At 35.1% G+C, this 103,201-nt stretch overlaps 5 protein-coding genes across 7 annotated transcripts; 1 reads left to right on the top strand and 4 right to left on the bottom strand.

Annotated features, from left to right (window-relative positions):
- Nucleotides 1-4,254: 4,254 nt before the first annotated feature.
- On the bottom strand, nt 4,255-13,583 carry LOC138315511 (crystal protein-like). Of its 3 annotated transcripts, none has more exons than XM_069256577.1 (5): nt 12,995-13,583; nt 6,818-6,941; nt 6,183-6,375; nt 5,773-5,909; nt 4,255-5,351 (listed from the first exon to the last, which is right to left on the bottom strand). In XM_069256577.1, the coding sequence occupies exons 1-5, from the start codon at nt 13,243-13,245 to the stop codon at nt 4,356-4,358; spliced, it is 1,701 nt and encodes a 566-aa protein (XP_069112678.1). In that variant the 5' UTR covers nt 13,246-13,583; the 3' UTR covers nt 4,255-4,355. The 3 variants fall into 3 exon arrangements, with proteins under 3 accessions (XP_069112678.1, XP_069112679.1, XP_069112680.1); XM_069256578.1 differs by lacking the exon at nt 12,995-13,583 and adding an exon at nt 8,223-9,069; XM_069256579.1 differs by lacking the exon at nt 12,995-13,583 and adding an exon at nt 7,718-8,175.
- Nucleotides 13,584-19,896: 6,313 nt separating this feature from the next.
- LOC138315510 (uncharacterized) lies at nt 19,897-37,960 on the bottom strand. The gene is made up of 2 exons (XM_069256576.1): nt 37,835-37,960; nt 19,897-23,881 (listed from the first exon to the last, which is right to left on the bottom strand). The coding sequence occupies exon 2, from the start codon at nt 23,849-23,851 to the stop codon at nt 22,466-22,468; it is 1,386 nt and encodes a 461-aa protein (XP_069112677.1). The 5' UTR covers nt 23,852-23,881; nt 37,835-37,960; the 3' UTR covers nt 19,897-22,465.
- A 3,469-nt stretch (nt 37,961-41,429) lies between these two features.
- Nucleotides 41,430-67,856, bottom strand: LOC138315509 (ran-binding protein 9-like). The gene is made up of 12 exons (XM_069256575.1): nt 67,636-67,856; nt 66,610-66,721; nt 53,150-53,202; nt 50,864-51,031; nt 50,463-50,485; nt 49,803-49,904; nt 48,766-48,848; nt 48,370-48,482; nt 47,348-48,016; nt 46,179-46,333; nt 45,390-45,501; nt 41,430-43,335 (listed from the first exon to the last, which is right to left on the bottom strand). The coding sequence occupies exons 1-12, from the start codon at nt 67,823-67,825 to the stop codon at nt 43,205-43,207; spliced, it is 1,911 nt and encodes a 636-aa protein (XP_069112676.1). The 5' UTR covers nt 67,826-67,856; the 3' UTR covers nt 41,430-43,204.
- A 3,706-nt stretch (nt 67,857-71,562) lies between these two features.
- LOC138315508 (translin-associated factor X-interacting protein 1-like) lies at nt 71,563-82,936 on the top strand. The gene is made up of 15 exons (XM_069256574.1): nt 71,563-71,702; nt 73,052-73,172; nt 73,525-73,770; nt 74,212-74,346; nt 74,720-74,789; nt 75,349-75,619; nt 75,779-75,890; nt 76,117-76,178; nt 77,840-77,929; nt 78,391-78,553; nt 78,940-79,068; nt 79,363-79,533; nt 80,250-80,489; nt 80,812-80,918; nt 81,309-82,936. The coding sequence occupies exons 1-15, from the start codon at nt 71,656-71,658 to the stop codon at nt 81,505-81,507; spliced, it is 2,163 nt and encodes a 720-aa protein (XP_069112675.1). The 5' UTR covers nt 71,563-71,655; the 3' UTR covers nt 81,508-82,936.
- A 4,875-nt stretch (nt 82,937-87,811) lies between these two features.
- Nucleotides 87,812-94,157, bottom strand: LOC138316644 (acid phosphatase type 7-like). Its single transcript, XM_069258318.1, has 5 exons — nt 94,109-94,157; nt 93,441-93,558; nt 90,360-90,563; nt 89,739-89,929; nt 87,812-89,154 (listed from the first exon to the last, which is right to left on the bottom strand). Exons 1-5 carry the CDS (start codon nt 94,155-94,157, stop codon nt 89,102-89,104), a joined length of 615 nt encoding a protein of 204 aa, XP_069114419.1. The 3' UTR covers nt 87,812-89,101.
- Nucleotides 94,158-103,201: the final 9,044 nt, after the last annotated feature.

Genomic DNA, 103,201 nt, shown 5'->3' with positions numbered 1-103,201 from the left:
TAAAGGTCTTGGACATTTACTGACTGGTTATTACCAGTTAAGGTTATTTAAGGATAGTCCTACATGTGTTGGCATGTGATTTGGTAAGATTCAATTTGTATCGTTGTGTCTCTTGTGAAATATGGAAACTTTAACCAACGATCATCATATATCATCTGGTTAACGTATAGTTATATAATACTGAAGATCATCATATATCATCTGTTTAACGTGTAGTTATAGCATACTGAAGATCATCATATATCATCTAGTTAACGTGTAGTAATAGCATACTGAAGATCATCATATATCATCTGTTTAACGTGTAGTTATAGCATACTGAAGATCATCATATATCATCTAGTTAACGTGTAGTTATAGCATATTGAAGATCATCATATATCATCTAGTTAACGTGTAGTTATAGCATACTGAGGATCATCATATATCATCTAGTTAACGTATATTTAATGCTTACTGACGATCATCACATATCATCTAGTTAACGTGTAGTTATAGCATATTGAAGATCATCATATATCATCTGTTTAACGTGTAGTAATAGCATACTGACGATCATCATATTTCATCTAGTTAACGTATATTTAATGCTTACTGACGATCATCACATATCATCTAGTTAACGTGTAGTTATAGCATACTGAAGATCATCATATATCATCTAGTTAACGTATAGTTATAGCATACTGAAGATCATCATATATCATCTAGTTAACGTATAGTTATAGCATACTGAAGATCATCACATATCACCTGGTTAACGTATATTTATAGCATACTGAAGGTCGTTATATATCATCTCGGTAACGTATAGTTATAGCACACTGAAGATCATCATATATCATCTGGTTAACGTATACTTATAGCATACTGAAGGTCGTTATATATCATCTCGGTAACGTATATTTATAGCATACTGAAGATCATCATATATCATCAGGGTAACGTAAAGTTATAGCATACCAACGATCATCATATATCATCTAGTTAACGTAAAGTTATAGAATACCGACGATCATCATATATCATTTGTTTTACGTATAGTTATAGCATACTGAAGATCATCATATTTCATCTGGTTTACGTTTAGTTATAGAATACTGAAGATCATCATATATCATCTGTTTAACGTGTAGTAATAGCATACTGAAGATCATCATATTTCATCTGGTTTACGTTTAGTTATAGAATACTGAAGATCATCATATATCATCTGTTTAACGTGTAGTTATAGAATACTGAAGATCATCATATATCATCTGTTTAACGTGTAGTAATAGCATACTGAAGATCATCATATATCATCTGTTTAACGTGTAGTTATAGAATACTGAAGATCATCATATATCATCTGTTTAACGTGTAGTTATAGCATACTGAAGATCATCATATATCATCTGGTTAACGTGTAGTTATAGCATACTGAAGATCATCATATATCATCTGTTTAACGTGTAGTTATAGCATACTGAAGATCATCATATATCATCTGTTTAACGTGTAGTTATAGCATACTGAAGATCATCATATATCATCTAGTTAACGTGTAGTTATAGCTTACTGACGATCATCACATATCATCTAGTTAACGTGTAGTTATAGCATACTGAAGATCATCATATATCATCTGGTTAACGTATAGTTATAGCATACTGAAGATCATCATATATCATCTGGTTAACGTATAGTAATAGCATACTGACGATCATCATATATCATCTAGTTAACGTATAGTTATAGCATACTGAAGATCATCATATATCATCTGTTTAACGTGTAGTTATAGCATACTGAAGATCATCATATATCATCTGGTTAACGTGTAGTTATAGCATACTGAAGATCATCATATATCATCTGGTTAACGTGTAGTTATAGCATACTGACGATCATGATATATCATCTGGTTAACGTATAGTTATAGCATACTGAAGATCATCATATATCATCTGGTTAACGAATAGTTATAGCATCTTGAAAATCATCACATATCACCTGGTTAACGTATATTTATAGCATACTGAAGGTCGTTATATATCATCTCGGTAACGTATAGTTATAGCACACTGAAGATCATCATATATCATCTGGTTAACGTATACTTATAGCATACTGAAGGTCGTTATATATCATCTCGGTAACGTATATTTATAGCATACTGAAGATCATCATATATCATCAGGGTAACGTAAAGTTATAGCATACCAACGATCATCATATATCATCTAGTTAACGTAAAGTTATAGAATACCGACGATCATCATATATCATTTGTTTTACGTATAGTTATAGCATACTGAAGATCATCATATATCATCTAGTTAACGTGTAGTTATAGCATACTGAGGATCATCATATTTCATCTGGTTTACGTTTAGTTATAGAATACTGAAGATCATCATATATCATCTGTTTAACGTGTAGTTATAGAATACTGAAGATCATCATATATCATCTGTTTAACGTGTAGTACTAGCATACTGAAGATCATCATATATCATCTAGTTAACGTGTAGTTATAGCATACTGAGGATCATCATATATCATCTGTTTAACGTGTAGTTATAGAATACTGAAGATCATCATATATCATCTGTTTAACGTGTAGTAATAGCATACTGAAGATCATCATATATCATCTGTTTAACGTGTAGTTATAGCATACTGAAGATCATCATATATCATCTAGTTAACGTGTAGTTATAGCATACTGAAGATCATCATATATCATCTAGTTAACGTGTAGTACTAGCATACTGAAGATCATCATATATCATCTAGTTAACGTGTAGTTATAGCTTGAGATCATATTATGATTGTTCATCATATATCATCTGTTTAATCATATATGTTAACGTAATAGCATACTGAGGATATCATCATATATCATCTGGTTAACGTAAGTATAGTACTAAGCATCTACAATATATCTCATATATGCATACTGAATTATAATCGTTGTAGTAGTATAGCATACTGAGTCATCATAGTGCATCATATATTCATTAGTTTAACGTGTAGTTATAGCATACTGAGATCATCATATATCATCTGTTAACGTGTAGTTATAGCATACTGAGATCATCTATATTCACATCAGTTAACGTTAGTTATAGCATACTGAAGATCATCATCAATATATCATCTGTTTAACGTGTAGTTATAGCATACTGAAGATCATCATATATCATCTAGTTAACGTGTAGTTATAGCATACTGAAGATCATCATATATCATCTAGTTAACGTGTAGTACTAGCATACTGAAGATCATCATATATCATCTAGTTAACGTGTAGTTATAGCATACTGAGATCATATATATCATCTGTTAAGTGTAGTATCATAGGATCATCATATCATCTGTTTAACGTGTAGTAATAGCATACTGAGGATCATCATATATCATCTGGTTAACGTAAAGTTATAGCATACTGAAGATCATCATATATCATCTGGTTAACGTAAAGTTATAGCATACTGAAGATCATCATATATCATCTAGTTAACGTATAGTTATAGCATACTGAAGATCATCATATATCATCTAGTTAACGTGTAGTTATAGCATACTGAAGGTCGTTATATATTATCTCGGTAACGTATAGTTATAGCATACTGAAGATCATCATATATCATCTAGTTAACGTGTAGTAATAGCATACTGAAGATCATCATATATCATCTGTTTAACGTGTAGTAATAGCATACTGAAGATCATCATATATCATCTGGTTAACGTATAGTTATAGCATACTGAAGATCATCATATATCATCTAGTTAACGTGTAGTAATAGCATACTGAAGATCATCATATATCATCTGTTTAACGTGTAGTTATAGAATACTGAAGATCATCATATATCATCTAGTTAACGTGTAGTAATAGCATACTGAAGATAATAATATATAATCTGGTTGAATAATAGCAGGAACAGGAAATACCCTTCCTTTCTTGAACAGGAGACAGAATTCATAATCTTCCTCACAGAGGACGTTCAAGCTTCTACCATTCAATTAACACCCTACGTAAAAGGCCACAGTGCATTATTATACAAAATGTCCGTGGCATAGAATTTCTTGCGGTGAAAGTTGCAAAATTAGAAGTGCTTCTATCTATGTATTATAAATTATATATTTTTTTTTTTTTTTTTTTTTGGGGGGGGGGGGGTGGTATTTGTATATCCTTTTACCATCGCGTTGTTTGAAGAATAACAAATCAGTCCTCAGAGTAGACAAAATAAATAATTCAACTTACTTATGTACTTTTATTACTTCTGAATAACAAATAAATAAGACATTTATGTGTTTTATTCGCTTATTGGTTACATGTAAGTTAAGTATGAAAATCTTCGTTACGCTTTATAGCCTACTACGTCCCAGAAATCACAGAGTTCCTGTTTTACGTTTTCTACGATATAATTCCTTGGAGTTGAAAAATGTAGAGCTGAGAAGTTAGTATTGTTACCGTACCCTGGCCATTTTAGGATGGGAGAGGTGGATCCACCGTCATTGGGATTTCCAGATTTTACAAAATTGGACCAGTATTGTCCCAAAGCATCTGCCATGACTTTTTCATCCGCATTTAGCGTAATGTTTTGAATATGAGGTTGAAACATGTACGGAATATCGGATCCATGGCATACGTGACCCTTACAACACGTGAAATTAGGACCCCAACCGTCAAAAGAAAACGCATGATCAAACACGTAATTAAATACGCCGTTTTTGTTAAGGTGTAACGCAGTTCTTGAGAAATTTCGTGTGGAGCAACTAAAGATGAAATCTGTGCTAGCGTGTTGTAAGTCTTCTCTTGTATCCTTTATGTGAACTGGGGGATACATCTCTAGCACTCGGGCAATATTGCGTGGTCCAAAAGTCGCCAAAAGAGCCGCAGAGTACATGGGAATTGTCAGGTTTTTCTTCCAAGCTTCGTATATGTATATTCGTGTCTCCTCGGAAGTTGTACCGATTAATATTGGAACATCTTTCAAGATACCACGGTTCATTGCCTCCAGTGGTTGATACGGCACGACCTCGCCATCCACGAATGGTCCGAGAGGTTCGAAAAAGTCGAGAAGCTTTACTGATGTGGGGCGCGAACGAATGGTGTGTTGTACAGTTGCAATTTCGTCTGCTGTCTTGCTTGCCATACAAGTCAAGTTTCCTCGTGGACAACTAAGACCGTCGGCTAGTAGATCGGCAAGGTACAGAGCCTCGACCCGGGTCTTGTAGGGAATAGCAAATGGAGAGCTCTCAAGGATCACGCTACGGAAGTACTGCGAACTCTCTGGGGTCATCATGTGTATAACTGTGGATTGTGCGCCTGCGCTTTGTCCACTTAAGGTTATCTATGATAAACAAAAACATAAAAGGATTTTAGTTGCTGGCAAATCAATAAAACTTTAAAAGAAAATTATTATCATTAGAATCAGGAAATATTTCAAGAAGAAGGTTTATTTAAACTTGACAACCTGCTACCTGATTGTGTATTGATTGGTAAAGCATTTGAAATCGTATCTTTATTACTAAAAATTAAATTATAAAATATTTGACAGTTAATTAAAAAAAATCATAAACCGTCTAGATTTCGTTCAGAAATATTAGATTTACACCAGACTACTGTATTGCCAAATTAAAAATGACCATAATCAACCACAACCGTTATTTTTTTTTTCGATTTCATTTTGAAAAAAATTGTTGCATTAGACCAGTCAAGAAATGGTGTAATCATACTGCTCTTTATCTCTCAAATTGAAAAAGGAATAGTACCTTGTTTGGATCGCCCCCAAAGGACTGTATGTTGTCCTTGACCCACTTCAGTGCCAAACGTTGGTCCAGTATCCCATAGTTACCCTTGGCTCCGTCTGCCGTGTTCGATGTTGCTGTCACCAGAAAACCTAGGGCACCTGTTTTATGTCAAAAGTGATATTGTTAACATTTCCATGAAAGTGTGTTGAATAGTTAGCAATCTACGTAGATCATTGTGTTACCAAACAAATCAAATACTATCCAGTGACATAATATTTCTATGAACGCTTTACACTAAACGTTTTGGCAGGAACTGGTAGTACAATCGTTTTAAATGATGGAAATTGCGTTACGCAGCCAGTTTATTACAACTATGATGACCTCCCTATAACTAGCTAGCAGTTGTCTTCCCTGTGACTACATCCCCTTACCTAACCTGTAGTCTAAAGTGACTACAATGATATCTCCATTCGCAGATAGTACAGAGCCATCAAACAGCTCAGCACTGGCGCTCATGTGGACAAAGTTACCGCCGTGGAGGTAGACTAGGACTGGAATGTTTGGCGTAGAACCGTTAGCATGGAGTGGAGTGTATATATTCAGACAGAGGCAATCCTCTAGGACCTGTCATACATAGAAATAAAGACAACTTTACGATACGCCTTCATACTTATCTAAATCATGACATGATGAAGTGTTAAAGATACACATTAAAACATTCCTCAAAACCTATGACGTTACTCACACAAACAAATGACGTAACAATTAATGCCTGCTCACAAGAGTAAATAGATATTCATATAAAAAGACTAAAAATATAATTGAACTGAACTTCTTCATGCCTCCAGAATACTAGTCACCGGGTAGACGATCAGAAATAAAAGAGAGTATAGAAGAAAATGAACGCCCCTATTTTCGGTGTTCGTCCAAATAATATAGCGCATAGCCATTGTTTTAAACGAAAGCCCTGCAGTTATCCCCAATCACAAGATCAACTGAGTAAAGATGTCGATTAAGTGTTTGATAATATTTATTATTATAATTGTTAATTATGTAAAAAGCAAACCTTAGTAGGACAGACGAATGCCGGATTCATATCAGAACATCCTTTCTGTGGACATCCGGGCTGATATGGAATAGCCACGTACGTTTCTGGTGCCCATGGCTTCGCTGGCACTGGATCTTTCCATCTACACATGTTCAACAATGAATTTCATTATTCAATGGCAAGCACGAAACAATTGAATCTTTATTTATTTGAGCAAATGAACAGTATACATGGATATCAATTAAGGAGTCGACAAAATGCTGTTTATAGAGAAATCTTGACCAAGTCCAATGGATGTATTCCAATCAACTGGAACCAGCTGAAAGAAGGTATGTGCTATCCAGCACAAGTTACTCATTGATTTATCTCCTTTTCAGAGATATAACTAGGTTGGTATATAATGGCTTATATTTACATTTTGCCACTGCGACTCCCATTATTCTAATGATAATCTTGATCTGCATTATGAGCCAATAAATGCAGCCTAGACTTGGTGTAGTAATATCTATTTTGGTTATGAAACTTATGCATTTTTTTTTAAATGTCTGGATAATTGAAAGTAAAATGAAAAGCTATCGAAGTTTCGATATTTCGAACATTGAAATTTTGTTATCTTTTTAATTTTTATAGGGACTATATTTTATCACATTGAACTTGGCTATTCATGTTAAATGGCTGAAGCGGGAAATTCAAATGTTCACTCGCATCAAAATAATGTTATACTTTGAACTAGAAAGTAAAATGTAAATATAACAATTAAAGGAATGTTATTTTGCATTTATTGGAGATATAAATGCAATCTGGATGGCAGATATGTATATATGTATATATTATTATCGATAACAGGTAAGATATTGGCTGTAAACAGAGGATATCGGTGCAATCTCTGTCCCACCTTAGTACTTAGTATGCACTTACCGTTGAGTTGAGCATTAATGTAGATACAGTTACCTCCCTTCGACTGAAGTGTTAAGCTTTGTGACGAGATCACATGACCTAACAGATCCATATTCTCCTATAATACGGTATAGTGTTGTGGGATAAATCTAAGAATAATGTGAAGTTCTTAGAAATCGTTTACTCTAACATATCTCATGAAACAGTTCAAAAAGGAAGGCATCATATTTTTTGTCTATATTTTCCCGTTGGTTTTTAGAGTGAGTAAAGCATCAACGTTTTAGGATACTATTATTGAATAAACAAAATAACAGTTGACACGATGTGCTGCGAAATTAAATATGCAATATGAATGATGTCATTAATCTACAAATTAAAAAAAGTTAGTGCATTTTAGTTGTGAATTACCATCAATTCATAATTTTTAAAAAAAAGTTAGTGCATTTTAGGTGTAAATTACTATCAATTCATAATTTAAAAAAGACAAGTAAGTGCATTTTAGGTGTAAATTACTATCAAAACCTACCTTAAGTTGCCAGTAGGTGGCTGAGCGTACGGAATCCCGATATACCTCTGATTGGTGTCCGTTTTCGTGCCCAATACTCTACCTAGTTTAGTATCTATGATTATATTGCTGTCACCGAAAGCCAGTCCGATAAAACTACATATCAGTATATTAATGAAGACTTTCATTTTTGGTATTGATCAATATTAGAAATAGCTATTGTAATATGTATGTGAACTACTTCTACTTGAACTCCACACCCAAACAATTATCAACTGATATCAGTTGGGACATGTGACGAGCAATCTCCTTATGACTTAGCAGTGATAACAGAGTGGAAAGATAATCTCGTCCAACCCAATATAAAAGTGATTAAGTATAGACCTGCATGAATAAGCCATTATAATGTGTTTCGTGTCCTTTTCTTTTTACCAGATATGTTTGACTGAAATAATTTTGCTTTTAAAAGTTTGATCTATAAACTATTTTTTTAATTGTTTATTTTTTCATTATTATCGAACATATTAAGAATGGATTGACCCATTTAATAATTGGAAACCTACAAAAAAAGTATAGAAAACTGTGCCCGAGTGATTTTCGGAGGCAGTGCTCCACTACGACACATGGGGACCAATTCGTACCCGGCCGAAAGGTATAGTAGGCCGGGTATGTATATTCGTTCTGTGCTTTGAATGGCCTACCGAACACCCACTGTCAACGAATTAATGGTCAGGTATTGTTAGTAAGGCATTGATAACTTACTTGCATGACTTATTATACTATTATAGTGATCAATAGTAGTGTACTGTATGGGACTATCGCAGATGAATCATGTGGTAGAAATGTGTCAATAAAAGCTAGGTATCCTAAATAGAACACTTATCTGTTTAACCCAGAATGCGGCTTGTGGGTGTTGGATCGGCACCAGTACAATGTGTGGGTATAGTGCACCTACATTATGTACTAAACATAGGTATTACACACAGTGTTTACATTAATAACGGGATCGTAAACAATAACAAATTGAGTTTGATTAATGTTAACGTCCTAATAACGTCCCAGGCTTTATTAACGACGAGTTTTGGAGGCGGGGCTTATATAATAATAATAATATTTTAACTGATATTTTGAGCAAACATTGCAAACACGTTACACAAATAAGATTCTTTCAGATTCAAGTGTTCTACGTTCGTATATAAGTTTTCAATTTTGAAAGTAAATTTCAGATATGTTTGGTATATTATGTAATCATACATTCCCTTATTACAAATGATTTCATTACATGATTATCTTTGCGTTATCGTTATATTTATGTTTATTCATTTTATTATAGATGGACGTCAAATTCATATGGTCGCTATGGAGCCGTCATGTCTCCTATAGAATCGGACGCTTTTATATTAATCAGATTAATATTACTTGCAATATTGAAAGGGAAACGTGAATATTAGTATGAAATTTGTATTTCAATATAAATATTAGAAGTCGCGGTTAAATCCTCTATATATTGTTTTCTTCTATTCATTTATAAAAGGTATTTATCAAATCTGAAAAAGAAATAGGTTTGAATTATTAGATTAAATTATATTATCAGAATATCATCAACATGTAATTAGTATATATTTGTAGGATTATTCTGGTGATTCCATTAGACTAGTTAATAAATTTTGGCCTATCCCCTTACTATCGGTATAGTCATGAATAACGTGACTCTACCCAAATTGGTACACATTTTCAAGATAATTCTTAAAATTTTCAAACATGTGCTTTAATCTAGATATTTATTTAAACAGTCCACAAATAGAAGCCTTCAGTTTGAATTTCACGATTTGTTTACTTGTCAGCAGTGCACATATCTATAGATAGAGATCTTTGAAGCGTGTCCGGTCCAGCCGTGTTGTTCAGCAAGTTAGTACATCCAAAATGTACTTAATTTTGATTTGATAAATAAATGTGTCGACATGATAAAAGATGTTTGAATTCACTAAAGGAAAATTCAAACATTTTTTGTTTTGTTTATTTAAGTCACCTATCTGTCTAAAAGTATGGTATTTGTAGGGTTGTCGCATGAAGTCGTTTCTCGGATTTTTCATTCATTATCTTCATGTTTAAATAGAGATAATAAGCAACAGGAAAGAATATAACATATGTAAAATGTCACAGTTACTATTAAGTATCTTAATTTTTGATCAGGACAGTTATTGTCAGTTTAGGTTGTAAACTGAAAATTCGGCTTCATATATATTAAAAGTGTACCAATTTGGGTAGCGTCACGTAAACTATTTAACACTTTAGCATTTAATATTTATCTAGATTAAGAACCATATCTTTTGTGATTCTGAGACAAAAAATATATAATACTCATGATTATTGCACTGATAACGTAAAACTATCGCAAACCTAATAATCAATATTTATATATTATTAGAATTCGAAATATTTTAAACGATTATATCATTGTCTTCAACATAGGTATATTGGTAATTTTCCATACTTTATAAATAGAGCTGTGTCGTATGTATATGATTTCACACATGAATGGGTTTCAGTCTAAACATTAACCACTTAATATTTCATCATTTAATCTATATACAAAACACTATAATGCTGTGTCTCGGCATTTTGCCACTTCATACATAACTCCGTCTCATACATTTTATATAAGCTATGTAAATTTGCTCTGACAGATAATGACATGCGGATTACATGTATAGGGTATAAATATCCTAAATATTAACCTTTTGCTGTTAACACCCCTCGATTTATAATTTACATTTTATCGTTACTATAATCTTTATTTTATCACAAAATTGTCAGATTTTCATGATATATATACTATATCAAATTGCATGGTAATTAAACACTATAAAAATGCTGTTTATGTGATGTTTAATATAAACATATCTTTATATGGTAAAATAAATTAAAATCAATACAATATTTAAAACAGTGTTTAAAACTGCTTGTCAGAGTTGATAGTTTAAGATTATCCATAATCACGATAAATATGTATCATGTATCATTTTACGTAATTTACCAAGCCCGTTAAAATATCGGTGACGCACAACGATTGACTGGAAAATGTGTTTCATAACTTTCTCCCCTTATCGCACTTGAATGTCAGAAAAGAACTGAGTTTGTGAAGATTGGACATTTGATGACGTATTTAAAGCATGCTTTGATGGGCAATAAATTAACACGTGCATATATTGTCCATTCCTTGCCGAATTCTGTCTAGACATTTCCTGTTCGTTGCTCATTTGATTAAGTCCAAAGGTTTAATGGGTTCTTTCTAATTTCCATGTATACATTTTGATTACAAACTAACAGAATGGCCAATACATTATCAGATAAGCAAAGAACATGGTGGAAACTGCAGTCAAATAACTAGATAAGCATATCGTGAGGGAACTCCATAGCTGCTTTATTAGCTTCCGCTTGAATGAAAATGCAATTAATCTAAAGCATTCCCTTGTTCTACATTCAATTAAGGCTGCCACAGGGGAAGTCAGTAATGCTGTTGAAAACATATTTGAATACTGCATTTAGAACTAAACCATATCCTTAAATAGTAGCCTTATACATTAGTAAGCAATTGTAACACTCCTTCTGTTCAAGCTGCATTATTACAGGCACGGACCAGCGGAAATGATTTGTAATGCAACTGGATCAGAATTACTTTTCTTTCCTTTTCAAAAGTTCTATAAGGACAGCAGTAGTCTCCGTTAGCCGAATGGTGCATCATAAACTAATTCTAATTTTCCGTACCATTTAGACAAAAGTTTTGAAGATACTAAAGGGAGATATAGTTATGTAACCAAATGGTAGTTTTTTTACCTTTCTGTAATATGTAACTTTATCGTTGTTTAAGAAGAAAAGCAACGAGTGAACTAAGTAACCCACTGAAAAATCAGCCAACAAAATAGATGACACATTTGTTTGGCTTTTTATTTTGTTCCGAATCAAGGCCAGACAGATATGTCAATATACAAGTCCTTTGAAAATATTGCACCGGTCGGTCCTGTCAGTCAATTTGATATTGATTGATTGAGTGTGAACACAAAGCTTATCGTAAATTTAAGTGGAATGCATGGGTGTATACCAAACAGGACATCAGTAGATAGGATATTTTAACAAACAATTCAGTTTTGCTTGATTTATTTTAAATACATTTAATGCATTCTCCTTGTAATGACCGTAAGCAACGACAGAGTTAAACCGGAAAAAGGAGGGAGTTTACTGGCAGACCCCGGAAGTTCAACTATGATAACACGGGTGAATGCTTGTATTCATAGATGATGTTAAAATGGTGGTAGACGAAATCTAAACAATTCGTATAGATCAATAGGGTTATATCACAGAAGTAGTAAAATTCCATTTATGACGTCATCAGTTGGCCTGGTGCCTCATGAACAGCTCTTTTGGCGCACTGCCATCTGACGACACACCCCTTTACTATTGCATGTTTACATTTTTGGTATGCTCGAGTAAACAATGTGAATGACAAGTGACGTATAGAGCTAAATTAAAACAATTGTTATATATTACATTCAGGTATAAATACTACGCCATGAGCGTTGGTATTTCAGAATACCAAAGAATTGGAAAGACTCAATACAACGACAACAAGAATCTGACGCGCCAATATACACTTATCAACATAAATATTTCGAGAAGAGATATACTACAATATCAGAGACTAACTGACTGTTGTGTTATATCTAGCTGTTATAATGTGTAAAGAACTCAATACGACCACTAAGGACGATTTCAAGTGGTCATCTTTACCGTACCCAATGGATAAACCAGAAAAGGTTCGCCATCCACGGCTCACTTCTATAAAAATCCAGGCCAGAAAAAGATCGTCTTCCGCTGGAGACCCTAGAGAATCAAAAACGTCATCACATCTTGGTCTAGGAAAAACAGAGAGAAGTTCTTCACTGACATCACTTGTGACACCTAAGGATGCCAGCAAGGACTCCACTTGCAGTAACTGTGGCGGAAAGAAACTCGAGGATAGCCGTATACTGAAAGGAAACAACATTCAGTCATTTTACGCCGTTTGGAAGATACGCGACACTGGTAAGAAGCTGGTGGATAAACATCGGTTTGACCTTCCGTCTACTTTGACGAGGAACGACTCTCACAGAACGTGTGGCTGCATGACGAGGACGCATCAGAAACATACGGACAACATGTGCTTTAAGCCAAAATACTGTGCATGTGTGGAAATCAACGTCACCTAAACAATTGATTGGTAAACTGTTGTGCAGAACTTGAGTGCCATATCGAAATAAGCAATTTAAATCGGTGCAATCAGAAGTTTCGACGCACGTCTTATAGATTAATAGTAAGGAATTGGAAACACGTGAAATGTCGTAAGAGCGCAGCACAGTAGCCGCTAGTTCTGAAGATGTCTTCTGTAATATAAGTATTGATTTTTTATGATATGAACTCAGACAAAATGACAAATGGGTGATCTTCCGTTCAATTGTTAATTTCTGAATGTTCAAACTAGTCAAAATAGATTTTTTTTAAATAATTTTGCATAATGATACCCCAAATGTGCTTCATGTTGATATATTGTATTATGTACTTGACCTTTTTGAGTGTTGGATAAAATATACCGATTCCTAATCGTTGGTAACATCATTCTATATGATATAATTGGGTCCCGTTCTGGTTTATCTGTCGTTTGGTCCAGATGACGTATAACAATGTGTGTGTGGGTTGTAAGCTGTAATGTCTATGCTATTGTTTAATGTGAATTACAAAAGCAATTATAACAGATTTACAAAAAATACATTGTATTAATAATTGTTACCATTATCTCAATATCTGTGTTGACGTAGTTAGATGTAAGAATATACTGAAAAAATATGTTATGCAATTAAAGCAATAAAAGCAATAAAACCAAAACAATTTTCTTTAGTTGTTCATTTGTTATAGAGTCTCCTCAACATGTGATCGACGTTTATAGTTTATCAGTGTTTATTTTACATGTCTGTAGTTATTTCTAATGAATCGTTGTAAAACGACCTTAAAGGCCAACTAACTTTCCGACACAAAAAATGAAGTTAAATAGCATAAGGAAATATGTATCGATGACCTAAGATGAGGCTACAATACCAAACAAATGCAAGATTTCCTGCGTAAACTATGCTAACAGTGGTAGTCAACTAACGCTTGGTAATTAGGACGACGGCGGGAAACATAATACGCTTTATGCAAATAAAAATTTAATTATTCAGAAGGTGATGGCAGATGTAGTATTAACGGTAAGCTAATAACTTTGGAGACTCTACAAAATAATCGATCTTGTTTAACATTCTAATATATAAAAAATAAAAAGCCATTTCGGAAAGGAAGGGCGCCTTTTAAGTTGAAAGAGGTACCTACTTATTATATAAAAGATATTTTTAAATTGTGAATGTAATCTTATGAAATATAAGATGTATATATCTCATAATGAAAATATCTTGGGGGATGTTGAATAACAGAAATACAGATATCGCTACATCAAAATACGTTTCGTCAATTTTTGACATTTTTACTCACATTTAGACCACTGAAAGTAGCAAACAATGAAAAATTGGAGCTTCAGTGGCAATGTAAATACTACGAGCGCTTGATCGTCCCATTTTCTATGAGAAAAACGACCGTGACAACTTCTAACGAGAGTAAAGATACATTGAGAAAATGGAAAATATTCAGAAATTCCCGGTATGTTAATGATTTTGATGATGCTATTGAAGGTGACTTAAATGTTACAATTGTATTACTATCACAACCAAGATTTTTGCTTCTTTACCAAAACGTTATTCTGCTTTTATATTTATTCCGATTTTATTTATTATTAAGTGTCATGTGTATTTGTGTATACATAAATACCATCTTCACGACCACGTACACATGTGCGTGCAATCTGGTAATCATGACAACATGTCATCCATATCAGCGTGTTGTATAGATTGGAATGAGCTTTTCACGACATATATGTCACTTCGGTACAAAACGGGAATGTAAACCTCTTAGTGTAAGGGGATCAAGAATGTCCAATACAACAGACTGAGGCGACTGATATACATGTAGGTCTAAATAGTGCATTCATTAGTCGTTGTTACCAAGTTTATTTATATAAAAAGAAAGACAGAAATATATACATTTAAATTAAATTTCTAACTGAAATTTAAAAAAAAAATATTATATCACTTATTATATTGGTACCAATGGTAATAAGTTCATCAGCAGATCACATGCATGATAAAAACTAAATTATTTCTCTCTCGACCAACATAATCGTGGGCTCTACAGATATCAGAGAAAATCAGACATGTGTCCACATCATTTCTCCTCATTGGTGTTCGTGTTGGAACACTCGTAAAACATCAAACTAGTTTTGATGATACACCTTAAGCTACTTGGCAAGGATAGTGGTTATTATTCCGTGAGAATTCAGTGATGTCGTCAGACACATGATGTCAAACGAGAAAGTGTTTGTATTTCTAGACTCTATCTTACATCGTGTCACAACTACCTGCAATAATTCCAATTTTAAAGGATCTGTGAAGTTTTTGATGACGAAGAGATATTCTAAAATGTGTGATCAAGGCATAAGGACAAACTATTACTATTGCTTTTAAAAACTTTGAGGACAACCTGAAGAAGTTTGGATCACAGGTACTCATTTGATTTTATTCATGCAGTATATCAAACTGAAAATGACGAATTCTTGAATATTTGTCCAAAGGAAGTAATCTTAAAAGCAAGCGATGACAGATTTCAACTTAACATCAGCAGAAGTAATGTTTAAGTCGCAACTTTGGCATCCGTTGTTGATAATAAACATAGTATTGGGCGGCATAGCAGTTAGCTGTAGTTTGATAGTTATAGTGTCATCACGCCGAACCTCTCTCGGAGACGGAGCAACGTTGATATTCGTGAGATGTCTTTGTGTGACTGATATATTAACAGGCGTGTGTGCAGTCTCCAAAGCCCTGGTGCTAATGAACATAGAGGTACTAGCAGTGGATTGTTTCCTACCAGAGAGTCTTATAATCACCGCCATCACAGCATCTGTACTCTTTCTACTGTGGTTAAATGTAGATTGCTTTCTTCATTTGAATAAACCTTCGAATATGCGTCTTCATATCGCCAAAGGTAATATAATAAGTGGTATGGTGGTTGTGTGGAACGTTGCCTTTATCCTTGGCTTTCTTCCCCAAATGGGATGGAATGCAATGGAACGGGTTTGCATGTTCCTCTTTTATTACGATCACTTTTATCTATTAATGGTAGTTCTGCTATGGTTGACGATAGTTCTTGGTTGTTATTGGATGCAGTTTTTGACATCGCGTTTGACCGCTAAAATAAAATCTAGTCGACACTTTTTAACTCCAAACAGCAAAATTTACTATAAGTACGGAGGACTCACGGGAACTGTCCATGTACAGCTAATGACCATGTGCGCCTGTTGTCTTCCCTGCATTGGATACGTTATTTACTGTTTTCTCAGGTACGGGTCTCCCACAAACTTTTTATGGGTAAACGGGTATCTACCGTACGCGCTGACGATTTTCACGTTCCGTTCGGTGGTGTGTTCTTTTCTTAATGGATACAAAACTTCGCAGATTCGGAATCTCATGAGGAGGGTTTCTAGAAGTGTTGCCAATAGTATGTTTAAACACCGTTTCTCAAACTACCGAAGAAGAGCTGTGCGCGGACGTAAAGTAAGCAGGACACCAAACATCAACCTCCCAGAATGTTGGACAGTGCAACAACAGTATAACTGTGGTTTTGACAACCGGCGATGCCCAATATGTACAAGAGAATGTCGAAGAAGTATTGGATCCTCCACGAACACCTCTTTTTCCACAGAATGCCTTCACTGTCATCGAACACGCTGCATCTGTGATATATTTGATACAGGTGATGATAATGATAGAAGTATATACAATTATAATAAATATGGAACTGCGAGACGAAATAAAATTCCATTTTCTTCAAATAATTCGTCACTGAAAAATGGATCACTCTCTGAATTCAGTAGAGGCTCTAAAGACACAAACATTGCACATCCTCCTCCAATTTCGGTTCAACATCCACGTTTAAAGAGGAATACTAGATCTTACTCTGAGGATTACGCACGGAGGCATGGTGAAGCGTTTAATCCTGCATTTATAATGACCTCAACTCCAATCACAACTCAATCACTGATTGATAACAACATCGATCGTAGTCATATCAGAAGAAGGAGCATATCACCAAAAAGCGTTATTACCCTGAGCTCATCTCCGCTCAAAACCGAATCACCGCTTAGCAATAATGTATATTGTTGTCATGTAAGAAAAAGAAGTATATCACCAAAAAGTGTCTCACAAATACAAAGAAAGGATTCAGCCGACAAGGACGCAGTATTGGAAGATAGAAATGTAACCAAAGCAACACCAACAACTCCAATACGTTCTTCCAATATTTTCCGGGCGCGTTCCAAAGTGACAAGGCAAGCGGCATCATGTCCCACAAGCATTCCAAATTCCCCTTCTGGCCGCCCGGACGGGACAGTTGGCCAGACTGACAGAAGCGGAACAATAAGCTATTTCAAACGCTGGACGCTTCGACAGGCTATGAAAATACGACATTATTCGTACGACGGCAGTAGCGATTTTAGACAAAGAGATGGCTATTTTGGTTCATTTGACGATTCCAAATTAATACTGGACGAATCCGGGGTTACAGAACAGACGTCTCTCTGATCTAGAACCTAATCAAGGTAAAACAATAATTTTACAAGCGATGTAGAGGTTGTGCTTTTGCGTAACTCGAACAGCGTTTTTGCAGATACATTAAAAAAAACGAAAACTTGTTTTGCAGATAGAAAAATAAGTATGACAGTATGACATTTTCAAAACATGTAATTTGCAACAATTTTTTATCATTTTAAAACAGAACAATAAATGAAAATGACGAAGGTTAAAAAACTAATACATGTACCTGTACTAGTATCTATATAATGTGTATGTAATTTAGAGAGGTGGATAGACAAAAACCCTAATATGATATACTATACTACTACAGTAAAAGTTAAGATCTTGATGTTGATCCATCAAGGTTTAATTATTGTTTGCAGTGCTTTTCACTTTGTTTCCATTGTAACACAAAGACTATAAAAATGAAATCGTCGGTAAACTAAGTGACTACTCTAATATTGTAGGCGCATTTTGTGGGGATAAAAAGATAATACATGTACATGATGACAGAACACAAATAGGTGAAATGTTCCCTTTGAAGCTATAACAGCATTGAATAACGTCATTAGAATACTAAAAACTTTTACTCATTTTTCACAAACCGATGACATGATGCTATACGTATTGGAATGTTTGTACCATTAATACAACAACATAGATATCTACAATGTTTTTTAGTGAATACTTATTATCGGTTTACATGGATGTCGCAAAATATGTTGTTACATACATTAACATGATATAAACATACAGAGAAAAGATTCGGCTTGTAAAAGAAAGAGCTGCCAAGTAAAGATATCATTACATGTATTAAAACGTGCTGAAACTCATCAGACAAGGGGAAGACACTCTGACAGGCACACATCAAATCACAAAACCCAAACAATCCACTACGCTTTTAACATTGTACAACCATTATACATGTATGCAGAATTGACATTTTGCACAAATTGACATTCAACATTCAACCCTAAGAATTTGAATGCTTTACCTAAGCATATAAAATAAACATTTATAATCCAAACGCTGTGCTTTCAGACACTATATTCTTAAATTACATTGTATTCTCTTCCCCTGATGAAATTATGTATTGATAACATTTTTGTTAACTTTTTGATATTAATAGAACACATTAGTACACATTTAACAGTAATTAATTACATTGTTGTTACAAAATATCCTATTTTCATGCTTGCCATATTCTGTATTTGCATATTACAGAGTTATCTGCCTTTGCGGGTAGGTATTGATTGTGACGTCATGTGTTTGCGAGCTTAAAGTCATACTTTTCGGCGAAAACGACGTGAATTGCGCTCATAAAATAATGATGTAACAATCGATACCTACCCGTATGGGAGCTAACTCTGTAATATGCAAAGACGGAATAATATAGACTTGCTTTGAGAAATATTTTGTTTGATAAATAAATAATAGTGCATTGGTGTTATTAATTTAATCTTTTACAGCACAAAAAATCTTCGAAAAACATGTTTTACATATAGTATTCATGTAACATGTATGATATCGTGAAACATAATAAAGACCATGGCATTCATACACAGTATATATTATATTTCACATATACACAATAAAACAGATATAGCAATATTATTTTAGAAACATTGACCTTCAAGTTGTTTATTACACTTACATGTATATCGTATGATTTTCTAAACAATGCTATTTGGGTATTTGTGTCTCCTCAAGTGTAACAAAGTTTGAGATAGCTATAAACAAACCATATATACTATAATTATGTATAATTAAGCTTATTCTGAGGTAAAGATGCAACACATATTCTTATTTCATCAATATTTGCGATCATAGCAGATATCAATATCATATTACTATGCTCAGTTTTACGAACGTTCCTTAAATTTAAGGTATCCCTCAAATTGAAATTCTCCATAGTAAAGTATGACTGATTTTAAGAAAGGCTCCCTAGCTTTTGTATTTTTTTTTCTATGGGGAAATTTAATTTAAGAAATTCCTTAAAATAAAGGAATGTTCATGAAACTGGGTCCTGGTAAAAAAGGACAACTGATCTGTATTAAACCAAGTAATCATTTTTAATTTGACACTAAGTGTCGTCACAGTGTAGAAGGACATGACAGTGAAACATACCATCCGTCCGGTTGGTAGTCAGGTAATACAAACGTTGTTTCAAGCAGTGGTCGATAAAATCAGGTTTTGCTGTTTCACTTTGTGCTCAGTTATATTTATTACAGCGAATTACAGAGTGAGTTTAACCCATGCGGGTTGTTTAATGTGCTAATGTTGACATTTGCTCGTAACCTGTAAACATTATAAATGTAATAACTATTTCAAAATGTTTCATTAAAATGTTAAGGCAAAGTTTACGGAAAACAGAATTACTATCACCTTCGACATATTAGTGTATATGGCAATACACTGTATATAAATAAAACAACTAAATCGAGAAAATTTTATCGCTTTAAAAGTGGAAAATTAACAGAAAGGCATTTTATCACCTTTTGAAAAAAAATAAAGTTATAGAAAGTGGTAAGGATATTACAGGAATGATAATAATATTTTCTAATTACACATACTTCATCATTATTTTAAAAAGTCATCATAAGGAAATCAATACATTCCGATTTATATCACTAGATTATAAGCAGAAAATCTGTACAAAGAACTCTGATACCCCACCAATTACACCAAGCACCCTACAATGATGACCGGGGAAATCTGGTATCTTTTCCATTGTGACCTATTATTGCTGAACTCATTGTGACTTCCCGACTTCTGTCACTTTTCTATTGTAGTTTATAATAGAACTGTCTCGATATCAAGGTATTAATGTAACTGCCACATTCTGAAATGCTAGAAAATACTTGAATATTTCTTTTTTCTTTTTATTTGTTTTTAGTTATCTAAACAAAAAGACTTTCTTTTCTATGATTTGTGATAATTTTCATAACTGCAGATAAGTCAAGCAGTATCACTCAATGTTTTTGAACTGAAAATTCATAAATTATATTTTGATATTTATTAAGCTCAAATATAATTTAAAGTATATGACAAGGAATCAAACTGCAGTAAGTAAGTAGCAGTGCTTTCCGGAAGATATTTTAGATTGTCATAATATAAGATAGCTATCATAATATATATTACCCGTTGAAGTTAACAGATGTACTTGTAGACAAAAGTAGTATCATCAAAATTTACTGAGGCATTTTAGATGCAGTCATCCTGTCAGAGGTAGGATATGCGTCTCTAATGTAAATAATCACACCGCAATTCAATAGTCATCCAATCATATCTTAAAAAAGAAATAGAAACTATATATTTTAAAATATTTTCGTGTTATTTTTCGTTCAAATTATTTCACATATTATATCCTTTTATGTACAAATATTATTAACTACACAAGAGAGTTGATCAATAGTCTCAAAAGCTAAAACAAGAGATTCCAGAGGGATCTCGGCGCCCACCAAAGAATGATCTACGTCTGACAATGTAAAGAGGTATATTTTCTCTGCTTATCAAACTTTCACTACATATTTCTACATATGAAATTTGAAAAAAGATCCTTTCGGTACTTTCCGAGATATATAACAAACTTCAATTATTTAAATCAAAGTTGGCTACCTGTTGGCCATTTTGTTGACCGATCGATCCGAAAATGCAATATGCACAACTAAGGACCTAAGGCAACCTGTACATGAAATATGAGAGCGATCCCTTTAGTACTTTCTGAGAAATAGCGGTAACAAACTTAAATTCTCAAAATCCAAGATGGCTGCTTGGCGGCGATCTTGATGACCGATCAGTCCTAAAATGCAATATGCACAACAAGGGCCTTAAGAGAACCAACATGATATGTGATTATTTTCATAACTTCAGATAAGTAAAGCAGTATCACTCACTGTTTTTGAAGTGAAAATTCATAAATTATATTTTGATATTTATTAAGCTCAAATAAAATTTAAAGTATATGACAAGGAATCAAACTGCAGTAAGTAAGTAGCAGTGCTTTCCGGAAGATATTTTAGATTGTCATAATATAAGATAGCTATCATAATATATATTACCCGTTGAAGTTAACAGATGTACTTGTAGACAAAAGTAGTATCATCAAAATTTACTGTGGCATTTTCGATGCAGTCATCCTATCAATGCATCTAGCAATATGCACAACTAAGGACCTAAGGCAACCTATACATGAAATATGAGAACCATCCCTTTAGTACTTTCTGAGAAATAGCGGTAACAAACTTCAATTCTCAAAATCCAAGATGGCTGCTTGGCGGCCATCTTGATGACCGATCAGTCCCAAAATGCAATATGCACAAGGGCCTTCTCAAAGGGGAACCAACATATGGATTTGAGAGAGATCCCTTCAGTCCTTTCTGAGAAGTAGTAGTACAAACATGTTAACGGACGTAAGAACGGATGGATGGATGGACGGACGGACGGACGACGGACTATTTTTTCTCATTTACAAGTGCTGTCAGTAGGTAACTTGATGGCAGGTAATTGCATTGGATTCTATGACCGGGACCCACTTGAACAAATTCTCGCTGCCATTTCTTTAATAAGCTGTTCTATTGTCTTTGGTGATACGTACATCAATTCTAAGTCTGAAAAGAAGATGTCCCTGTTATACCAGCTGTAATAATGCACACCAACCCATCCAGCAAGGTCTTCAAAGTGTCTATTCCTAAAAAGGAAATATGAGGTTGGAAATAGTTCAATCAAGCCGGTATCTGGCCTCATTAGTGTAACGTGACCTAGTCCTGCCCCGTGAACTCCAATCATAATGTCTGTATGGTATATCAACTCCACTTGGTTTTTCATACTTAAATCTTCCAATTGCACAGCGGTTAGTTTTGTAGATGGTATAGCTGATTTAATATGGCTGATTATCTCTCCTTCATTGGCTAACTTACGCTTGATTTTTCCAGTCGGGTTTCGAGCATGGGCCACGTAATCATGTCTTAAAATAAGCGTAATATTTAGATATTGCTTACCTAGAGAACAAGGCTTTTTTGTAGGTGTGATAATTCCATTTGCATGATAAATAGTTTGTTGGAATTCGGAAATAAATGGCAGAGATTCAAGTTCTGTAGTTATTGGACCACTGTATCTATCTATTCCAAATACTAAATTCTTGAAATTCCACTCGTGATTTTTAATATCTTTCACTTTAACCACGTTTCCAAACACCATCTCCCATATCTCGTCAAGTTTTCCTTTCGGGTGTACATCCAGTAGAAATACACATGTCTGCTTTGGATCACGCAGGAACATTCTGACAGTCAGGAAAGCGTTGTATAGTTCCACCATTGTCCAGTATACGTTAGCATAATCTTTTCTTTCAATAATTATGACGAACTGTTCAGATGATCTGTGAAATGTTGTTCCATAATAATTATCAGGACCGGTGACATCGATAGATTCAATTAAGTGAATGTATCCAGACTTTACATCTAACTTTGGGAATGTGACATCTTCGCAAGGAACCCTAATGAATTCTTTTTCAACCGTAACAAACTCGTCCTTTTCGGCTTGACCAATGACATTTTCTACGTCAACCTCACCCGTTTGTTTTGCGTTAAGAAAATATCCAGAAATAATACCATTCTTTAAAAGAAGTACTCGTTTGTTGATGATGTTAATGTTTCCTCCGCAATTCGTTTGCCAGAGATGATCATCAGGTGATTCAATAGCTATATAGTCTAAAAAACTACCACCTTTTGCAGCTGTTAAAATGGTCGAGGTCAAGTCAGAGATATTCTGGGATTTCTTTTCCACTAGCGTTTTGTTGATACATATTAAACACACGATGACGATGAAAATCAAAATTAGCAGATTTAAATTTGATGCTGATCTTATTCGACAAATCTTGGGCAAAGCTCGTCCAAACCGTACCATGGTAGAGGTCTAACGTCAGTATCCAGTTACCTGAAAAAGCAAAAGTTTCAGCATAAGAAAATTATATTTTTTCCAAAGTATATCATTTTAGTATAAAAATACAGTAACACAAATTCAAACTAAACATGGTTTGTAAATATTTGTTAGTTGTTGCAAAATCAGTAGCTCTTACATTTTTATACAAACAACCTGTATCTATCCAATAATACTTGTCGTTCATATTTATATATATTTCCTTTAAAATATTGTTGCTTCGGGGTTAAGTTACCACAAACCAGAGATTACACCCCCGAGTATCATATGTATCTCACTGTATGGGATATTTCAAGTCACTCGTCAGTCATCACTCAAAGCCTGAGGTCTGGATGAACGTTTACATACTAATATACACAACATACACAAAATGGAAGCACTAGTCTAAAACAAAATTTCACTTGGCTGTTATATCAGAGAAAAAATACTGACCAAGAATATGCATCCAAAGCTTTTTAACAAGTGATAAATTGGTGAACCAGATTGGAAGATGCGCACAGGTATCTTGTCGCAGTCGATATCCATGTAACTACTGTGATTACAAAAACACCAGTGAATATCGATATGCCTACGAGCCTGTAGTTTTATATCAAATCGATAAAACAGGGGTAAAGTACAAACATGATAGAACAGTATGGAGACCAGTAATATAAAAGTACAACAGAACCAAGTGTTCCGGAAGTGGCTTTATATGCGTACACTTTTGTGTTACCTGATTCTATTCCTTTTCACAGTGAAACAGTGAAAGTCTATTTTTTTATCTGCCCTTTATGATAAACAAACGAATTTTCACAGCGATTACGATTATATATCTGTCAGTTTTCCTATTTTAACACTATGGAAGCGAATTTTATTCATAATAATCAATCACATGAATTGCAATAACATTGGACCGGATATGGAAATGAAATACATGTATCCATTGATATTTTGAGATCAGTTAATCATGATGCTCACATATTTTCAACATGTGAAAAATATGAAAAATGGACGATATCACAAATGACCATTCTTGTATCAAAGTGTAACAAATTCCATACAAACATTGCAACACATTTTATTTAACCTTTGAAATTAGCAACAGACTCAAAAGGACTGCATCATATTTTATCATTACTTTGTACCGGTATTTATTTCACTATAACAAGATTATTTTTCTAATCGTGATATCATGAATACAGGATACGCAATCTCTGGGAAATCAATAGCTGTAAATCAATTTAGGATTTTAAAATACTTTAACCACTTTTAGGTTTTGACATTTTAATTTGGTGAGAATTATGTAACAGTCCTGATCAAAGACGTTAATGACATTTCACCCGTAATTTTTTTTAGTGATCGTATGTTCCTGCTACATTACATGTATTTATTTTTAGGAAGAATTTGTTGGAATTAAAGGTGGTTGGAAAGCAGATTTTTTCATTATTTTGTTTTCCAATGTTTCGGTTTCTGATCATTAGTGAATTTAAAATGAAACATTCAGTACCTGGTCAAGTGATGTTATAAAATGATAAGTGGAGATAAACCGTGGTATTTATGACACTATTTAAGACGGGAAAGAAATATATAACACAACACTATAACGGATTGTTTACTTATTTGTTTACGTGTGTTTTAGCACATCTACTTACTTAATGACGACCTCCCGTGATTATAAATGCGTGTGGTTGTATATTTGGATATATGAATGATTAAATTTGTATAGGGGCATCGATCGATCCTACGGACCTACTCTACTCAAATTCATAGTCAAAGGTAACGTTATAGAGGATAAATAGATGCAAAGTACAGGTAAATTTCTTCAATAGTTGAGAAAATATCTACCATGATTATGCAAGCACACACGAATATGTCTGGATTGGAAAGGATGTCGATAAGACAAGCGTGCATCCTAAACTGGAATGCAATTTCTATACATCCTTGCAAACGACACTGCAAGTGTTTCCTAATTAAAAGCACTAAATAGCTAAAATAACATTTTGTTGTTTACGCATATTGTATTATCCTTTTAGATGAATGCTGATGTGATTGTGAGTAAGATGATTATGTCCACGAGGTCTGTCAGTACCACGGCACGGATACATACAAGAAATTAGCTTAATTTTTAACATCCTAATCTGATATTTCCCCTACACTGTTTTAAACCGTCCATACATATTCTAGCGAATCTAATACAACTGTTAAATAAATCAAACTTTTTTTTTGTTAATTTATTAGCTTAAAAGGTCATAGCAACAAAATTTGTATATACCCTTTAAGTCATAGAAAATAGAAATATAACACTATAAGAAGCAATAGCATATTTTATCGGGATGTCTTCCCCAAATTATATCGGATCGTATCTATAAATTTAAGTTACTGGCGTTGGATGCAGACCTACATATTTTCACGCAAACCGATCAAACAAAGGCGCGTGAAGTTGTTCCTATCACGACATCAGTATGTATGAGAGTGTGCGATATCATCGTCATATGTTTTCAATCAACACTTTAATGCCATGCTATAAAGATGCATACGCAGTGGTCAAGTATGATAAGTTCTCGTTCGTAGATCAAATGCGGAGTAAAAAATATATCAAACAATACACAATTGTGTCACGATGCTGTGCGTCTTGCTTAATGTATGGTTGTCGAGCAAATGTATGTCAAAATGCTTATCTAGAGTTCCATCTGGAACTGAAAGTGTTTGTATAAATAAGAGACTGATTGGAGTTTATCACTGAAGACATTTGTTATTTGTTTAAGTTTACTCTATGTAGCGGTCAGATCGGGGTTCGAACCCGAGACCTCAGAACACTAGCTGGATGCTTTTAGTCTACCGATTGCGTTAACTGGTCACCAATGATCGACCTAGTCTAATTCAACTCTCACTAAAATGAAGACCGCATACAAAAAGTAAATGAGTCGGTGAATCAACATTTCAATCTCGTCTCTTTAAACTTATAAAAGAGACAAATAGTGACTGCACGTGTCTGTGCAATATAAAACTATAATTCCACAGGATATTGTTTGTTCCCTGTAACATTAGTAATTCTACGGAAATAAATTTTCTATGCATAATAACAATAGCCTTCAGACCTAAAAAGAAATTCAAAGCAATAACTGACTAAAAAAGCATCATATTATTGAGATAGGTTGGTCCCAGGCAATTTGGATTATCTTTCGAAAACATATTTTCTATTTCTTAAAATTAAGGAGCGGTCATTAGTCTTTCACGCTCTACCAAGCAAAGTAAACCCAGGCAATTATTATTATTAGGAATATCTGCATTAGACTTGACCTCTATTGACCTGTGGGAAGTATCGCACAAATACCGACCTATACACTACGCCGTCATAGTGATACGCACATTATACAACGTCAAACGTAATCAACACATGTCCCCTGTCGGTCCATACATGTTTTCAAATTTACTTTATCCTATCTTTAGTAACAGTGACCTTTGTAATAGACCAATCAATTCCAAGCTGTGTGTCTTCGTAAGTTACCATTGCATGAAAGTTTTAAGAAAGCCCAAAAATCCCTTCTTATCTTATCTTATGGAAATCCAACTTTTGCCAAAAAATCTATTTTTAGTAAAAGTGAACTTTGTAGTAGACCTTTGGACTCCAAAATCAATCCAAGACTATGTTACCTCACAAGTACCGTTGTATGAAGTTTTAACAAAATCCGTTCTTAACCTTCATACGGACAGATGAAGACTAATACTAAAGTACTATCCAGTTTCACCAGCAGGGGACTAAAAAGAACATAAAACACTATGTTCCTATTTCAACAATAATAACATCCCGTAAATTATTATTGCGCTAACTGATGATAAAACAACCCTTTTACTTTAGTATAAGGCAAATACTTTTCGTGTGCAATTTCATCATATGGTCCATTTTCTGAAAACATTAAGTGCACAGAAATAATGACCTTCAAGCATTTACAGCATTGACTACTGATACCAATCGCGTATTTTTAATAGAGTCCAACAAGGCTTTAGCTACGGCAAGTAATACACAGACTAGCCATATAAAACAACCGGTAACATAAGCGATACAACTTGCAAGCTCTTAAAGAGGTATTAATGTAAAAACGCCGTGTCGAAAACATATGCTTTAGTAGACTGTGCCAATATAAGCATGATACTGTAAAAACACATTATTTTCGCGAAATATATTTTTTCGTAATTTTGCGAGAGCTCTAACGCGATTTTAAATTTTTCGCGAATAATTATATAATATATATATATATGAAAAATAAAACTCAACGACCTTCCTCTAATACTTTCGCCATTTCATGATGGCTCTTTGTATATATATTTTTATATGTATATTGATGTACGATTTTCAGTATAATTCCTTGATCGCAGCAAATTTGTTATATTTGCGAACATAAAAATAACGAAGACACGAAATATTGTATTTACTGACAATGGACTAAGATAACTGGATACATTTTTCATGATATTGTAATGGATAACATTTAAAATTTACTGCTAATTAAAAAGAAAACTGACAATATTGAAGGTCTTTAGCGTGGCAACATGGGTAACTTACCAGCTAGTGAACGAAAAACAGCAAGACTTAGGATCCTCCTTCACAAAAAGATAAATAATCATCAGCAAAAATGAACTCACCAAAGGTTTTGCCATTATGCCTCCTCAAAAGATAGAGGTCCAGCTATAACTGCGGATGCTCTGGCTTTTGAATTACTACTGTGTCAGTTTATACACTGCTCTGTTTCTCACATCCAGAGCGTGTTGTGTCAGGAGTGCGTTGGGTGTCACTCGCCTGAATAACATATCAACTGGCAGGTACAGCAGTTAGGGTGTCCTGAAGTATTGTGTGTGAGCAACTATAAATAGAACATTGGCCTGGTCCACTCGTCAGTTCTACAATCAACTAATTATGAGAAGTTAATGACGGCTATTGGGGAGGGAATATACAGGCACCTCAAACAAGTGTAGGGAATACACAGGAGGCTGGTACAAATGAAATATATGGCACGAAAAGGGCGATATGTTGACAATAGTGATCGGTAGTTCAAAACGATTTCCACAGACAAACTTTAGGCAGGAAACGATTATGAGACCATATAACAAACTTTGCAAAAACAGATACTTGTTAAATTCCACTCACCAACAAAATTTCAATGAAGGATCTGATTAATATTTAATAATGGCATTATTAAGTAACCAACCATAGCTTCTGCAAATGACACTTGTTTGGAATAGAAATATAGATATTCAGATAAAAGCAAAGTTACGAACACTAGACCGCATTTATTTGTTAACGAACTTGCAACTTTTAGTATACTGTGTGGAACGAAAAGGCTCCTAGAACATACCATCGACAATAAAAGCTGAAGCAGCATAAGATACACAGTTTTACCATGGAGCATTGAACATCTTCAGTGTCATATAACATGTGTGTAGCCAGGGGTGTATCCCGCTTCATTTTAATTATTTTATGTCAAATTTGGTCGATTCTTTGGCATCTTGTCAGCTTCAATCACACTTCCAGCTATTGATTTCCTTCATTGACGAATCTTGCTTTTTTTTCATATTCACCGGCCCAATCAGTTTTACTGATATTATGATAAAAGTTAAATTCATTCCATGCAATGAACATCCATATGTTTAATATACTATGTTTACAACAGGACCCAATGAAAAGAATAGCCTGTACATATCTAACAAGAGACTTGGAGGGCCTGTTTAGCTAACCTGGTAAAGTCAATGAATATATATATCTTATTAAAATATTAAAAATAATCAATCATAGCAAATAATTATCTACTTCGAAAGTCGTCACAACACTACTTTTGTATCCAACTGTTATAAATATGGATCTTTCAAAAGAGAAATATAAACCAAATCAAGCAGATTTCCTTTAATATCAAAATTAACTCCAGCCCTGGCCATCAAGATAGTCGGTCTGACCATTTGCAGATGTAAGTAGTTAAATGAGGTTAATTTCTGATAATAAAATTTTGTGACGGATGCCGAAGGTGATCCGAGTTGCATTTTTCGATAGTAATATTTCAGATCGTTTTCGATAAAAGCGTTGTTTGTTATGACCTCTTGTACTTGACGCTTTTCTATCTCTTGATAACAAGAAACAGGATTGAAAAAGTCACTACTTATCAGAGCCTGAAAGCCCTACCCATGGTTCCTAGCGGTGGACCATTAGGAGTCATGAGTATGGCCTCAAGGCTACTATTTATCATAACGTTATAATGATAAGATATCATGAGTATATTTTATTTGCTTCTTTTTTTAGATTAATGTTATCATATTCTTCACAGGAAGGAATAAAGAGACATGAAACTGCGTGTTCAGTGATGTAAAACCCAATAAACCTTTCATGGAGGAAGAGATAGACATTTTTCACGAGTCTCGTAATTTGTTTTATAAGAATAGGTATTTTGCTGTGAATTATCTACAAATTACCTTATCATCAATTTAACGCGGAGTCTGGTAATAAAAAGAAAACATCTATTATACTTTGTAATTGAGGGGTAGTAATAGATATTCAAACAAGCTGATACGACCGGATTTGGCATTTGAAATATCAAACCCGTTTTGACGGCAATTAATTTCGTTACAAAGAGATAGAAAATCGATGGATAATGAATAGGTTCACATTCATCTAACGTAATCTCCTCATCCAAGCTGATTTCTTATAAGTTACCGAGCAGTGACAAAATTACACGAAATGATATGTAACTAATTATTTTCCTATCAAGTTTTATAACAATGCTCGAGTATTCTTGGTGTAAAATGAGATGGCAGTATGATTATTAAATATATGACCTTAAATGAGTGTTCATTTCCTATCATGTTTTATAGAAAGAGTTTTAGTTTTTAGGGTGTTTTTTTTTAATCTTTGCGAGACTTGGAGAGCAAAAACAATTAGAATTGGAGACAAGTTTTATAAAATATCATATGAAATGTGAACATAAATTAATTTACTTTTATTAAATAACTAAAACAACCTATATACCATCAAAATGTTATGTTAATGTACCGCAGTCCTCGAAAGTCTTGCTCCAGGATCATGAAACAGTCTTAGACTTAAGTTTTTTGTTTAGCCATTCAACTTTCTGTAATGTCATCTTTGATTGGCTAAGTCTGAAAACCCTTTCATATATTATTACCGATTTATTTATCACAATTTACAGCTAGGCGAACATACATGTATGAATATTGAAAATCGTGGACTAATCAAAAATTCTTTCAGATAGAATTGTTCTTAGAGCCAAGTAAAGATTTAGTTTATTGCATGCGAACTAGAGGACATTGAATACAAGTTAGATTGGTAATGGAGCTATATCTCACTACATACATGTAGCATTGCTCTGAGGGTCTTTACCCGATTCTGACTTTTGGCAATAAGTCTAAATAGCCTCAATGGTGCAGTTACATTAAGTCACATGATGTACATGTATATAGAGTCAGTTCCTGACATCCCCAAGACACTTTAACATTATGTAGAATCGGTGAGTTCAAGGTACCTGAAATAGATTCAAAACTATGGTTTCATTTAGTATGGTTTCTTGCAACGTTATCTGAAAATCGCTTCAAAGACAAATCGAAAGTAACCAAAACCTGGGTAATCGGGCTTGTTGACAATGTTTGAATATGAAACAGAAGTAATTTCCTGTTATAACTGAAATCGATATTTTTGTCTACACAATTCCTTTAAATGCACGGTCTATCATACTAAATATGATTCATGGAGATTCTAGGGTTCTACTAAAAATTACCACCTTCATACAGCAGAACCGAAATCAATTAGAATGCACCATAGAATCATTAATAGCGAGTGGTACAAACAATGGTGCAATGCAGAAGTTCCTTCTAAATATTTTATTTATGCGCCGTTCGTGACAGACATGTTAGGAACAGTCTTAGAAACATGAAAGAGTGTAGTGTATTAAGATGAAAAATAGTCATTGCGTGAACCATAATCGATTTTATAACAGGTTGCGCGAGACAGATCAAACAATAACATCAATAATGGATTGATGTGTTTGGGATAGAAGGTACAATACACATGACATACCGCTATTTTAAGACAATAGTGATTGATAATATCAAATGAGATCATTACTAGACAACATACTTTGTTTGGCTGTGCCAGTGTAACTACTCTTTCTTTGCCACGTGAACCCTATTCAAAAGCACGGAGATCTTATATAGTAAATGGCATAACGTTTATGTGTAAGATTGCAGAGCCTTGATTTCAGAATTTCCAGTAACATATTGCATTATAAAATAATGCCATCACAAATACAACGTGTTTTACACGCACCCTGAACCATAAAACTAGTGCATCTCCAAACGCAAGTACGTTTTTATTATCATTATAATTTCTTTAGACTAATTCCAACATTACTCTATCACTAAATTGTACGCATCAATCTATTTAATATATTACTAGAAAACCATTTATAGAAAACACATCTGAAATAACCATTGCATCGTAAGCATTTTTAATTTTTCTACAAAAGCACTTATTTGGTGAGATGTATTCTAATTTCCTATGGATATAGACATTTTACGTTTTGAGTACTAAGTTGAACATAACATATACGTAGAACTTATGATGTGCTGAAGAAAATGTTGACAGATACTGGTATGTGAAAAATTGCCCATTTTACAATTGCATTGGTTGGAATATGTCATTAGAGTTCAGCTATCTGGCACTTTAAAGGGTAGGCTTATCTTGCATACAATCTATAATTCCTAACACTCAATACACGCGTAAAGAAGTAAGGATCTGTTCTAGAAGACCCCATATAAACATGTGTATGATGATACACTAACGGAAAATAAATTTAAAACTTTCAGAACTGAGACCTGGAATCCAGTAATATCGTGATGGTAGTAGTTGGCACCACTTCTATATTCAGGCTCCTGATCTATGGTTTGTTGTATAGCCTTATGCTGATAACACGACCCTTAGTAATGATATAAACTTCCTGGACAGTGTTTACTCCTGTCTTTTTTTCTAAAACGTCTCACCAATCAGACATGCACGTCAACATTTTTCCGAAATGCAGTATTGAAAATTATAATATTTAGCTCTTTTGGTTCGTGTTTGAATGATGAAGCTTTCGAATCAACCTATCTTTGACTTACGGGTTTTGTATCATATGTGTCAAGTTTCAAATAAAGTCGCTTGCCATCATCAGTACTTTTGATTCTTAACACCACTGACGAGTCCTAAAAGGACCCGGGGTCCGCGGTGGCCGAGTGGTTAGAATGTCCACCTCTGGGTCGCGAGTTCGAATCCTATGTGGGCAGTTGCCAGGTAGTACTGACCGCAGGTCGGTGGTTTTTCTCCGGGTGCTCCGGCTTTCCTCCACCAACAAACCTGGCATGTCCTTAAATGACCCTGGCTGTTAACAGGACGTTAAACTAATAAAACCTCACCTAAAAGGACAGAACAATGCAACACAGTTTGATTTTATATAATAAACTTTAAGCGGATTAGCGGATATATTCACTCAAAATGTCGGTTTATTCCATATCAAATGACAACATTTAGTCAGAACATTCCAGGCAAGCAGGTAGCTAGTGTTCGATGAGTTAACAGCTTCATGGCGATGCAGCTTAAAGACTAACACTTGATCCAACCCATTAGAGAATCATTTTTGGAAAGCTTCAGTTGACAACAACTGTTTATAATTATGAAGAAGATTGAAATGTATGCACTAATGACTAATGCAATCGATGAGTTACAAAGTAATTGAAATGTATCCACTAATGACTAATGCAATCGATGAGTTACAAAGTAGCAGCCAGTACTACAATGCATATTTGATTTTTTTTTCGCGCTGCTTAAACATAACACTTCATAGAAGGTCTCCTTTAATATTATTCCATGGTTTTAGATGTGTACTATCGTGTAGGAGAAAATAAAATAATCAAAGGGCTTTATGGCTTAGGTTATGACGATTTACGCAACACATGTCGGGAGATTCAGATTGATGGATAATACTGAGTTTGGAAGAAGAAAAAAAATGGTCGCGAATGTGTCCGATAAGTTCATAATTTTACCAGGAAATACTATCCTCGATGATGTTATCGGATAGTGATAAGCGATTGGTGATATATATACTTAATAGTTACTGTACTGTATTATTTTTAAGGCAATAAAATTGTATGAAAGTCTCTGAAACATGACGTTTTCACTTCCGGGAAGACCTTCATTAAATTAATAGTAATTCTCAATAATTAGTACTCTGTTAGATAAGGAATCTTATAAATTTTCCCTGATTCAGACTTTATTAATCGATATACGCAGTGTAAATGTCAGGCATCGTGAAATGGCAGATATTACAGAGGCGGATTGGTCTATAATCACAATTTTGTGAGCTCAGTCCATGGATTATTTTCTCGTATTTCAAAGCACTGGGTGAAATTGAGAAAGACATTGATAAGATTCAACAAAAATGGATGGCGACGATAATGACTACTGTACACAACAGATGAAGACATTACATAGCATCATGGGAGATGGCGTCAAAATTTTAAACGTCATTATGGACAATCAGCACAGGAAGAACTTTTAAGGACTGAATTCTGATCCACTGTGATCTTTATAATTATTGTTTAGAGGTGTGTATGGTTAATAGGTTATATAAGTAAAACAAAAAAGATGGTTCTACGCGTATCACTGGTCAGTCCAGTCAGTTGGTGCCAATTTCTTGAACCCTTGAAGTTTGTTGTATGTTCGGCTAAATCCTACTCAGCTGAGATGACCTTTCCTGAGTGAGACTTATTTTACCCCCATAACAACTATAAAGCCAAACATTTACCAATAGTCCTTACGCGGACTTTCACAGTTTCATCTCTATTTACCATATCAAACAATTCTCCGTTATTTGAATAGACTGGCATTAATAGTTATAATAATTTTACGCATTTTTCTTATTAATCAAGGTTTCAAATTTCCCGTGCGAAAAGAAAACGCAGCTTCCGAACCGGTGTGGTAGGTGAATGAAAAAGTGCCACCATGCCCTATTTTTGAGGACATATTGGTGTCATTTTTGTTCAAACGAATCTGAAATGTCTTATCGACGACACTTTGTATAGTTGTGTAGGATGATTTTGAAAGGAAAATTATCGCTCTTACAAACGGTAATAACCGTTTTCCATACTAGAAATGGGATTTTTAGCCGCTTAAGCTATGTGGGGTTAGAATTTTAGTCTCCGGGAGCTTTCCATCCTTTACATGCATAGTACAATCATCAATGTAGAATATGATTTTTATGGACACTCTGGTGGGTCCATAGTATTGATATAAACTGTATTTAATTTGCGTAGAGCTTAGCATACAGGGAGTGGGACGACCGCTTCGTCCGTTTTCAGTATAATGTGATCATCGGGTGGAGTATTTTGCTTGGTGTCTTCGACGGCATGGTTCAATAAATATAGCACTATGAAAAGGGTGAGACTTCCACTATACAAGAAGACACAACACGAATATACCGCAGTCAACCAAAATGCGCACTTCATACAGGCACCGAATACATCACATCGGGGGTCGCCCTTATATACTATTGCTGTTGATTAATAATAGGACGTTAATTTAATCAAATATGGTTGTTAATAGGACAAACAAATGTTAGTGTAAAGCAGGCGTTTCACATCCGTCTTATATTCGAAATAATTTATCTCGCTAGATGATTTAGGCGTGTTACATTCGAGATTTGCCTATAGGATGCTGACAATTTGTACATTTTTTGGATTTTCATATAAATCTGTAACTATTTCAACTCTTTCGTCATAAAAAAAAACCCTTGCAAAATACGATTAGCTCAATTATCAACACATTTCCTCTCTACTGTAGCCTTTAGACTTACCCATGCACGTGATTTTGGCGGGAATGCCTTGATATAGACCTACTGGACAATAATGCTATTTTGATTTACAATATTCAGGCATATGGTGCGAATTCGACAAAACTTCTGAAAATGCAAACGTATGCATTTCAGTGGTTTTGTCGAATTCGCATCATATTATTGGGATTTCTTAATCTAAGTGTCCCTTCAAAGTATTAATATCGTTCATTTCACAGAAAATAAGTTGCACACAGTGTTAATCTCATAGAATAGTAATGTCTTAATATTGTAAACCATTATTCAGTTAGCAGAGCTACATAGTCTCAAGTGTGCAAGAAGAACAAAGAAAACAATTAGTTGCAATTACTTACTTTGGGGGTAAGAAAATGGTTTTGTAAGTTTACGTTTCCTATCAAAATCATCATCCGGAAACCCGCGCCATTTCCTCTTAGCCTTACAACAGAAAAATGGGAGCAGTAGACTTAAATGACGGATTACCTCACTCCTATGGAAAACAGAGGAAGTGTAGGAAGGTTTGGAAGAAAATGCTTATGCGCCTCTTCTTTATCCTGTACAAGGAGAATACTAGTAGGCAGAAAGTGAATACTCGTGTATGGTACATTAGAAAGGTGATCGAAGCCTTGGCAGGGACGAAGAAATCCAGCAATCCTCGCCGTCGAGTCACTGCCAAAACAGTTATGCTCATGACCCTTCCACAGAAGAAGGAGAAAGATTGCTGTGTTTGTTCGTCACGACTGCGTCATGGTCGTGGCACCCGTCGCCGAAGCAGAACAATTTGTAGAACAATTTGTTCTTTGTGTCACCGCGGACTCCATCGTCAGTGTCGAGGACGACACATGGATTGCTTTGAGCAATTAAAATATTCGATAGGGTCGAAATAATACGTCCTTGCCTTTTTTACCCTCCCGATTATAATATTAAAATCGACCTTGTTTTAAATAGTGCTCTGTGACTGACTGTGAAGTATAATTTTCTATGTTACAGTACTCTTTTGAAGTACAAGTTGTGTATATTTTACATAACAAAGTAGTTAAATAAATGAATAGTTATTCCAACGTACACGTATATTGTAAATAAAGAAATGATGCAAAGCAAAGTCAATATATATTTCATTATAATATACTTTACATGTGTCTATAGCTATTGTTATTGTAGTTATGGCTCGGAAGCAGGCGCACTGAAACAATGATACATTTGTATAAAACATACAAATTGTAAATTTGAATTTCATGTGATGAACTTGTTCGCTTGCCACCGAACAGATGATGATAAGGCTGGTAAGATTTGCTGACGTTATATATACTGAGCTGTTGTAAAATCACTGCTAACAGCATTCACTAGACTCCATTTTAAGTCAAAAGGTTTACAACTTTCATGAAACGTTGATTTGGCAGGTGTCTTGAGATATTCGATGTATTATGACGTCATAATATGGACGACGTCACAGAACGATACTTCTGTTGAATGTTTGCAGAACATCCGGCAGTCTAAAGGTTAAAGGGTTTTGTGATCGTAACTTTATTTTGCAAAACCGTCAAAACTCGCTTAACTTTCTTGTTTTTTGGTGAAAACAATTACTTTGAAATATTTCATAGACAAACAACATCATAAATAAAGATAAGTGCAGTTCCATTCTTGAAATGACATTTAAACCTAATCATGTTTCGAAATGAAATGTGGGATCTGCTGCCATGTTCGCTTCAATGGGCCCCACTGTTACAAACGTGCTTCTAGAACGCGCATGTGCTGTGCTCGAAGCTCGAAATTACGTAGAACAGCGAGGTTCGCTAACATTTGGCCTAGATCTGCATTTTGTAAATGGGGAAACATAAATGAAATAATTTCGCTTGACTCACCAAAAATTATCTTAAATCTTCAATTTCAAAATTTGCAGCCCGACAACTTTCCGCCTTCAGACACACAAAAAAACCCAGTCAAATGGCGGCAAAAACTATTCTCCATTCGCATGCTTGGCTCAATCTTTCGATATCTGCCAATAATGAGTCCCTTTAAGTAAAAACATTAGGTTTGACCGAAAAAAACATCGTGGTCAATGTCCATAAAGCTATCCTAAAAACAAAATATTTACCTTCCCAGCTTCCGGTCGAGAATCAAAGTGTGACGTCACTTCTCCAGTCACGTGATGCAGACAGGTTGTAGTACCGGTACACATGTACTGACACACTTTACACACTTTTCTGGAATTCAACAAAATTTCTGGCCTGTTTAAGATATCTAACATTTCGGCATATTACACCCCTTGTTGTTTTTATTTCTTATATATATATATAGATTTGCCGTGAATCATGCATCCCCGGTGTTCCAGGGGTTACTAATGTACTCTAGGCCTCTATCACTAACGTCAATGTAATATCAACCCATTGACTACGTAGATCTATCGTAGTGAAAATGGAGACAGTTCGTGAGGAAAAAAACCCTGACCAATCACATTTCTGCAGAGGCTGAAGATTACATCAAAGGATCAAATTGCCATTTTAAAGTTTTGCTACATTTCATATTCCATAAGTGGATTATTATATAACGACAGTGAAGTACTTAGTAATTCCTGGGGTATCGATGGTGTAATAATATTTAAGATGGTTTTTAATGGTTTGAAGACTTTAAATACATTAGCATGCATTAACATTAAACTAGAAAAATTCTGAAAAATAATGATGTCATATGAGAAAAAAATATCCGAGGTGTTATAACGTAAGAGTGACCAGGAGATAGACAAACCGAAGACATGATGATATGAACATTGAGAAGTCGAAAGTTAAGAAAAGTGGTTTAGAACATCTGTCGTCTTTATCGGAGTGGTAGATTTTAGATTTTAAAATAATAGTATATTACGACTTGAAACTAACACCTTGAGGAGTATACTGGTAATAAAATAGCTCTCTCCCTCCCCCACCTCTCTCTTTCTCGCTCTTCCCTCACTCTCTCCCTCTCTCTCTGTCTCAAATACAACTTTATATATCTTCTCTTGTAAATGCCATCTTGTCTATGTAATTTGAATGTTTTATTATTTTTGGGAACGGGCTTTATATAAGTTGTATAACTTGTGCCCAATCCCATTGCACATTTTGCAATAAAATATGTTTAAATCCAAAAAAATATAACGTAATGAATATTACCGGTGCTTCGTTTAAGCATCCATTTAGCCCAATGTCTGAACATTGCTCGGGATGTTCTAATCTTTGATATCAAATGCTTTATTTAGCTTGGGATGGATTTCGTTAATTGTCATATTCATTACTTAATTGAACCATCGCCGGTGTAAGATTGAAAATGGATTTCAACGTTGAAAACTGATCCCGAACGCCGTTGAAAATTGAACATGCCGTTGAAAATTGATAACTTTGAGGTTAAATTCTCAACGACAGGTTTGTTGAAAAATGATCGTGTTACTATGAGTTGTTGCACAAACATAATTCACGAGTTCTGTTATCGCCTTTATAAGCGCCTCATCTGTGTTGGTATTCAAATTACGTAAATACCGCGATTTAAATCGATTTTTTTTATTGCTCTCGTAACAAATGCCTCACAATTGAGGTGCCTGGGCTTTTATTACGGAAAATACGGCACTTCAAAGTTTTCATTTTTCTAAAGTAATCACTTTGTCCGTTCGTCCGTCCGTCGGTCCGTCGAAATAATTGTGAGTGCTCTCAAACTGCGTGATTCTTAAGCTTCCTTATCACAACCTAGGATACCCTATCACAATCTGATGTCACTAATTATGTGGCGCATTATTATCGTGACACGGTAAAAAAAGAAATAGTAGTTATGCACGTACCGATTATATGTTATGTTCACTTCCGTGAACTAGTGGATTTTGTTACAAAACTATAATGCGATATCATTAATTAGCTTCTTAATGTCAACAAAACATACTACTTTTTACAACCCAAATTATGACAGACAAGTGAACCTACCTTCTGATTGTTGGAAAGAGGATGTTGGGGAAGAGAATGGATGGCAGCTAGCAAATCCATCCTATGGGTAAAAGTAATATTTATTTGAATTGATTTTAATCCCTTGATAAACAAGAAGGGGATACTTTTTAGGTTGTTTTTTTTCGAAAGGTTTTCTCCGGGCACTCCGGTTTCCTCCCACATTAAGATCCCTCGCGCGCTCACATAAGTTGTATAACTTGTTTCGTAATCGATGTAAAAAAATGAAGTTTATATTTTAAAACTACTTGTGACACATGTCACACTCCATCCTCGATACTCCAGGGGTTCCGATCACTTACGATCTCTACACCCCTGGACTATCTCGTAGTAAAACTGGGGGGCAACAGAACAGGTAATTTAGTCCTGTGATGTACATCAAAAGAGCCGTATAACGGTACACTGTGGTTGACTGTGTGGCTTTGAAGTTGGGCATAGCTCTCTCTGTAGTCTTCAAAGGAAATCTTTGCAAGTCTGTGATTGGTTCAGATCTGTTCACCTGAGCTGCCTTCATTTTTACTATGAGATAGTCCAGGGGTGTAGAGATCCCTGGAGTATCGACGATGGTCACACTCAAAAATTTATTTCTCTTGGTAAGGGAGTGACTTATTTTACAAACTTTAATAATGATTGGTACATTAAAACTGTTTTGAATTCATAATTTTACATGTATGATAAACTGGTAAACCACGTCTTATATTGTAAATGTTTGGTTTATTTTTGTTTTACATCCTATAAACAACCAGGGTAATTTAATGACTAGCCATGTGGATGAAAATCGGATTACTCGGAGAAAAACAACCATCCTACGGCCAGTATCTTGCAACTGCCTCAAGTGTGATTCGCGTCCCCAGACGTAGCTAGGGATAGTGGTAGAACACTCTAAGAAAAAAAGAACGCTCTATCAACTCCGCTACCGCGGCCCCCAAAGTTACGGTAAAAGGAGTGATATCTTGATTAAAAATCTTTACTAGTAAACTTATAGACTAAACTTTTAACGCTAATAAGAATCATTAACTTTAAATCTAGATAGCTTTGTTCACAGCTTAAGTTGCCTGTTAGGTCACCATTAGTGAAAGCCAGCCTAAAGCCAAATTTATTATTACTAAATTACATTAATTAATTTAATTATTAGCAACGAACACATCATAAATCATGAAATGTTTACTTTATATGAATCCATCATGATTTATACGAAATCATCAGTCATAAGCTTTAACCACGTTACATCACCTTACGTTAGTCTTATTTTGTTACACTATAACATTCTAACAATGACGCTCATACCGTATCACACCTGTGGGGCATTGGAGATCCATAATACGTCACGTGACATTTCACCTGTAGTTTATTTTTAGCTCGAGCATGAGCTGTGCGCGGCCTAGGTCGTGGCAAGCAGAAAAGCGACCATACCTCTTTGACTTGTTTTTGTTTACGCAAGGATTTATATTTGGTTCACGCTATTGGAACTGTGTCTCTGCCCCATATTTACCACTTTAAAAATAATCATATTCTACTGTTCTCCAGATTTGTTGGTAAGGATCCAGTGTTGTCTGGAATACAACAGCTGGTCTTCTATACTATATAATGAAGCTTCTATAGAGTTACTTCCCTTCGTTTCTCCAAATTGCGACATCAAAATCAGATTATACAGTTCTTTCACATAAATATTTCAAATTAAAATGATTCAGCACACATCAGCGGCCAGTATAACAAAAGACACAAATGACATTTGAAATCCATGTCGTTTATTTTCAACTGTTCACTCAATAATTATCTTTATTAAATAGTGTCACCACCGATCCAAGTATTCAACAATTTACACAATCGTTCATTTTTGCACATGTGCATAATCATATAATATATATACTTGTATATCATTAACAGTAGGTAAGATTTCACTACATACATGAATGTGAACATTATACACTAAAATCAGTTTTGTTATGGTAAATAAATAAAAAAGCCTGAAACAGTTTCATTACATATACATCAGTTCTTATATTACAATTATCACACTCGCGATGATCTACACTCCAGCAGACAGAGTTTGTTCCAGTGGTCAGTTGTTTGTATAGCTGTCGGAGATCAGTCAAAGACTCACTCTATTGTACATAACTTGAGCAAGAACAAGGATTGTATGATATTAAAATTGGGAGATTTTTTTTCATATTGAATTTTAAATTCACAGCATCTGCTTTTGGTATATTTATTCTTCTTTAAGAGTGCATTCTTCCTTTTTTAAACATCAAGATTAGATTATTAGGAATTTTCAACAGAAAAGCCTTAAATAACGTAGAGAAAAATTGAGAGAAATTGCAAAATTGAATTACATAAAATATTCAAATATTACAATTTTCAGAAAATTCTATTGTTGAAAATGACATTTACCTATCCATACACAAAAAAATATTTTCTCCAAAATGAGTAGTTATTAACATGGTTTATCACTTTATGAAAATTCTGGAAATCGAAAGAATTTGGTGCTAAACGTTCAGAATGAGCATACTGACTGTCACTGGCAAGCAATATTAATTCTACAGACATATATTATAAGATCTCTAACTCTTGTCATATATTTACAAGAAATCTCCATATACAAATAATTTTCATATTCAATATGCTTTCTCACATTTCAGCCAGCAATTATGTACTCAACCAGTATAGGGGTACAACCGATCAAAGTCATTACCCAAAAAATGAACTCACCCAGAAAAATTTGATGGTGACAAACAATCTCACCAAATTAGAGAAGATCGGCACAACAATCCACAATACACACAGGGACCGTTATATCCTATATATATCTCATTAATATCTGGAAAGTCAGCACTTTTACTGAAATTGACAAGTGTAGAACAGGTATCTGTATATCTGAGGAAATACTGAAGGAAATACAGTGTAATTGTAGATATGTAAATGCTGCAAAATACAGTTTGTTACCAGTGATGAAATCTAAGAAAAGATAGTGTCATTCTAACACAGAAAACAGTATACTCTATTAAAGTACTACATACCAGAGAGTGGATGCATTTAACGGTCTCAAATATCCAACACAATATTGTTTGCACCTCAGATCACCATTGCACAGATGTTTGTACTTCAGCACATAACTATGTAGTTCTACTTTTGTTCACTGTTTAAGAAATGTTCACATACCTATCCTTTTCATGTACAAGGTTTAAAATCTCACAGCCATTGTAGTATATGTTATCAGTGAAATGAGAGATGGTTACACTTCTAACACACAGACATATCAGGCAGTTGTCTGAATATCATTTAGCAATACTTGTATCCAGTAACAAAATGGTTCTCGGAGGAAAAAGACCACAACTTTATACCATGACAACCATTTGTTCAAAGGTATTTTTGATATAAAAACTATTGAATGTTAAAACAGTCATTTATCCAGTAGATTTTAGCATCATTTTCTAATCACCGATTTGGTCCATGGACAAATTTCTGATGAAAGTTCAAAGGTCAGCAAGATAATGAGGCACTGAAGGTCAATGAAGGTAGTCTTTCAGGCTAGCGAATGCTGAGGACCCAATTCCAGACTTTGACATGAGCCTCATACATTCTGTAGACTGGGCTATCACAAGTTCAAGAGGGGGCTGCTTTGGAAGGCCATTGGATTCTGAAATATGATACAAATGTAAGCATATAGACAAATGCCTTCTTTTATTATTTCCTCAGATAAATGATAAGCAACACAAATGATTTCAAATGATAAAGGAAATTGAACAGATCAACAATTAGGATTTTTCTCTAGTAAGCAAATGAGTACAGTATTTCCACTGCTTCATTGTGTAACTTATTGAGAGTTATGGTTAATAAAATAATACATATTTTGATAGTCATTCTTTAAGCCAATGCATAATGCAACCGAGTCAATTTGTCCCGAAAAATGTTTCAAGGCACATAAAATAAGATCAATGATTCATTGATAATTACACAACAAGGACATAGTCATTCAGATCCCCCGCAAATGGAGATATCAAAGCTGAAGTAAGTTTGATTGTGGAGACTTATGTGTATGAAAAAAAAACAGGAAAAAGGAAGTTGAGCTAAGAAAGATGGAGTATAATTCAAGTAGAGTGGGGCTGCAATTGTTGAATCAGGTATACAGCCTTGACATTTATATTAGACTATATACACAAAGATGGGTGGAGTTTTGCAAAGTAACATTTACCATTTACCATGATATTTTCAGCAATGTTTCCATGGTAACGGAAAAAGTGAAAAAAATGAAAACCTAAAAAAAGCAAAAGGCACTACTAGACCATAAGAACAATGTGTCTATGAAGTTTCATGGAAATATCTCTGCTGGTTTTAGAGTTGTGCTCCGGAAACGATTCTTACACAAAAATCTGCCATTTTCAGCAATGTTTCCATGGTTACAGAAAAAAGTACAAAAAGTGAAAACCTTAAAATAGCAAAAGGCACTACTAGAATATAAGACTAATGTGCCTATGGAATTCCGTGCATATATCTCTTCTGGTTTTCCAGTTATGCTGCGGAAACGAACCTGGTACAAAAATATGATATTTTCAGCAATGTTTCCATGGTTACGGAAAAAATGCAAAAAATGAAAACCTAAAAATAGCAAAAGGCATTACTAGACCATAAGACCAATGTGTGTATGAAGTTTCTTGGAAATATCTCTACTGGTTTTAGAGTTATGCTCTGGAAACCATTCATACGGACGGACGGACGGACAAAACCCATTTGTAATGGGGATAAAAACATTCTTTATGTTTGATCTTGAAAATTGTGTTAAAGGGCCATTATCTTTCTGAAACGACCTTTAATTTTGAAAGTGGGAATGTAAAACGAAATTAATTATTATATAAAGAGTCACAAAGGCTATTAATTTACCGTTAATATTACACTTACCATCACCTTCCTAACAATTTACTTTAAATAAATTAAATGATCATTTTTATAACGCTGGTTGTTTTATGTTTACCGTACTTCGGTTGATTATCACTGCGCCAGATGGCAAAAAGCTGAATAAATCTTCACTGTTAACATAGATTATGCAGGGAACCTTGTATTTGGTCCGTGTTATAACAACCTCTTAGGCCATTGATATACATTTTCATAAATTATTACTGTTTTTAAGAAACTTTAAACTTCTGTTGCACAAAGGTATATGTATAGTGTAAATCTAGTAATATTTTACATGCCAAAAAATTATTACTCATGCAGATAAACAAAAGTAATGCATTTTTCCCATAAATCGGCGAGTGGGCAAACATTAGTAAATAATCTCTTTATCATGTTCTGACATGAGAGTTTTAATTAGTGTAAGTCAAAAAGACATCAACATTTACACTGTTATAAAGCTTAAGCCAGATCTGCCCCAACAAATGTGGGAGTAAATGACACTGTTACAGATACTAGAGAGCATTTGGTACAAAATATGTAATATGTTCTAAGCAGCTCAGTTAGTTGCATCTTATCAGTATGACATATGAAATTACATTAGTTGTCATGCATACTAACATATTAATCAAGTTACTTTTGATCAACTGCATCATTATAGTAATTTATAAGCATGCAAAATATAACTAAATTTACACTATACATGAACCTTAAGACATGTATATATAACAGCTAGATATGTGTATTCTCTATGTTTAACCTCCTACACATCAATCCTTCATGCATTTGTGATTATTTTTATACCTAATATCGCACTGTTGAGAGCAGCACAAACTGCCTCTCTCTGCACCGGATCCAGTTGGTACCCCATGGGACTGTTCCAGGGGTCTGAGTAGGCTAACAAACTGAAGGCATCCTAAAACACAACAAGTGAAACTATCTTATTTCGTACATATTTTATCAATATCTAAATTCAATGAACAAGTCTTGCAATTCTAACAAAATTTTCTAATCGTCCTTACTACAGTGTACCTGTAATTACAAGATTATAATCCTGACTTTATCTACATCATAGAGTTTAAAACAAAATGAATTCCTATACATGTAATTCATGCCCTAGATTAAATTCTTAATATCTGAAAACTTATTGAAAGTATTCAATTTGTACTTTTATTTGGTCACAGTATAAACAAATAAAAGAGAGTGTACATTTTAGTCTTATAGTGCCCATATAACTAGTTTTAATAAGTTTTGTACATGCAGATTCCTGGGGGTTACAAAAGAACTCAAAAATATTATTTAGCTTGGTCAAAATTGGACAAAACAGAAAATTAACGTCCCTGTTAAACCCCTCATACCTTGAAATTCTGACGTGACCTTATTTCATGTCATATCATAAACATCTAACTTCTCATGAACTGATACCTCTCCTTTGATATACACTCACCCATTCAAATTGGAAAATCAACTTAGTACACAATACTATTGTCAGTAAATCCTGGTTTGATAAATGATGTAACTGTAAGCAAAGGAAGATACTTGAAATCTAAAGTTTCATAGATTTGTTTCTAAACATAATTTTAACATTAATACCTGTAGTGCTTTTTTGTTGCCTTCATTTTTGCCGTACTGTCGTTTAAGTTGTTGACTCATTGACTGAAGGTCTTTGCCGAATTGTAACATTTTCTCCACAGCTACCTGACTACCTCCACACAGCTGTCTTTTACCTGATGAGCCACCGTCTATATCTGAGGCATGAAAATTAGAAATACAGGAAATATGTTCAAAGGGGTGTAACTCTTACATCTACTAGTACCTCAGCATCTTAATTACTGGGTGTATTATTAAATTAATTTATTATAAAGACATCTCAATAAACCCAAAAGTCACTGCTCTATCGTTTAATTTGTCATAATTCTAGAATTGTTACAAACGATAGAGCAGTGACTTGTTGGTTTTCGACGATGAAATAGAAAGATATGTACATATTCTTTAAAAAAAACAATTTTTCACATACATATCTATACTTTAAATACCAAAGACGTAAGCAGGCAAGAGGTTTAAGAGTGAAAGGAGCCCTGGTTATCATGAGATTGACAGGTGACCCCTGGATCTGTTGCACAGCCTTTTTGTATTTGTGCCGGTAATCAAATGTGGCCAGCTAATTAGTAAAGGAGAATGACTTAAACACTACCCTACCCAATTACAAATGATGTACTTTTTATATGGGGATTTTATATCCTGGGGACATAAGATTTTATAATGTGTAGTTTTTATTATACAAAAGTGCTTCAAATTCCTACCTTTTAATGTTAAAACTTCCTAATACACAACTACACACATGAACATATCAAAATGCAAAGAATCTGCCTTCTGGATTCAGAACTCCTCTAGAATCAAACGAAATGTTATGATGACTACACAGCAACTTCATTTCACTGCTGAGCTAAAAGGATGAAAGCATGTCATGCTAGTCCTTTGATGAGCAATTATTTTCTGACCCATACCTTGAATATGTGAATATTTTTCTTAATGTGTACATTTATAAATTATCTGCTATTGCAGGTAGATATTGATTATAAAGAAGCATATTTTAGAGTATACCTGTAATACATTATTTCAGAGAAAAATGTATCATTGTTGCATATAAACTTCATAACTTAATAATCAAAACCTACCCTCAAGAGCAGATAACTCTGTAATATGCAATCTCAACAAAATGAACAAGATTCCAGTGAATGAGTAGCATTGATGACACTAACCCATATCCTCTGTCCTACAGTGCTCGTGGTCCTCACTGTTCCCATTTAGGTATAGTCCATTGGTATTGCCGTTACTCTCTACTGTCCCATTAGTCACCACTTTGTTATTCAAGTCATTGTGGTCATTCACAATTCCATCTATCATCTCAACATCATCACTATCATCAATTAATCGGGAGGAGTTGGAATTGCCATTTATTGCAATGTTCGCGGCATTCATTTCCTCCTCTGATATCGTTTTGAGATCACTGTTGTTTATTGTCTGTGCTTGTGTTGGTTGCTGTGTTGGTATGTTGGGGTGGGACTGTGAGTTATTATGACCTGCACTCACTGACCCAGACACTGAACTATGACCCTTTACCCCTATAGGTCGGTTGGGACTGCTGCCCCTTGACCCCACGGGCGTATTCCTTTGTGAATGAGAGTTTGTGTGGTGAACAGGACTAAGGCTGGGGCTAGATCTGTTACTGCCACTTCCATGACGAGACTTTGGGCTGCGTATTGCATTGCCACGCACTTCACTGTCTGTACCATTCACCATCTCAATGAATTGTCTACACTTCAACATAAACAATAAATTTAAGTTGTGTTCTAGAAGTCCTGGATAAAGTTGTGTGGTGTTTTCTATGGCTTCTCCCATCCTTCCCGCTAGAACTAATTTCTGTATTCCTGTAACATAAGGTAGATGATTTTAAGTGTTTAAATCTTTCATGTCTGGCTGAGACAATGATGGCAGTTTACCATAGCTGTGTCAAGAATGTCACTCAATTGAAGTTTTTTTATTACATAAATGGAACTTATGAATTAATGGAAAACAATTCAGTTTTTATTTGCATGCATAAATCTGATGGGAATTTTATTCAATGAGACAAGTACATGTGTATTTAATTAAGAATCAACCACAAATACGCAAGCTCTATCTTGACATCAAAAACACACAGATTCAGCTTTATATAACATTAAGACATTGGTATGTCTATCAGTCAACAAAGATTAATTTGTTCTAATGAATGGTAAAGTACTTTGTCTGTTTTTCATGGAGGCGAGCTCTTCATCAAATGATTGTCCTGTAGATTTGGCGAAAGCTTCTGCAGTGGCACAGTACCCATGATGTACCAGGTAGGTCGACACGATTCTGTCATGGTGGCAAGGACAAAAATAAACATTATCAAAGTTTCACATTTTAGGCTTTTAATCACATAACCAGAGTTTAATTTAATCAAGATGTCAATATACTACTAATATATCTACAATTTCCTTTATTACGACTTACACAAAACTAATCATTTGGTAACATAAGCTGTCTAAAATATATAGTAATTTAGTTTTTAAACTGAAGACAAAGATGGATAAACCACTTGACCTGCCAGCTGTATATCTGTATTATGTATGGGCTGTATGTACATGTGTGACACTACCTCTGTAAGGCTGTTTGCCATTCTCCACGTTTATCGTTCACCGGAAACCTTTCTATGGTAAGCCTGGTCTTCATGTGCCACTCCTGTTTAATGCAACATTAACACAGCCAAGTTTACACCATGTATAATATAAATCTAATATGCAATATCCAAGTGTGTATAACTTTCTGGGTCAAACTATACATTTTATAGCTTGGATTTTAACACTACATCATTATATCAATCTGATTAAAATACAGATCTTATACTCACTCCATTCCAAAAAGGATCTGACAACATCCCATTAGAGGTCACTTTCTGGTGATCTTTTGAATTGACCAATCAAATTACTACTTCCAAATTTTTAGACTGGGACGAAATAGTTTGCATGAGTTGTCAGAATAATTTTCATGAATATAGCCATTTTGCCCATAAAGGCCAACAAATTCATAGGAGTGCTTTGACTAAATGTCTTTTAAGCTCGAAGCCAGAGTGTGAACATTTTAATGGGACTAATTCACGTACCACGTGATACCAGATAACGTTGGTGCGGGACTAATATCTCCAGTGGTGATGGAACACAAGTATTTGTAATTTTCCCGCAGAAATGACGTTAGCACAGGATATCATCTTTTGACGCTATTCCATCACCAATAGAAACAGTAGTCCCGCACATGGTACGTGATCAAATTATTCCGATTACTGTAACGGGAGCTAGTGTAAAAGTCATCAGAATATGACCTCAAAGGGAATTTTGTCAAGATCATCTATGGAACTGAATGAGAAAAAGGATCTATATGTTACACAGATTGTAATTATGTATACATGGTTTCATTAAGGTTTTGCTTCCTCTAACTCTTACAAGAAGAATAAACACTTTGAGTAAAATATTTAAGTTCAATCACATTTCAAACTTTCTTCTTACTTTTGAAGCATTGCATTTACTTGATACAACAATTTTCTTCGAATTTTGTCTGCAGCAGGTAACTGAACCATAACAAAGACGACAATAGTAGAGCATTATATAAAGCTGTATTTATTTTACGTAATATCTATACCCTCATGTAGTCCTCTATGTCGTAAGCGAAGGGTGCCTGACCAAAGTTAGCCTCAACTACCTCGCCAGGACTCTGTAGGCCCACGGTAGGGTAGAGATTTTGCTGAAACAGGAATAATACATAAATAGTAAAACTTTTTGTTCTCAGAGACGACAAATTATCTATGTACTTATTATATTGCACTAATATTTTAGTGTCTAGATTTGCTTGGATATATAAAAACTTCATGTCGAATTGGCTGTTATATGAGTTAAGAAGATAATGACAAGATTCTGTGTACCATATAAGGGAGTGGTTCTAAAATACCTTCAAGATAGAGATATAAACTTTGAAATATCTGTACATGTTTGCATAGCACATATTGATACATTTGGTGAATATTCACTTGACAATTAATGGAATGTTTTGATCACCTTATACATGAAACTACAAACACAAAATATCAATGTAACCAACTTGCCAAGTATATATTCGCTAAATGTATTGATATGTGCTATATAAACATGTACATATAATTCAAAGTTGACCACCATAAGTCTATCATACACAGTCATAACGAAACTCATTTTTTTTTTTTTTTTTTTTTGCACCCCCCCCCCCCCCCCTCCACCTGATACATTTTGAAATCATAATATGACAGAAGATTGACACAATACTTACTGGTAAATCTGTAAAGGCAATGCCTACAAAACGAAATTAAACTCTGGTTAGTGTTATGAGTATTAGATGCATAAATCAAAAGATATTTTAATTACCTCAATTAGACATTTCAGAAGAAAAATATGCTGTACATCAATTTAACATTTTTTAGCAAGTCAATTTCATAACTGGCATTATCAGTATGGGGAAATTTCAATTCTGTATACAAGTATACAGGTATGTATTATATATTGGAGACAATTTGCAATAAAACTGTTACAAATGTAATTTTCTTTGTACTTTTTTCGCAGAAAGTGTTAACAATTTGAGGCTTCTAATGTACAGTTAATTAAGCATGACCAAATAAAAGGAAAGTATATACATGTTATAATCAAACTAATTTTTTAACGCTTGAAACTTACCTAGATGGACACCATTTTTTGTATAGAAGCAGCTGTTGTCTATGAGGTTGACACAGCAGCCAATCACATCGCCTGTTGTAAAGGTCGGACCATACGGCTGTCCTGTACCAGAGGAACAGAAAGAATGACCATCATCTCCATGGTAACCATAGGAATTCTTGTCCCAGCCTGTGTAAAAAATTCAAGTTACAGGTAAACAACTTATAATTACAGTGTATGTCATATACAAATAGTATGTTACTGAACACTTTTGGCATCTATTCGGTATCTTTAAACTTTCATTAAACAGGGAACCTCTAATTTTAATGGTATCTATATATTTTTTTATACTGTAAACCAACATTCATTCGTGTGCAATTTACCTTCCAGAACTTCGCAATCCAAGAAAATTTGCAAAAGTATATCTTTGTGAATCAATATCTATATTGAAAGGAATTAGCCTTATAGATAAATTCGCCAATGTTAATCTATGCGACTTTTTTGTGAAATGGATATTGTGAAATTTAGTAGCAGCGAGAGAAAGTTGGTTTACAGTACATCGATGATAATTTGCTATTCAAGTATTGGTATATATTTATTCTAACAGTGACAATTTTAACTAAAATTAAGGATGTCCTGATCTGTAATTAATTCTAGGTATCAACCTCATACTGCCAAAGGCTACAGACATATGTGATATAATAGGCAAGGATTGTTTTTATACATATATATGTGAGATCTACTTAGGTGATACAATGGAGACACTAAAATCAACCTTAGGTGGTTATACATTAAACAGGTTTCTACCACAAAAGGCGGAGTTATTCAACTCTCAGGACATTGAATAAACACTGCAGCTATTGACTAACAATTTGTTTATACCACACGTGGTATGAACTCTGTACGCATTCTGATTGGCTGACACGTTGAACTTTGACCAAACTTCTTATTTCTCAGTGTCACATCACCATTGTCAACGTCACCAATAATCAAATGACATCATTCTATATATGTTGTGATCGCCGCTTGACGTCCAAAACTGCTGTTGGAAAGCGAACGCGTTCAGTCGTTGTGTCGAAATACGGACATTTTCATACATGTTAAATTGACTTTTAGTATTATAATACATCTTAAAGGACAAGAATTTTACTGATGAGTTTTGTAGATTTAATGTGTATGGAATGAACTTGTTCTTGATAGTAATGGCTTGATGATTATCTGGCGGGAAATAGACGATGCCGTGTCCTTCAAATGCTTTTATATGTATACATGTAGTCCGACATTGAGTTTTATTTTCTTGAAGCAACTGTAAAGATTTGAACTCAATAAGACTTAAAATGAGTATTATTTAACCATTAAGATGTTCCCAATTAGAGGAATTTGATATCAATGGATTCTTTATCAAGCAATGACTTTTGAATACTAATTACATGTAGTGTCTTTTTGCTGATGAAAATATTACTACACCTTATTTGCATATTTCGGAAATACAAGTTAAAGCTCGTGTCTTTTGTAACTTTTAAAAAATAACTCACTCGTGTGGAATAAATTCAATATTCAACAACCACTCATTGTGTAACCTCTATATAAACTAAACTCAGTTCTTAACATCAATATAGGTTCTGAGATATAAATACCCAGGCAAAGCAATGTACCAAGTATATACCAAACTCAGGTGGTAATAATATAACAGTATAGGTTCTGAGATGTAAATAACCAGGCAAAGCAATGTACCAAGTATATACCAAACTCAGGTGGTAATAATATAACAGTATAGGTTCTGAGATGTAAATAACCAGGCAAAGCAATGTACCAAGTATATACCAAACTCAGGTGGTAATAATATAACAATATAGGTTCTGAGATGTAAATAACCAGGCAAAGCAATGTACCAAGTATATACCAAACTCAGGTGGTAATAATATAACAGTATAGGTTCTGAGATGTAAATAACCAGGCAAAGCAATGTACCAAGTATATACCAAACTCAGGTGGTAATAATATAACAATATAGGTTCTGAGATGTAAATAACCAGGCAAAGCAATGTACCAAGTATATACCAAATTCAGGTGGTAATAATATAACAATATAGGTTCTGAGATGTAAATAACCAGGCAAAGCAATGTACCAAGTATATACCAAATTCAGGTGGTAATAATATAACAATATAGGTTCTGAGATGTAAATACCCAGGCAAATCAATGTACCAGGAAGAACATTGTATGGACGGCAGCAACTCAACAGAAGAGTACAAATTTGGATAGCGTGTACTAATAAAGTATGATAATGAATGTGTATGTCATTACCTGGAAGTCGGTTCATATTCACACCTTGAGCAGCCAGCCCTATACCCATGTACCTGAAAAATATGAAATTTTGAAACATGAATTAATAAATTTTCTCTTATTTATTGATTTATCTTTCTTTTTTATTTTTATTGATTTGTTCTTTATTTATCTATTTATTTTAAACTTTCCATCACCTATAAGCCATTGCTGCTATATAATACAAAAGGTTGTTGGGTTTTCACTTCCTGATAGAGACCCTGATCAGATTACATGATCCAATTCAAGCCACTGCTAAGCTAGCTACGTTTCTACCTATCCTATTCCCCTACCAATCAATGTTGTAGCACTATTTATTACAGTGTATCAGATCCAGCTCTACTTATCCTATTCCCCTACCAATCAATGTTGTAGCACTATTTATTACAGTGTATCAGACCCAGCTCTACTTATCCTATTCCCCTACCAATCAATGTTGTAGCACTATTTATTACAGTGTATCAGACCCAGCTCTACTTATCCTATTCCCCTACCAATCAATGTTGTAGCACTATTTATTACAGAGTATCAGATCCAGCTCTACTTATCCTATTCCCCTACCAATCAATGTTGTAGCACTATTTATTACAGTGTATCAGATCCAGCTCTACCTATCCTATTCCCCTACCAAACAATGTTGTAGCACTATTTACTACAGTGTATCAGACCCAGCTCTACTTATCCTATTCCCCTACCAATCAATGTTGTAGCACTATTTATTACAGAGTATCAGATCCAGCTCTACCTATCCTATTCCCCTACCAATCAATGTTGTAGCACTATTTATTACAGAGTTTCAGATCCAGCTCTACCTATCCTATTCCCCTACCAATCAATGTTGTAGCACTATTTATTACAGAGTATCAAATCCAACTCTACTTATCCTATTCCCCTACCAATCAATGTTGTAGCACTATTTATTACAGAGTTTCAGATCCAGCTCTACCCTATCCTATTCCCCTACCAATCAATGTTGTAGCACTATTTATTAGAGTATCAGATCCAGCTCTACCTATCCTATTCCCCTACCAATCAATGTTGTAGCACTATTTATTACAGTGTATCAGACCCAGCTCTACTTATCCTATTCCCCTACCAATCAATGTTGTAGCACTATTTATTACAGAGTATCAGATCCAGCTCTACTTATCCTATTCCCCTACCAATCAATGTTGTAGCACTATTTATTACAGAGTATCAGATCCAGCTCTACCTATCCTATTCCCCTACCAATCAATGTTGTAGCACTATTTATTACAGTGTATCAGATCCAGCTCTACCTATCCTATTCCCCTACCAATCAATGTTGTAGCACTATTTATTACAGTGTATCAGATCCAGCTCTACTTATCCTATTCCCCTACCAATCAATGTTGTAGCACTATTTATTACAGAGTATCAGATCCAGCTCTACTATATCCTATTCCCCTACCAATCAATGTTGTAGCACTATTTATTACAGTGTATCAGATCCAGCTCTACCTATCCTATTCCCCTACCAATCAATGTTGTAGCACTGTTTATTACAGTGTATCAGATCCAGCAGTTCAATGCTGTTTTGGCTTTACCATATTCAATTTTGTGAAGATTTTAATTTATACATTTTATATATCATATTTTACTACCAACCCATGTTAATTTGTGTTTAAAAGTAAATTTTCTGTATATCTAACAAACAAATGTATATCAGTATTGCATCAATCCCAAATCATCTCCAACCTCCTATTATTTGTAATAACATATGTATTAACTCCTAGCCCTTTTCCAATTCATCCCTCATGGTGAAGTTATAATTATTGCAAGATAAGTAACATAATACATGTAAAATAAAGCATTATATACCTACATACATTACATGTGTCCATTTCACCAATTTAGATACAGATAGCATTGTTAACTGACCATTAAAATGAGGAATAGCTGCAGATCTACATGTGAAAGAGCATGTATACCTTATAATTAACTACAACTGATATACAAACATGTACACTGAAATACAGCTCATTATATATATACTGTACAATTATACATAAAGTATATATAGTCTAGTCATTATAATCACCAATTTATAAATCAGAAACAGATGAGAAACTCAATCTGTATAGGTACTGCAATAATTATATCTTAGAAATTGAAGTGGTCGTCTCTTGTGTTTCTCAGAATTATCTCTATACTATAACAAAATACATCATATACACTATATATGTATTGTTGATTCAAAGGTTTAGGTTTGAATTTCCTGTCAAAACTGTACTCCGTTGATATAAGAAATTGAAATGGAATAGTCTGTACCATGTATCAAGATGAAGATTTCAGATCTATAACTACATGGAACTACGTAATTCTGATGGATCTACATAATATAGTTCTAATAACATCTCGCTCCGTACAATGCAGATTCATAAGAATTACTGTACATTTATTGGTGTAGTCATTGCTTTATGTTAATAACATTATAATGCTGGTGTATTCATTTTAACACACTGTTTATCTTTTTGTAATTTATTTCCCTCTAAAGATGAAATTATTCTGGAACATTCTGCTCCCCTAGTAATGACTCATTAATACAAGCATATTTCTCCTGTTTTGGTCAAAGTCCAGGCAGAAATGGTCCATATCCATTGTACATTAATCTATGTCAGTTCCAGGTTGACAAACAAGTCCAGTCCTTATATTATCCATGTCTGTATATATATATAACACAGCCAGGTAAAAGTACTGTACAACCACACCTATGTTTATATAACATATGCAAGTCTGGATGTAAAAGAACGTCCACTTTAAATATTTTACCACAACAAATACATATACATATATAGCATATACATGTATAGTGAATCATGAATGAGTTCACCTGAAGCTTCCTGAATTTAATTGTGAATTGTTTTCAATGGTTTACTCAATCATTTACCTAATCACATAGCTGGTCGTCATTGACATAACATTGTCATTTTTTTTTGTTTTTGGTTGAAATGTCTTATTGATAGCCAAAGTGACATTTGATGTGGATGAAGAAAAAGCTGTGACAACCCAGAGCCTTTAGCACAATGTATCTGGTGACTACATCAAATGGTTTTAGAACTAGTATATATATACTCCATGTTGTGATCATGTTATATGTACTTAGTCTTACCTAATTATAAAGCTTTATTTAATTTATTATCAAATTCATTAAATAACTTGGTAACCTAAAATTTCCATTATGACAATTATGACTATATAATTAACTAGACATATCGATTTATTTTCTGATATTTTAGTGACCTTGACCTACATTTTCCCTAGAATTTCAGTCATTTTGATAAAGAATCTATCAGACCAAGAGGTTGTACAAACAGAAAGATGCACCTGTATTTTTTCTCTCGTATATGTTACAACCAATTTTCTCATATATGTTAAAATTAATTTGACAGCATTCTATTTTTAAAATCAATAAATCAAACCATTATACAGATACATGAACAGGTTCTGCATGATTTAAAATTCAAATGAAACAAAGTTGTAACACTCATTGTATTTGAAGGTTACATAATGGTATGTGAGGTTTGAGTATACAGGAAGACACAAAGAAGTCATGAGGTTGACTCATGTGTAATGCTTACACATCTATCAAATTCACATTTTAATACACACCTAATACATATCTGACAGCTGGTTTTTACAAAGTACATTATACAAGTTTATAACAATGGATCTCCTGTTAATGAATTCACACATCATTGTAAAACACATGTCTGTATTTAATTTTCTCCCCAAGGATTAGATCTAAATCCTGTGTCTAGATCACCCCTATATCCTCTCTGTCTACCACCTGTTCTTTATCAGCTAGCCTGTTGTAACATATAAATCTATGTAAATTGTACGATTTAGTACGGAGTAGTTCTTTTCAGTAAAAGTTACTTATTTGCTTTATAGTACAAATACTGTATACATGTATATACTTATGTCACTAAGATACAGTACTGAATTCAAAGTTTGCAATTAGGGGAGATAATCTTGTAGTCAATTAATTTTTCTGTTATAATAATTATTTGATGATCATAGTCAATGTAGGTGCCTCAATCATAATGTACATATCATGGTAATGATTCAGAATTTTTTTAGTGTTGTAACATTAAAGTTCCATAAATTTGAAGTTTATATATCTACATATCTACAGGCTATAAAGAACTCTCCAGGTAACTAACCAAATGAAGTATTGACCAGAAAATTTGAAAAGAAAAGTTTGATGTTAACAATTTGACATGTATTATTCTCTGCTTACAGATGCAGATGTAATCACATATAAATCTGACCACACAGCTACACACATGTACACTTGACAGTTGTACAACAATAACAATGTTATCTGTTCATTTCAAGTTACCTGTGTACTAGCGTACCTTTATAACATAGCTACAGGTATATACTGCTCAGTGTTTACATCAGACTCTAAATATAGCTTTACATTTCATAAAACACTGGAGTGGCGCATGGGTTCTGTTCATATATAAGACTAGCTATATACAGATACCAATTCAATCATAGACCTTCAAATTAAATACAAAAATTATATATAGGTAATATAACGTCATACACCTGAAGAAGCACATGCTTTAAAAGATTGGTTTGGGTTTTGTTTAACCTATAACAATTGACATTCAGTGTTACTTAAGGACGATTTGGTTATGAAGGTGAAGGAAAGCCAAAGTTACCCAGAGAAAAAGAAAGCCAGAGTTACCGGGAGAAAAACTTTAACCAACAGTCAGAATGTTTCAGGATCAATGTTGGAGCCAGCTAGATTACTTTCTGCATGTCTTCATGTAAAAATCTAGTTTAAAATGCAGAACAAAATCAATTGCCTAGAAATGGCACATTAACACACAGAACTATACATGTATACCTCTATACTGTTATTTGACTGAGATACATTTACATATTGAAGACTATACTGAGATCAACAGCTTTATTGATTCACACCAAAATATACAGTAATCAATTCAATACGCTTCCACTAGATATTGACTTATCTGGCACACACATTTATATTTCAAATTAAGTATGTACTTCTTTGATAATCAAAATCCTCAGCTACTAGTATCGTAGTACTGCTGATGGTAGTCTTATAGATGATTACAACAGGCATTGTCTCTGTACTTTATTGTTATTGTAATGAATTTAGAGTTCCCTTGTCCATGTGTGATAATAATCAGTTTGCAATAATGCTACCTAATTAAAAAGACTAGCCACCAGACAGTGTGTAGAATATAAGAATTTTATATAAAAATTCCCTTCAATCTGCCACAGGAATATTTGACTTGTTTGCAGTGTGTTGAGTGTACATGTATGCTGTGCGAGGTGCGTGTTTTGGGAGACTGTGGTATATTCATGTTGGCTATCACCTGTATAGCTACATCAGTATGATCTTGGTAAGTTATTGATATGTATGTCTCATGATCAGGGTGGAAAGAAAGTGTCAGAAATGTTCACAGAATGTAATTGGTAAATCAACAATACAGGCCATGTTCTATAATTATAATTGCCCATTAACACTAGTAATTATTGTCCACAAAATCCTGCATGTCAAAAATACATATAGGTATTTCATGAATTCGCTATAGCAATGACAATGCAACTACATGTACTGTACAAGAGTAGGTAGGGCACCATATTATATCCCCCACCAATTTACAAGTAATTTCACAACGGTAATATCATGATAATTAGTTATATATAGCGAAGCTTTGTTTTTTGTTACTCTTTCATCAAGAGCTTCTGAATATAGCACAAACATTCCCCATGCATATTAGCCACTTGCATGCACAGAGATATGTAAGATTAAGTGATAATACTTGTGTGTGTATAGAGACCATGTTTCTATGATTAGTAGCTATATAGGGGGTGCTTGAGGTCCTGTGGTTGGCTGCAGTATGTGAGAACAGCTGTCAGTGGTACCATACTTCCAGTGATATTGTACCCAGATACACACGTGTGGGGTTGTAAACATTTCTGCTAAACCTGAGGTCTGTCCATGCAGAGCTTATTCCCACAAGGATCTGGCTAATCTTACAGCTTATCAATGGGACTGCATGAGTACAGAGTATTATACAATTACAGATAAACCTTGTTAACTCAAAAGTCCACAGAACCATGATAGAGTTATATGTACCGGAATTCAAACACCAGCACACTATATTCAATAATTAACAAATTACATCAAGTAACATATACACTTAGATATATAGCTAGCCCTCAAACTTTGAGTTACAAGTTCGAAAACCCAAGTGGGGCAGAGGGCCTGTATCGCTCACCTGGTTTGTAATGCCAAGTAATGTTCTGAATACAGGTTCATTGTTTCTTTTCTGAAGGAATTTTAATATTAACCTCTAAATCCCCTATTGGGCCCCACCCCTCCCGCCCCCAGGGGGTCAGAGCCAAAATTTATACAAGTTCTGTTCCCCTTCCCCCAAGGATGTTTATGGCCAAATTTGGTCACAATCCAAGCAAAACTCTAGGACAAGAAGTGATTTATAGGATTTACCTCTATTTCCCCTATTGGGCCCCACCCGTCCTGCCCTCGGGGGGCCAGAGTCAAAATTTATACAAGTTCTGTTCCCCTTCCCCCAAGGATGTTTGTGGCCAAATTTGGTTACAATCCATGCAGAACTCTATGACTAGTAGTGATTTAAAGGATTTACCTCTATTTCCCCTATTGGGCCCCGCCCCTCCTGCCCCCAGGGGACCAGAGCCAAAATTTATACAAGTTCTGTTCCCCTTACCCCAAGGATGTTTGTGGCCAAATTTGGTTACAATCCATGCAGAACTCTATGACTAGTAGCGATTTAAAGGATTTACCTCTATTTCCCCTATTGGGCCCCGCCCCTCCTGCCCCCAGGGGACCAGAGCCAAAATTTATACAAGTTCTGTTCCCCTTCCCCCAAGGATGTTTGTGGCCAAATTTGGTTACAATCCATGCAGAACTCTAGGACAAGTAGCGATTTAAAGGATTTACCTCTATTTCCCCTATTGGGCCCCGCCCCTCCTGCCCCCGGGGGGTCAGAGCCAAAATTTATACAAGGTCTGTTCCCCCTCCCCAAAGGATGTTTGTGGCCAAATTTGGTTACATTCCATTCAGAACTCTATGACTAGTAGCGATTTAAAGGATTTACCTCTATTTCCCCTATTGGGCCCCGCCCCTCCTGCCCCCGGGGGACCAGAGCCAAAATTTAAACAAGTTCTGTTCCCCTTCCCCAAAGTATGTTTGTGGCCAAATTTGGTTACATTCCATTCAGAGCTCTATGACGAGAAGCGATTTAAAGGATTTACCTTTATTACCCCTATTGGGCCCCGCCCCTCCTGCCCCCGGGGGTCAGAGCCAAAATTTATACAAGTTCTGTTTCCCCTCCCCCAAGGATGTTTGTGGTCAAATTTGGTTACAATCCATGCAGAACTCTAGGACAAGTAGCGATTTATAGGATTTACCTCTATTTCCCCTATTGGGCCCCGCCCCTCCTGCCCCGGGGGGGGACAGAGCCAAAATTTATACAAGTTCTGTTCCCCCTCCCCCAAGGATGTTTGTGGCCAAATTTGGTTACAATCCATGCAGAACTCTATGACTAGTAGCGATTTAAAGGAAATGTTGACGGACGGACGGACGGACGGACGACGGACGGACGGACGGACGGACGACGGACGCCGCGCCATGACATAAGCTCACCGGCCCTTCGGGCCAGGTGAGCTAAAAACCCAAGTGGGGCATGCAGTTGCCAGTTAGTGACCATATATATAGGTTAAAGATTTTTCTCTAGTTACCCTGATTTTTCTCCACCTCCAACACAGTGTGTATCCTTAAATGACCCTGGCTGTTTAATTACATGGACATAACAATGCAGAAAACAAACTTTAAATAAAATCAAACTCAAGTCAGAGGAATCAAGATATAGCTAAGAACTATAACAATCTACCATACTAGTGTTAAAATACAATGTACATATCTTGTCACCTATTATATAAACTTTTGTTTACACCAACTGAAGTATTGAAAAACATCATAAATATAATGTCAAGTCATTAAATGTACAGGTTACATTACTAAAATAATATATGACTTGAACTCTGTTTACAATCCCTAACATAAACTAATTACCCTACATACAGTAAACCGTACATGTCCAGCTATATCTTATTAACCATAGTTAACAATGATTAGAATTTTTTGTTGACAAGTTAAAATTTATTTGATAATCATCTTTTACAGAAATTCCCCGGAGTTCATTATATTGAGAACTCCACACAGGGAAGCATGCAGTGATAACCCTGTAATGACAAAAGAAATCAATACTATCTATATATATACCAACGAATACTGCATCAGGTTTATGTGGAATCAATCTAGCCTTTCTGCCAGTGTCACTACCATGGTGTCTTGTTAATTCTAACAATTGCACTCCGGACAAACACTTTCAGCATGTAAAATGACTACACTTTTCCGGGTCAATCAGAAATATAAAGAGCAATTTGAAATTACTAATTGGAAGAAATGAATACATGTACTTTAATTTGCTGGGGTATACGTAGATAATCAAATAAAGTTACCTTTAAAAGCAATGACAAGTTCACGCCAATAGGTATAACAAGTACATGTCATAAATCTAACAGAGTTTTGTTTCATGTCAACATAGAGCTCATCGATGACCCTAGCTTCAGCAGTTAACACACATAAGTACTTAATGGAACAGAACAACAACAGAGACTTGGGGAAATCATCACTTATGATCCGGGCCAATAAACAAGCTGCACCTGCTGACTTCTACACTGGAATCGACTTCTATTACAACCTCATTGTCTGACATACAATCTCACGGAAACAGTAATACATGTGTATATTTTACAAAGACCTAAAGTCAAACTAAAACCTCTATATATATAGTAAATAGTAATCCTTGTGTACAAAGGAACATATATATGTGACCTATATATTCACCTGAGTTACATGTTACCCTGCAGACTCTAGTTATATATATAGATATATCATCATGGCGAGTCAAAACAAATAAGATTCTGCATAGAGAATGTGTACACAGGTATATATTTGTGTGTTCCACCTGGTTATACATACAAACATATATTGGACTTGGTCCAAATACTATATAGTCAAACTAGACCTACTATACAAAATGTAGCTATACATATATATGCCATTCATTAGACAACTTATAAATATAACACATATATTTATGTATTATTCCAAATATACATATCTCATGTAATCATAAAACATGTTTAGAAATTGATTAGCAGGATGGTTATAGGACATGGGTTATAGGTTGTAGGATGGTTCATGTGTTAAAACTGAACACATGCATATGGTCAAATATGTTACATAAAAAATTACCAAAATGATATTACATTGTCATGTACTGGTATATATATTATTGTTCTGAGCTTGACAGATGGATCAATGCCGGGGTTTCAAACGAAAATTAATATATGATAATAATGTGAGTAAAGTATGATTACCGTCAATCAGTCCCACATAACTTCTGGTGTATATTAACATAGAAATAATTACAAAATAATATAAGACGTCACAAACATTGGAAGGTGGGACTAATCAATGGTAATCAAATTTTACTTCGATCTGATTAAAATCATCTGAAATGATCTGATCTCGATCTGTTCATGGCTTGTTTCTTAATCACCTCCTTTGCCTGACCATCTTTTAAAGGGGCCACATGCACGAATAAGGGTCACATTCAAATGACCTTTTGATAAGTTCAATGACAAATGCCAACAGAACACTGACTAGTTAGTGAAACAAAACCTTGCTAGTAATAGGCGGAGTCATATAGGCGATTAACTGGTAACAAACAAACCACTTGCAATATCTGTACAGTGCATTGATACTTCTCATGACAGTCAGGGACAATCTTTTTCTTGCTAGCTATCAGGCCAGAGGGCTGCCATGTTGTTATTCTTGGCAGCCCTGAATCTGTTATAGGGCCCACGCATATGAGCGTGGAGTGTCTTCAATTATCAATGTATATTATGTAGGGGATCCGGAGGGATCCACCATATACATGTATATGAACTGGTACCCTCCCCTGCAGAAAGTTTCAATTCCTAGAAGTAATTTCCTGCATACTAAAGAATTTTGGTACTGAAGATATTTAACTTTGTTACCAAGTTTTAACAGTATCAGTTTTAACATTTGTTAGTTATTACACAGAAACTGCAGAAAAATGAGATTTAAAGTAAATTAAAGGGCCATAACTCTGATAAATAACATCCGCTGAAAGAGTTGATCGGACCTGGCCAGGCACTTAAGGCATCCAACCTTGTTACCAAGTTTAAAGAAAATCGGTTCATATTTATTACAGTTATTTTACGGAAGTGGCAGAAACTGACTTTTTTTTTATTTAAGCAAAGGGCCATAACTCCGCTTAATAAGGTGTGGTGAAAGTCACAATCGAACTTGGCCGAGTCCTTAAGGCATTTAACCTTGTTACTAAGTTTGAAGAAAATCGGTTTACATTTGTTACACTTATTGCATGGAAATGGCAGAAAATGATGTTTTTAGTAATGCAAAGGGCCACAATTCTCCGCTAAATTAGTGCTAGAACGGGTAAACGGATAACCGGTTCACGGTTCGGTTTCAGCTTATATTCGGTTAGCATTTAAGCTATCCGATAACCGCCATATACATTTCGTACGGCAAAAATACCGCTCAATGTACTGAAATTCCTGTACTAACAATCTTCTTCACCTATAGTATAAAGTATATATGTGCATTCAGAAGCACAATTTTGTAATGAAATTGAAAATGTTACGACAACAGTGTAGTCGTCACTAAAACGCTTATAGGTGTCACTTGGGCCGTTTTCGATTATACTGTTTGACTGGTTGGACCTAGTTGTTAGTTTATTAATTCAAGTGGGACCTGGGGATTTTACATTGTTTTCAGATGAGCCTAAGCAAAGCCCTCTCAGGCCTGTATCAAAAACTGCAATCAAAAACTGCAGGTCCGTCAAGATTTATATTTGGAATAATGACTTTAACCAATGGTTGAACCGGTTGTTCCCAATATGCAAACGTTTCAGTGAGCGTGATGTGCGCAAGTGCTGTGTGCAAAAGAAAAAATGTGTAGAAAGTAGGCCTTCTTTGACATTGTAAGTGTTTACACTGATTTCCATTCACCGTCATGGTTTTATTAAAAACAAAAAAACAAAAATCTTATTCTAAGTAATTAAGTATTCTTTGTGTTAAATGAGTGTTTCCTGAAAGATATGAACAATTGTTATGGAATCCAGATGAAGTATGACTAATTCATGGCATTGGTGTACGACTGTAACGTTACTTAAACAGCTACATAATTGTATGGTTATCCGGTTACGGTTTGGTTAATCCGATCCGGTTAACCAGTTAGTATTTTCACTTACCGTTCCAGCACTATGCTAAATAAGGTCCATCGACAGTCGCGATCAAACTTGGCCAAGCCCTTAAGGCATTTATATAATTAACCTTGTCACCAAGTTTGAAGAAAATCAGTTTACATTTGTTACAGTTATTGCAAGGAAACGAAGTGTTACAGACAGACGGACATTTGAACCCAAATTAATATCCCCCGTTTTGGAGAAAGCGGGGGATAAAGACAAATGAGCTGAACAAATTAACCAGCTAAAGAGAAACCGCAACAAACCCTGGGAGAAATTGAACAACAACATGGCAACGTTCAGTGACAGTTGAGGTGTTTCATATATAAGCATTCTTTGTTTCTAAATGGTTTTGCATTTGTTCAAACACCGACACATGCAGTGGAAGAAGTTTTTGTAAGCCAGTCTTGTAACTATTTTAAAGAGTGATTTATGCCATCTTGTATACATTTTTTTTAAAACAGCCCGTCTTATTAGCCTATATCAAATCAGTTTTCATTTTAGCTTGAGGGTCAACTGATCATAATCATGAACATGACCCATATGACAGTACCTCAGAAATTTTTGGCGTGGTACTTAGTAAGCGAAAACTGTGTGATGACAAGTGTAATCTATAATCATTTGGAAATGGAAGCGTTTATAGAGGAGCCTGGGGAGGGGTGCTAATTACTGCAAATATGGTAATATATTTCCATTACCACTGCACAGTACCTATATGTTGCTACTAAGCCCAATGTATGATATTTTCCAGTATTTACATTGGCCGTTAAGGCTCTGGCGTACTAATGTAATAAAACAATCAGAGTTAAAAAGTTCAAGAAATGACTGGGTTTTACGCCAGTATGACAATTCACTAAAGAATATGAACATCAGGGCTCTACAATATCATTTTTTCACACTTGTCCATTTGGGCAAGTTATCTAAAAATCCACTTGTCCGACAGCCAAATCCACTTGTCCAAACTTTAAACACTAACTTACATATAAAAAATTGTTTGCATTATGTCATATTACTATTGAAATAAATTGTGTCAGTTGCCTTTATTGTTATGATTTGGTCATTGATTATATAATTATTGCACTTCACTTGTGACTTGTAAGTTACAAAAGTAAATGATCCTTTCTCATCAGATACATCAGGTATTTTTCTTTTTCCTTCGACGCTGAAGCCATATTTTGTTAAATCCATTCTCCAATATAAACAATATATGTCATTTCAGCGATTACAATAGAGCAACCCTTACATACAAATGCAACAGCGATCCAGATTTTCTTGATCGGAACACATCTGGCTTTTACCTAATTTACTAGTAACGTACCTCCGGGTACCATTGTAGTTCAATCGATAACGGCATGAACAACTATTGATTTCTGCAAAACAGGCATTTTGAACCTTTATTGTCATTTCTGTGAAATTAATTTCAACTAAAAATCTCTTGTCCGAGCGGGCAAGTGCGTATTATGATGTACTTGTCCGACAGAGATTTGTACTGGTACAAACAAGTCGGACAAAGGTAATTGTCGAGCCCTATGAACATACCCTGGGGTAAAGAAATGCAGTGCAATTTGCACCTGCGACAGAGGATGGGATACAGGTATAATTAACATTCAACGACTTTTGGAAAAAAATTGTAACTAAAACTGATTGTGCCAATAATTTATAATTTCTTGAGTCATGCATGCTGTACATGTGAGATTACAAAGTAATTTGGTTCTAAAACTGAAAACATGCTTATAATCAATTATTTTAGTGACAGTTTAATTTCAGAGCTTTTCACAATTGTTTCTATCACATATGCATTCATCCATATATTTGAGTGTGGAATTACACATTATAAACATTCAATTTATAATCAGTTACCATAATTAACGTCAAAAAAAAGATAGACATTTCTTTTTAACACTGGACACAATGATTTTCTAAGCTATAATGCCTGATCTGGACAAATAGGACCCAATTGAAGAATTAGTAACACAAGTATTGTAAATTCTGTGTAATGTATATATATATACATAAAGAAATCACACTCACCCATCTCTTCCTTTACTGATGATCTTCACCTCAAAGTAATAGATCCCACAGGAGGCTGGGATAGGGTGGATGGCACGTACACTAGCAGCATCCTTGTGTGTCTTTCCAATTCCTATACACAACAAGTTTTTTTTTTAAACAATCTTTGATCAATTTTTAATACATAGTGTGACGTTCATTCATTTTAAATACTATACTACATCATACGTTGATTTCTAAATATCAAAGATTATCATATATATTCACTACTTTATGAAATTGAACATTAAAATAAATAAATAGACCTATAACTGAGGTAATTTATTATTACATAGGCATACTATATATACAAAATAGATTTCCAATAAAAATGTTACCAAGCAACTAGAACATAACCACCATGATTTACTGAATAATCTCCAAGAAAATTTCAATGACTGACAACATGGTCTGATAATGATGTTAATGCTTATGAAAAAAAATCTAAAGTCTGAAAATAATATTATATGATGTTTTCAGAAGAATAGCAAGTTGAAATGTGTAATGTGTGGATAAATATTAAAGTGTTTCTATATTTAGCAACTTAAAATTATTCACATATCTTTACTTTCTGAATCACTTTACTTTCCTTAGCCTTGTGACTCGCTATCCTCATTTTAAAATCGTCAAATAGTTCAGTAAATACAATAAAGTGGACATTGGGTACTGAAATGACCACAGCCCGCGGACAGTGACCGCCGCAGCGATCCCGTTTAATTTATTGTGTATCGGATCAGCTGATTCGCCCATGTACTGGTCTCGAAGTATGTCACGTCAAATGTTCTAAAAATAAACCCAAAACAAAGGCGCAACTTCTACTTCTTCGCTTTTTGTGGCAAAATGAGGCGACATCGCAATATTTACAGATATCATGAACAATGTATATGTATTTGTGCCTGTGTCTTGTACAATTAACTTAATCATTTTGACAAGATCCGCAATGATTGGCCGAATAAATATTCAGGTTGATACACAAGAACTTTCGCAATGTTTAGAGTAAACATCTACCTTTGTAGTGGACTCGGAGATTGTTTTGAGACAGCCCTATGTAGTTATATCTGTCTTTCTGACTCCACGATCTAGGTAGGGGATATTCTTCTTCGTTTACCGCAGGGTAAAGCAATTTTAGACGATCCGTGGAATCCTGAGGCCCTAAATTCAGCGACTCAGTCGAGCTGGAGCCACAAGTCGCTGCCATTTTCCCTATGCAATGACAGATACCCGGATGTTCGATAGAGAAAAATGTTAAAGTAGTGGTCATTGGCCACAGCAGAAATCTTATGACAAATCAGTGAGAACGTTAGAAATCGGCTCATGAGATATTACTACAATAAGATAGTGTAATATAAGAACTGAACCATCCATCATTCAGGATAAAAGAGTTGAAAAAGTATACTGACGTAATCTTTGCTATTATTTTGCTCAAGGGTTTTTAAGTCATATACGTCATTGTTTTGCTGTTTCGCGTAATAAATAATACAGATATGCAGAAAGTTTTGTTATTGGTCGGACTTAAACGATATAATTTCAAACTCTTAATTAATTTATAATGCGCTAAAACAATACAATTCAACATCTTTACATTCCCAACTTGTGTAACAGGCGTTACACTTGAAATATATTGAAATGAATTGATTTTAATTGTCTTAACAATCAATTACAAAAATCGTTAATTCATTTTTAACTAGGGCTATAGAATATGTCTCTCTGAAACTTTTGGGAGTATTCTTGTTTTGAAGGAACTTTCCCTATCTTACTTTTGTATATTTGTTACAGATATACATGGATTTTTTGTCTAACTATCTTGATCATGTCATTATTTCAATACTAAGTTACAAACCAAGCTTGCAAAATGTTTCTGCTGACGTCGTTGGAAGAAAAAAAATACAACTGGTCATAGTTTATAATTTCTAATGCATTTGTATGAGTATTGATTATTTAAAAAACGACGTTTTTTATGGCGTCTCTGACACAACTAGGCAGACTTCCACGAAATGTCCAGAAAATTCGCGGTTTACGAACCTGAAAAACTTCACAAATAACATAGAGACGTAAATGTTGACGATCAAATTCTCTACCATTTCTGTAATATGAGGACACACTGAACCTTTTGTTTGTAGCTTCATCTGTTTTATCAGAAATATTTTTTGCTCTATCTCAAAGAACTAAGTACATGTATAACAAATGGGCTCTACACAGTTTCGTTCAAACGAGTACTATATGCATATTAACTTGTTACATATAATATACGGACTGAGGTGTAGGGAGAGGGAAGGGATGCAAAAGATTATCTTGCTGCCAGTTTTTAGGTTTAGTGTGTACGTACACTAAAACACTAAAACTGAATTTGTAAACTTTCAAACACAGTGCTATATTGATAATCTGATGACCAAAAAGCTGTTTAAATTCTAAAGGACAGACAATCATTCAACACGTTAAGATTACACGTCTGAATGACGTCATTTCATTTGCCAAAACACGTTTTATATGTATATTTAAAGTGAATAGTCGGGCAAAGAAAACCAGTCTAAATGCGTTCATTGGCCTTCCAAAAGTTCTCACATATTAATACGACGGTCAAGTTCTGCTTAGTTTCCCAGTTCTGACCATTAAAGTAAAGAAAAGTTGAAAGCATTGAAAGCGAGGCTGCGTGGAAATGTAACCACGGACATAGTGAGCCGGGAGGACGTTTTAGAATTTCCATACTTTAAATTAATTTCTTCGTACGCAGACAGATTTTGACGAGAGTTTTTATTTTTCCATTTCATAAGAAATTATACTGGATACATTCACACCATTTTTACCGACTTTAGCCATCCTTGCCCGACTGTTCACTTTAAAAATGGGATTCCCGCGTTTGTGCAGTCAATTTTCGTTCCCCGCAAATGCACTTCGTTTTTTTTTTCTTTTCTTATTTTCCATATGTTATGAGCTTTACATAAATACCAGAGACATAGATAGTATCTAAATCTCTATTAACACTAATTAACTTGTCATGAAAAACGACTTGCAATACCATTAATATGGTGGCTGATTTGTGCCATTTTCGCTTTTTTTTTCTTTTTCGCTTTGCGTTTTTCGCTTTTTCGCGTTGTAAAAGTGCGAAAAAGCAAAAAAAGTATCATTGGAAACAGCGAAAATGGCACAAATCAGCCACCATACAAAAGTGAGGCGATGTCAAGTATGGTTGCCGCTTTGTGCCATTTTTATTTTCCCTTTTTCTTTTTTCGTGGTTTTTTTTTTTATTATTTTTCGCTTTGTATTTTTTCGCTTTTTCGCGTTGTAAAAGTGCAAAAAAGCAAAAAAGTAACGTTTGGTTTTTATGCTTTTTTTCCAACGCAAAAAAAAAACCAAAATGGCACAAATCAGCCACCATACAAAAGTGAGACGATGACAAGTATGGTGGCCGATTTGTGCCATTTTTGTTTTTTCGCGGGAAAAATGTAAAGCGAAAAAAAAACGAAAACGGAAAAAGCGATAATGGCACAAACCAGCCACAATACTTTTGGCCTTTTGTGTAGCGCTCGCCCCTGTGAGGTAGGTTCTGGATTCTGTCCCCTGGCCGAGACACATCAAAGTATATAAAAGTGGTAGTTCATACAGGGAGTAAGACGACTGGTTCGCCCGTTGTCAATATAATGTGACCGGGTGGGTTGTGTTGCTTAGTGTTTTCAGTGATATACAATAAATGTAGCACTATAAAAAGGGAAATAGTTATACAAGAAGACACAACACGAACATACCGCAGTCTCCCAAAACAATCACTTCGCACTACATTCACGCTACACTCCGCATACACGGGAGGCCAATAAAGCGATGAAAATAAAAATAAACATTATAGGTGTACAAATTATTGTATTTTCCCTATTTATGTTCAAAATACCTTTTTTCTGATAATGTACAAAGATTTATAAAGTCTAGTAAAATATTCTCTCACTCTTTTCCACGGCAAACACTCTCTATCCCTCTCTCGTTCTCCTCTCCCATTTTTTTACTCTGTCTTATTTTGTTTTCGTCACGTAATGTTTGTATATTATTTAAGCATTGATGTCATTATTTTTTTTTAATTTCATCGGGGGCATGAAAAAAATTATTTCAAACTATGTGAATCCGATTATTCGCACACTAAACTGATCAAATTGGTCGTGTGAGCTGAACATAGAGTGTTTATTGTTCATAATAGCTCAGTACATGTATTTTTGAAATTTGTTTTACCAATAATGAAAGGAAATCCGCTTTTGATACATTATTTCACGCTTTAACAACCGTCAAAATATAATCCGTTTTCCAAATAAAAAAATTCCTTTCAAAATGCACACCTATGCACACATAATTAAACCTATTAAGAATGATTTTCGTATTTTCACCTATGGTATTTGACATTTTGTATTGTCTGTAATTTAACATTATGTAGTCTCAAAGTGTAAAAATCCAATGTAGAAGTCCAAATCCAAAAATCACCAAGAAAAACTTTAATGTAATAATATAATCTGTTTTCCAAATTTAAAAAAAAATCCTTTCGAACGGTGTGGCTATATATATGCACACATAATTAAAATAAACTGAGATTTTTTTTTAAAATTATTTTACAGTGGCTTTTGAGTAAACAGTTGTAATCACTTGACAAAGTGATACAAATGTAAATACAAAATTAATATTGCATTTTTATTAGGTTATCAATTATTATTTTCATATATTTTAAACATCAAATATCCAACTGCTAGGAGAATGTAAGGGAGGTAATTATGATTTTTCAAAGGGACAGATTTGGTTCACTTGAAGAAATTTTATAATTTATATTACTTGTGATGAGTAACTTTAAAAATAATATTTTTGCAACATTCAGATTTTTGTTTAAGTTAATATTTTCTTTATTTTTGCATTCGAACTTTCATGATTATAAAATAAATGTATATGCGTATTGTAATGTTAATAATATATTTCTATCTAAAATTGTTTATATTTACGACTAACGAAAAGTAGAACTTGATTATTGTTGTCGTAGTAACGCCTCCATTTTAGCTGAATATGGAGGGGAAAATGGCAATGGCTCGGACTCTACCGCCGCTTGCGGGGTAAGGTTTCAGGACAAGAATTTGATACTGATAAAGTGTCTTACTTCAGGTTTTGTTTTATCAAATACAAATAAAATGACGATAAATTATGGCGACGTGATAGTCAAAACACAGGATTTCAATAACCTCGTCCGACTGTATTAATTTCACAAACTTACTGGAGTAATGTAACCAAAGAATTACAGTCAGTGGTACTATAATTATCTATTCTATAACTGAGTTACCACGGGTCTGGTTTACGTATATTTCATAAAAACACAACTTCAAGCATTTGTGATGTACAGTTTTGTACCAACAACACAAACCAGTCGTGATCATTGTCCAGTTTGCATTTGCTGACTGATATGTCCTGCATTCCCAATACTAAATGCAATGTAAGGTCTACATGTATCACTACCCATAATAAGAAATGGCCAAGGTAGCTGAGTGGTTTAACTTCCAGATACTTATGCCTACCCCAAACCTTAATTTGGCCTGGCAGGTCGATATCTAGCTGTCTATAGCTTAAAATCTAAACAGCATATAACTATACCAACTCAAATGTAATAATTTGATAATGGCAACTGAATAATGTATTTCACTGTTCAACATATTGATTGTAACATCAGTGACAATATCACCCCATTTATGATCTGACACAATACAATTTGTCTTCGGCCACAATCATATTGTAGTAGGAGCGAAAAAAATGCAGGCCTGACCAAGATTCGAACCTGGGGCCATCTGAATACTAGCCAAAGTTCTCTACCAGTTGAGCTACCTGGTTGCTGGTGATCTGCTTAATCCAGGATTGTTCCACTCTTCCTTCTCTTTATTAGTCTTCACCCCAAAGACTAAACACACAACCCATGTTTGGGTATCCCCCTTCTAGGCATACCACTAATTCTTGAAACAGGGTTTGGTAAAAGTAACAAATTTAGTAGGAGCACAAAAATGCACTGCAACAGGGATTCAAACCCTGGTCCCTATGAATACTAGCCAGAGTTCTTTATCAAATGAGCTACTTGGTTGCCAGCGATTGACCCGATCCAAAACTGTTACACTATTCCAGCATGTGAAAAATGAATATAATTGTTTAATATGTTAGAAAACATTAGTCTCAAGACATTTAATTTTAACTGTAATTATCTCAAAAATTTGATTTTTGTTCTTGTCTACGTTGTAGAAATTATATCTTTGTCCATATTGACCATTTCAGTGTATTTGTATCCTACAAATGTTTGCAAGCATTCAGTATTATCTGTACTTTCTCCGTTGATTTTACTTTGTTGACCATTTTATAGAAATAAATACAGCTCAAACTTGCCAATAGGTATTTTCTTTAACTTATGATGATGTTTTACTTTCAGGAGAGGCGGAGCTATCGGACCAATGTCCCCTCGGATGGGTCCAAAGTTTGATGGATTAACAGGACCAAGTTACAGATTAGACAACAAAACATATCCGCTGCCAAACCCCAAAGCATTAAAGGTAAATCAGTGATAGCTAAAGTTAGCATGTAAGGCTGAAGTAACTATGAAATTATGGTAATTTCAAGTAAAAGAATAATATTTTTATATATGGTATAGCCAGTGATTTTTTTTGCGGGGATATTTTGTGATTTTGCAGAACATTTCTATGTTCCCTGAAAGCCAAATAGCGACGATTCAAACTGCTAAAATTTCTTCATTTTAAATCAAAATCACAGAAATTTTGATCTGCATAAATAACCAGCCATACAGTATCTTTTTTAACAATACTGTTTTAGTTTAAACTTATTGTTTTTATTTTGAATGTTACAAATAAGAATTACCTGTATAGTACCTTTGACGTTGTTTTGTAGCCCTATGCCGATACTACAGCTGGGGCTGTGGACACATGGCCCGCTCATGCTAGTGGACACAACGTACCTCGTACAACACTAGTGCTTACAAAAAATAAAAGTCTGGTTTTATATGATGAAGATTTAATGGGAAAGCCACAAATTATACCAAAGCCGCGATTCCTGGAACAGCTGGAAGGCTATCTGAAAACAGAACTTAAAGCTCTGGGAGTTACACAAGTTTTACCTAACGATCTTAGACTACAGGTAAATAAATTTTGGAATCCACATCTGGGGTGTCATAGTATTTGGAAACTATCTACAGTAAAACATGTTTATAATGGACATTCTTACAACAAATTCATGGTTCATTATATCTGCATTATCTTACAACAAATTCATGGTTCATTATATCTGCATTATCTGTATAAATAAATATGCCCAGAGGTTCGTTATAACCATGTTTTGCTGTAATTAAACTCAACATAATCTACATTTTGGGGCTGTAATTATGTACATTTGGACATTTGTTTGTCAATATCATGCATGTATTATCTTTCTGTTAATTTTATTAGCAAATAAAAACAAGTCTTAAAAATGAGACTAATAGAATCTTTTTATTATAATTAACCTAAAACAAAAATTTGTCTCAAGACCAACAGATAATTCAGAGGTAGTGAAGTTTTGATATCATTAATTTCCTGACAGGCTCACAGAGAAGTGTTTGAGTACCTGATAGAGGATTTTAAGACCTACAAACCATTGCTTTCCTCCATTAAGAACGAGTACGAGATGATGTTATCATTTCAACGACAACAAATACGAGAACTGGACCCTCTCAAAGTAAGTGATAATAAGGATAAAGTTATCATTAACAATGGCATTACCTGGTACATAAACTTTTAATACCACTGGTTTTTGCCATTGTGAGTATGATGTGTGATGAGTGTGATTTGGTGAGGTACGTTTGTTCTTTGTCTCTAGCAGTATATTTCAGTGAGATAACACTATAAAAAGGGCAAGAGTCCCACTATTACAAATAGTCACAACACAAACATACTGCAATCTCCCAAAATTTGCAAGTACTACATACACACAGCACACTGCATAAATGGCAAGTCATTCTGAAATGACCCTATCTGTTAATAGGACGTTAATCTACCTGGTAATCAACCTTGGTAAATGTTTAACTCATACATTGTTGATATTATTGCAGCAAATGTTGGTGACAGTGTCTGAACAGTGTGATCAGAAGATAATGGCCATCAGGGAGGAGGAGAAACAAGGTAAACTCATCTTATAATAGGGTAAACTCAGTATAACAACTCACCTTATTGTTTCATCCACATTCCTGACCTCTAAGGAATTCTCAACTTAAAATTCTCCATAGAAAAGCATTACAGAAGTTAAGGAACCAATTTTTATGGACATTCCCTTAGTTTTTGAAGTAAGGGAGTTTTCCTTATTGTATTTCACCGCAAATAAGACCCCCCAACCAGAGAAGAAATAAAGAAAAGTGGTGGGGGGTCTTATTTGCGGACAACCCGCCTGATAACATCGATCTATGAGGTCGCCATCTTGGATTTTTCAATGTCATGTCATTGTTGTAACAGTTTTCTATAATGCTTTCCTACGTTTTCTGAAGAGTGTTGACTGAATTAAGGGGGAGAAATAGGGTGAGCTCAGTACACCAGCACATCTTATTTTAATAAATTATATGTCATGACACCAGCTCATCTTATTTAAAAGGTTACACATATACATTAGATATACCAGAAAGTTATTTTCACCAGAATTCACTAATATCATGATCTTAGATATTACTCTTTTTGTACGTTATTGTAGAGATCAAAGATCTGAAGCTCGAGAACAAGCGCCTGATGGAAGTCATCCAAATGATGAACAATGAACAGAAAGATTTAAAGACTCAAGTGTCCAAGCTTCAGGAGGATCTGGCGGCCGAATATCATCGTTACCGTGACGAATGTGATGCTCGTAAACAGTTGGTATCTGACATCAATGACCTACGCTACCAACAAGATGACTATATGATGTCTAAACAGTCCGCATCAGATGAGGCACAAGATGATCCAATGACACTGAAAATAGCGCTCAAGTAAGTTATGTTCAGTAAGATCCTACACCACTCAAAATTAACTTTGAAGTAAGTTACAGTATGGTCACATGACACTCAAAATTATAATTCAAACTTCAAATTCATTCCCTGTGAGGTTTAATTATATAGTCAACATTGTTTTCTCTTGTTGATGTACAGAAAAGCCCGTGAAGATGAGAAAGCTGCCACAGAGCGACTCAACAATATGGTTGCTAATTATGGTGATGTAATTCCCAGAAGAGATTTTGAACTCTTGGAAGCTAAATACAATGTAAGTTTTTGATTGAAATGACTTATCCCTTGATCGATTAAAATGCACCCAAAAATTAAAGTTTTTATTAGATAAAAATATGTTGTTTTTTTTATATTGCATTTGTCCTTTGGTTGAAAAGTTGCATATTTTGATTTTGACTACTCTTATGAAAATACAGGTAAACTATAAACTTCAATGACAATTTTTTCACATTTTAAACAATAAATTATTATTTCTTTAACAGAAACTCCAGGAGCTTTACACAACAGCCCAGGATGATTTCCTCAAACTTCAGAAGGAGCATGAGTAAGTGAGACAACTCTGAAATTTAATCAAGTGATTGAATGCTTGCAAATTTTATGAAATACAGATATATCATAGATAGATTTGTATTTATTTCACTAAAGAACCTTTAGTCAGTAATGGTTTTTTTCAATGTACATTATATAGATGGTGGGCTATTCAAATCGCCTTTCGTCCGTGGTCCGTCGTCCGTCCGTCCGTCCGTCCGTCCGTCCGTCCTTCCGTCCGTCCGTCCGTTCCGTCCGTCCGTCCGTCCGTCCGTTAACAATTCTTGTTACCGCTATTTCTCTAAAAGTACTGAAGGGATCTTTCTCAAATTTCATATGTAGGTTTCCCTAGGACCCTAGTTGTGCATATTGCATTTTGGGACTGATCGGTCAACAAGATGGCCGCCAGGCAGCCATCTTGGATTTTGATAGTTAAAGTTTGTTACCGCTATTTCTCAGAAAGTACTGAAGGGATCTTTCTCAAATTTCATATGTAGGTTCCCCTAGGACCCTAGTTGTGCATATTGCATTTTGGGACTGATCGGTCAACAAGATGGCCGACCAGCCGCCATCTTGGATTTTGATAGTTAAAGTTTGTTACGGCTAATTCTCAGAAAGTACTGAAGGGATCTTTCTCAAATTTCATATGTAGGTTCCCCTAGGACCCTAGTAGTGCATATTGCATTTTGGGACTGATCGGTCAACAAGATGGCCGCCAGGTAGCCATCTTGGATTTTGATAGTTAAAGTTTGTTACCGCTATTTCTCAGAAAGCACTGAAGGGATTGTTCTCAAATTTCATATGTAGGTTCCTCTAGGACCCTAGTTCTGCATATTACATTTTGGGACTGATCGGTCAACAAGATGGCCGACAAGCAGCCATCTTGGATTTTGATAGTTAAAGTTTGTTACGGCTATTTCTCAGAAAGTATTGAAGGGATTGTTCTCAAATTTCATATGTAGGTTCCCCTAGGACCCTAGTAGTGCATATTGCATTTTGGGACTGATCAGTCAACAAGATGGCCGCCAGGTAGCCATCTTGGATTTTGATAGTTAAAGTTTGTTACCGCTATTTCTCAAAAAGCACTAAAGGGATCTTTCTCAAATTTCATATGTAGGTTCCCCTAGGACCCCAGTTGTGCATATTGCATTTTGGGACTGATCGGTCAACAAGATGGCCGCCAGGTAGCCATCTTGGATTTTGATAGTTAAAGTTTGTTACCGCTATTTCTCAGAAAGCACTGAAGGGATCTTTCTCAAATTTCATATGTAGGTTCCCCTAGGACCCTAGTTGTGCATATTGCATTTTGGGACTGATCGGTCAACAAGATGGCCGACCGGTAGCCATCTTGGATTTTGATAGTTAAAGTTTGTTACCGCTATTTCTCAGAAAGTATTGAAGGGATTGTTCTCAAATATCATATGTAGGTTCCTCTAGGACCCTAGTTCTGCCTATTGCATTTTTGCGACCACCATCTTGGATTTTGATAGTTTAAAGTTTGAAAAGCAGAAAAAAGAATTGTAAGTTTGAAAAGCAGAGAAAAGATCCCTCTTTCATTTGTCAGACATAGATCAATCTTTGGTGGGCGCCAAGAACCTTTAGTCAGTAATGGTTTTTTTCAATGTACATTATATACATGTTACCTGATTTATGATGATGTTTTTGTTGTATTTTCAGTGCTTTGTTAGATGTCCACAAGACAGTGACGAAGCAGAGAGATGAGTACTACATGGAATGTGAAACACTGAAACGAAGCTCCACGCCTAGGTATGTAACTCAAATTCACTGATAAATTCACCAGAAATTTTGCAATCTGGACAGTTTTGACTGGGGACGAAAGTGTTTGGATTATCCAGTGTCCAATGTATACCTTAACGAAAAGGTTAACACAATTTGTATTTGTGGGGCTCTGATTCTGCTGGGATGTAAGGGGTGCAGCCAATAATGGATATACAGGTAAACCCTTAAATTTGCTGTTATTGATTATGGAAAATACAACAAAAAAGGCTTTTAGGTCAACACTTTTCCCAACCCTTCTTTCTTTTTTTAAACAAAGTGTTTCGGCATAGTCGCTGAATACTCAAGATGAGTGATACATGCCCTTTTGACCTCTTGTCATATGAAGGCGGATATCAGATATAACTACCACTTTGGCCAGTTCAGTTACAATTGACCATAAGATACATCATTTTGATCTGGAGAGTTTTATCATTTGCACCGTGTTACAGGCCTGACTGGGACAAATGTGCTGACCACGTCCAAGGAGGCATGGCTAGGTGGCAGGAGCTATCTCAGGGCAAGAGGAGCAATGAATTGGTCGACGTCCTCATAGCCGAGATCGCAGCGGGAGGAGCTGGAGATCTGGGAGGAGCTGAATACTTTGATGGACAGGTAAGCCAACCTTTAAAAGAAAATTCAAAGTCTAGATCTCATACATGTCTTCATTTCTATCTCGGGCGTCTTGTCCAACCACCACATTTATACGTAAATTTCTGTCATATTAGGAAGTCAAGTTGATGAATCAAAATGTAAAAGTTTGGTAAATTCAAGTATACTGTTATACATAATTATTCAGCAGTAGGCCTAACATAATTCTAGCACATTTTGAAGTGATAACTTATTTCAAATTGAAAATCCATCCACGTTTCTCTCAACTGGCATATCTTTATAGTTCATGTGTCAAGTTATCAAATCAAGTGCACACTTAAATGTACGTGTCTTAAAAATCCAGTATAATGATGTGTACCATTTTACTGATTGTCTGCCTTTGTCTGTAGGGAACTGGTCCAACTGTGCCTAAATACCTACAAGTGGAAGGTCCTGTCAGGAACCGCAGACTTGGCAAGCGGGACTGTTCTATGCTCATAAGAGACATCTGGAGGGAGAAGGTGGCTCATGATGCAGAGGTAAGCTATCTGGTTCTAAATTATTGAAGTTGGTGGCCATAACGAATGTAGATGAGCGAGGTGCTTCCAAGTACAAAATACAAAACCTTTCATGTTTTCCAAATACAATAATGTGAAAGGAACTTGGGTAGGGCTAAGTTCAGAATTAGAATGAAATAAAAGATTTGAAGGTCTCTGTCAATAAAAATGCTAATTCTGTACAAACGAGATGTAATTATGGCCACGTTCAGTTTCCTTTACTTCAATCCTCCAGAGTTATGATAGTGAATCCAAAATCTATTATTCCTGTTACAGAGGACGGATGGCCAGAGAGAGGCCATGGGAGACTTCCTTGACTTGTACCTACAGCGCCGCTTTGCCATGCCTCAGATGAAGATTGAGTGGGGATATAACCTACAAGATGCCTGTGAAAGATACGCCCACGACGACCTCATTGGCCTCTTCTGGGGTGTACTCACTTTCAATGTAAGTTTAAAACATCTGGGGTCTACTCACCTTCATTGTAAATTTAACACATCTGGGGTGTACTTACCTTCAATATAAGTTTAAAACATTTGAGGTGTACTCACCTTCAATGTAAGTTTAACATATCTGGGGTGTTCTCACCTTCAATGTAAGTTTAACACATCTGGGGTGTTCTCACCTTCAATGAAAGTTTAACATATCTGAGGTGTACTCACCTTCAATGTATGTTTAACATATCTGGGGTGTTCTCACCTTCAACGTAAGTTTAACATATCTGAGGTGTACTCACCTTCAATGTAAGTTTAACATATCTGAGGTGTACTCACCTTCAATGTAAGTTTAGCTCATCTTTGGTGTAATCTTCAATGTAATTTTAGCTCATCTAGGGTGTACTCACCTTCAATGTAAGTTTGTAACACTATGTTTTTGCTGTGGTGATGACATGGTAGGGAGAACATAGTGTTGTCCTTGTCAGCTCCATTCTATCTTCATAATATGTCATGTCCCGTCTGGTGTTGTCAGGTCGTTCTTTGATAAATGGAAGCTAGGGCATTGATGTCTTACATAATTTTCTAGCATATGTTTTTCATGGTTGATTTGAAGATGATTTTGCATATTAACCTTGTACAATTATTGCATTCAGATAGGGTAATTCATGTAGTTTATGTAAATGAAGTAATATTAGCTGACATGAGATGACCAATCAAACATTTCAGATTGATGAAGAGATATATCATGACCAGATGAACAAAATAGAACAGTTGTTGAACCATCTGACCAATGCAGACATGGAGAAGGGCAACCAAGAGAAAATCAGCAAGGATGAGTTACGTCAGGGCATTAGGGCCACTTTCCCAGGTATGGAGGACGAAGCACTGATGGTCGCCATGAAGGCCGCAGAGGTGGAACTTGACTCTAAGGAAGAGGATATCGAGTACAAAGAACTCTTTAAGGAGGTAGGCATATACTGGGGGCAATCTTGTGATGTGTTGTAGTAACATAACCTAGAATTGAATTGAATGACTCCATTTAAGGGATGGATGAATTATATCTGAAACATGATAAAACGGGAATGAATATACATGTATCTAGTTGAGTCCTAAGGGACAACAAGAACAAGAGATTTCATTGAGATGCTCGAACAACTGAGATCTCAGAGTAAGAAGTCTGATCGCTACTCATGTTAGTACAAGCCATAGTAAGGTGGCCTTGTAACTTTTCACTCTAACTTCATCTCCACAAAATCAAATCACTATGCTTGTTTGTATATCCTTACAGGATGATGAGGGAAGAACAGGTCCATTCCTGGAGGAACTCATGAAGTTTATCAAACAAGAACGACTCACATATGTGGAGGATATCAAGCAACAGCTAGCAGGCATCAAGTAAGTATAGTTCTATAATGCTATTGCTGTCTTAAGAACTTGGATGAACTGGAGTTCTTAAAAGATTTATTAGAACGATTTTGTGTTATGCCTTCATTGACCTTGCTGTCTGCATTCGCCCCCGTAATTAAAAGACTTGATAACAGTCATTCTCAAACATAAGCCATATTGTCACAAATAGAATTAATGCATGGATTGTTTTATCTTGTTGAAGATATTAGTCAGCAAAAGCTTAATGCAGTAATCAATTATTTGCAACATTGTTTATGAAATGTATGCAATTTCTAGTAAAGAAATGACTAACTGGTAAAGAATTTGGTTTCAGAAAATAAACCAGAAAATAAATACATGTATATGTTTTGAACTAAATATCCTGATTTGAATTTTCAGCAATGTGACTGTGGATGATTTGAAGCGAGCATTAAGTCTGGCAGACCCTGAAATAGATAATACACTCATGGACAAATATCTGGCATGGGCATTTGATACGACAGAAGATAAATTTAATGAAGTGGAACCACTTGAACAGTCAAAACTTGTGGAAAGGTTACGAAATGGGTGTCTACACAGAGCTGGTAAAAAGATGTGATTTTATTGATAGACACGTGTTTAGGAACTTACTGGCCTGTGTTACCATCTCTGTGTGCAAAATATGACATTTAGGGATACTTCTACGAAAGTGCTTGGCAAAATTAGAACGAAAACATTTTTGGTAGAATTAAATTTAAATATTATTAACTGTCACTTGATATTTATTTTTTATAAATAGTCATTTATTTGTTATACATGTGTTAAGTAAAGACAAAGGAAATAGTGAAGTTTGAAATTATTATAAAGTATAAATTCAGCTAAAACGATTTTCACTGTAAAATTGCCATCTTTTAAAAGATGTCACACAATTTAAATATCGAAATATATATAAACTGATTAAACAATTACATTTACTTTGAAAATGTTCGTGAATAATTTTAATACAATCACTGATATTAATGATGTTTTTTAAAAGAAAATCTTTTATTTATAAACAGTTTTATTATATAAGCCAATGAAAAATCTTTAGCAGGTTCTCAATTTCATAGAAAACTTATATATATATATATAAGTCTAAAGCACTCTCAGGATTCAGTGTTTGATGATCAGTGTTAATTATCTACCTTGACAGGAAAACAATTAGTTTTTAACGCTGATATGTATTACTGTGATCTATGTCCTGATCATGTGCAATGGTGTCTTGTTCCTGTCAGCGCTAGAGTTCAGTCTTTTGAGTTCTGTGTTTGTATTGTTTATCCTAATATGTACAGTATCAAGATTATTGTCAAAAGTCAAAAAGGAAATGTTTTAAAAATACGTAACTGATTTCATAATTTTTACTTTAATTTCTTATGTCATTATTTGTTCATTTAATTATCGGGTGCAAACTTAATTGGCAATTGCCTAATTAGTTATTTCAATCCCACCTAATTATGACAAAATAGTCAAAATTTTGTTCAGTATGGTTGATGACCATATTGAAATTTGTTTTTATTCTGTTAATGTTTTGCGTCAAAATCAGCACCTCTGCCAATATTTTTTTTCATTATTCTGAAAGTGAAATATTTTTTTTTATGAAATGAGCTATTTATATATGATAGTGACTTATTATACACTCTGCCCAAACTGTGATATTTGTTACTTTGTACATATTTGTATCAATCCATCATGTCCAGCATTACGGTAAATATAGTTTTGTATACCCCCTTCCCTTGTTTTAACGTACCTTGTTTAAGGCATACTGGTCTATCAGAATTACCCCCTTTATTTCACTCCGTCGTAGCCGTCGTAGCCGTCGTAGAACGGAGTGAAACGAAGGGGAGTAACTCTGATAGATCAGCTGAACGTATGTAGGGTTATACAATACCATTGTGCTCTTAGGACATCATTGTGTGAATGTGAGTGCGGATGACACTTGACGACTGATGTTTCTTTGTGTTGTTATCAAAGAAATTTATACAAATGAAATAAAATTATGATTTATCAAGTGATATTTTCTATAGTTTGTAGCTTACACTGCCCCGTAATCATCACTGCTCAACTTCATTAATTTACTTGAAATGAAAAAGTTCCTATCTGACTGCACAAAACATGAGACATATTGATTGAAGGGATTTTGTCAATAAATACGTACCCATATATCAAAAGCCCAAACATTGACCCACTTACTCACACCATTATATTCTTGTAAATATTACCTTGACAGGAAGGGCTGCGTTGATTTATCATGAATTGATCACGCGTATTTCCTGGAAAAAAACCACAACCAGAATAATTCAGAAACCCCATCTTGGTAGAATTTGTGAATGCAAAGCAAATTATTCGAGATTTCAAAATAACGTTATTAAAGTGAATAGTCGGGCAAAGAAAACCAGTCTAAATGCGTTCATTGGCCTTCCAAAAGTTCTGACATATTAATACGACGGTCAAGTTCTGCTTACGTTTCCCAGTTCTGACCATTGAAATAAAGAAAAATTGAAAACACTGAAAGCGAGGCTGCGTGGAAATGTAACCACGGACATAGTCAGCCGGGAGGATGTTTTAGGATTCCTATACTTTAAATTAATTTCTACGAACGCAGACAGATTTTGACGAGAAAGTTTATTTTTCTATTCCATAAGAAATTATACTGTATACATTCACACCATTTTACCGACTTTAGCCATCCTTGCCCGACTGTTCACTGTAAGCTAAGGCTCAAGAAACCTCAATTATCAGATGAAGTACGTCTTTCGACGCTTGGTAACTTGTCTTCCCACAAAAATTAACTACTCTTCCTTTGACCGGAAAATTCGATATTTATTTACGTACAAAGACAATAGAAGGCTTGATAATCCATCGAATCTATTGAAATGAATACAAAAAAAGGACTACGTCTCCGAATATCGCCTAATGCACCTGACAAAATATATATGAATGACAAGAAATTGAAACTGGGCGAGATACTACCATAATCATCAATAAAAACACTATTTCTCATCTAGAGATTGAAGCATATGCAAACACGTTTTCCAATAAAATAGCAAAAACATTTGAGCATTAAAATGAATGAAATGCCGGCGTTTTAAATGTAATTCAACCAAATACAAAATATAAAACCTAAACGACATAGCGACTGTTGCAGATGAAGTATTGTTTCATTTCTTAATTATCTACCGGCATTGTCATTGCATTGCTCCTGATATTAAAAAATAAAGGTAATGCTTCTACCTAGATATTCTAATTGATGTCGTGAGGCACACAGAATTAAGCCAATTGCGAATCCTTGCAAGTTTGCCACAAAACTAACTTTATATACATATATCGTCATGCTTCCTTTAAGCTGTAAATCATCTTTATTAACTAATTACAGACCTCGCTCAAGGGTATTCAGTAACAGAAGAGGACCTTTAGACACTATCACATACATGAGACGTGTACTCGAGAAATAGTCGTCAAGAAATAACATCTTCAATAATAATGTGTTCTCTTTGGAGTAACCCATACTCTAAATATAACACGTTTTGTTCTTAAGTGTTGAACATCCTACGATTTTATCCGGTAGTATGGAATCATGAAAGTCCTGCCCGCTAATATTAGCTTAGAAATTGTATACAAAAGACAAATATGCATGGGTGCAACTTATTTCGAAAGAGCCAACAAATATTCAGGATATCATTTGCAATTTTACGACAAGTAGTACTTCTCGATTTAAAGGTCCGCAGGCTTGTAACTGTGACAATCACCAAAAACTACACTTATCAAGATCTCAGTACTTCTTTCAGACTGCCACATCTATTTTATTAGAAACTTCTTTTTATTTTACACATTTGACTGGAAACATTTTTCTAACTTTACATATACTTTTGGGATATGCATTTTTTGTGATAAGCGTAATTTTCTTTCATCGTAAGAGATAGCCTTGCATGTTTTAATTTGCTAGGAGCTTAAGTCTACGCTATCCTTTGTAAGTACATTTTGTATTTTAATATTTTCATTGATTTATTGATCTCTTGATAATGGCTGAAATTGTGTACATTTTTTTTTATTTTTTTTTTCACGCAAACTTTAAAATTTCATTGATAGATAAATGAAATGTTTACAGCCTAACTATACATCATATTTCACCAGGAATTGTTAAGTAATGATCACTTAAGTATTGGAACTAGTTGACAACAGTTGACCTTAACTGTCAACTGACTTTGAAACAAAAATAAGCAAACAAACTTCTTACCTTCGGTTTATCGTCACTTCTCTGAAGATGTCTTTTTTTATTTTTGTCCTTTACTTACTGAAGTAGACAACAGTGATTTTTCAACTCGATGCTCACTGCGAATTGAGAGGGTGTGATACCCTTCATATCTTTGGCAGTAACGTCAAATGGCGTGGTAGACTATCGTGTATCCAGTTTCACAGGTAAAACACTAGGTCTTCTGATCAGCTGATATGTATTTTAGTAGATGTGAAATCATTTTATCATATCGATCTAGAAAGCCTCCTTTTGGATGCATAGTGGGTTTGGTTGAGTCGTCGCTTTAGCTGGTTTTGTTATGCACGTTCACAATTATAATACTATTTACCATGGGAAGTTTATCTTAATATTGTTCTTTTAGTCTTTTATTGATTTTTTCAACAATCTCGGAAAAAGGCTCGGAAGGTGTTTTTTTTTTCTTTATCAAATTCCTTTTTGAAAATCATTAGAGTTATCGAAGTTTTGTCAATTTCTCGAATTGTGGATATTTACATATTTCCCATCAATAATCTCTCCATGTTTTCTTTCTTTTCTATATGTTGGTTACAAGCGACTCTAACTATTGAGAAGGACGTTGTATGGTACAGTCTTAAAAACACACCGCCTTATTGGCAATTTTTTTTTTCTGAATTTCTCATATTATTCAAATTGGCATATCTGTCAGTTCAGTTCAGTTCTTTGTTACTTTAAACCAATTGGTTTATCAGTACAGTGCATATATATATATACAGTGCAGACAGGAAAAACAATACAATATGTACAGACACACAAACATACTCGCAGCGTACACGTATGTAGTGTAGAGAGATATCTCACATTACGATATATTTACATTCGTCACATTTATTTTCTAACTTTCATATAATATTTTCATCCATTATTGACATATACCATTAATATGTTATTGTCACACAGCACGTTTTACCACTCTCATATTACATTTATACATTACTTACAGAAAAACTTGTTTTTTATTATTGTTCTCATATTATATCTCACAATACTCACAATACATTCATTTATAATCCTATTTTACATTTGAACGTTACTCGATTTATATCCAATAATGTTCTTACATTACATCTACACGTTACTCATATTACATTCACTGACCAGCGCACATTACATTGATACGTTACATTGTATTAACTATATATTATATACATTAGACGTTACTAGCACATTACATTAATATTATTATTTCATGTTATCTCATTCTTACGTTACATTACTTATACATGATATTGTTCGCATAATATTACATTTACGTTACTCAAATTACATTAATAGTATTTTCACATATAAATGTAACTTTACATTCTATATTATTAACACATTAATTTAATCATTCAAATAAAACCTTCAACCACGGCATTGATAGTACATGTACGTTAGTATTAATACGGTATGCCATTATTCATGCTAAACTTTCTCTTTTTTTGCTGCTCAATTTGATAAATTTGGCTAAATTTGACAGATCTTTTATATTATCTGTTTTCATTAATTGCACAAATTTAAACATACTAGGGGTTTGAAAATAATATCTCTTGATACACTTTCTTCTTACATCTTTAAAACTTTCGCATTTAAAAATAAAATGATATTCATCCTCGATATCCCCGCTATTGTATGATGTACAAATTCGACGACTTCTATCTGTATTGTTATAACGACCTCTCTCGATATTTAACTTATGTGACGACATACGAATTTTTTATATTTCTTTCAAATTTTGAGTCCCTATAGATTTTGTTAAATATTTCTGTAGACCAAAACCTTCGTGAATATATTTGTACAATGAGCACTTAGAGATAATTCTATCTGTTCACTGCAGTCTTGTTGGAATATATCATACATTCTACGTTTGATGATATCAATATCTTTGTCAACTATTTTATCACTATGCCAAATATAACCTAACCCCATTCTGTATAATTCATCTCTGACACTATCCGACCAATCACTCCCCTTCTCAAGCATTGGCATATCTGTCAAACATAATAAGGCGATAGGCATGAGTGCAGTTGTCCTACTTTTATTTCATCCAAGAGCTAGACAAAGAGAAACTCCACCATAAAAAGATATGTCACAACTAGAATGATGTAATGCCAAGGTTATAAAGGTACAATATACACGTGTATATTGTATAGATGGTTGTCTGTTAAGGGTCTTTCATGAACGGTTTTTGCCTGACTATATGCACACCATACATTGGGTGATATGGAATTGTGTATTATGTATTATCGATATTTGATTAGGAAATAAACTGAAAGGAATCTGTTCAAGGTTGTCGACACAGAAATGCACCCAAGCGTGTATATTGTTTATTAGGAATGATTGACAAGTTAGAAACGGTCTAATAATAAATGGATCATGTATTTGTGTTGGGTTTTATTATGAACCACCTAGGTATTGCGATATTCTGTTGTTACACAGGTATATAATCATTTATATTATTATTACGTGTATTATAAAGGATTTTTGCCGAGCCTTTTCTATGTTACATATACGTCATATGACGTTACAAACACATCGAACTGCAAACAACAAAAAAATAAGTAAAAAAAAATCTAAATCGTTTAAACAACTTCAATTGTGTATATTTATTCAAAAACACATTCAAGTATATGTCACTTATCTACAATGTTAATATGATGAAAACAAAGCTGTGATATTATCCATGATTATTTTGAGGTATATGCAATAATAATGATTATTATCCGACCTATGACTGTTCGATAGAACATCAGTAACTGTTCATTATCAGGTAAGTACACAAATCTCGTCAGGAGAGGAATACTCTCTGCCAACTTGACTACATGTATGTTGTTACTATGACAACAAATTAAAAAAATACTAGTATCTTATTTCAAATATAATGTATCACTGATCAATTCAAAAGAAATTAGATAAAAATCTATTAAAACAGCCATTACTTTCGTTACCATACAACATTGGAGAGACACTGACGCTTTTTAACATCTACGTCACAGACAATAATTACCATGTGTAATTTCAAATCATCGGATCTACAGTTTAGCAGGAAATCTCCGGAGATTAATTGTGGATAGAATACAGTAAGACATAGATGGTGAGATAATTAAAACACAATTCAGGTGCGAACCCATCTTACAGCGACAGGTAACATATTAGAACGCTGCATAAATGCTTTAGAATGAGCACGTCATCATAGTTAACCATAGAAATATCTTTTCATGTGTATGTCATATATCAACACACGAATTAGAAAAATTAATGAATATTAGATATATAAACGAATACAGATGATAATTTTCAGATCATCAAAATCATTACAACAAAATTGATAAATATTTCGCTATAGTTACTGCTTTTTATCAAGGATACCGACCGTCAGGTAGGTAACAGCCACCGTCTCCAGCAACGTATTGACCATTGTCACCACTAAAAATGTATACCTCCAAATATTTCAAAATTTAAAAATAATCAAACAATCATATTAGCACCATTCCCGAAGTTGTCCTTTGTAAATGAACGACTACTCCTCTCCCAATAACAGTAACAATACATAAACAGTAACAATCACTATATGTGTACGAGTCCACCTCACTCTGTAGAAAGAACAGGTGAATTGTGGACAGCAGAAAATTATCGAACGCATGTGCTTTATCAGATGTTGCTCAGATAGCCCAATCACCATCCTCATCCATGTTATGAAAACGTACATGACGCAGGCTTTGCCTCCAACAACACCTGAAACAAACAATAGATACTCGTGGGCAAAGAAATCAAAAACAATACACCCCCGAGAATCAACATCGCTAACACCAGAAAGAGCACTGCACATTTACATGAATGGTGCGCATGGTCACTACTGCAGTTCAGATTTGCCACGTTTGGTCCATGATGAGACTGAACAAGCCATATACTGTCAAGGGACCGCTCATCTTTGACAATCACTGTCAAAACCTTTGTCTCTAAAAGCTGACCAGATTTCTGTAAGACAAGAAATTTGTATAAAACATAAGAAAAGTACATAACGAAGGAAGAGAAAGAGTCCTCTGCCTGAATACATCATCATCGGTCCCAGGTATAAATCACACTGACGATTTATGGGTAGATAGGTCAGTTTGCTGTGGTATCATAATTATGATAAGATAAACCTATTATAATTGACAGAACATATTTCGATTACATCGTAATATCGACCGGAAAACTTTTCCGTAATCTTCGTCCATCTGAATGTCAAGAAATCCTATGAATTTATTGTGATTACAGAAAATGAAGTTTTGATATTATTTATAGCAAAACACATCCATTCCCATTACAAATGTAAGGAAATATGGTAAGTATACGCATCATATGATTAGTCGTTCTTCATATCCATTTCAGTCCGGAAATAATATAATGATATTGGAATAGCTTAAGTCGTACTTACATCATTTAACCTTACAATTCTTTTTCACTTCTGAACTTTTACAAATATTACAGCCGCGGATATTTTCCGCTGTACAGTAGTAGATCTTGTAGTTATAGTATTCACGTAACGTAAATCCAAAACTTTTAAACAAATTTCTTACTTCCTTCATCCAAAGAGTTTGCTCCTTCGCTACTTCCGGCAGCACCTGATATGATGTGTATCGGGACCGTTGGATTATTGTAGTCATTGACAACCACTTCGTCTTTGCATACTGACCAAAGGCGTTCATAGGAATGTTCATGTGCTTGTAGAATAAGGTCTACACCTTGTGTATAGAAAAGATCTTCGAGTCTACAATACAGACAAAACAGGTCATATAATTAGTCTATATTTCATGAAAGATAGTCGTCGCAATCTTCTCCTTTGTTAATTTCTACCCATCCTCGATACTCCAGGGGTTCAAATCACTTATGATCTCTACACCCCTATACTATCTCATAGTAAAACTGATGGCAACAGAACATAACAGGTAATTTAGTCATTTGATATACATCAAAAGAGCCGTATATAACGGTACACTGTTGTCGACTGTGTGACTTTGATGTTAGGCGTCGCTCTCTCTGTAGTTTTCAAAGGAAATCTTTGCTGGCCTGTGATTGGTCAAAGGTTTTTCGCTGAGCTGCCTTCAAATTTACTTTGAGATAGTCCAGGAGTGTAGAGATCGTAGGTGATCGGAACCCAAGGAGTATCGAGGATGATGTCTACCGTACCAATAACTTACCCATGTTTCACTTTATTGCCGATAATCCAGCCCGTACAGTCATCAGTACTATTGTTAGAACAGTACATTGGTCGATGGGCCATTGCTACTATCCATGGCTGTTTGTCTCGATTCTGATTGGCTTTCGTCAAATCATCCAGTAGCCAGTAGAATTGTATACACATGTAATCCGAGTCTGGTATGAAATAAACTTCAGTAGAGAACCTGAAAACAAAAACAAATATTTAATAAATATTTTTTTATAGAAAAATCGTCAGTATAACAACTCCAGCATCATCACACAAGCATACCAACAATAATACCCTTTCGGTGGGAGACATTTCAACTGCACTTTTGATAAGCTGGTTGACAATCCATACATAATTATTAATTGCTTAATACCAGTTATGCTAAGATTTATCAGCAAAATTTGTTTCATCCTTCTGCATTAGAGAAAGAACATATTTTAAATTTGCGCATTCCCATCTATCCAACCATGGTAATATTACCCATTATATGGATTGTACAGAGTGTATATGAAAACGCTCCGTCTTTATGTTTCCAGTCTGATTGAATCTTTACAAATGGTTGTCCTGTCCCCGCTCAGAGTTCATCATGTGGTTTGGTTAAGTTTCATCAATTGAAAGATGGACAAACACGTCTGCAATTAGTCCTCTAAACCTGCCTATATTATTAGGCTTTTTTTCTTTTCCTTTTTCCCCTAAACCTGCCTGTATTATCAGTCATTTTTATTTTTTGCCAAATAAAGAGTCTATATACTAGACAATTAAAAAAGCCTAATAATAGTTTAGTGGACTAGTTTGTAATGTGTACGCGTGTTTAGTGGTGCAAACGTGTACTAGTGCGATATGTAGGTATTCTATCCTCCTGTAATAGCGTAAATTCGGTTTTTATTAAGCTACATTTACCGCGCTGAATATGCTGCAGAAAACACCACATACCAGTAATTTTTCCCTCCCAGTAACATTATACTTAAACCACTAAACCACACACAGTCTGACTAGGACTGACTAGGAAGTGTGGAATGGTGACACTCAGTCTGACTAGGAAGTGTGAAATGGTGAGACTCAGTCTGACTAGGAAGTGTTGAATGGTGACACTCAGTCTGACTAGGAAGTGTGGAATGGTGACACTCAGTCTGACTAGGGAGGGAGGAATGGTGACACTCAGTCTGACTAGGAAGTGTGGAATGGTGACACTCGGTAAGACTAGGAAGTGTTGAATGGTGACACTCGGTAAGACTAGGAAGTGTGGAATGGTGAGACTCAGTCTGACTAGGAAGTGTTGAATGGTGACACTTAGTCTGACTAGGAAGTGTGGAATGATGACACTCAGTCTGACTAGGAAGGGAGGAATGGTGACACTCAGTCTGACTAGGAAGTGTGAAATGGTGAGACTCAGTCTGACTAGGAAGTGTTGAATGGTGATACTCGGTAAGACTAGGAAGTGTGGAATGGTGACACTCTGTCTGACTAGGAAGGGAGGAATGGTGACACTCAGTCTGACTAGGAAGTGTGGAATGGTGACACTCGGTAAGACTAGGAAGTGTGAAATGGTGAGACCTCAGCCTGACTAGGAAGGGTGGAATGGTGACACTCAGTCTGACTAGGAAGGGAGGAATGGTGACACTCAGTCTGACTAGGAAGTGTGAAATGGTGACACTCAGTCTGACTAGGAAGTGTGGAATGGTGACACTCGGTAAGACTAGGAAGTGTGTAAATGGTGAGACTCAGTCTGACTAGGAAGGGTGGAATGGTGACACTCAGTCTGACTAGGAAGTGTGAAATGGTGAGACTCAGTCTGACTAGGAAGTGTGGAATGGTAACACTCGGTCTGACTAGGAAGTGTGGAATGGTAACACTCAGTCTGACTAGGTGAATGTGTGGAATGTGGAATGGTGACACTCGGTCTGACTAGAAAGGGTGAAATGTTGAGACTCAGCCTGACTAGGAAGTGTTGAATGGTGACACTCAGTCTGACTAGGAAGTGTGGAATGGTAACACTCAGTCTGACTAGGAAGTGTGGAATGGTGACACTCATTCTGACTAGAAAGTGTGGAATGGTGACACTCAGTCTGACTAGGAAGTGTGGAATGGTGACACTCAGTCTGACTAGGAAGTGTGGAATGGTGACACTCAGTCTGGCTAGGAAGTGTTGAATGGTGACACTCAGCCTGACTAGGAAGGGTGGATAGTGACATTCAGTCTGACTAGGAAGTGTTGAATGGTGACACTCAGTCTGACTAGGAAGTGTTGAATGGTGACACTCAGCCTGACTAGGAAGGGTGGATAGTGACACTCAGTCTGACTAGGAAGTGTTGAATGGTGACACTCAGTCTGACTAGGAAGTGTTGAATGGTGACACTCCGTCTGACTTGAAAGTGTGGAATGGTAACACCCAGTCTGATTAGGTAGGGTGGATAGTGACTTTCACTTTTTCAGACTTAACTGCACCTCGCACACGGAAAGAACAGATTTTCCCCTCTTTTATGGCCGACCGCTCATTTAAATGAACACTTTTACGGTCATTCCATGAGTGCGGCAAGCACCAGTTAGAGTACTGCTCAGCTCATAGGAAGCGGAGTGCAGCGGAAAGACTGGTCTGCCAGTTTAAACTAGAACTTAAAGTGAACGACTAATAGCCCCGATACATAAAAGTATTTTAGCTCCATTAAAAGGAGACATTGTAGAACTCTATTAAGTTTACTCATCTCCCTTTTATGACAGGGCTCTGTGTACCAAACTTTATCAAAATCGGTCGAGTAGTTTAGGAGGGGTTTGCCTGACACTTTTGTGTCTACAGTGTCTACACTTTTGGGTCTGCTAGAAATCCCACTTCCTAAAGATGAACGTTAAGCAGGAGAAAAAATACCAGAGCTTAAAACATTCTTTGCAGAAGCAAACTTTCAACCCAAGGCCAAAAGTGAGGTAGACGAAAGTCGTGAAGATTAATGGAAAGACATTCCATCACATCTCATTGTGTGGTTGTATCGTGCCACAACACTGGGTGCACGCATGTCCTAAGCAATAGTTTCAGTTGATTAGTGTTGAGCACAAAGCTTTCTCAAAAAGATCGACTCACACAATGAAATGAACAAGTCTAATGTTATAGCTGTACCACAAACGGTCCATAGGCATGGGCCAGTCGGCACCTGACATGGAGAATTGAGTGCGGTAGTGATGAAAGTCATGGCCCAACTCTGTAAGGAACAATAGCAGATAGAAGCTTACGGTATAAACATATGAATTTAATATTAATTATCAAAATTCAGTGACCTCTTCGTAATCGTACAAGATTTTGAAGTTATTTATATTATATTCAAAGCTGTTTTTCTTGTCTCATGTATTGAAATTCCATGGTAAATGTGTTTAAAAACAATTTCACCAAAGAAACTTTTTAAATCAAAAATAGTACCGAAAAAACAAGAAAGTTTTCTTTTGTTACGAAAAAATATGTGTTACTAAAACAATTATTTACCCCTTACTTAATAACTCTTTATTTTCGTAACATAAATTTTCCGCGTAATTTCAAGAGAAAACTTATTTTTGCGAATAAATGTATAAAACGTATACAAGAATGCGCGAGTGTCAGTAACAACCCTTGAACGCAAATCTAATTAATTTAAGTAAAGATGACGAGAAGTATTGCATTCACGAACATAAAGTTATCAACAGTACCGGGTAGTATATAGATGGCGTTGGCTTGAGATAGCTTGTGACTCCGCCACTGATCTATTATACTCACCCAACCTCCATCACTCTCCAGATCGTAAAAGGATATTTCTGGCCAAATTTGCATAATCCCCGATATGAAAGGATGCATTTCTAGCCAAATTTGGTTACAATCCATGCAGAACTCTAGGACAAGTAGCGATTTATAGGATTTACCTCTATTTCCCCCTATTGGGCCCCATCCCTCTTGCCCCCAGGGGATCAGAGCCAAAATTTACACAAGTTCTGTTCCCCTTCCCCTAAGGATGTTTGTGGCCAAATTTGGTTACAATCCATGCAGAACTGTAGGACAAGTAGCGATTCATAGGATTTACCTCTATTTCCCCTATTGGGCCCCGCCCCTCTTGCCCCCAGGGGGTCAGAGCCTAAATTTACACAAGTTCTGTTCCCCTTCCGCCAAGGATGTTTGTGGCCAAATATGGTTACAATCCATGCAGAACTCAAGGACAAGTAGCGATTTATAAGATTTACCTCTATTTCCCCTATTGGGCCCCGCCCCTCCTGCCCCGGGGGGTCAGAGCCAAAATTTATACAAGTTCTGTTCCCCTTCCCCCAAGGATGTTTGTGGCCAAATGTGGTTACAATTCATGCAGAACTCTAGGACAAGTAGCGTTTTATAGGATTTACCTTTATTTTCCCTATTGGGCCCCGCCCCTCCTACCCCCGGGGAGTCAGAGCCAAAATTTATACAAGTTCTGTTCCCCTTCCCCCAAGGGTGTTTGTGGCCAAATTTGGTTATTATCTATGCAGAACTCTATGACTAGTAGCGATTTAAAGGAAATGTTGACGGACGGACGACGGACGGACGGACGGACGACGGACGACGGACGGACGACGGACGACGGACGACGGACGCCGCGCCATGACATAAGCTCACCGGCCCTTTGGGCCAGGTGAGCTAAAAATGGCATCGTAGTATTCTGACGTCACATCCTTTTCCAGCATATTCAGAGTTTTCTCGCTCGAAGACCCGTATCCCATGTCACCGTAAAAATAACCTGTATAGGTCGATCCTGAACACAAAGGCAAAGGTGAAAAGAAAAAAGGGGATAGCAATAAAAACGTGTAAATAACGATATGGATAGATAATTACAGGACAGTGATGTTCGTGATATTAGTTGTTGATGATGATGGTGGTGGTGGTGATGGTGGTGGTGGTGGTGGTGGTGATGATGGTGGTGGTGGTGGTGGTGGTGGTGGTGGTGGTGGTGATGATGGTGGTGGTGGTGGTGGTGGTGGTGGTGGTGGTGATGGTGGTGATGATGGATGGTGGTGATGGTGGTGGTGGTGGTGATGGTGATGGTGGTGGTGGTGGTGGTGGTGGTGGTGGTGGTGGTGTGATTGTGGTGATGGTGATGGTGGTGGTGGTGGTGGTGGTGGGTGGTGGTGGTGATGTGGTGGTGGTGGTGATGGTGGTGTGGTGGTGGTGGTGATGTGATGGTGGTGATGGTGATGGTGGTGATGGTGGTGGTGGTGGTGATGGAGGTGAGGGGTATAGAGGTAATGTTCGGTTGTTAGTGGTGATGATGTGATGTGATGGTGGTGGTGGTGGTGGTGATGGTGATGGTGATGGTGGTGATGATGTGATGGTGATGATGATGGTGGTGATGATGGTGGTGGTGGTGGTGGTGGTGGTGATAGTGATGGTGATGATGATGGTGGTGATGATGGTGGTGATAGTGATGGTGGTGGTGGTTGTGTGGTGGTGGTGGTGGTGGTGGTGGTGATGGTGGTGGTGGTGTGGTGGGTGGTGGTGGTGGTGGTGGTGGTGGTGGTGGTGGTGGTGGTGATGATGGTGATGGTGATGGTGGTGGTGGTGGTGGTGAGGGGGTAATAAGAGGTAATGTTCGTGTTGTTAGTTGTTGATGATGATGATGATGATGGTGGTGGTGGTGGTGGTGATGGTGATGGTGATGATGATGGTGGTGATGATGGTGGTGATAGTGATGGTGGTGATGTGGTGGTGGTGGTGGTTGTGATGATGGTGGTGGTGGTGGTGGTGATGGTGGTGGTGGATGGTGGTTGTGGTGGTGGTGGTGATGTGATGGTGGTGATGGTGGTGGTGGTGGTGGGTGGTGGTGGTGGTGGTGGTGGTGATGGTGGTGGTGGTGGTGGTGGTGGTGGTGGTGGTGGTGGTGGTGGTGATGGTGGTGGGATGATGGTGGTGATGTGGTGGTGGTGGTGGTGGTGGTGGTGGTGGTGGGGTGTGATGATGTGATGGTGGATGATGGTGGTGGTGGTGATGGTGATGGTGATGATGATGGTGGTGATGGTGGTGGTGGTGGTGGTGGTGATGATGATGATGATGGTGGTGGTGGTGGTGATGGTGGTGATGATGATGGTGGTGGTGGGTGAGGGGTATAACAGGTAATGTTCGTGGTGATGATGATTGTTGATGATGATGATGATGATGATGATGATATCTGGTAAGCATGGAGTACTACCTGAGCGCTCGGTTGAGTCTGGAAACGCCATTCCTGGCTCATTGCGTTGTTACAGGTGATTTGGTAGGTATAGTTTTGGTAGGGTCACAAGCCCTGGAAAAATACATTTCAAAGTATATCCAACTGTTGTTCTGTTCACTGATGACGAGAAACCTACTTGGTGACATTGGCGTCTACTCTTTTACGTTTTTCATTCATTATTGCCCAATGATCCACCCGACAGCCTCACTAGTTGACCACGTAACTTTCATGACGTCAGCGGTCGAGTCGAAGCTTACATATGTATCTGTGAGATGTCCCACTGATAATGTGTACATTGTATTAAATGAGAATCGCGTTGGTTAGTTAACAACAACAAACAAATAACTGATTCAACAAAATTAAATAATTCTTTTTGAATAGTTAGCTTCCTTCGTTCAAAGTCTTCAGATTTTATTACAAAATGAACTGAGTATTGTACTCGGTATTAAATAATTCTTTTTGAATAGATAGCTTCCTTCATTCAAAGTCTTCAGATTTTATTACAAAATGAACTGAGTATTGTACTCGGTATTAAATAATTCTTTTTGAATAGTTAGCTTCCTTCATTCAAAGTCTTCAGATTTTATTACAAAATGAACTGAGTATTGTACTCGGTATTAAATAATTCTTTTTGATGAAGCTTTATAGATTTACATTGTATAGAATAGCTTTCCTTCATTCAAAGTCTTCAGATTTTATTACAAAATGAACTGAGTATTGTGCTCGGTATTAAATAATTCTTTTTGAATAGATAGCTTCCTTCATTCAAAGTCTTCAGATTTTATTACAAAATGAACTGAGTATTGTACTCGGTATCTGCTTGATGTTGTTTTTCGTTTTGTCATTTTATGGATGTACTCCTCTGAAAAGTCAAAATTTTCTTGTATTAAACTTTTTTTCTCATATGGATTTTTGGAAATATAAGTTCATACCATAAAAGAATCTGGAAGAAAAAACATATGTCCGTGTGCTCGTTTATGAGCTATTGTCACTCAAATATACCTAGTTGACAAAATATTGGATTTTATGGGCTTTTTGCCGTTTTGACCATATACACAAGAAATTTAAGCCATAATTTCCTAATGAACTGTTTGATTTGTATGGATGTTTGTAGATGAATATACCAGTTTTGATTAATAAGACTAATAATTTTTCACAGCATAACAACATATGCTACCCCTACCCTTTAATTTTGAGCTACAAAATGCACAGTTTTCAGCCATTTTTGCGAAATTTAACCCTTTATAGAAAATGTTCTGATATTGAACTTTTGTTGATATTTTGCATATCAACAGGGAAATGGTTGTTCTTTCTAAACCAGGCAGAAAAATGGGGGGTCCGTGTGCTTACTTTTTGCCCCATATGAATATTTATTATTTTTCAGTATTTTAGAGTGAAAAATAAAAGTGCTCAAATTACCATTAAATGTAAAAATAAAGTGACAAAAGTGTATCATTTCATACATCTATACTCAATATTTTAATAACCACGAACCCAGTAAAGATTTGCAGCAAAATTTACCTCGATACAGCTAAAAAATACTGGCGCAGTGATGATTTAAGTAAAAACAATTTCAGTCAAGTGGTAAAACCGTGGCTCTACTCAAAGCGAAAAAAGACACAATTTCAAAATGGCCGCCAAATGGGTAATTTCCTAAAATCCCTGTATGAAAAAATCTACTAAAAATAGAAATGTAATTTTTTGACAAAAATTGTAACTGACAACTTGCTACAGATATTGATAGATTTTATTTGAAAATTTCATAACTTCTTTGATCTATGTCGAAACGAGACTTCAACGGGACTGAAACTTCAGAAGGATACATCCTTAAACTACAGTGAAACCTGACTTTACTGTCCATTGACTTTACCGACCAATGCCTTTACCGACATCATGTGGTTGGAATGTTTCATTAGCATTTCTTTATTCTGTAATAATAATCACCGAAAGCAAAGACTTAGTAATCTAAAATAAAACAAAGTAAAATCATTGAATTCCCTTTATTCAATTTAGGAAAATAAAATAAAAAGCATTGTGAAGAAGAAACATACTTACCGACATAAACAAACAAAACTGTCAATGTCGTCTGATTGCCCATCGTCACTTATTTGTTTTCTACCTTGTCGTAAGGCATGGATCATCTTACGATGACTTCCACTACAGGTGAAGGCGTTGTTGGTGTCACACCTTTGGAGCTAACACTTTGGTCACTAAAACACAACAGTTTCTGATCACGAGTTCAACCAGATGGTCTAGATTCATCATACTCCAGTGCCGGTTTGGCTTTTATTAGTTATCATGGTAAAAATAATAAAAACATGTATTTAGTTTTAATCAAAGAAATGGGCAAGATCATATGTATAAAAATACTGATAACGACCACAGTAACAAAACTGCATTCCAACTAAAACTCGATATAGTATAAGATGTTGCCATTTCATATTTTGTTGTGGTGTTGACCTTGAATTTGCCATTTCCCTTCATCTTCACATCTATCAAAGCAATTGGCCTGAAAGAGCAGGAAGGCGAATGCTCAGTTTGACACCCCAACTTATGGCAATATACTAAGACCCCATTACAAGAGAAAATGACAAACAAATAAATAATCATGATTACATAAATGTAAGCTAAAAAGCATACAACTGAGGTTTTAAAAAGTACTACGGTGGCTGATTTGTGCCATTTCGTCTTTTCGTCTTTTCGTCTTTTCGCCCCGAAAAGACGAGATTTAAGAAACCTTAATTTTCGTCTTTTCGTCTTTTCGCCCCGAAAAGACGAAATTTAACAACTTTAAATTTCGTCTTTTCGCCGCGATAAGACGAAAAGACGAAAAGTCAAACACGAAAAGACGAAAGTGATACACGCTAATTAGCGACTTTGATTCTCGTCTTTTCGCCTTCAAAATTCTCGTCTTTTCGTCTTTTCGTCTTTTCGCCCCGAAAAGACGAAAATTAACAAACCTTAATTTTCGTCTTTACGTCTTTTCGCCCCGAAAAGACGAAATTTAAACAAACCTTAATTTTCGTCTTTTCGTCCCGAAAAGACGAAAATTAACAAACCTTAAATTTCGTCTTTTCGTCTTTTCGCCCCGAAAAGACGAAAATTAACAAACCTTAATTTTCGTCTTTTCGTCTTTTCGTCTTTTCGCCCCGAAAAGACGAAATTTAACAAACCTTAATTTTCGTCTTTTCGTCTTTTCGCCCCGAAAAGACGAAAATTAACAAACCTTAATTTTCGTCTTTTCGTCTTTTCGCCTTCCGGTCTGGTGTGGAAGTCATTTTGAAATCTTTTTATCTTAATATTGACTTAATTGTTCAATATAGAAGCATCAAAGTAGTTTGTGATAACAATCGATTTATTAAATTGATAGTATTACAAGTATCTTCATCAATAACTAAGATTAGAAGTTTTAAAACAGAAGTCAACATGTTTGTTTGTAGACAGCAGTTACGTAGATTTCTCACACGTGGCATATGCCACGTGCCACTAACAGATTCATCATTCCGCAAATCCTTTAGCGTGATTGATACATTTTTTTAAAATTCATTAATATCTAATTTTTTGTGTTCTAATCGCCCTCTTTAGCAATTACGCTTATCAAAACATTGCCGTGTATATGTAAGGACCATAATGAACTTAGATGCTAAACACATAGCACTTACAGGAGTTGCCTCCCCTACACAACTTGGAAAAAAAAAAGTTGTCGGCGGGTATTATTTGAAAGCGTTTGAACCACGGATAAACTTGTTAACAAAATAATTTATGAAAGACAACTCGTGAAGACTTTGAGTTTAAAGGAAGGACTTGTACCAAGAAATTGCTCAAATACAGTTAATTATAACAGTCAATCAGTAGGTACAATGTACTGTGTATTATTTGAAAAGACATTTTGACTACATACATGACATGGTCTTCATCATAATTGTACATTAGAAATTACATTATAATCTCTGTCGTATATGATAGATGACAAAGTATATCTGTAATTTGTATTTTTTCGGGGCGAAAAGACGAAAAGACGAAAGACGAAAATTAAGGTTTGTTAATTTTCGTCTTTTCGCCCCGAAAAGACGAAAAGACGAAATTTTAGGTTTGTTAATTTTCGTCTTTTCGCCCCGAAAAGACGAAAAAAAGAAATTTAAGGTTTGTAATTTTCGTCTTTTCGCCCGTCTTTTCGGGGCGAAAAGACGAAAAGACGAGATTTTTGAAGGCGAAAAGACGAAAATTAAAGGCGCTAATTAGCGTGCTTCACTTTCGTCTATTCGTGTTTGACTTTTCGTCTTTTCGTCTTTTCGCCGCGAAAAGACGAAATTTAAATTTGTTAATTTTCGTCTTTTCGCCCGAAAAGACGAGAATTAAGATATTTAATTTTCGTCTTTTCGGGGCGAAAAGACGAAAAGACGAAATGGCATAAATCAGCCACCGTAAAGTACAGATATTTCAAGAAGAGTTTATCAGACATACTCATGTTGAACATTGTGATTTTATTTCTCACTCCACCTGTACACATGTATTTTCCTACGTGCTCACCGAGTCCTATGATTTTTTTAAAACATGTTCCTCCATTTTACATTGCATTTTTCAACCTCCCGAATATGAAATAAACAAAAAAGAGATGGCAATTTGACGGATCAATATAAAATAAACAAAAAAACAGAGATAGAAATTTGATGGATCAATATCAAATAACCAAGGCAGATGCTCAAGCATTCAAAGCTTCATTAGAATATTGTCATTGTTGTATCAACATACTTTTATTGAATTTTCTCTAAACTGCCTAAGAATTTACAGACAATATATCATCAGATTATCTGTCAATTTAGATTGCCGTTTAGACCTCTGGGATCCAAGGTGTGTTTTCAAAAGTCACAAAGCCCTAAATTCAGAAACCAGCCGGTAGTCTGCCTCATTACGAGCGTGAGACATTGCCAGATCAACTGTCAAAGGTGTTTTGTTGGGTGGTCAGGTTGAGAACATCTTGCTACAGGATTTGCTAAGGTTTGCTACAGTGACAGACCTTTCAGCAAGTGTGTCACCGAAAGGTTTGAGTGGTTAAATTCTACACTTATATTACCCGACAAACCTAATTAGTGCTACCTCTCGACATAAATAGATCAAACTCCACCATTGGATACACAGACAGTCAGGCCTAACATCCTCCAAACACGGCTCAAAACTTATCAATCAGTCGTCGTATAGTGAAATATAATCGGCTCATGATATTTTTTTCCTGAAGCAGGCCTAATATAACAAAATAGAAGGAATCATCTATATAGAGTCCTCTGACAAAGTATTTGAAGATCAAAACCCGGATTGCAAATACATCTATTTCAAAGTAAAATAATTTGTTCTTGTTTCAATGTTACGAAAGCCTTGCATGTTTCACGTTTGTAGAGTAGTTTTTCTTTCAAAGTTTCAGAACACAAATAAAGTGTTTCTCTTTTCTATATTTTGTGCCAATGTTAATAAATAAAAGCACGTTTCAATGTATAATCTTTTTAACAAACAATGAATTATCATCAGCATTATCACCAGTGTAGCAATGTTCATTTACTAGTAAAAATCTCCGACCGATGTTCTTATATTTATCTTGTGGAACAACTACATCTATTTATGCTATCTTTTTAAGTCTTTGTATCAGTTTTTGACTTGTTAAACGTTTAAAGTTGGAGTTTGGTAACAAAACTCTCAACACGGGCGCTAACTCGTAGTAAGAGTTATTACTATCACATTTTTCGTGCTAACTCGTAGTAACAGCCATTACTTTCACATTTTTCAAAAGAGGGTTATAATTAGGTTCGGTTTGAGGATCACTGAACACAAGGTATCCAAGGTCGATTTAATGATAAATATATATGTATTTTCATTACCAGGCAGAGAAATTGTGGCTTATATGCGTTGGGCTAGTTAAAATAGTTCATAAAGAGTGATAAATTTATAGTTTTCGCCGTTTAAAATATGTGACAGGTCAAGTTTTCGTGGTACACGAGTACCAGGCGCTACATTTTGTGTGAATGAGAAAAATCTAAAGAAACTTCAGTAAATTGGTGATTATCATTGATAAATTACAACACTCATACTACTAGTATTAGCTATATAACACTCGTAGAATAATCAGAATGAAAAAAAAAGCTGAAAAAAAACTCAATTTGCATTCTGTACTTCAAGTTTACCACTTGCCTATAATAGCTATATCCGGTGCGGTCTCATACAGTTGCGTAACATATGTTGTTATCCTGAGAAAAAAAATATAAGTCTTATAACTTTTTTTTAAAAGAAGACCACTGGAAAATAAAAGCTACAAACATCCATACAAATCAAACATCCCATAAGGAAATTATAGCTTACCGTGTATATGGTCAAAAGGGCAAAATTCTCATAAAATCAAATTTTTTGTCAAATAGGTATCTTTGAGTGACAATAACTCAAAAACGAGTCCAAGGACACCTAGCTATTTCCAAAAATACATATTTATATATCTGTGTGATAAAAAAGTTTAATGTAGGAAATTTTGACTTCTTAGAGGTGTACACCCTAATTATGAACAATTATAAAAAAAAAAAACTTACCTTTCCAAAACGGCATTTACTATAGTTTAAATTAGAATGTAAATTGAGATTGATAATTTTGTTGATTCGCAAAAGTT

The sequence above is a fragment of the Argopecten irradians genome, chromosome 2, assembly GCF_041381155.1.
Source record: "Argopecten irradians isolate NY chromosome 2, Ai_NY, whole genome shotgun sequence".
In the NCBI taxonomy this organism is placed as follows: Eukaryota; Metazoa; Mollusca; class Bivalvia; order Pectinida; family Pectinidae; genus Argopecten; species Argopecten irradians.
This window is presented reverse-complemented; position numbering and strand designations above follow the sequence as displayed.

Excerpts from the sequence above, each read along its gene's own strand:
- LOC138315511 (XM_069256577.1), bottom strand. The coding sequence starts at position 13,245 with ATGTTGTTTCCTTTCAGTATACGGCTATCCTCGAGTTTCTTTCCGCCA. Across the intron at positions 5,910-6,182 it reads CACTTTAGACTACAGGTTAG|GTGCCCTAGGTTTTCTGGTG; the intron begins GTAAGGGGATGT and ends GACATAAAACAG. Across the intron at positions 5,352-5,772 it reads TTGGGGGCGATCCAAACAAG|ATAACCTTAAGTGGACAAAG; the intron begins GTACTATTCCTT and ends TGTTTATCATAG.
- LOC138315510 (XM_069256576.1), bottom strand. The coding sequence starts at position 23,851 with ATGGTACGGTTTGGACGAGCTTTGCCCAAGATTTGTCGAATAAGATCA.
- LOC138316644 (XM_069258318.1), bottom strand. The coding sequence starts at position 94,157 with ATGCAAATTTGGCCAGAAATATCCTTTTACGATCTGGAGAGTGATGGA. Across the intron at positions 93,559-94,108 it reads CGATCTGGAGAGTGATGGAG|AGTTGGGCCATGACTTTCAT; the intron begins GTTGGGTGAGTA and ends TGTTCCTTACAG. Across the intron at positions 89,930-90,359 it reads GGCAATAAAGTGAAACATGG|ACTCGAAGATCTTTTCTATA; the intron begins GTAAGTTATTGG and ends TCTGTATTGTAG.
- LOC138315509 (XM_069256575.1), bottom strand. The coding sequence starts at position 67,825 with ATGGCAGCGACTTGTGGCTCCAGCTCGACTGAGTCGCTGAATTTAGGG. Across the intron at positions 66,722-67,635 it reads TCTCCGAGTCCACTACAAAG|GAATTGGAAAGACACACAAG; the intron begins GTAGATGTTTAC and ends TGTTGTGTATAG. Across the intron at positions 48,483-48,765 it reads TGGCAAACAGCCTTACAGAG|AATCGTGTCGACCTACCTGG; the intron begins GTAGTGTCACAC and ends CCACCATGACAG.
- LOC138315508 (XM_069256574.1), top strand. The coding sequence starts at position 71,656 with ATGGAGGGGAAAATGGCAATGGCTCGGACTCTACCGCCGCTTGCGGG. Across the intron at positions 73,173-73,524 it reads CAAACCCCAAAGCATTAAAG|CCCTATGCCGATACTACAGC; the intron begins GTAAATCAGTGA and ends GTTGTTTTGTAG. Across the intron at positions 76,179-77,839 it reads AAACTTCAGAAGGAGCATGA|TGCTTTGTTAGATGTCCACA; the intron begins GTAAGTGAGACA and ends TTGTATTTTCAG.